General features: G+C 47.3%; 5 protein-coding genes across 9 annotated transcripts; 2 read left to right on the top strand and 3 right to left on the bottom strand.

Annotated features, from left to right (window-relative positions):
• Positions 1-7,712: 7,712 nt before the first annotated feature.
• Positions 7,713-16,694, top strand: SYCE1 (synaptonemal complex central element protein 1). Its single transcript, XM_082424274.1, is given in 14 exon segments — positions 7,713-7,889; positions 11,323-11,385; positions 12,024-12,083; positions 12,424-12,498; positions 13,150-13,197; positions 13,447-13,501; positions 14,208-14,297; positions 14,546-14,609; positions 15,387-15,453; positions 15,530-15,653; positions 15,722-15,832; positions 15,989-16,076; positions 16,322-16,356; positions 16,358-16,694. Coding segments are annotated over 14 exon segments (990 nt in total). The 5' UTR covers positions 7,713-7,819; the 3' UTR covers positions 16,398-16,694.
• Positions 8,795-48,193, bottom strand: LOC309642576 (zinc finger protein 717-like). 4 transcript variants are annotated; one of them, XM_082424270.1, is made up of 9 exons: positions 45,614-45,705; positions 42,236-42,294; positions 28,733-28,859; positions 28,385-28,477; positions 24,955-25,122; positions 21,727-23,092; positions 20,612-20,797; positions 16,766-16,843; positions 8,795-9,905 (listed from the first exon to the last, which is right to left on the bottom strand). In XM_082424270.1, exons 2-6 carry the CDS (start codon positions 42,248-42,250, stop codon positions 23,085-23,087), a joined length of 411 nt encoding a protein of 136 aa, XP_082280396.1. In that variant the 5' UTR covers positions 42,251-42,294; positions 45,614-45,705; the 3' UTR covers positions 8,795-9,905; positions 16,766-16,843; positions 20,612-20,797; positions 21,727-23,084. The 4 variants fall into 4 exon arrangements, with proteins under 4 accessions (XP_082280396.1, XP_082280394.1, XP_082280395.1 ...); XM_082424268.1 differs by lacking the exons at positions 20,612-20,797; positions 21,727-23,092 and adding an exon at positions 17,987-18,229 and having other exon boundaries at positions 45,614-48,193; XM_082424269.1 differs by lacking the exon at positions 21,727-23,092 and having other exon boundaries at positions 20,698-20,797.
• Positions 48,194-49,344: 1,151 nt separating this feature from the next.
• CYP2E1 (cytochrome P450 family 2 subfamily E member 1) lies at positions 49,345-60,219 on the bottom strand. Of its 2 annotated transcripts, XM_082424271.1 has the most exons (9): positions 60,001-60,215; positions 58,908-59,067; positions 55,846-55,995; positions 55,387-55,547; positions 54,758-54,934; positions 53,559-53,700; positions 51,473-51,660; positions 50,828-50,969; positions 49,345-50,065 (listed from the first exon to the last, which is right to left on the bottom strand). In XM_082424271.1, the coding sequence occupies exons 1-9, from the start codon at positions 60,175-60,177 to the stop codon at positions 49,875-49,877; spliced, it is 1,488 nt and encodes a 495-aa protein (XP_082280397.1). In that variant the 5' UTR covers positions 60,178-60,215; the 3' UTR covers positions 49,345-49,874. The 2 variants fall into 2 exon arrangements, with proteins under 2 accessions (XP_082280397.1, XP_082280398.1); XM_082424272.1 differs by lacking the exon at positions 55,846-55,995 and having other exon boundaries at positions 60,001-60,219.
• A 22,066-nt stretch (positions 60,220-82,285) lies between these two features.
• On the bottom strand, positions 82,286-96,947 carry SCART1 (scavenger receptor family member expressed on T cells 1). The gene is given in 16 exon segments (XM_082424969.1): positions 82,286-82,692; positions 83,176-83,829; positions 83,888-83,923; positions 84,247-84,561; positions 84,635-84,706; positions 84,847-84,904; positions 84,908-85,161; positions 87,015-87,071; positions 87,074-87,303; positions 87,380-87,701; positions 87,846-87,905; positions 87,908-88,150; positions 88,558-88,866; positions 89,599-89,895; positions 90,537-90,854; positions 92,729-96,947. Coding segments are annotated over 16 exon segments (3,567 nt in total). The 5' UTR covers positions 92,796-96,947; the 3' UTR covers positions 82,286-82,417.
• Positions 96,948-109,297: 12,350 nt separating this feature from the next.
• On the top strand, positions 109,298-116,291 carry LOC309642910 (olfactory receptor 226-like; the record flags this gene model as incomplete). Its single annotated transcript, XM_082424970.1, is given in 6 exon segments — positions 109,298-109,622; positions 110,326-110,391; positions 110,802-111,064; positions 113,615-113,813; positions 113,816-114,286; positions 114,289-116,291. Coding segments are annotated over 6 exon segments (1,599 nt in total). The 3' UTR covers positions 114,564-116,291.
• Between the last annotated feature and the right edge of the window lie 3,569 nt (positions 116,292-119,860).

Below are 119,860 nucleotides of genomic sequence, written 5' to 3' on the forward strand. Positions count from 1 at the left end.
ACACACACAGCCAAAAAACATATACAGATAGTAAAAATCAAACAAAAATATACTCAACGTTATATACCATTAGGGAATTACAAATTAAAATCATGAGATATCACACCACACCTATTAGGAATGTTAAACTCCAAAAATATGACAATACCAATTACTGGAGGGCGAGAAACAACAGGAACTCTCCCTCCTTGCTTTTGGGATGCCTGTACAGTCACTTTGTAAGACAGTTTGGCAGATTTCCTTTCCAAAGCTAAACAAGTCTCACCTTGGGATCCAAAATCATGCTTTGAAAATCTAAGTCCAAATGCAAACAAGGATGCAATTATGCACAGCAGCACTATTCATAATGGCTAAAAACGTGAAGAAATCAGAATATCCTTCAATAGATGAATGCATAAGCAAATTGGGGTACATCTATGTCAAGGTGACTAGAATATGCCACCCCAAAATATGTCTCTCTGACATAAGGATGATTTCAGTCTCCTTAAAAAAAAAAAAAAGGAATCTCGGAAAACTGAATAGAGAATGCCCTTTCATGAAGGATGTTTACAATAGAGAAAACTCCATTTGTAAGGGTGTGTCCCTCTTTCCACCAGAAATAGAAGGATAATTAGATCTCAAGTAACTTTTATCAATGTAGAAGTCCTGACTTAAATCTGCAAACAATCACACCCTTGTTTACTGTGCTTTGCACGACAACCTGACATAAATGGCTTCCCCCTCCCCAACATCTTTCTTCTGTTTTTAGCTGAAGACGTTATTTAAGGTGATGGCTTTGGTCATTTCAGGGAGTGACTCAGTTTTCCTTGGTATCCCCGCTGTATACAGGAGGTATACACGCTATTAAACTTCTGTTTTTCTCCTGGTAATCTGTCTTTTATTACAGCGTCGGTGGGGGGGGGGGGTCTCAACCAAGAACCTAGAAGTGCAGAGTGAAAACTGTTTTTCCTTCCATACACATGCAATGGAATGCTACTCAGCAGTAGAAAGGAATGAACCATCAACCCATGGAAAGACATGGATAAATCTTCAGTATATATTCTTAAGTGAAAGAATCCAGTCTGAGGAGGCTGCACACAGTATGACCTCATTTATGACATTCTGTGAAAGACAAAACTTCATAAATGATAAGCAGATCATGGAGTGGGGGGTTTGAAGGGATATTTTTGGATGGATAACTCACTATGTGTTTGTCTACGACCATAGATATGTATAACCCAAGGGGTCAATCAAAATCTATTCAAATTTAGCTATTTAGGGTGTAGGAGTATTGCAGGATGGAATACTCAATGTGACAGAGTCTAACTGTATTAGAAATGCATGGAAAAAACTTACTAGAGGGGATGGGGTAAAAGGTGCTGTCCTAAGTTACCTTTGAAAATGAACAGAATCTGTAGACCACAGGCAAAATGGACCATACATAAACAGTGGGCTTTATTTTATAGAGTTCTTTCTAGGGCATTGCTAACAATTCTGAAACCTCTGCACGTGTAACCTGGAAAGGAGCAATGCATACGTAACTGGCAGATGGTGGGAGCCAGGCTCCTCATCGTGGGAGTGGAAGTTACAGATAAGCAAGGGGAGAGCCTCTGCCCTCATAATCCTGGATCTGAGCTTCCTGGGAGGATGGTGTGGGCAGTTGACTGGCCGGGGGAAACTCGCAGATCTTCAAGCTGGGAAGACCCTGCAGACATAGGATCCTCACGCCCCACCTTTTCACGCACACCTGCAGCACACACTCAGCCCTCCATAATCAGCCAGTTGCACCTTTTTAGACATTCTCACCCCCAGGCAGGTAAAGTAGCATGAGGGTCTTCAAATACCCCTAAGCTGTCCCAGAATCCAGGCCCTGGGCAGTGGAGCCAGGATGGGGGTGCCTGGGCCTCTGACCAGCAGGTGAGAGGAAGGAGGAAGACCACTCCTGAGGACAGAGGTTCCCTGAAGTCTGTGAGCCCAGGAGCCCCGATGGGATTCATTCCCAGTGGGGACATGGGCGGGGCCTGCAGTGCTCCTGTTTTCCACCTGGGCCCCTTTGATGAAGCCACAGCAACAATGGGCCCAGAAGTCTCCCAGAGGTGTTTCAAACTCTGACACAGCGGTTTTACAAAGGAACAAGAGAAAGGAGCTGAGCCCCTGACGGCCACTCCTTTCTGGCTCTGAGTTGCTTCCAACAGGAGCGCAGTCACCTGCACGTAGTCTGCTGTGACCTACCTGCCCCCACTGGCCTTTCCTCTCCCTCCCTGCGATGATTCCCGTGACATTTCCAGCCTGGACCCTTCTCCCAGGCCAGACGCCTCTGTCCAGTCACTGCACCCCCATCTCACCTTGGGGGTTAACAGGGCCCTCAGGGGACTGGGATCCTGCAGCTCCCCACACCCAGGAGCAGCCCCACCTTCCCAGGTTGCTGAGCCCAGACACCGGGTGTAACCGAGCAGGACGCTACGGGGCCTTCCCAGGACAGAGCCCTCCCCCTTATCCTCTGCTATAGCTCCTCTCTGAAGTACCTGGATGACAGTATCTGATGCACACTTCCGGAGTTACTTTACAGATGCTAAAACCACCACCAAATGGAAGACATTAATTACTTGATGATCGTGAGCCCCCAGACCTGCTGGCACCTAAGGACTGATATTGTTCACCACCCTGTTACCTCACCATCAACCCGTCAGAGAATTGTGCACCAGCTGATCGCATACCCTGAGACCCCCTCCTCCGTCACCAGCCCTTTACAATTGCTTTGCTGAAACCCTTCAGGGACTTTGGGGTTTTAGAGCACAGGCTACCTGTCCTCCTTGTATTGGTGCTTTTACAATTAATGCTGCACTTTCCTTCACCACGACCCGGGGTCAGTAGATTGGCTTTACTGCATTCGGGCACGCAGACCCAAGTTTGGTTCAATAATACTGGGGCCTCTGAGTCACCCACTTCCTTGTGCCCCAGTGACTGTCAGCTCCTCCTCCAGAGCCTATGGCCAGTCCCCACACTAATTCCCCTCTACACCCACAGCCCTGGCCCAAGCCCGATCTTGTGCTTCATTCCTCCATCAGCCCCTGACAAACCTCCCCACCCCCATGGTACATCTCACATCCCACCCCAATGTGGTCTTTCTGAAGCATAAATGAGACTGACTCTCTCCCACCTATAATCCCCAAATGTTTCCCCACTTTCTCTAGGGTACCTGCCGGGAGGGACATCTGCCAAGGCCCTGACAGTCCCCGGCATCCCCACTAGGCTGCTGGCTCCTGGGTTCCCTGACACTGAACACCTCAGCAGGCCAGGTGACACAACACAAAACCCCAAAACTGCTCACTTCAGGACGGGGCTGGCACTGCTGTTCCTTGATCAAAGAGAGCAGAGAAGGGGTCCCCAGCTGGGACACAAACTCTGCACCAGTGGCCTCTCCCTGGGCCATCACATCACCTCGTGTGACTTGAGGGAAGGAAGGACCGAGGCACATGTTAGTTCCTAAGCAGGATGGTGTCGGCTCAGTTGTGTCACCCAAAATTCACATGCTGAATCCCTAACCCCCAGGACCCCAGGATGTGGCTGTATTTGGAGATGGAGTTTTTAAAGAGGTGATCAAGGTAAAATGAGGTCACTAGGGTAGGTCTTAATCCAATAAGACTGATGTCCTACAAGAAGAGATTAAGACACAGAAGACCATGTGAGGACATGGGGAGAAGATAGCTGTCTACATGCCAAGGAGAGAAGCCTCAGGAGAAACGAGCCTGTAGACACCTTGATCTCAGACAGGATCCAGGACTGGGATATTGGTCTGTTGTTTAAGCTGCCCGGTCTGTGGTATTTGTTATGGCAGCCCCGAGCAGACTCACACACAGGGTAAATCAGATTTCAGACTGGACAGAGCCCACTCTCCATTTCCCTGTATGTGAGTTATAGGAGCCTCAGGAACTGAGCATGGGGTCCCTGAGGATAGGCACAAGATACAAGATTATACGCATAACATGACTGCATTCTTCTTTATTTTATTTTATTTTATTTATTTATTTTTGGCTGCACTGGGTTTTCGTTGCTGTGCACAGGCTTTCTCTAGTTGTGGTGAGCGGGGGCTACTCTTCGTTGCAGTGCATGGGCTTCTCACTGCAGTGGCTTCTCTTGTTGCAGAGCATGGGCTCTAGGCGCGCGGGGTTCAGTAATTGTGGCTCGTGGGCTCTAGAGTGCAGGCTCAGTAGTTGTGACGCATGGGCTTACTTGTTTCGCAGCATGTGGGATCTTCATGGACCAGGGCTCGAACCCGTGTCCCCTGCATTCGCAGGCGGATTCTTAACCACTGTGCCACCAGGGAAACCCGACTGCATTCTTCTTAAACAAGCCTGACCTACACTCACACGAGACGGTTTTCTCTTCTATGCACACTAACATAGGCACCTTCAGTCTGAACTGCAGACCTTTGGCTTCACCACCTCCACTGACAGCATTAGCTTCATCTGCTGTGAACCACCTCCTATACGATTTCCAGAACCAGAAAGCATCGAAGAGCTCATGCTCACGTGTAATCACGTTTCACAGGACCAGAGACTGTGCACTAGCGTCCGGGCAACTCTTGCTGTCCTCCCTTGATGGCAAGAAGCTCTTCCACTTACTAAAATAGCAACTGTGCTGTTGGTGGTAAACTCAAGGCTCTGGCTTTGGGCATGAGGTCCTCACATCAGAGACTGGCCCTGATTGCCCGTGTGCCTCAAAAGGCACACAGATTTCATTTGTGACCCTGGGAGGTGGGAGCCCTGGCCTCTGGCCACATTAATCACCCATCCTTGAAGAATAAAATTGCTCATTTTCCAGTCTTTTCTCTCTCCTTTACAAAGAGCAGAGACCGAACCCTGGGTGGTAAGGAAACTCTAGCTTAGTGAAGCAGTAGGAGCTTCAAGGGTTATTCCATGCCACACAATCCACAGCTGGCAAGCTTTCTGGAGGACACAGGGGTTGAGCCCTAAGCTCACATGGCTCACTGAGACCATGCGGCCCCAGTGAGAAACTGCCCGTTGGGAGACCCAGTGGCCCCCATATCCTTGAGTCTTAACGAGTATAAGTGTCAAAAGTTTATTACAACTGGAAGGCCAAAGAATTGCAGGGTAACAGTCTGCTGTTTGGATGTTGTGGCCAGAGCCACACTCAGTGTTTGGACGGTTATTACTTCTCTTGGAAGGCTACGAGGCTGTGAAGGAAGAGACACTTCTCTCAATCACATGGATGTACAGAATTGAACCACCCAGGGTGCTGTCTATGCTGCCCAGGTAGCTATTCAATTACACAGTCGCATGGTCAGCTCAGTGACTGGCAACAAGGGCTTGACAGGGCCCAGGCTGGCCTGAGCTAGAGGACTGCAAATGCCTGCCTGGATGGTTGAAGGGCAAGGGCTGTCCTGGCTAAGACCTAACTGTCTACTGCTGGCCACTTGAATGGGACAAAGGATCCATTCAGTCCCAGGAGGGCCCAACCAGCCTTCAAGTATGCAGCACGTGGGGGCTGGCAGGTCGCTACGCCCAGTCCTATATAAATCCACACACGTCTTCTGAGTGCTCTGTGTGTCAGGGCTGTGCTGCAACCTGGGGCTGCCCAGACAGAGTGGCCAGACAGAGGGTGGGAGGACAGAGGGACACCTTGTGGGACTTCTGGGGCCCTCCACAACACTTGACTGAGTAGAGTTAGATTTGAAACAATCAGTGATCGGAGTAGACATTTCATTCTTCTAACAGAGCCCAGTACTGGGGTACAGAAAATCAACGGTTCAGCTTAACTTCCTAACTCATGTGTGACCCTGGGCCACTCCTACTCTTCCTGGAGGCCTCACAGAGATGGAGAGTGAGGAGGGGGAAGAGGACCAGTTATGCTTAAACCTAACTCTAACCCTAATCCTCTGATTCTAACACCCTAACCTATAACCCTAATCCCCTGATATATAACCCTAAACTGTAACAACCTTAGCCCCAGACCCCTAGACTGTGGACCCTGACCCCCTAAGCTCTAAATCTTAACCCTCCAAACCTGACTCTCTAATCCTGACCCATAACTCTAAACTCTGACCCTGACCCCAGCCCTATACCCTAGCCCAACACTGACCCTGATCCCCAGCACTGACACTGACCCTGGATTTTGAGCCAGAGCCCAACCCTAACCCTAGGGGTTAGGGTCCTTAACCCTGACCCTAACCCCTAACCCCAGGCAGTCTGTACAAGACGGGTTCTGGCTTCAAGGGTCATTTGAACCTTTGGTCTGTCCATATCTTGCATATGTCAGCTCATTCCCAAAGAAGTAGCCCCAGTAGCAAGATCATGGTCCATTCTGCCATAGTTTGGGTCAGTAGTCCCTGACTTGAACCATGATCTTGGGCGGGAATGGCCATGGTCTCAACTCTCTAATTCCGATCCCTGTCCCTGACCTTGATGCTGATCCTAACAATGAACAGTGACTCTGAATCTGGCCTCTGACATTGACTCTTGACCCTTTCCCTGACCCTGGTCCCCAGTCAGACTCTTGCTTGGACCCTGAATCCTAATTCTTACTCTGTGACTTTTCATAACCTTATCCATATCATGAGAGCTATGGATTTTTAGACAGCACATTCACACTGATGTGACAGTTCAAGCTTTGAAAACTTCAGAAGGGTGCATGTGGTAGCGGTGACAGCCTTTGTAAAGGCTTAAGGTGGGTTTGAGCCTATTTATCTTGAGGAAGGAGGCTGGTGGCTTCAGCAGAGTGAGCGAGGGGGAGCCCAGCCAGGTTGTCCTTTGACAAGATTATATGAAATAATCTCCTACCATGACGAGAATAAGAACTGTTCCGGCACAGAAAGCCCTCCTTACATGTTAGTTCTTGTTTGCTATTACTATTCCCAGACTACAGATGAGGAAAACTGACGGCAGCTCTTAGAGCAAGGCTTTGCACAGATAGTGCTCAAAACTGCTCCTCACACTTCGTTGTTCCTGTCGTGATTGGATCCCGGTCAACAGGTGAGGAAGACGAGGGGTGGGATGTCTCGGAACAGGATTTGTGCACAGTGAACACTCAGATGCCCAGACTCAGGCTGGTAACTGTCACCTGCACCGCCTGCAACCAGGTCCACCGGCCTCCACCAAAACGTGAATTCTGCCCCATCCAGCGCCGGCAGGGAGCCTGGCTGAACCTCCCCTGCACATGCAGCCCTGAGGTCCACCACGGTCCTTCCAGACCCACAGAGGAACGCGGCAGTTCTGCACCCCCAGCCCGCCCTACAAACCCGACATTGTCCACCCTTCGGCCCCGCCTCCCTTGAGAATGTGTCACGCGAGGCAGGGCCAGCCTCGGGATCACGCTGGGAAGAATCAGGATCTCGCTGCACCCTTGCGCTCTCCTCCGCGTCCAGCCGAGAAGAGCGGCCAAGATGAGTCAGGTGGGGCCAACTCACGGCCTCGGTCCAGAACGCCCACGCGGAGGTTTCCGGTAAACCGGAAAGCTCGCCTAAGCGTGCAGAGACGGAAATCAAACTCGGCTCCCCACCGCCAGGCTCGGGCTCACTCGCCGCAACGTGGGTGACGTCACGTGGGGCGGGCTCTCGGGAGGCCTCAACACTCTCGCAGGTCACCGGCTCCTCAACCGGCCAATCACAAGCCTGGAAGACCAGGCGCGGCCCTCGCCTGCTCTGCGCTGAATCTGCGCCGAGAGGCCTCAAGCATGCGCACTGGCGCTTGCCCAACTGTCTACTCCGCGGCCCGCTCCCGAAGGGATGCGGCGCGGGGCGCACTGCGCAGGCGTGCTGAGGCCGCCCCGCCCCCGGCGCGGATTCCGTCCAATCCAAGCGGAGGCGCCAGACTGAGAGGAAATGGCGGGGCGCTCGGGGTCTTCGAACGCGGAGCAGGCGGGAGCCGTGGGCCGGACTGACGAGGCCGGAGGTAGAGCCGACCGCGGCGACGGCCTCTCACGAGGCCTACGGCGGGAGCCGGGCGGTAAACGGCTGGGCGGGCAGGGAGCGCACGCGGGCGCTGCTTCGAGTCAGGGCGGACGCGGGGAAAAACGACTTTCGTCCCTTGCGGAAGGGTCTCGGCGGCTCTGCCGGCAGCCGCAAGGACTCACCCACAGGCCCGCGTCCTACATTCACTCACCTCCCGCTGGCCTCGTTTGCCCCATCTGCTCCGCTTAAGTAGCTAAAAGTAGCCAGAGAACGTCCTTTCGACTTGATAGCACATTCAGATGATAGAAAGACTGATGGGTAAAGGCTTTGCAGTAGCCCATCTGACACAAACTTTAACATTTAAATTATTTTTGCCCCTTTTTGGTCACCTTCCTAGAGGATCACACAAAGCATATAGATGCATGGACTGGATAGTAGCCTAGATGGTGGTACGAAAACGTGAGGTGGGAACAGCTAAATCCCATGCACAATTCTTTACTGATGGGCGTTCACGTTTTGTTCCCACTTTTGACATAAATATTGCTTCAGTGTCATTTAACATACCTTTTGCATATTTAACCAAGCATATCTGATGGATAAATTCCTAGAAGTGGAATTTTGTCTTCAAAATGGTGATGTACCCAGACTGTCCTCCAAAAGGTTGCATCACTTTCCACAGTCTGTCAGTGTTAGTGCCTGTTTCCCTACATCATCACAAACACTGGGCCTTATCAGACTTACTAGTCTTTACCAACCTGCTAGATGCAACATGTTATTTTCATCTCTTTAATTATGACTGAAGTAGTACGTCTTTTCAAATATTATTAGCCATTTGTGTAGTTTTTGGTTAATTGTTCTCTCCATTTCTCCATTCTTACGTAGAAATGATTATTTACCTTCTCTATATTGTTTGGTTGGTTGCTTTATTTTTTTAAAACTTTTTATTATGGATAAATTTAAGCATATACAAAAAAATATACAAGCACATGAAAAGATACTCAAGATGGCTAATTATTAGAGAAGTGCAAATCAAAACTACAATGAGGCATCACCTCACACTGGTCAAAATGGCCACCATCAAAATGTCTACAAATAATAAATGCTGGAGAGGGTGAGGAGAAATGGGGACCCTCCTACACGGTTGGTGGGGATATAAACTGGTGCAGCCACTGTGGAGAACAGTATGGAGGTTCCTCAAAAAAAAAATTAAAAATAGAGTTACCATATTATCCAGCAGTCCCATTCCTGGGCATATATCTGGCAAAGATGAAAGCTCTAATTCAAAAAGATACGTGCACCCCAGTGTTATAGCAACACTGTTTACAGTAGCCAAGACGTGGAAGCAACTTAAATGTCTATTGACAGATGAATGGATAAAGAACATGTGGTACATATATACAAAGGATTATTACTACGACAAAAAGTAATGAAATAATGCCATTTGTAGCAACATGGATGGACCTAGAGATTATCATACTAAGTGAAGTAAATCAGAGAAATATATGATATCACTTATATGTGGAATCTAAAACTGGTACAAATGAACTTATTTACAAAACAGAAATAGACTCACAGACACAGAAAAGAAATTTATGGTTGCCAAAGGGGAAAGGGGTGGGGGAGAGATAAGTTAGGATTGGGATTAACAGATACACACTACTAAAGAGAAACAAGGACCTACTCTATAGCACAGGGAACTATATTCAATATCTTGTAATTGATAATGGAAAAGAATCTGAAAAGTATATATATAATATAACCAAATCACTTTGCTGTACACCTGAAACTAAAACACCATTGTAAATCAACTATACTTCAATTAAAAAACATTTTTTTAATATTTATTTATTTATTTATTTGGCTGTGCTGGGTCTTAGTTGCAGCACGCGGGATCTTCATTGCAGCATGTGGGATCTTTAGTTGTGGCATATGGGATCAAGTTCCCTGACCAGGGATCAAACCCGGGTTCCCTGCATTTGGACTGCAGAGTCTTAACCACTGGACCACCAAGGAAGTCCTAAAAAAGTTTTTTTAAGTCAAGAACAAAGTATAATTACCCCATGAACTCATCTTTCAGTTTTAACAGTTATCAGCTCTTGGCCAATCTTGTTTCCTCGTTATCCTCACCCACTCACTACCACCTACTCCACTGTTTCATTTCGAAGTATCCCAGGCATCATAACATATCCATAGATATTGTTTGGCCAAGAAGTTCGTTCGGGTTTTTCCATAAGATGGTATGGGAAAACCCAAACAAACTTTTTGGCCAGCCCAATATTTGCATATATCTCTCTAAAAAAATAAGCACTCTTTGCAGAAAAGTAACCACAATAGCATTGTCACATCTGAATAATGGCTAAAATAATGCCTTTGTTTCATCAACTATCTAGTCAGTTTTCAAATTTCCTTGATTGTGTCATCACTGTTTTAAAAAGTGCTTTCAATTGAATCGAAATCCAAATATGGTCCATTTATTGAGCTTGGTTGATATGTTTCTTTAATCTCTTTTTGTCTGTAAGGATCTTCCTTTCTCCCTTTTCCCCCAAAATGTATTTAAATTAAAGAAACTGGGTTGTTTTTCCTGTGACGTTTCCCAGTGTGGATGTTACTAATTGCATGCCCATGTGTCACTTAAAATGTTCCTCTCTCCCTGTATTTCCTCTGAATTGGTTATTTAGATTGAGAGGCTTAACAAGTATTAGTGTCATTTTTTTACAAGAACCCTACATTGAATTTTTACATCACATATCTCATAATGTCCAGTTATTTTTATTGTGATGTTAATGCCATTAATAATAATTGCCTAGATCTACTAATTCATCAAGGAGTTAAAAATAAGTGCCTATATTGATTATAAGCAAGTTAATATGAAATATTTTGCTTGGAGCCTGCAGAATAACAATTGTATATAGGAAACCTATTTATATTTATATATATTTAAATGAGACATCTTATTAGATTTTCTCACTATTCCTTGTAAGGTTTTTTGGGGTAATCTCTAGAAATTTCTAGTTCATTATGCCACCTACTAGTTACAGTGATTTCTGACTCCTTGTTTCCAGTTTTTAATACCACTTCTTTTTTTTTCTTTCATTATTACATCCTGAGCTTTGGCCAGGCCTTGAACAGTATCAGCAGTAAGAGTGTACCCCTTTCCTTGCCCTGAGTTTTATTAAGGGGAAATCTGTGGTGTCATTTCACCCTTTAGGAAAATCTGCCCACGAAGGGCCGGTTCATCCCTTGTACAGTGTCTCCCTCAGGGCAAGGAGCAGATGCACCACTCTGCCTGGAGACCTGCCCTCAGCGCACCTCAGTCCCAGCCCAGTGTTATCAGATCCTTCCTCAGGCTTCTTACTCCTACATAATTCTTTTTTTTTTTTTTAATCTTTATTGGATCCTACATAATTCTTAAATGTTTGGTTTTCTCTCCACAGGGCAGGCCAAGTCCTCACAGAAAATTGAAGACTTGATGGAAATGGTGAACAAGTTGCAGAAAGGTCACATGTCTCCTCTGTAACTGAGGCTCAGCCTGAGCTTTGGGGTCAGGCAGAAGTGGTATCAATTCCAAGGCCCAAAATTCACCACCTTGGAAAATTAACTCATTTGTTCTCTCTTACTTTTAAAACAATTTTTTTAAGTAAAAATATGAACCCATGATTTAGAATTCAAGTATAAGGAGATAAAGTACAAACGTTTTCCCAAAACTCAGCTGCAGTCCCCTTGCTGGCCGTCGCATTTGGTTCCCATGCACTCTGCTGGATCCAGGGTTTCACCTTCCCTCCGCCTCACCTCTGCTCCTCTCGCTTGCTCACCAGGCACCTTCCACCCATGTTTCCACCTTAGGGCAGGCCTTTGCACTGACTGTCTCCCACCCCCACCCAGGGAACAGCAAGGTCTGCCCCCCTCACTTCATTTGGGGCCCTCAAGGGGTCTTGCCATATCTGAAGAAGCACGTCCCACTCCACTTCTTAATCTATTGCCCCTCCTGTGTTTCTCTTGACTGCACTTAACCACAACCTGACTCAGGTTCTTTATCTGTTCCTGTCTCCCCTCCCTAGAATGTGAGCCCTTGGAGGGCATCCATCTCCCTTCACCTGCCCTGTCATCTTCACTCAACCTCCTTGTTTCCCTGCAGCCGGAAGCCTAGAGCCCAGGATTGACGTCCTGATTAACCGGATTAATGAGGTTCAGCAAGGTGAGCTCAGGACATTGGCTTGTCTGCCAGGTGCGGTTACATGATTTGCAGGGCTCAGTGCAAAATGAAAATGCAGGGCCCCTAGTTCAAAATTACTGTGTTTTGAACCAGCAGAGCATTAAACCTAGCATGGGTTGGTCGGGCCCATCTAAATTCAGGTGCTATACTCACATGTTTATTAACCTGTCCTGCTGTCAACTGAGCCCAACAAGAAGGGCTTGGGCTCTGGAAGCCTTGTTTCCTGCTCTGTAAAATCTGGGCCCCTCTACATTTGCTTAAAGACAAATGTGAAATGTTTGCAAGGACAGACACTTACACAATGTCCTGCGGTTTGGCACAGCAAAAAAGAAAGCCAGTGAGGAGCTAGGAGAGGCCCGGACTGTCTGGGAGACCCTGCAGAAGGAACTGGACTCATGTAAGCTTGTGGGGGATGACCCAGAGGTCCCCACAATGTCATGCATCCTTGAACCCAATATTCCAATCAGCATCCTTGCCGTGGCCAAGGGCTCCTGCCCCCTCTCCAACCTCAGGTCCTACCAATCTCCCCCCTCCAACTCTGGGTGGGAGTGTTCCTGAAACACCCTTCAAGCATACTCCTACCTTAGGGGCTTTGCTAGGAGGTTCCCCCAGATAATACAGGTTCCTATTGCCTCACGTCATCATTCAGTTCTCAGCTCAAATGTCCCCTTCTCAGAGAGGCCTTCCCCAGTTACCCCACCCAAAGACAGCACTCTGCCCACACCTAGTCACGTGCCCCTTACTGCTCGATGTGTTTCTTCACAGCCCTTACCCAACTTCATGCAATGTGTTTATTTTTCCTCTTCCCTCCACGTAAATGCCCTGCCATTCCACAGGGTCCTCACAGCCACCCTGTATCAACTTGAGGGCCCTTTGATGCTTACAGGGAGTATGGGCACAAGAGGGGAAGGGGCTCACCTCGAGGGGTCTACATTTGGGGTTGGGGGTAGGGCTGTACCAAACCACCCATGTGACCATGGGCAAGCCCAGTCCCTGAAGGTTCAGTGTTGTGGACTCTGATGCCTGAACATGTTACTGCTTTTTCCAGTGAGTGGAGAGAAAGTACGCCTGAAAGAGATCTTGAGCAAAAAGCAAGGTAATTGCAGCTACTCTATCTCCAGGTTTTTGCCTTTGCCACCCTGAAGAAGCCCACTGTCTCTGTAGCAGTAGAAGCCTTTTGAAACCTGAATCACGTTGCATCCCTCCTGTGGCTGCCACCAAACATGCAGTAAATGACAAAGTTCCATCAGCTCCAGGAGACCCCATATGATCTGGCACTTTTACCTCTGCCCAAACCTCATGCCTTGATGGGCTCTCACGGGGCCCTCACTTCCTCTCCCTGCAGAGACCCTGAGGATCCTCCGGCTCCACTGCCAGGAGAAGGAAAGTGAGACACAGAGGTAAGAGCTTCCACCTGGCCCCTGCTCAGTGCTGTCCCTTCATTCTGGTAGAGAGAGAAATCAGAGGAAATCGGTCGTAAACCCACAGCTCTCATCTCCCTAAAACGGGGAGGCCAAATGACTGTCTTCCCACCTTGACTCCAACAGTAGGCAGTAGTGTTAGGAGTACTCATTCACTGGGATAAGCATTCATTTGCTAGAATGTCAATTAAATTCCTTTGGCTGGTGTTTATTCTATACCTTCATACTTTCTGCAGGCTGTCTTGGCTGTCTACTCATCTGTCCCTTCATTTAGGCGTCAAGCCAACCATCTGTGCACCAGTCTCTCTCCATTCATCCATTATCCTTCCATCCACCCAACCACTTGTGCATCCATCTCTCTACCTCCTGAATCCTTATTTTGCTCATTTTGTGACCAGAGGCCCCAAGCCCCTAGCATACCAACTTTGAAACTGTTTGAGAAATTCACATGAGACTAATATGTGTGTGTGCCTGTACTTGTGACCATGCCCACATTGATCTCCCCAGTCTTCACAATGACATTTCCAGAGGGCATGAGCTCATGACCCCCTCCCACAAAGTTACAGAGAAGGACCTCAATCTAGAAGGTTAGAACAGACCTCAAGAGAAGGACGCAGAAGCCCCACCCCAGGCTCCTCCTAGGGAGACATTCAGAAAACATGACGGCTGCCTTGCCTCTTGCCAGGAAGCATACCATGCTGCAGGAGTGCAAGGAGAGAATTTCTGCCCTGAACTCCCAGATTGAGCAGGAAAAGAACAAACAGAGGCAGTTGAGGTAAAGCCCATTGCCCAAGGCCTGGGGGGCTGGATGCATTGTAAGTGGGGGGAATACTAAGAATGGGGGTTAGAAGAGGAGCTGGCTGAGCTGAAGCTTGGAGGGTCAAGGAGGCAGAGGTGCTCCCAGCAGAGTGAAGAGCACGGGCGAGCTCCCCCATGTCTCTGCATGAAGACCCCAGCCTGAGCCAGGTTGAGGAGGGGTGTCTCTCAGCCCACGGCCCCTCATCCTGTGTGCTTGGTCCCCAGGTTGGATTTTGAGGAGCAACTGGAGGATCTGATGGGCCAGCATAAGGACCTGTGGGAATTCCACGTGAGTCACTCAGAGCCACTCCTTCCATCTTCCACATCTTCTCTGGCAGCACCAGCCCAAAACTCAGGGTCATCCTCCAGGCCTCCTTCCTCTCAATTGCCGCACCCAGTTCCTGAGCAAGCCCTGGCAGCCGTATGTTAGAATCATGCTCAGTCCAGTTCCTCATCACCCTCACTGCCACCCGGTATTGTCCTCTTCACTGGCCCTGCCAGGGGCCTTAAGTGGTCAGGAGGAACCCTGATGAACCAAGGAGGGGTTATCCATCAAGGAGGTTCATGGGTGTGTTTGGGGCCATCACAGACACAGGGCAGATAGTGGGGAACCAAGCAGGCCAGTGTTTGCCACCTGGGGATCCCAAACAAGAAAACAGAATGAATGTCAGGACAGAAGGGCTCAGTGCGGTCACAGAGCGGGAAGAGGAGGAGCTGCAGTGCTGGGCTGGTAACTGACTCTCCAAAGAACAGCCTTGATTGGTGGTGTTTGCAGGATGCCCTGTAGCGAATACCCCAGGGCTGATTTCAAACCTTGCAGAATTCCTGAACACTAACCCTCATGAGCCTCTCCAGCGTAGCACCACAGGTATCTAGGGTGAAACAGCTCCAGGTGGACAGAATGGCCAGTGGAAAGGCCCTGAGGCTGGACCATGCCTGGCAGGCATGGAGGGCCAGAGTAGCAGGAAGTAAGGCATGCAGAGTAAAGACCAGATCCAGATCGGCTTCTCTGAGGCACATGGGAGGAAGCCAGGAGATGTGGACAGGCCACCTTTCTACCCCTCAGAAGCCAGAGCAGCTGGCCCTGGAGATTGGCGCCCTGGACAGCAGCAAGGAGCAGCTGCTCAAGGAAGGTGAGGCCTGGAGAATGGGGATGCCCTGCCCTGCCCTGCCCTGCCCTGCCCTGCCATCTGTCCCTTCCTGCTGCAGAAAAGCTGGTGGAGGCAAAGCTGGAGGATGTGAAGCATCGTCTGTGCTCCCAGTTTGGAGCCAAGGGCTGCTCGGCAATCACTGAGGGGCTCTTCCTGCGCAGCGAGGAAGCAGCAGCTGTGGTGTAAGAGAGGGATGGGGAGGGGGCGACGGGGAGGGGGAAGAGCTGCCAGCACTGATGCCCACCCTCAGGCATCTGTTTGAGGAGGAGAACGAGAAGGCCCAGGAGTTCCTGGAGGCTGCTGCCCAGCGCCAGGAGCAGCTGCAGCAGAAGTGCCAGCAGCTGCAGCAGAAGAGGCAGAGGTGGGCACGGAGCCCTTCCCTTTCCCCCGGTCCCCAAGGGGAAGGTGGCTAAGGGAGTCTCTGCTCCCTCCTAGACTCTGTCACTTGGTCTCTTTACAATCCTACCCGTCTCCCTCCCCACACTCCTACCCTACCCCCCTACCCCTTTTTGTCTAGGCTGAAGGAGGAGCTGGAAAAGCTTGGAGTGCAGGTCCCTGCTCAAGGCCAGAGCAAGCAAGAGGAAGGGGCTGGCCCAGGAGAAGCTGTGAGTCCTGGAATCCGCTTCAGGGAGCAGAGACAGCTTATGAAAGGAGCTCTGGGTGGGAAGGCAAGGAGGGGGTCCGCAGAGTGCTCAGAAGATGGTCTTCAGGGAAGGGCATTCCCAAAGGGACACAGCCAAGGCGAAGGTGCAGAAGCTGGCAGCGGTGGGGTGAGGAAGGGCAGGACCCAGGGAGGGTGTGGGCATGGGGATGTGAGGAGACTCCCACGTCACACTCTGACCTCCCACAGGCCAATCCCAAGCCCCTTGGAGTCAGTGAGGAGAAACCCAGAGCCGCCCACTAAGCAGAGCCTGATGCCCTCCTAGGCAAGGAGGACCCACCCTGCACTAGAGCTTATGCCCTGCACTGGAGCTTATGGGCTTTAGGAAATAAAGGCACTATATCAACATAACTGCCTCAGCTGAGTCTGTGCTAGGTGGGGGGTTGTCCATCCCAAGACCCCTGGCACCTGAGACTGAGTGAAGCCTTGGCCACACTCTGCCTCTTGGCTTCAGCCAGAGTCCCACAGCAGGCACTCAATAAATGCATCCCTAACCTCACAGTCTCTGGTCTGCTCATCTTTAGGACTTGACATGTTCTGGGTCCCCAGGCAGAGGGATGCAAGACTGCAGGGCATGGTAATACTAAAAGAAGCCCTAAGGTATCTCCTGTATCACAGACATGGTTTCCTTACCTCCACTGTGGAGAAGTAGTCCAGTTTCCCCATGGTAGTCAGGATCAGTCACACCAGCCAGCACAGTAACTTCTTTGCCTGTTGATTCACAGGCATGAGAAGCCCAAAGTGGCTGAGCAGCAGTCTTAACTTCCAGTTCAGTGGAATCATTATTGTATCTCCTAGTGGAAGCATTCCTCCCTCTGGGACTAAGACCTCTAGGCCAGTGGAATATACAGTTGTGGGAACAGGAAGCAAAAATTTTCCAGCTGATCACTAGGGACAACAGTGAGTGTTACCACTCCCATTTCCACCCCATGATTTTTGGACCTTAGAGTGCTGGCCATCGGAGACAGCACCATATATTAGACACTGATTCAGAACATATACAACCTTCTGGAGAACCCTGTCCCAGCCCTGCAAGGTATTGCCACCTAGCTGGCATTGTAACTGAGTCTTCAAAACACCATTCCACCGTTCTATCAAGCCAGCTGCTTCAGGATGGGGGGAGCATGGTAAGACCAGTGAATTCCATCACAACTTGGGCCCACTGCATAACTTTTTTTTGTTGTTAAGGGAACTCTTCAATCAGAAGTAATGCTGTGTATGAGACCATGATAGTGAATAGGAATTCTTAACCCTGCAGATGGCAGTTTTGGCCGAAGCATTGTATACAGGGAAGGCAAATCCACATCCAGATTTATCACTACCCTCATCCCTTCTGGGGTTGCAGGCATTACTGATATTAACCAAGGCACATAGTTCACTTCTCAGAATACACAATGTTAGACTCTTTAAAAAGGCCTTCAATAGCACTTTTATCTTCCTGATAGGTTCTTGATAGCCGATTCAACTGAGAGACATAATGGTCTCCTCAGACAATTTTTCAAATTCCACTCCAGCAAGTGGACACCTTATATGGGTCTCTGTCTTGTCCCAGGCCTTAATCTCGTAATTCAAGGCCCCTTGTGAAACCATACCCTATAATTTACAAGGTCATTGTAGTAGAAACAAAATGATAATCCAAGAACACCAGGGAAACCACAGATACGGTAACAACTTGCTGATGCACACGCACATTGAGGGACTAGGGTGACTGATAGTGAACGTTAGATGTCACAGGCCAAAAATCCAACCCCTGTTACACACCAAACACCCTGAATTTGCACATATGACACATGAAGAGCAGAGCAGTAGTGCCTGGGCAGAGAACTCAATACTTCCATTGAACCTTACACTTACTTTCCACCAATCATTTCTGAACTCCCTGCCCCTCTTTCTCCCTCTTTCCAAGATAAATACACCACTTTGCCTCCTGTCTCCTTGCTTGGCCACCCTGCAATAAAGCCTTTTTTTTTTTCTGCAAAAGACTTGTCTCAATAGTTGGTCTTTTCTATTGTGTAGCAGGAAACGAGACCACACGCTTGGTTACAGATTTGCTGACATCTCCATGTACTCCAGGACCGTTCTCACAGGCAGTGGGGACTACAGAAAAGATAAATAGAAAACTCCACTTAGTAAATGAAATTCACATTTGGAGATAATAATAAAATCAAAACCATATCCCATAAGGATAAAACCAGAAAACCTCTACCTGTTACTGATACATGCTGGAGGAAAATCAACATGAAATGACAAAAGCCAGTCAAGTGAGCTGTACACCACTCTGTTGAATGTTGGTCTCCTTACTGTTAGTCTGGGTGTTTTCATTGGTTTGCAAACCAGAGTCCCAAACCTTCCAAGGAAGCCATGGTTTAAACCAACATGGTGAATGCAGGCCCACATGCCATCACTTTTGACTAATACAAGTTTTACAACCCAAAGACTCTGCAGGCTTGCCTGTCACCATCCAAACCAACAGCTGAGGTAAGGGACCTAGTAATTGGCCAGATTAGAGGGCCTGTCTAGAGGGTAATGCCAAAGCTCCACAGCCACAGATATTTTAATTGTCAAACAACCAGACACCCTGTTAACAACATACATCCAAATCAGGCCATATAATTTAAACCTATTTGCAACAGAACCCAACTCATAACCCATCTGGGAAAAACCTTGGAGAGTTAAAAACTCAGATTTGGCCATCTTTAATGGAGCCTTTAACTGTGCCAGTTGAGTGCTGGCACTTTGGTTCATGATGACAGTATCACAGGTGCCAACATCACCTTGGCTAGCTGTGCACCCACAGCCTCCTAACTTAAAAGATATTTGCAAGTCAAGCTCCCAGGCCCAACGTTGCCTTCAAATTAGACAAGTTGTTCAGCATCTTTATAATGCCAAAGAGTCAGAAAAATAAGACTCATACCACTCCAAGTGGGTGTCCACTTGAAAAGGATACCCCAGTCTCACATTCTAGATAATATTGCTCTATCCACGAGCTCAATGTTGGAGATAACATCGCCCCCTGAGGTGGAGACAACTCTGTCCTGGACACTAAAACCTCTGCTCCAGGGATGCCCAAGACTTGCCCCACCCAAGGTGCTGGCAAACTAGGTCCAGGACATTCATTGCTTTTCTTCCTTTGACATTAGGGATTCTATTGTGTTTCTTGAGCTCCCTGTCTGCTTATCCCATGATCCAAGTATACTCTTGCTCTCTGCAAAAACATACATCCCTACACTTCTATGCCTAAAGGGAAATCTGGTAGAGATTACTACTGTCTGTACCGTTCTACAGATTAATGGAGACTGTTGCCTTACCCAGGAGACAACTGCCACATATCAGTCAATTCCTCAACCTGCTGGGGAAAGGACACACACACTCCCCAGTGCCTCTCCTACTCCCTGCCCCAGCTTTCCACCACGAATTCCCACCTGGAGTCTCCCACCATGAGCACCACGACCACCGCTTTCTACTAGTTAACACACAAATACAACGAATCTTTACACTGACTTCACTAACAATCCATACTCTCCAACAACATAGTGGCCAGACTTGCCACACTGACCCGAGAAATTGACCCTATGCTGTTTAGGGCAATGTATGTCCTACACTCTAGAAGTCTCCTCATTTATTCAGGCCGCTCAAATACCCCAAATAATTGAGCTCAGTATTGACTCAATTTTGTGGCCCTAGCTAGATGAGTTTACCCTCTTAAACAGCCAATTAAGTCCACACTCCCAAGCACCTGCTGAGTTGTACCCTCACACTCTGCACTACTGTACACACCTGCCCAAATTGCCCTAGGGCCAGGTAGCAGAACAGTCAGGGACAGCCTCAATGCCCCAAAGTCCACTGAAAATATTCACATTAGCCAATCCTAAGCCTGCTTGCAATGCCTATCCCCTTCCTTCTTGCTGAATCCACACTACAGGCACTGGATCCACAGTTCCCCCTCTCCTCTGTCTACCTCTGAGTGGCCCTGCACGGTGTGCCATTTCTTCCCAGGAAATTGTAACTAAACTGTAAAACTCTTTCTGGATTCTCTCTCTTGTTCTGCAACCTCATGCAAGACAATAGGATTAAAACAGGGCCAGAGTGATAACGGCCAATTGTTAAGCCACACACACACACACACACACACACAAAGTGTCAGCTTCCCATGCCTAGTGGGTCAGTTGAGATGTACATGACCCAGCTCCTTACGGAGTACCCAACACGATGGATGTCAGCTTGTTCACAGTGGTCACCAGCTCAGTAGCATACACCTTATTGGCTTTTCCTCCTCTCCTCTGTCATTTCTCCCACTACCTCATTCCTGCTTTTTGCAATCACTTCCCAAATAAACTGCTTACACAAGCTCATGTCTCACCTGTGTTTTGGAGTACAAAACGAAGACAACAGGAAAACCAAGTAAAGCAACCCAGCCCCTACTCTGATCAAGTCAAAGACAAATATAGGGACTCCATCCAAAAATAAATTGATACCCACCTTAACACTCCCACCAAGAATTAAGGAGTGGACAGGTCCCCAAGCTAGCAATCCCAACACAATCACCCAGCAGAATCAATTATCACCATCAGGAGAGTCAGTAGTACTTCTGTTGTGTTCTTCAGAACATCTGATTTGTCCATTGACAGCTACCACTTAATGCTGGGAACATCTGCTTGATGGAACCTGAGTCAGATACAGGATTTTAGCTGCAAGGGATTCTGGTTTCCATTGCTGTGTAAGAAATTACTGCAAACATAATAGTTTAATTAAAAGAAATGCACTCCCTCACATCTGGAAAACAAAAGTTCAAGATCAGTGTCACAGGGCTGAAACCAAAGTGTCAGCAGGGCCAATCTCCAGAGATTCTAGGGGATAATCTATTCCTTCCAGCCTCTGCTGGCTGCTGGCATTCTTGTGGCCACATCACTCTATAATCTATCCCTTGGTGGTTTCAGGAATTTCTTCTCTAAGTGTCAAATCTTCTCTCATTTATAAGAACACTTGTGATTGCATTTAGAGTGCACCTGGACAATCCAAGATAATCTCATCAAAAAATCTTTAATCTGTACAACGCTTTCCATATAAGGTAACATACACAGATACCAGAGATTGAGATCTGATATCCCTGGGGGCCATTATGCAGCCTTCCATATCTGGGAAAGAGCTTTTACCTTTCAAGCTTATTTAATGAGCAAAGGCCTGCTGCCACAGTGTTGGACTGGTTGCATGTTAAGTGAGCCATTATACATTATCTACTATACTCCCCCAACAGCAAAATTAGGCATCTGAGAAACCTCATCCACAGACCCAGAAGAAAAAAAAAGGTATGGCAAGCCAGGAACGGGCTCAGCCCTGACTTGGAAGAAACAAGAAGTTTAGCAACTCTTGGGACAAACACAAGGTAAGCTGAGAAGGAGGCTAAAACTGAGGGAAAGGAGGTGAAAGGTGGTGGGGGGAGAAGATATCAGAGAAATAAAAGAAGGAAAATAGGAGGAAGAAGATTCCAAAGTTTTCCAATGTGACAAGAGCTCCTGGGAAACCAAGGGCTGAGTGTTTGGGAGAAGTGGTTGAGGTGGAGGCAAGGGATCAGGACTGGGAAGAGAGATAGCTACCTGTAAGATGTGAGCATCTGCTTCAGTTCAAGGTGGAGGAAGGAAATGTGTTCCAGAGGAAATGTGGGTGTGGCTTTCATCTAATGGAATGGATCACAATTTGACATATCGTGAATCCCAAAACTTTTTTTTTAAAGATTTCAATCAATTTGCAATAAAAGGTTTAAAAACAGTTCAAATGAAAAGAGCCCTCTGGGAATTCCCTGGCTGTCCAGTAGTTAGAACTTGGCACTGTAACTGCCAGGGGCCGGGGTTCGATCCCTGGTCGGGGAACTAAGATCCCACAAGCTGTGCGGCATGGCCAAAAAAAAAAAGGAAAAAAAAATTTTTTTAATTAAAAAAATATATTTTTCTAAAAAGAGGAAAAAACAAAGAAAAGAGCCCTCTGGGCAGGAAGTAGGACTGAACCAACTAGTTACAAAATCAGGCTTTGTCTCATGGAAAAGGGAAGACGACTTCACTCAGCACAGAGCCTTGGAAATCACCCCCTGAAACACTGTACCCTAATCAAGGAACTGATGGTGTGTCCTGCTGGACTTAGCCAGTGATGGCTAAGTGCCTCCCCATCCCACTGCCCCTTGAGTGGACTTGCTGTTGGTATCCCATCTCTGTGTTACCATTGCCTGTTCAGTGTTTGCAGGGCAGGTGACTGGTGACTTCATGTCACACATCTTCAGATTAACCATGAACATGGAACTGTGCCCAAAGAGCCTATGTGTACCTAGACCTGACACAGATGACAAGATCCTAGATTTTTGAGCCAACGGCTTTATAAAATGAGATTTGGGGGAGACTTAGTAGAGTATGAGTATTTTTTGTATGTGGAAGCTATGTGAACTCTGTGGCCATACAGTGGACAGTGTCATACTATATTTTCCAAAGATGGTCGCATTAACATGTCCCATCCTGCACACTCTTCTGCAATGTGCCCTTGCAACATTTCCATCAAAGACGGAGAGTCTATTTCTCCACTCCTCAGAACTTTCATGGGCCTTGCAACTTCTCTGAATATGAAAAGGCAGAAGTGGCACTGTGCTGGTACCAGGAGTAGCACTGCCAAATGTCCCTTTGGAGGCAAAATCACCCCCATTAGAGGACGACTGGTCTACAGTCTTAAAATTTTTTTTCAATACATTATTTAATATTTCTATCTGAAAAATTTCATTCACATTACCTAAGCTGATAGTTTTCATTAGAAATTCTCTGATGTACATAAAGTTGTTTTATTGAAAACTCTGATACATTAAAAATATTTATAAGGCTTTACTTTCTCAGTGTTCAATGAGCTGTCTCTGCCTGATAAAGGCATTCCTACACTTCTTGCATTCTTTGTCTCTTCATATGACTTGATTTTTCCATCAATAGACTGGGGATGAAAGATGACACCACAAGGAATTGTGTTGAATTTTCTACACAATTTGTGTGAATTTTTTACACAAGGACTGGTAACTTCTCACAGAAGTCTGTCTCAAATTCATAAAATGAACTGGCCACAATGGACTGGTAGTGTTGTAAATGGATTACACATGGGAGGGCCCAACAGTGAATATTTATTTCTCACTCAGGTAAAGCACAAATGGAAATTTTTTTTTTGGTAGAGTTGGGAAAATTTCTGCTCTCCATAATCATAATCAATTTTTTCTGTCTTAAGTCATGGTTGCCATCTCCACCCAGTGGCTCCCAAGGCAAACCGGGGTGGGGGTGTGGGGAGCAGATTTGCGCTTCAGAACCACAGGGCATAAAATGTCAGCAGGAATGCATGGAAGGTATTTTGTTTTTTTTTTCCTTGTGGCCTGGCCTGGAATTAATGTTTATTGCTTGTGTTCAAATTCTCCTGGCCACAGCTCAGTTATATGGTCCCACCCACAGTAAAGGAAGGCTGAGAAATGCAGGCTAACTGTGTGCCCCAAAGAAAAAGAAAGTGAGTTTGGATGTACATACAGCCAGTCTCTGCCATACATGATTTCTCCTCTGTGTGAGTCCTCTGATGTTTGCTGAGGTGTGATTTCTGGCAAAAGGTTTTTCCACATTCATGACATTCATAGGGCTTCTCTCCTGTGTGAGTTCTTTGATGTACAGTGAGGGCTGACTTCTGGAAGAAAGTTTTCCTACATTCTTTACATCCATAGGGCTTCTCTCCTGTGTGTGTTCTCTGATGTCTACTGAGGGTTGACTTTTCACAAAAGGTTTTCTGACATTCGTCACATTTATAAGGTTTCTCACCTGTGTGAGTTCTCTGGTGTACAGTGAGTTTTGACTTCTGGTAGAAAGTTTTACCACATTCTTTACATTCATAGGGTTTCTCACCTGTGTGAAGTCTCAGATGTACAGTGAGTTTTGGCTTCACACAGAAGGATTTCCCACATTCATTACATTTATAAGGTTTGTCTCTTGTGTGAGTTCTCTGATGTACAGTGAGGGCTGGCCGGTGGCCAAAGGATTTCCCACATTCTTTACATGCATAAGGTCTCTCTCCTGTGTGAGTTCTCTGATGTGCAGTGAGTACTGACTTCTTATGGAAGGTTTTACCACAATCATTGCATTCATGAGGTGTCTCCCTATTGTGAATCCTTTGATGAACAGTGAGGGCTGACTTCTGGCAGAAGGATTTCCCACATTCATTACATTCATAGGGCTTTCCCCCAGTGTGGATTCTCTGATGAATAGTACGGTCTGATTTATGGCAGAAGGATTTCTCACATACATCACATTCAAACGTTTTCTCTCCTAACTGAATTCTCTGAAGCTGAGGGGGATGTAATTTCTGGCAGAAATTATTCCCACTTTGATTACATTTATGCTGTTGCTCCTGGAGATCAGCTCTGTGAAGATTCAACTGTGTTGGTTTCTTACAAAAGGTATTCCCCCATTTGTTACATCTATAGTGATTCTCCCCTATGTGAGTTCTCTCTTGGGCAATGAGAGCTGACTGATCACAGGCCTTCCAATATTTCTTATATTTGTAAGCCATCTCACCCATACGAACCCTCCTATATGTAAAGAATATTGCTTCCTTGATGAAGTCTCTCCCTTGTCCGTTACATTCAAAAGGTTGCTGCAGAGTTTGATTCTTCTTCTGATGACTAGGGTACTCAGCATATCTGAGGGATTTCCCAGTTCTATTACTGTCCTCCGGTTTCTCTCCAGCATGCATCTCATCAGGCTCACTAGGGAGAAACGTGTTCTTACACATATTCAACATTTCTGACTTCATTTCTGAATAGTTACCATCATTTATCATCAGTTTTGAAATATGAATTGGGCTCAGATTAAATGTTTTTCCTAAGTCAGTTGTCCCCTTAGTTGATGTTTCGTTGCTGGTGATTACAACTTGCCACAAACGTCTACCATGATTTTCCTGGCTGGTCTCAATCAGGTCATCCACAATCTGGACATCTAAAAGGAGATAAAAATAATTACAGGTCATACCTTTGAATCACATATAAGTATTTCCTATGGAATGGTTTGTAAAGGTAAAGAAGTTTCTTTTCATCCTAGCGGGATATGATTCTTTAAAGAATCAATGACGGGGGACTTCCCTGGTGGTACAATGGTTAAGAATCAGCCTGCCAATGCAGGGGATACGGATTCAAGCCCTGGTCCTGGAAGATCCCACATGCCACAGAGCAACTAAGATCCCACATGTTGTGCACCCCAACTACTGAGCCTGTGTTCTAGAGCCTGTGAGCTACAACTACTGAGCCTGCGTGCCACAGCTATGAAGCCCACATGCCTAGAGCCCATGCTCTGTAACAAAGAGAAGCCACCACAGTGAGAGGCCCACGCACCGCAACGAAGAGTAGCCCCCGCTCACCACAACTAGAGAAAGCCCGCGCTCAGCAACAAAGACCCAACGCAGCCAAAAATAAATAAATAAATATTTTTAAAAATCAATAATGGGTACTGATTTTATAAGTATGTGATTTTTCTCCCTAATGAATTAATGTAAGAAACTTCATTGATAGATTTTCTAATGTCAAATCATTGGGTTTTTTGTTTTTGTTTGGTTTTGCTTAAGTTTTTTTCCTTTAAATTCTTTTCAATGAGGAAGTATTAGGTCGAAATATTTACTTACTGTCTAAATGTAGATTTCAGCTGACAGCTTTTCATCTACCATTGGTTTTCCATTCATTATCTCTACCTTTCTTCTTATAATTGTGGGTAACTTGGGCTAGCCCTTTTCTGATCGCTCAGCTTTGAAGATGGTATGATTTTCCTGGATAAGCTACTTACAGGATATGGGAGAGGGCCACTTGTGTCACCTAAATAAGAATACTGCTTAAAGACAAGAACTTTACACCTATGTTTGTTTAGTTTTTACTTCTCCCTGGGGAACAGCTATAGGCACCTCTGGGTTTTTCAAAGGCTTAATCTTTTTTTCCATGCTAGACAAGGGAGCTTTCTGCAAATTCCTAACTTAACACTATACCCTTGGCTTCTCAGAACCCTTACAAGTTCACGAAACTCTAATTCATCACTTTGTGCAACTCCTCCCTGCTGGTCTGAAGGATTTAGGTTCTGCAACCCAGCCTGTGCCCACCATCTTCGAAAAGCTTTTTCTGGGTGCTTCTGAGACCAACAGCCTAGGCATTTTCACCTCACTTCATGGTGCAAGTGACTCTACTTGATAATTCACTGCTTCTGCAGATATTAACTTTACTGTACTTTACAGTTTCAGCTGTCCCTTAGTTATATTGAAACTGGAGTCCCATGTACACTCCTCATTCTTTTTTTATTTTTTTAAAACAATGATCTTCACAAGAGAAAGTTAAAAATGTTAATTTCAAACTCCACTCCCAAAGTACGAAATTCTTGGTTTCATTGGCCTTGGACCCACAGTCTCTAGTTTCTCCTCCCACGTCACAGGCCACCACTTTCCACGGTGAACAGTTTTCTGGGTCCTTCTCAGCCTCATGGTTTCTGATGTCATGATTTATGAGACCTGTACCTGGACCACTTCTCTCATGGTCTTAATAGGTCCGTAGGCCACGTCCTCTACTCCTACCAGTCTTGAGTTAATGATTTCCTAATTTGCATCTCCAGCAGTGATGTCCATCTTCTACTCCAGATTTTACATGCACGCATATGTTCCATGTCAAAATGGAATGCATTCATCTCAAACGTAAGCTCTACCAACATAAACACTTAATCTCCCCTAAATGTGCCTTCTTAACACCCTTCTGGAAACACTATACTCTTATTTTCCTCTCTCTCATCCTTGTTTAACACTTTTGTGGCTCTGATTTCACTACTAAACATGTATATTTGTTTCATTTTTCTCTTTCAACAAAATATAAGCTCTATATAAAAAGGACATTTCGAGACTTCCCTGGTGGCACAGTGGTTAAGAATCCACCTGGCAATGCAGGGGACACGGGTTCAATCCCTGGTCCAGGAAGATCCCACATGCCGCGGAGCAACTAAGCCCATGTGATACAGCTACTGAGCCTGCACTCTAGAGCCCATGAGCCACAACTACTGAAGCCTGCGTGCCTAGAGCCTGTGCTCCGCAACAAGAGAAGCCATCGCAATGAGAAGCCCATGCACCACAACGAAGAGTAGGCCCTGCTCACCACAGCTAGAGAAAGCCCGCATGCAGCAACAAAGACCCAATGCAGCCAGAAATAAAAATGAATTAATTAATTAATTTTAAAAAAGACATTTCTTTGATTACTGCTGTAATCCACACATTTACAAAATTTACCAGTGTGTAAAACTTCCCAATTAACATGTTAAAAGAATAAATGAATGTATGACTAAATGCCCAAAAGAAAACAGTCTCTGAGAATGAACAAAAAGAGGCCTACTGGGGGCTTCCCTGGTGGCGCAGTGGTTGAGAATCTGCCTGCCAATGCAGGGGACATGGGTTCGAGCCCTGGTCTGGGAAGATCCCACATGCCGCGGAGCAACTAGGCCCGTGAACCACAATTACTGAGTCTGCGCGTCTGGAGCCTGTGCTCCGCAACAAGAGAGGCTGCGATAATGAGAGGCCCACGCACCGTGATGAAGAGTGGCCCCCGCTCGCCGCAACTAGAGAAAGCCCTCGCACAGAAACGAAGACCCAACACAGCCATAAATAAATAAATAAATGAAAATTTAAAAAAAAAAAAAAAAAAAAAGAGGCCTACTGGGACTTTCCTGGTGGTCCAGTGGTTAAGAATCCTTCTTGCAATGCAGGGGACGCCGGTTCAATCCCTGGTCGGGGAACTAAGATCCCACATGCTGTGGGGCAACTAAGCCTGTGCGCCTCACCTACAGAGAAGCCCGTGCACTACAACAAATCGAAGATCCCACGTGCTGCAACTAAGATCCAACGCAGCCAAAAAATAAATAAATAAATATTTTTTAAAAAACAAAAAAGACGGCCTACTGAGAATCTAGGGACAGTGACTACCCAAGAAAAAATTCCAAGAGGAGGCAGGTGGGCACCAGTTTTTGGTAAGTCTAAGAAAATATTCAGCAATTAACAAAAAGGGGGAGGTTTACATGTGAGAGCCATATTTGGAGACTGAATAATGCATGAGTCTGATACATGCAGACTAAAGTCTGTCCCAAGGTATGAACTTGGAGAAAACCACTGGTGAAAAATAGCTCAGCATGGCCAACATCTGCTGTGCTCTCCTCTTCCCAGCCTCCCTGCTCATATGCACTGACTGACCTGGGAAACCCTGGTCTGGGGTTTCTTTTACAGTCCATGGTGCTGCTCCTTGCTCCAACTTGATGATCACCTCAGGTTTGGTAATGCAATGCCCTGTTGACGAGAAATAATGTAGGACTTTTGCCAAACTGTTTAAGTTTCATGGGCTCTTGAAAAATGCCAACAGCACAGCTTCAAGAGTCGTGCAATGAAGGGCCAGTCTGAACCTCTGACTGGAGGGGTGAACACACGTTCTTCCTAGCCCGGAATCTTAAACCTAAGTAGCATTTCATTTCACAAACAACTGTACGTTTACCAATGAAGAAAAAAGTGCTTGCACTTGGCAGTTACTAGGGGAGTTTTGCTCACCCAGTGACACCAGGCTACTGTAGGTCTCCAGCATGACATCTCTGTATAGGGTCCTCTGAGCATCATCCAGGTCCTGCCACTCCTCCCAGGTGAAGTTCACAGCCACATCCTCAAATGACACCAACCCCTGTAATGGTACATTTTTCCTCAATTCAAGGCATCAGTCTGGGTCAAAAGAACAGGAAGTCTAGGAATTCATTCTTATGTGTGTGTTTTATCTTACACAGGATATACCATACCACGCTTTGTACTCTATATTGTGGGATAAGGAGAAATCATAGTAGAAATACCCTACATCTGTGTTAATTTAGTAGTTCTTCAAAGTACTATCATAGTTTCCCTTATAAATCTGGAATGGTCCTCATTGCCAAGGATACAAGGAGCATATGAGCTGGTATGGAGACATAAGTACAAACACTTACCTGGAATAATGTGTTAGATGAACCAGGTTACACACATGTTTAAGGTAGCCTGGGGTATCAAGGAAGAAAAAGAACAGTTGTACTTTGTACTGTCAGGTTGCACTTCACTGAACAGCTAAACATGTCGGCTGTTCAGTGTGAACCACATGTTCTCATGAATATGAGGCAAGAGCAGAAGTCAAGCTGAGAGGGCATAAAGAACAGATGCCACTTTAATGGAAGTACAAGCAGCACCACATCCAGGTGGGTGCTCCTGGGCTGAGATAAGAGATAAAGATAGTAAAGGTATTCAAGGAACTGATTATAAAGTTACCCTGCATTTAAATATATGACCTAACTCCATCAATAAAAAACCTTACGTGCTCACCATTTTTTAAAAAAAGTATGTACACATGCATCCTAGAATTTTCTTCTTATTACCTAAGGAATTGCTTATGTCTACCCGAGAGTGAACATGACCCACTTCCTAAACAACAGGGAGTGAATAATGAGGGGCTGATAATGAGAGGTAAGCTACATAACCAGATGTGCCCTTTAACATTCATTGTCCAGTAGGAGAATGGAGAAGGGCTTAAGGGAGAATCAGAGGAGAATAAACAGAGGGAGAAATGACCAACTATACTGAGGTAACAGAGGAAGATGAATACAGAACAGGGGACTAATTCCAAAACAGAAAAAAAAGAAAAAGAATTTGGTACTCATTTGCTCTGAGAAGGTGAAGGGAAAGTTTTACTACCAGGCTGTCTGCACTACAAGCTGGTAGATACTAGCACTATAAACTGATATTGGGGTAAGGACAAAGAATACGATTTGCAAAACAGACACAGATCTTGGACATAGCATGTTTGAAGTTTGAAATTTCTGTGGTCAAATATGTGAAGATGTGCAACTGGCAAATGGATATATGCTCTTGAGCTCAGGAGAGAGATACAAGATGAAGAAAAGGATTTAGGAAACAGCAATATTTTAGTGGTAGCTGAAGCCATCGGAGTGAATAAAATTGCTCAAAGACAACCTAAGAGATTGAAAGGAGAAAATGAACAAGTATGGCGTTTTAGGAAACACTGATATTTACTGACAGAGAAAGAAAAACAGACCGTGACAATGGAGAAGAAATTTTTAATTATTCTAGGAATAGAGAAAGCCTCAATATTAAGAAATCTATTAATACAGTTCATCGTATTTGTAGTTCGGTGGAGAAAATTCTAGATCATCCACACAGATGCTAAGTAGACATCTATAAAAATACCTTCTCATTTGTAATAAAAAAACTTAAAAGAGGATTCACGGGATTTTTCCTTAACATGATAAATGTGTATGTCTTAGCCACAAGTGAAAGCCAGCATCACACTTATGGGGAAACATGCAGAGCAAGGATGCTTCATCACCATAGTTATTAACACTGTACTAGTAGTGTCAGTCAACACAATTAAAGAGAGAAAACAGCAGTGAAAATGATGATGGTTTCCATATAATTCATACTGAAGAGACTCACATGACATCCAAGTACATCCAAGTACTCCACATAGGAAGATTTAATAAATTAGTAGCTTATATAACTAATATAAGGCTTTTATATAAACTTTCATATACATGAGGATACTCACACAACCACAATAACAAGACGACAAAACACCTAGCAATACATTTAACAAAATAATGTACAGAATTTATGAGGGGGTGGGGGGGAACCCTGAAGGATACAAAAAAGAACTAAACAAATGAAAAGACATACCATGTTCACCGATGGGAATGAGTAGTACACATCATGGCAAGCTGATTTAAAAGTTCATGTGGAAAATTAAGAATAAACATGCGGTAGGTTATATTTCTGTCCAGCTAAATTCAGTGCCATAGACTGGGTGGCTTAAACAACAGAACACTCTTTTCTTACAATTCTACAGGCAGGGAAGTCTAAGATCAAGGTGCCAGCCAATTCATTTCCTGGTAAGGGCTCCATTCCTAGCTTGCAGATGGCTGCGTTTCTGCTGAGTCCATATATGGCAGGGAGGGAGGGAGAAGGAAGGAAGAGATCTCTCTCTTCCTTTTCTTATAGGGCCACTAATTCTACTGGAGTAATGGCCCCACCCTACGACCTCATTTAAACTTGATTAAATGCATTGGGAGTTAAGGCTACAGCATATATATTTGGGGGGAATATAATTCAGTTCATAGCACTCCTTGCAGTGCCTTTCTCTGTAAAAGGATGTATATATCCCCTTGCGCTGGAACTCACATAAACAGATTTGTAATTCTCCACCTGTCTTGCTTTGACCAATGACATGTGAATGGAAGCATCACTCCTAAACAGAATCTATTTAAGAGTCACACAATGATCACCGTATTTCCCCTTTACCATGTTCATCCTCAGCAATATTACAGAAAGAAATACTCCTCTGTCCGGGATGCTGCATGATGCTGAAAGGAACAAAACTAAAGCTGACCCATGAAGGACAGGTAATAGCACTGAGAAAGAAACCTTTCTTCCTGACCGAACTGGTAACTGAACTGGCACCAAACCAAACAAAAAAACACCACCAACAATGGCAACAAGTAGTGCAGAGAAACTGTGAGGATGGTGTTATAATGGACCATGGTGTTACTTAAGATAACTGGTAGTTATATACTTACTGTTACTTAAGCCACATGAGTCATACTTCTTAAATCAAATAATGTTTACCTGATGGACTTAAATCTTAGAAAAAGAGGCAGGAAATCAAAATGTTAATATAGGAAAATGATGAGCTAAGGGGAGGAAAAAAAAAAAAAGATTCCAAGGAGGGATGAAAGAAAATAAGCAGAAGCTAGAAATTTGGGGTCTTGTAGAGTAGGAAAACTCTCAAAACATTTCTTTTGCTTTTATTGTGTTAAGGCAGAAAAAGTTACCTCTTTCAGTTCTTACAGAAAAAAATACAATGAGAAATACTTTAGGACTCAAAAGTAATTATACTCAAGTGCATGGCAAGTAACAAATGAAGAATATAACTATGATAGTCACTGTTAAAACTTAAGAATGGCTTGAGCTGGCCCACAATAAATCCCTTCTGTTGCACAAAATGGCACAGACTAAGGATGAAATACTTAAGAAAAAACAAAAACTTACAGTCTAAAAAATATATAGATACATGAATACCAAAAAAAAAAAAAACATAGAAAGGTATGTCTCACAAAGCTCAAGCTAGCTGAAATAAAGATATAAATCCAACTACATTTTTTAGGGTTGTACTGTCAAAAACCAACCAAACTGAACTAAAACATACTGACAGTTTAAGATTTAAAGAGGCTGCTTGAGACTATCGACAAGAAGCATATCAAAAAAAGAAGCCCAGCCACTGAGGAAGGCATATTTATTATTTTATTAGTTTTTAATTTTATACCTAATCTTACATTATTCCATTTTTATTGAAGTATAATTGACAAATAAAATTATATATATTTAAAGTGTATAACCTGCTGATTTGATAAATGTATGCATTATGACCTGATTACTACAATCAAGTTACTTAACACACCCATCACCTCACAGTTACCCTCTTTGTGTGTATGTATGAGAACACTTAAGATCAATTCTCGTGGCAAATTGCAACTAAACAATAAAGTATTATAAACTATTGTCTCATAGTCACCATACTGTACATTAGTTCCTCATAATTTATTCATCTTATAATTAGAAGTTTGTACCCTTTCACCAACCTTTACCATTTCCCCCATCCCGACAACCACCATTCTACTGTTTTCATGAACTCAACTTTTTTTATTTTTCCTTCCACAGTTAAGTGATACCATAAAGTAGCCTTTCACTGTTTGGCTTATTTCACTTAGCATAATGCCCTCAGGTTCATCTATGTTGTTGCAAATGGCAGAATATCTTTCTTTTTAATGGATAAATAACATTCCCCTAGATATATATACCACATTTGCTTTATCCATTCATCTGATTACTGATACTTAGGTTATTTCTGTGTCTTGGCTGTTGTAATACTGCAAGGAACACGGGTGTTAAGATATTTCTTTGAGACACTGATTTCATTTCCGTCAGAAATATTCCCAGAAGCAGATTTCCTAGATCACAGAGTAGTTCTATTTTTAAGGTTTCTTATTGTTTCTTTCTTCCTATCTATCTATCTATCATCTATTTGGCTGTGCCGGGTCTTAGTTGCAGCACACGGGATCTTTGTTGCCGTGTGCGGGTTCTTTACTGTGGCATGCGGGATCTTTAGTTGTGGCATGTGGGATCTAGTTCCCTGACCAGGGATTGAACCTGGGCCCCCTGCATTGAGAGCACGGAGACTGAGCCATTGGACCACTAGGGAAGTCCCTATTTGAGAAAATCTCATATTGTCTTCTAAAATGGCTGTATAAATTAATTCCCACCCTAGCATAAAAGGTTTCCTTTTAACTACATCCTCAGCAACACTTGTGATCTCTTGTCTTTTTGATACTAGCATTAAACAGGGGTGAGGTGATATCGCATTGTGGTTTTGATTTGCATTTTCCCAATGATTAATGACATTGAGCACCTTTTCATGTACATGTTGGCTATCTGTATGTTTTCATTGGAAAAATGTTTATTCAGGTCCTTTGCCCATTTTTGACTTGGTTTTTTATTTTTTCCTATGAGTTGTAATAAATTCCTTATATTTTGGATATTAACCTCTTATCATATATGACTTTCAAATTTTTCTCATCCCACGGGTTCCCTTCTCGTTTGGTCGAGTGCTTTCTTTGCTGTACAAAAGCTTTTTAGTATGATGTAGTCCTACTTGTTTATTTTTGCTTTTGTTTCTTGTGCATCTGGTGCCATATCCAAAAAAATATTGCCAAGTCTAATGTAGAAGCTTTTTTCTGTTAGGAGTTTTATGGTTTTAGGTCTTACATATAAGCCCTGAAGTGTCTTGCCTGATACAAATATCTTTGTTTAACCTGATAGCTTTGGGTCACACAGATAGCCTATGCTAAAAATGTGATTAATGGTGAGAGGCCTTGTTATCAGCACATTTTATGAGCCCAGTCTATGGAGGGACTAGAGATTAAGGTCAGCCACACAGACGGTTAACCATGTCTACATGACAGAGCCCCAATACAAGCTGGATATCAAGGCTCAAGTAAGCTTCCCTACTTCTCAACATTCCATGCACACCGTCAAACCTTGTTGCTGGGAGAAAAAGGCACTGTCCACGTGGCTCCACTGGCAGGTTTTTGGAACCTTGCACATGAAGACTCCTGGACCCTGCTTCATGTGCCTGATCCCTTAACTGATTTTAATCTGCATCCTTTCACTGTACAAAACCATAAACATGAGTGCAACAGCTTTTTTAAAAAATTTATTTATTTACTCATTTATTTAATCTTTGGCTGCACTGGGTCTTCGCTGCTGCATGGGAGTTTTCTCTAGTTGCTGAGAGCGGGGGCTACTCTTTGTTGCAGTACGCAGGCTTCTCATTGCAGTGGCTTCTCTTGTTGCAGAGCACAGGCTTCAGTAGTTGTAGCTCGTGGGCTCTAGAGCGCAGGCTCAGTAGTTGTGGCGCATGGGCTTAGTTGCTCAGCGGTATGTGGGATCTTCCCGGGCCAGGGCTCGAAGCTGCGTCCCCTGCATTGGCAGGTGGACTCTTAACCACTGCACCACCAGGGAAGCCCACAACGGCTTTTCTAAGTTCTGTTGAGTCCTGCTAGTGAATTACTGAATCTGAGGGTGATCATGGGGACTCCCAAAATTGCAGCTGGTAAAGGGCATGAAGGCACTCTGGGGACCACCAAAGTTTGTACAAGCAAGAAACATCAGGTAACTAACTATAACAAGGACCACTGTAATCAAATTGCCTAAAATCCGAAGAAAAATGATATCAGATAGAAATCTGGGTATATATAAAGGAACAAAGAACACTCGAAATGGTAAATATATTAATAAATATATAATATATATTGTAATATGTAATATATATTGTACAATATAATATGAAATAATATAATATATATTGTTTTTATGTTCAAACTCCTTTAAAAGGTAATTGACCATATGAAGCAAAATAAGAATGCATGTGGGGGACTTCCCTAGTGGCGCAGTACTTAAAAATCTGCCTGCCAATCAGGGGACACAGGTTCGATCCCTGGTCCAGGAAGATCCCACATGCCATGGAACAACTAAGCCCGTGCACCACAACTACTGAGCCTGCGCTCTAGAGCCCGCAAGCCACAACTACTGAGCCCGTGGGCCACAACTACTAAAGCCCGCATGCCCTAGGGCCTGCGTGCTGCAACTACTGAGCCCGTGTGCGGCAACTACTGAAGCCCGTGCGCCTAGAGCCCAGGCTCTGCAACAAGAGAAGCCACTGTAATGAGAAGACTGTGCACTGCAATGAAGAGTAGACACCGCTCACTGCAACTAGAGAAAGCCGGTGCACAGCAACGAAGTCCTAACGCAGCCAAAACAAAAGAATGCATGTGGGAGTAAAAGGTATGCCAACGGTATCACAGAAGCTGGGAGGAGAAAACTTTTGAAGTATACTGTTTTAAGGTTCTTATATAAATGGTATCTTATTTTAAAGTAGACTATGATAAATTAAAGATGAATAGCACAAACCTTAAAGTAACTGCTAAAAAGAAGTGTAATAAGCCAAAAAACAAGCTCATAGGTCACACAAAAATAGGTAATAGCCACATCTGACCTGTATGCCATAAGTTACTGACCCTTATCTTGGATGAATTATTCCCATGGAAGAAAGAACTGAGTTGGGATAGTAGTAAGATTGGGAGACTTAAGAGAGCTGAACAATAGTCCAGTGGAGAGAAAATGACCCTATGATAAAGACAGGCCAGATAAACTAGTGAAGACAGATTTAAAAATATAAACATCATAAATGTAGCATGGCTTGTATGTTAATGGCAAAGTAGCTTGACCAGACTAACAATGTGCAGGAAACTATTATAAAAGCTGGACAGGGGCTTCCCTGGTGGCACAGTGGTTGGGAGTCTGCCTGCCAATGCACGGGACCCGGGTTCGAGCCCTGGTCTGGGAGGATCCCACATGCCACGGAGCAACTAGGCCCGTGAGCCACAGTTGCTGAGCCTGCGCATCTGGAGCCTGTGCTCCGAGACAGGAGAGGCCGCGATAGTGAGAGGCCCGCGCACCGCGGTGAGGGGTGGCCCCCGCCTGCCGCGGCTGGAGGGGGCCCTCGCATGGAGGCGAGGACCCAACACAGCCATAAATAAATAAATAAGTAAATAAATAAATAAAGACTTTCTATTTCACTGTCTTTTAAAAAAAAAAAAAAGCTGGACAAAATTTATAACACAATCACCTAAAGGCACTGGAGAGCAACTAAAAGTAGGCAGAAACTAGATCTGAATAATCCATTGAAGGACAAACTACTTTGCAAGTTTATGGCATTTTACCAGAGGGCAATCTTCAATCTGCAAATAGATCAAGAAACTGAAAGCTGAAGCTTTACTGGCTTAGGTGTCAGAGGGCATAGTTTAGGGCTGCCAACAAAACTGGAAAACTCAGTGGGGGTGGGGGGGTAGCTCTGGGAGAGAAGCAGCAAAAAGAACATAATGTACCAAATTTCCACACAAAACCAACCACAGTTGTTGGCTGACTGCTAAACTACACATATGTGGAAGACCTCAGAGGGCTCAACAAGAAAGCAGCCTCTCAAAGCTGAAGGAAATGAATGAAGAGTCAGCTGCTGGTCACTATAAGAAATGAAGTTTAGAATTTGAATCCAGCCAAGTTAATTGCCTTGTAGAACAAAATCACTCTTTAGAGAAATATAACAGGATCCCAAATCTCTTGTAACATATGGTTTACAATGTTTAGTACATAATTCAGAATCTCAACATATGTAAAGTAACAAGAAAATGTGACACATACTCGAGAAGAAAAACAAAAAACGACAAAAAATAATCACTAGAAACTAATCCCAAGGTATCCCAGATGCTGCACATAGCAGAAACATTGTTAACCCATCCATAAATACATTCAAGTACTTAAAGGAATATAAAAAATAATGTATTGGGGGGGGGCAATATCAGTACAGAAAAACAAACTAGAAAAACAATTAAATGGAAATTGCAGAGCTACAAACTACAGTAACAAAAATGAAAAACTTTCTGATGAGCTGAACATTGGATTGGAAACAGCAAAAGAAAGCCAATGAACTTAAAGATAGATCAATAGATATTTTATCTTTTTAAGAGAGAAAAAAAATGAAGAAAAATGAAAAGAGGCTAAGAAGCAATTTAGAAAACAGTCTAACATTTATGTAATTGTAGCACCAGACAGAAAGGAGAGAGAAAGAATGGAACATAATATGTATTTTTAGAAACAGTGGCTAAAACCTTCCCAAATTTTGTGAAAGACATGAATTTACAGATTGAAGCAGCTCAATGACCCATGATCAGCTTAGATTCAAAGAAAACTACTCTAGGGACTTCCCTTGTGGCACAGTGCTTAAGAATCTGCCCGCCAATGCAGGGGACACGGGTTCAAGCCCTGGTCCAGGAAGATCCCACATGCCGCAGAGCAGCTAAGCCCGTGCGCCACAACTACTGAGCCCATGTGCCACAACTACTGAAGTCCACGTGCCTAGAGCCCATGCTCCACAACAAGAGAAGCCGCTGCAATGAGATGCCCGCACACAACGAAGAGCAGCCCCCACTTGCCGCAACTAGAGAAAGCCCACGCGCAGCAACGGAGACCCAACGCAGCTAAAAATAAATAAATTTATAAAAAAAGAAAACTACTCTAGGCACACCAGTCACACTGCCAGTATCCAAAGGTAAAGAGAAGATCTCGAAAGCAGCCAAAGGAAAAGATCACATTCAGGTACATCTGCACATGAATGATAGATGACTTCTCATGAGAAACCGTGGGAAACATCTTTAATATGCTGAACAGAAACATCCTTCAAGCCGTAATTCTATCCAGTGAAACTATGCTAAAAATAAAGATGAAATAAAGACATTTTCAGATAAAGAAAAACTAAGCTAATTCATCATCAGAAGATAGCACTAAACATGCTAAAGGACATTCTCCAGGATGAAAGAAAAAGATACCAGATGTTAACCTGAATCCATAGGAAAGAATCAGGATCATTGGAAATGGTAAATGTGTGGGTAAATATAAAGGATTATATATATATATATTTCTTCTCTTAATTCCTTTAAAATAGATATGATTGTTTAAAGAAAAATTATAATAACATACAGGAGACTCATAATGTATGTAGACTCAATATGTAAATACACATATATAAAAACAAAAGTACAAATGATAAGAGGTTGCAAATGGAATACTACTACTCAAAGGTCTCTACATTTTATGTGAAGTAATGCACTGCTCCTCTAGTATATTCTGATAAAGACTCATATTGTAAGCCTTATAGTAACCAATAAAAAAGCAGTGGAATGAAGTAGTGTATTAATTTGATAGGGCTGCCATAACAAAGTACCAAAATGGTAGAGCCACTCTAGAAGACAGTTTGGTACTGTCTTCAAAATTAAACACACACTTTCAACACATGATCCAGCAACTGTGCTTCTGGTATTTATCCAAAGGAACTGAAAACATATGTCCACATAAAACCAGTACACGGATGTTTGTAATAGCTTTACTCATCAATTGCCAAACTTGGAAGCAACCAAAATGTCCTTCAGTAGATGAGTGGATAAACTGCGGTACATCCAGGAAATGTAATATTATTCAGTGCTAAAAATAAATGAGCTATCAAGCCATGAAAAGACACAGAGGAAACTTAAAAGCATGTTAACAAGTGAAAGAAGCCAATCTAAAAAACCTACATAACATGATTCTAACTATATGACATTCTATAATAGGCAAAACTATGCAGATAGTAAAAATACCAGTGGTTGCCAAGGGCTATGGATTACAGAAGGATGAACAGAAAGAGCACAGAGGATTCTTAGGGCAATAAAACCACTCTGTATGACTATAATGGTGAATACATATCATTACACATTTGTCCAAACCCATGAAAAGTACAGTACCAAGAGTGAATTATAACGTAAACCAAGGACTTTGGGTAATAAGGATATGTCTGTGTAGCTTCGTGAATGGTAACAAATGAATGCCTGATCCTGACAATGGGGAGGCAGCGTGCACGGGCAGAGAGTACACTGGAAATCACTGCACCTGCTGCTCAATTTTGCTGGGAACCTAACACTGCTATAAAAAATAAAGGTCTATTTAAAAAAAGTGCAGAGGATATACAAATGGCCCATACACACATAAAAACATGCTCAACATCGCCAGTCATTAGAGAAAAGCAAATCAAAAGCACAATGAGATATCATCTTATGCCCGTTAGGGTGGCTATTATTTTAAAAACAGAACAAAACAGGAAAGAACAAGTGTTGGCGAGAATATGAAGAAACTGGAAACCTTGTGCACTGCTGGTGGGAATGTAAAATAGTGCAGCCACCATGGAAGACACCATGGTGATTCCTGAAAAAATTAAATACATAATTACAATGTGATCCTACAACTTTACTTCTGGGTGTATAAGAAACAAAGTTAAAGTGGGAACTAGAAAAGATAATGTCTACACACACGGTCATAACAGCATTATCCTTTATAGCCTAAAAGGTTAAAGTAACCCATGAAACCATTGATGGATTAATGGATAAATAAAACGTGGACATACATATAATGGTAATATTATTGAGACTTTATAAGGAAGTGAATTTTGACCTGCTACAATATGGATAAACCTTGAAGACACTACACTAGGTGAAATAAGTCAGTCATTTAAGGACAGACACTGCATGATTCCACTTATATGAGGTTCTTAGAGTCGTCAACTTCATAGAGACAGAGATTAGAGTGGTTGCTGCCAGGGGCTGGGAGAGGGGAGAATAGGGACTTAGGGTTTAATGAGTAAAGTTTTTTTGTTTTTTTTTTGTTTTTGGCTGCGTTGGGTCTTCAGTGCTGCGTGCGGGCTTTCTCTAGTTGCGGTGAGTGGTGGCTACTCTCTGTTGCGGTGCACGGGCTTCTCACTGCAGTGGCTTCTCCTGTTGCAGAGCACACGAGAAGGTGCTCAGGCTTCAGTAGTTGCAGCATGCGGGCTTCAGTAGTTATGGCGCATGGGCTTAGTTGCTCCGTGGCATGTGGGATCTTCCTGGACCAGGGATTGAACCTGTGTCTCCTGCACTGGCAGGCAGATTCTTAACCACTGTGCCACCAGGGAAGTCCCGAGTAAAGTTTTATCTGGGGAGGATGAATCTGGATATTCTTAGTGGTGATGATTACACAACAGTGTGAATAAACTAAATGCACTACGAGTACTGAATTGTACTCTTAAAAATGGTGAAATTGCCAATATTAGCTTATGTATATTTTATCACAATAAAAAAAATTAACCAACAATTAGGAGAGTTCTGCTCCATAGTCATAGTTATGAATAATGCACACATTCACTTCTCCCTACTCATTTTTAAGTGATTAACTGAAATAGCAGAAGAATTAAATAGTCTTTAACAGGGTTTGGAAAAAGGTCGTTTTTGAACTAGCAATACACAATTATATCATAATAAAAGCGATAGAATCACTGACAAATTTATATAAATGAAAGTTAAAAATTACAAAAATCTGTAACCCTTGTTTTTAGACTTTGTGTAACTTTGTCCTGACCCTTGTTCAAATATGTCTGAATAACTCCTGAATTCTTTCTCCCACTGGACTCCTAAGGCTGTCACCACACATGCTGGCCAGCAGCACAGCTCGAGGGGAATCTAACCAGATCACAGCAAACACATCCTTCAGGTTTTGCCAAGGATGACAATTCCAACGTATAAAAGAAAGTTACTGCGTTTGTTAGTGAGCAACAATGCAGACATCAGATGAAATTACAGGAACAAACAGAAGTAGCAGGACTTTACCTTAGATGAGATTAAAGCTGAGAGAGAGGGAGGGGTCCAGGAGAAATCTCATTTCAGTGGTTTGAGTCACTGGCTGGATGAAAGTAGTATCATATGTAACGGAAGAAAGAAGAATGTGGTTTTCATTTTGGATTTGTTGAGCTTGAGGTACCTTCTGCATAGCTACAAGAAAGCATCCAACAAGGAGCTGAACCTATGGTCTAAAGGTCGGGAAGAGGTCCAAGCTGGAGAGAAACAGGACTGTCAAATCACAGAGGGCCAAACAGGTCAAGGAGAACTGCAGAGTGTGAAGAATGGGGCCCAGGTTTGAACACTTGGATGAGCAACGTTCAGGAGCAAAAGAAAAAGACAGAAGAATTCGGGAATAAACCATCAGAGAGGGCACAATAGAAGCTAATGGACAAGAATTTCCATGAGATCATGGACAGTAGCTTCAATATGGCAGAAGGTTCAAGTAAGGCAAATACTACAACATATTCATTGAACCTAACTATAATTTAGGTTATTGGTGAGCGTGAGAAGAAATGAATTAAGACCATGTTGAGTAGGTTAAGCTGCAAAAGAGCAGTGGAAACATTTGCCAGAAAATATAACCTTGAACAGTCTGCTATACAACCTGCATACATAGACTAGCTGAGAGAAATGAGTTATTTAAAAGACCTGCAGTCAGTTCAATCCTCCAGACATTCCACATTTTATCCATGCATCAAGTAGGGCCTTCCAAAAGCTGTCTGGGACCACACTATTTTAGCAACTCCAGAAAAACCGTATTAAGCAAGTTCTGCTTCAGCACTAGGTAAGTGTCACCACTGCAGAATGCATGAAGTGTTTATTTCCAGACTGGCACTGAAACACTGTCCACTCCATCATCTATGTGACCAATTAAGACACTGTTCAGACTTCTGTGCATGCAAGTTCTCATGTCTCAAGGGAATGTAGCATGCTTTCTTCTAAGGGTCCATTCTGATCAGGGAACAGCTGTATCCGTGTTTTTGCCATTGCACTCACCTTGGACGACTCTAAGGTCATATTACCTGACTATATCCACATGCCACCTTTATCTTGTTTATGTGTATTGCCCTGAAGCTGAATCTTACTTATTTTTACTTTTCCATTTTACTTTAAGGACCCTCATAAAGCTCATATAGTAAAATATAAAACAAGTTGAGGAAAAAAAACAACTCACCAGAGATGTATTCATTTCCTGCTGTTCTTAGAAACACACAGAGGACTCTGGAACGAGAGCTGGGAGAGAAGGTGAATGGAGGGGCGTCAATTTAAATTTTTAAAAATGCTTATTTAAATAATGGTTGTTGCTTTATTTACACAATGGCTGCTTCTCCGTATTTATTTCCCTGTGAAGTTCCCTACGACTGACGTGGGCTCTGCCATTTGACTTGCTTTGGTTAAAAGGACATAGGATACAGCAGAAACTAACACAACATTGTAAAGCAATTATACTCCGAAAAAGATATTAAAAAAAAAAAAAAGGACATATGATGCAAACACAGATGAAAAGCACTTTTCCACTACAGCTTGCCTTCTGGGGCTAGCCTGTTAGGGACACGTGGTTTAGCCAACAGCCAGCACAAACCACCAAAAAAGTAAATGAAGTCATCTGAAATCAAACAACTTCAGTCAGGGCACCAGATGACTACAGCTTCATTTGTGAACCAGACAACACTAACACAGGAACTGACCAACTAAACCTAGCCCCAAAATGCTGAACCACAGACCTAGAGATTGTCATACTGAGTGAAGTAAGTCAAAGACAAATATCATATGATATTGCTTATATGTAGAATCTAAAAAAATGGTACAAATGAACCTATTTACAATACAGAAATAGAGTCATAGATGTAGAAAACAAACTTACAGTTACCAAGGGGAAAAGGAGTGGGGGAGGAATAAACTGGGAGATTGGGATTGACATATACATACTACTATATATAAAAGAGACAGCTAATAAGAACCTACTGAAAGCACAGGGAACTCTACTCAATACTCTGTAATGACCTATACGGGAATAGAATCTAAAAAAGAGTGGATATATGTATATGTATAAACTGATTCACTTTGCTGTACAGCAGAAACTAACACAACATTGTAAATCAACTATGTGCCAATAAAATTTTAAAAAGTAAAAACAAAACAAAAATTAAAAAAAAACCCAAGATGCTAAACTTTGAGCAAATCTTTTTTTAATTTATTTATTTATTTATTTATTTTTGGCCACATTGGGTCTTTGTTGCTGTGCGCGGGCTTTCTCTAGTTGTGGTGAGTGGGGGCTACGCTTCGTTGCAGTGCGCAGGCTTCTCATTGTGGTGGCTTCTCTTTGTTGCAGAGCACAAGCTCTAGGCGCACGGGCTTCAGTAGTTGTGACACGTGGGCTCAGTAGTTGTGGCACACGGGCTTAGCTGCTCCATGGCATGTGGAATCTTCCCGGACCAGGGCTCGAATCTGTGTCCCCTGCATTGGCAGGCAGATTCTCAACCACTGCGCCACCAGGGAAGCCCCCAATGTTTTTTTGTTGTTGTTGTTGTTTTTTAAGTCAGTAAATTTGGGTTGGTTCATTACTGAGCAAATGCTAAATGATATGTCTAAGTCCCCAAACTCAATGTTTTTAACAAAATTACCTGGGGAAAAAAGTCTTACATTACATGCTGAAATACAATCAATAGAACTTCACAACCACATGTAGAACTTCTGAAAGGAAAACAAATGTCACCTGGATGGACCTCAGTAAGGTTGTTGCAACTAAGAGACCGCGTGAATTTTAGAAAGCAATTGTGTGCAGACCAGAAAACTATGTTTTAACTTTTTTACATCATAACACGAGTCTGTTAATTTTATGGAGGCATATGCTGTGTTTTATTTACATTTTTTAAAACTCAGTTTGGAGCCAATTAGAGTGAAGTGTGATTCACTCTAATTTTCCTAGTTTAAACAGTGGGAAATAGGCTTCTGTTATTGTGCTGTGGAATTTATGATTATCAAGAACAGATTTCTGATGTTAAGTGGGAAACACTTGTATTATTAGTCCCCGGAGCTCACTTAGTCCACAGAAAGAATTAGGGAAAATAAGATAGGCATGTTGAAGTCAAGGTCTTCTAAAAATTATTTAAGTTGACTGCATTTCTCAAAAATGGTGTCAAAAGTAAATGTGTTTGACTTAATGGTGGCAGACTGGATAATATTATCCAAAAGTCAAGATGCCTGATGTATACAAAATCACGTGAGCCTGGCACATCACTCATGTCCTCAAATCCTTTTTCCTCTCCACACCCCGCTCACTCCCCAATCTTTCTCGTAAGACAGACATACCCTGACAAACCCTTCCTGAACTAACAGAAAGAACTGCTAGGAAGAGCGAGCATCAGCATACCTCCAGATACCAAACTTGACGGTATAATAGGCTTGAGAGAGTTCAGATAACAGAAACAGTGGGGGTAGAATGAAGGAATGAGAATATTTAGGGAGCACCACAGACAGATTCTCTCAGCTGTGACAGGTTATCCCTCCACCCCAGACCACACCCTCGGGACCGCTCCAATAAGTAACATTTCTTTTGGCCTCTGCCTACCCCTCTCAGCCTAGCTCAGGTCTCCTTCTGAAAGTCGACTGAGGCTTTCCATTATCACCCAGTCTTTGACAACTTCGGGAGGAAGCAGTGCCACCCATATCTCGTTCAGTCTGGGCAGAAGCATCAATAATTGCTTGGCCATGCAAAGCTAGAATCTTCTCCTTTCTGTGACTCTTCTGCCTCTTCTCTGAAGCGCTAATAAGCGGGTTCAGGTTTCAGGGGTTGTCTTTCGTTCATACGGCGCCTCCCCTTCATGCTACCTTGTTCCAAACTACCTTGTTCCAAAGAAAAGGGGTCAGTCATTCAGAGCCCAGTGATCCCCCCTGGCACTCACGGTCTCTAGAAACTAGCTCTTGTGTAAACTGTAAACGAAACCTGGAGTGCTCAGCAGGCTACACAGCGCAGGAGGGAACCTGACACTTCACCTGCTGAAAAGACGCCGAGAGACCCCACTAACAACTACCACAAAGTCTCATGCACTTCACACTGATTTCTCCGGGAATCGGGGGCAACTTGCTAGTCCTTAAGGCGCTCGCGTCACAGGCGAGCAAACCCAGTGTCATAGAGGTTAATGACATCGCCCAGGAGGCTTGCTTCGGCGGCACAGCAAGGCAGTGCACGCAGCCCGCAGCCCTCCCACGCTCGCTCGCGTGGTCTGCAGACCCGCCCCGGCCTCACAGTCACCTTGGACTTCACCCCCAGGTCGCAAAGCCTCCGGAGGCGGGCGCCCGGCTGTCCGCAGTGCACCGTCTTCTGACCAAGCAACACTCGAAGCACGGCCCGAGCCGGCCCTTTCCAGCCCCGGACCAGCGGGTCCTGAGGCCATAATCGCCTCCCGGCCCCTGCCCAGGCCGCGGCTCGCACCTGCGCCTCAGGCCGCGCCGCTCACACCCGCCAACCTTTACTCTCCCACCGAGTGGAGCAGCACCCCGCCCCGCCCTGCGTCCCCGCGCCGCGGCCGCCTTCCACCCTTGCACCCACCTTCGGGTACCCAAAATCCTAGCCAGCGCGCGGGCGCAGCTGCCGTAGCGCAGTGGGGTTCGGAAGTTCCGGGCGGAAGAGGGTGAGGTGGGCGGGGCCGCACACGCGCAGGAGAAACCCGGAAGACTCTCTCCAAGTGGCTCCTGCGGGAACGTGTCCTTGCGTGGCGAGAGTGCGTGTCCCACACGCGTCTCCGTCCGTAGGCGCCGTGGGGGGACGTTTTGTGTATCGAGGGGTAATGGGTCTTGCTGCCCTGAGCCCCGGATGTGATGGATGAGACCGTGTCTCGACCCACGTGCAACCACGTGGAATTCTGGTTTGTTATTAAGTCCTAGTTTAAGAAGCTGAAAGAGATGTTGTGGGACGAATGGGGAAATTCTTATGAGGGCCGAGAATCCGATGATACTATAAGTTAGCTTTAATGTTTTTATTTCCTATAATGGCATTGCGGTTATGGAACCCACGTCCTTTTTTTTTTTTTTTAACAGTTGCATACTACAGCATGAATCGTGAAATATCACAATGTCTGTCCTTATTAAAGTACTTAAACCATAATTGCGACTGTTGTGACTTTGTTAAATTAACAGTTTAAATGTATATCCTCAGTGTGCGCAATGGTGAACCACCGTCAACAAAGACCACAAGGAAACGTGACATAGAAAATTTTATTACACGTAGGTCTATGCGTGCCTGTAAGTGCCACAAGAGGAGTTCAAGGCAGGCAGTGTGGTTAGGAAAGGGACAGGGCATGCTGCTTGGGAGGGCTCTGGGACATTGCAATGGTCGCAATGTGACAGAGTGATAAGAGTCCTGTAACTCTTTGTTCTGGCAATGCTGGCCCTTTGAGTTTATCTTGTTCTTTGTCCTCGGAGCACCAAATTTCCCCCTCTCTTTATTTATAGGGCTAATCCTTTGGCCCTGTTGGACACCCTGCTCATGTCTACCTATCTGCCTAGCTCCTTCTCAGGCGTTCAGGAACCCTTTTTGTTAGGAGAAGAGGCAGGGGCGTCGTAGGGGCCCTGGGTTCCTGGTGCCTGCTCTCTGTCAGAGTATTCCTAGAGAGGGAGTGGGGGCTCCATGGAATGTGATGGAGGCTTGTTCAAGTGTTGTCTGGGTGTTGACTGGCCGATATTCTTGTCACCTTACCATCTGGAGGTTCATTTGTTGTATTCTAGAAGAGACAAACTTAACAAGGAGGTTAAAAATGCATGGCCCAAAGATCAGTAGAAGTAGGAAGGCTGCTATAGGACCTAGAAAAGGAGTTAGCCAAGAGAACCAGGACCAGATATTAGTCTTGAAATCCCACCAGTCGAATCCCTTTGAGGCTCCCTTCATATAAAACCCTTTAGCTCTTTTCAATAATATTCCAAAGTTTAGTTTGAATTTTGCCCAATTGGTTGACAAAAAAACCCAGCAATCCTCCTTTAACATTGCACAGGTCCCACCTTGTTTAGCCGTTGATAAGTATAAAGCTCTCCTATTCTGTAAAACCACGCCTGCTAGAGAATTTATTTGTTCTTGTAGAGTGTTAATTTGAGCTGCTGAGTAGGCAGTCTGTTGTGTGAGTTCAAGAAAGAGCTGTCAGGCAGTGAAAATAAAGTTTAAAAGTCCAGCTGAGCCTGTCTCTATCCCAGTGGTCATCTCTAGGACTGATATTACAGTGAGGGCTGCCTGCTTTTGTTTACGTGATCGAGAGCGTAAGGGAAGTGGGATGCTGTCATTTATTAAGTGTAAGATTAGGAATAATGTATGCAAGGGTACAGGTCCCCGTCCAGTTGGCTGGAAGGCATAAATAGGCATTGGATCCTCAAAGGAAATAGGTGCGATTTGTAGGGGCTAGGCAGACGTCTAAAGTGATGTTGAAGTAGGGTTTTCCTAAATGGGTACGGGAATGTTCTATGCCCTCACAGGTAGTAGCTAAAGTCATTCCAGCTAAAGGAGAGAGGCAAGCAACCTTTGAGGGATGAGAGGAAAAGTTATAAGCCCAGTTGAAAGAAGGAATAGTAAGGTTCCACCCTATGTCATAATCCTCAGGTGTCTTGAGTTTTTTGCAGTCTTCTTGCTTAATATTTGAGGGTTGGAACCAAAAATTGTGGTTCTGATAGGGACAACTTGGGGATGGGGTGGGACTTTAGCTAGGGTAGGCTTCGTGGTGGCTGTTAAGGCCATATTTACTGGTGTAAATGATAAAGTAGCTTTTTAAGTTTTGTTAAAAGGTCGCAGCCTAACAGAGGTGTAGGACAGGCCAGGAGGACTAGGAAAGAGTGTGTGAATAAAGTATTTTCAAGAGAACAGGGTAAGTGAGGTGTAAAATGGCCATAAGAGGGTTGTCCGTCTATCCCTGTTAGGAGGATCGAGGAACGGCGAGTGGGACCAGAGAAGGAGGTCAGAGCTGAATAAGTAGCCCCAGTGTCAATCAGACGCTGATAGTAGCCCCTGCCACATCCAGGGTTACCCAGGGCTCCTCTGGTCTTGCGGGGAACATAGGGGCCTGGAGGTTGAGCCCCAGGCACCTTCAGTCATCCGCACCCAGGAGCCCCAGATCTAGAGCGCCATCCGCTTCGTGCTCCTGGTAGTCACTTGCCACCGACAGGGGAAATTGGCCTTGACTTTGGCCCGAGGGGCCGGGACCCGAAATACCCTGGATGTTGGGTGGTCATGGTGTTGGCCTACCCGCTTGAGGTCGGCAGGGACAACTCCTTTTCCAACGGCCCTTTTGGTGACAGTGAGGGCATGGGGTATGGGGTGGTAGGGTGCAGCGTTTCCTGACAGCGTGCCACTGCTGACTGCACTGGCAGCAGGTCAGCGGTGGTCTTTGAGGAGGAGAGGGGATTCCTGTAGGTCCCTGTTGTGGGGGACTGAGCAATGGCAACAGCCATGTATTGAGCGTGTCGCTTTAATTTTTCCTCCTCTCTTAGTTCTCGCCTATTCCTGGAAATTTCCTCCCTGTTGCTGAAGATCTTAAAGGCCGTGTCAAGCAGGACAGAGAGTGGAGTTTGTGGGCCCTGTTCTAGTTTTTGTAATTTCTGTCTGATGTCAGGGGATGCTTGGCTTATAAAATGAACTGCAAGTATGGCCTGACTTTCAATGATCCAAAGAGGATCATTCTCAGGCTTTAAGGTCTTGTCATTTGCTCTGCTAGGTTTTGGATTTGCTTGGGACCCGACACCACTTCCTTCTTTCTAATCTGTGAATATGTTACCTAACATGGTAGATGGGACTTTGAATATGTGATAGGGTAAGGATCCTGAGAAGGGGAGAGATTCCAGGGTTACCTGGGTGAGCCCGATGTTATCACAGGACCTGATAAGTGAGAAGCAGGAGGGTCAGTGAGAGCTGGAAGATGCTGTACTGCTGGCTGTGAAAACTTACTCACTTTACTAAGGAACATGGGGCTTATATTGCTGCACAATGTTCCAAAGCTCTGCATCTCACCCGTTCAGCCCTCACACTCTATGCTGTGGAGAGGGGCTGCTGACATGCCCAGTTTACTGACGGGGAAGTCAAAGCAGGAAGTCTGGGCATACAGTGGGTTTCCTGGTGTGTGCCCTCTCGGTGGGAACAGGGTTCTTGTCCCAAATTATTCTTCTGTTTCATAACATTGAGGTGTAGTTCACTGAGCTGATTAATGATTTCCTCGTTTCTTCCTCATTCTGCACTAGGGTCCCCATATCCTTATAAGTTCCCCTTCCAGGCACAAAGACTTAAGAGATAATAAGAGATCTCTGTGCTGACTTTTCAAACATATTTTAATCTTAAAATATAGCGCAGGATAATGCTATTAGTGAGCCCAAAGGAATAACTTCACATCCTAGGGAAAGATGTCAGGGGATACATTTAGGATATGGCTAACAAGTCCTCCGGAGGTATATTATTTTTATTTTTTCCAAACAGCAAAATAGTGTCTGTACTCCTTCCTGTGAATCCTTTACAAGAGATGCTGACTGGTGGCTGGGTAGGTCTACTTTTGCAGAAGAGCTTAGTGTAACCTACACTGGTATGTTCTCACTCATCATGGTTTCTAGGAACTCCAACACAAGCTAAGTCATAGTTTGCTTTAATTACTTTAATTAGTTTGACACAATCTTTTATGGACTTTGTTTCAAATTCTATCTGAAGAATGTGCTTGGCCTGGAAAGCAGCCTCTCTGGCCCAGTTGGTTCCCTGTGGAGCGCTGGCTAGCCTTGCTGAGGGGGCGCAGGGGAGCAGGAGCCCTCCAGGCCAGCATCAAGGGACCCGCAGTCTTCAGAGAACGTGTACCTCACACTTGTGAGCGGGGAATGACACAGAGTTTGTAATGGGGTGGGACCTTGGCAAACCCAATTGCGATGGGGCTGAGGTCGATATCCTTGGGGTCTACCAGCGACTTCAAGTTAAAGTGCTGCAGGATGGAGGCCAAAAACAGGAACAGTTCCATGCGAGCCAGGCCTTCTCCAACACACACCCGCTTTCCTGGAGGTGACAACAGCACTAAGACACCGCCCAGGGCGGGACAGCAGGGGCAGAGCTGGGTGGGCGGAGGCTGTGCGTCAACGGCCACCCTAAGCAGAATTGACCCCTGTCTGCCTGTTGAAAGGGAGCCCAGAGTGGATTTCAGTGTAAGAGTATCAGTGACAGGTGGGCTCAGGGACCAGCCTTCACACAGCCTCAACCACCAGGACTCAGCTGCGTAAACCTGTGTCAGGTTGGGAGAATGGGCTCTGCCCAGTGCTCAGCCTGATGTCCTACAGGAAAGAAGAGTGGCCCCAAGTGGAAGCCAAAGCTCTCGTGTTGGTGTTAAAGTTATCGAGTTGGTTACAGATCTTCCATCATACCCACACCAAGGGCAGACCCTGGAAAGGCAGCCAAGGGCTGGAAAGGTTAGATGGTCCTAGGATGAGTCCAGGTAACCAAACGTTAAAATTTACTTAGTAACCCTTGTTTAAAATTATGGAGAGTCAGGCAATATAGTTTTGAAAGATTTTCACTAAGTTCTATTAAATGAAGAGTTTTAGCACTGAATGAAGTGAAGTATCTAAGGAAAAAAGAACTCATCTCAACTCATTCCCAGGACTTCTGGTGAAAAGATGTCATTTAACCTCTCTGAACAGGGAAGAACACATTTGGGTCACGTTGGGGACAGAAATCAGGGGCACGATGCTGATCACACGTGGAACAGAGAGCAGGAATTAGGGACAATCCCCAGGGAAGGTGCTACACCTGACCTCTTCTTACCTGCAGAAAATGGCTTGAAATGGTCACTGTACTTGAACTTTCCATTTTCATTCAGAAAGTGCTCTGGCTTAAACTTCTCTGGTTCAGGGAATTCTTGGCTGTCATACAAGAGGGAGTCCAGTGTCGGAATTATGACTGTGCCCTGGAAGGAACAGAGGCTGCCTTGGTCAGTCAAGTTAACACAACACAGGCTTTCACCTGGGAGCCAGCAGTTGAATTTTACGTTAGACAAGATGGTATGTTCCCAACCGGGGAAGTTGTTCACCTGAGGGCAGACAGAGAGCAGGTGGGGGTCACGACCAAATGGCAATGAGAGCTCTCATCTTTTCAGGGAAGTAGCTCCTCCGAGCTACTCATCCAGGGCTGGATGTTACTGCTGTTGTCTGTTTCTGCTGCTGGAACACACCTCAACCCCAGGCACCGTCTGAGGAGCCCCTTTCCCAGATCGCCTCCATTTCTGTGGTCACCAGGTCCCCACAAGGCCTGCTGGGGGGGCCGCACTCTGCAGGGTAGGGATGCTGGCCCAGCCCCCAGTGTTCAGCCGCATCTGCCAAGAGGAGGTGTCCTTGGTCCCCGTCCTGTTCCCTAGCAGGCGGCTGATCTGCAGGGTGGTGCTCAGGGGTGCACTGCAGGCTCACATCTGACCTTGGGGATGACGTATCCTCTGAACACTGTGTCCCGGGTTGCTTTGTGGGACAGGTTGGAGGGAATGATGTCGATGAATCGCTGAATCTCATGCACCACGGCGTCCAGGTAGGGCATATCCAGCCTGTCCTTGACGGCAGGGATTCGGCTTGGCCCAATCACCCTGTCAATTTCTTCATGAAGTTTCTCTGCCAAGATATGCATGGAATAAATGCATGACTCCAGGCTGGCTCAACATTCATGCTCCCATCCATATACCCAGTAGATGCTTATGGAGCTTTGGATTATTGGATAATTCATCCGCACGCGTCAGTAAGAACTCGGCTCAGTGAGGTTAGGAACGGTCTACAGCATTTATGTAGTTATTTATTTATGGCCTCCATTACCTTAGCTGGTCATGGCTAGTCCCGTTCTGGTCTTCATGCCAGGAGTAGAGAATAAGAAAGGGTCTTGGGGATCTCTAGTTGGAGGGAAACTGTGTTAATGGTTACCCCAGGCTGGTGTGCTGCAGGCTTGTAGGGAGTACGGAGGCGAATGGAGAATGGAAACTGACATGCGTGGTGTGCTCCTGAGCAGCCTTTGGCAGTTGCTTGGCCTCTCTGGGTTTGAGGTTGCCTGTGGGCCTTGTAATCTGTTGAGTGAACTGCAAAGCTCCTGCAGTATGGTAACCGAGTATCAACTTTAAACACTCGTAACAAGATGGATGGTATGCTGATATTTACTAGATGGTAAATATAAGAAGTCATGCACAGGGAGCTCACATAGCAGTCCAGGGATAATGTGGAGTTTGGGGTGGGGGGGAAGGCAGGGAGGCAAGGAGGGGCCTGGGCTGGCTCTGCAAACTGCTTTCTTTCCAAGAGCTCTGAGCCAGTACTGAAAAATGTTAACACGTGTTAAATTTGGCAATGGATGTGTGGGTGTCAGTCATATTTACTTTCTGTCTTTTTCTCTATATTGGAAATTCCTCATAATCCATAATTAAAACAGTGTTGGAGTCTGTGGCTCCCCTAGTACAGAGTGGTCAGAAGCTCCCTCAGAACTGCCACAGACCCGTGGAGCCTTCGCCCCCTGGACTTTTCGGCTCCTTCGCCTCACCTTTCTGTCAGGTAGAAAAGCCAAGGCTTTGGAGTCGGACCAGGTCTGATCCTGGACAGGTCACATATACACATTCCTAGGGGAAATAACTTCATGCCCTTTCCGTCAGCCCTCAAGAATACAGTGTATTAAAGGGCTAATCCCCATACCCGGCGCACAGCAGGAGCCAAATGATCATCATTAGCAGCAACCAGCATGGCTCAGGTGGTGAGGAGCTCCTTGCCGTGGGGACCCCACCCCCACCCCAGCCCTGTGCCCAGCCCGGTGAAGGGCGGGGAGCTCCAGGCCCGAGCACTGCCGGGGAGGGCACCCTGGCCCCAGGCAATGGCTCCTTTACCTCCTCTTTCCTTGGAGGTTGGTGCTGATTGGCCTGTAGACATATGGTGTTGCTCACATCGCCTCCACTGGCCCATGTGGGTGATTCTAGTGCCTCATGCTCTGTGCATGCGGCCCCCAAAGCCACGCCTGATCCACCCTGGGTCCCACCCGGCCCAGTGCTGGGGAGGAGCCCTGGGAGGGAAGGCCGGGTCCAGGGCAGCAGGCAGTGCTTTTCCTGGGGTTCCTCCTCTGATCCCCACTCTTCCAATCGGGTGAGACATGCCAGGAGGCCTTGCCCCTGCCCCCTCCTCCCTCTCAGCTCTGCCTGGAAGGCTGGGTCTGACTCAGGGGCGAAGTGCACATTTTTTCTCCGTCATAAATAGATCATGGCCTGGAGTGGATGCAGACAGCATGGTGTTTCTCCACTGGGCTTTCTTCCTGCAATCTGGGGTTTGTCAGTGGGTGTGGGCGGGCTGAGTGCCGGGGCCTGTCATGTACAAGAACACTTCCCCTAAAGCATTCGTCCAGCGATCCCAGTGTCACTGCTGCAAGGGTTAACAAGCAGTGCCAGTCCCTGTTTTGCAGACGGGAAGCTGAAGCCTAAATACTCCAGGCTGACCGTGCAGGTGCGACGGGCACATGGTCCGGTGTCCTTGCCTGTTACTTGTCCTACCTTCGACCTCCGGGTGTTTCATGAGAATCAAGAGCCCGTATCTCAGGGTGGTGTTGGTGGTCTCTGTCCCCGCAAAGAGCAGGTCGGCCACGGTCACAGCAATGTTGTCCAAGGTGTACACAGGGTCTGTACTGTGTTTTTCCTGCGATGTGAGAGATAGGGCCTCAATACAGGGAGGTTTTCAGGTGGATGAGAAAGAGACCCTGTGTCCCTCAGCAGAAGAGCACCTGGCAGCCCTGCCAGCTCCACAGGGGGGCCATCCTGCACAGACACCATCGTCTCCATTGCAAGGCTAGGGAACAGAGGCTCCCAGAAAACCGATCATGGGCAGGACTGTGCCCTCAGCTGGCTGTGGGATCGGTGCTCCTTCTATGGCACCGAGGGCCCTCCTGGGGGGTGGGTCTCTCCCTGGCCCTGTGCCACGACCTCCAGCAGCTCAGGGCTGAGCTGTGGGGCTTCTGCAGGGCTGCCCTCGGCCTCATTCAGCCCCACAGCCGCTGCCTTAGGTCCCAGGAGGGAAGTCACAGGGAAGCTGGGCATAGCGTGGGAGGTGGGAGGGGTGGGAGGAGGCCCAACTGATGGAGGAGACTCTCAGACACCCAGGGCAGTCTTCCAGGAAACCAGGTGTGGAGCTCATGTGTGGTTCTAGAGCCACATGTGATGCCAAGGAAAGAAGAGAAGCTTGACTGATGTGGGTGGGCGACCCAGAGGGGTGCCAGAGAGGTGGTGCTGGGAAGGCCTGGGCCCCCTTGAGTTCGTGCACGATTTGGGGGTTATGTGCTGATGAGGAACACTGAGGGCCTCTCCCCAGGTGAGATGTGGTCATTAGTCAGTTGATCAGAAGTGGTTAAGAGGCTGGGCTGGAGGAAGCCAACGTGAGGGTCCCACTCACCCGGTCCCACAGCCCCCTGATGGCTTCCCCAAGAAAGGCCATCCTGTTGGCCGGCACAGTGGACAGTACAGTGGAGTGTAGGGTGGCCAGGCAGGCTGGCTGTGTGTCGACGTGTGGTGGTCACGCTCAAGCCAGTGTATCTGTGTAAAACTAAGAGCATCAGAATGTACACAGTGTGGGCAGTGTGGACACCGCAGTGCAGGTCATAATATAAATCTGAAAAATGCACCCTGCCCCCACAAACCCATCTCCTAATGGCCAAGCGCTCGGCTCCGCCTGGTCTGGAAGCTGCGAGCTGTGAGGGTACCTTCTCCATTTCCATCAGCATGGTGTCGGTGAAGTCTCGGGGGCAGCTGGGCTCCAGCGACTTCTGGTGGTCCTTCACTCCTTCTAGAGCATACTCTTTTATTTCAGACACATTTTTGATTAGTTTTCTATGGCTTCCAGGCAGGTAACGTATGTAGCCTGGGAAATTATTATAAAGCTAGAGAGAGAGTGAGGGAGGGAGAGAATTTTCTTACTATATATATATTTTTTTCTGGGTGCAATAGCATTTGGCGTACTAGGCTGACAACCTTCTCCAAACCTGAATTTATGGCTGTCACTATTGTATTATTTAGAATATTTTGGCTGAAAGTATCTTTCTGGGCACCACTCTACGAGGTCGTGTGAGCTCTGTGGTGGGAATGTGAGCACATAGGCAGAGGTACCGTGTGTCTGGTGAGGACTGATTTTAAAGAGTGAAGTGGTAAGTGTCCTGAGGTTAGCAAGGGGGAATGGCAGGCCCCATGGAAGCTTCCAGAAGGAGCGTTCAGGTTCTCTAGTCTTGTGTGCCTGTCTGTCCACACACACAGTGCCCCTTCTTATCCTTTTCCTGCTGCAAACCCTCGATTGGAGCCGGGTGCAGACCAGGCAGGAGGGAGGAGAGCGCTTCACCTGGATCCAGGGGCTACTGAGCAGGTAGAAGTTCTCGTTGAACAAACTCAGCATCCTCAGAGCCGTCTTGTCATTGTAGTCGGCGCGCTTGTGGAAGAGGATGTTGGAGATGACGTTGTAGGGCGCGAAGCCGATGACAAAGGTGGGGTCGAAGGGCTGGCCTGGAAAACAGGGGAGCCATCAGGGTGCTTCGCTCGTGGGTGCGGCAGGAGGGCCGTTTCCAGTGCTTGCGAAGAGACACCCTAAGACTGTGAGAATTCTCGGGAGGTGGTGACTGTGTGAACCACTCGGGTTTTCTTTACTTGTCAGTTATTCAGGACACACCAGCTCCACCCTCGATGACCACGCCCGCTCCCTGGGTTAGAGAGGAAACCGGCTTGTGAAGTGGTGTCTGTGGGCTAACATGGGGAGCTGCCTCGGTCGTCAGGGGCCATGGGGCCCAGGCCAGGCTGTACGCACCATGGGTCTTCCGGAGCGCCCCCAGCAGGAGCTGGGCCTCGCTCTGGATCCGCTGCTCATTGCCCTGTTTCCCCATCCCGAAGTCACGGAGGGTGGTCAGGGAGAACCGCCGGGTGTCCTGCCAGGTCGGTCCATTATTGAAAATAATCCCTAAGGAAGAGGGAACAGCAGGCTGTCACTGCAAACTCTCCTCTCAGGAGAAAGGGGCAGGAGTGACGGGTGCCCCGTGCACTGCTCTGCGTGGGAGGGGCTGAGGGGCCGCCCTGGCCAGCGCGGTGACAGATGCTTGGGTTTGGAGAGAAGCCGCTGGGGTCGGCTGGCTTCCTCCGTTGCCCCGTAAGCTCTGCAACCAGCAGCCTCCTTGCTTTCCCCGTTCTGCCTCGTGTCCTCCCCACAGGAGGGAAACCACACCTGACCACTGAGAAAAACCTCTGCCTCTTTCCTGTTTACTGACTAATTTCCTTGAAGCCATTCTGTTTCCAATGATTTTTTACCCTCACACTATAGACACCTTAGCTCGCACTCCGTGGCTTCACAGCAAGTCCTTACTAAAATCTGAGGTCACAGGGCCCCCAGACCACGGAGACCTCCAGATCCAGGAAGATCTTGATCTGGTTCCCTCCTGCATGTGGAGGCCTGAGGAAAGCCATGGCCCCGGACATTCCAGAAGGAAGTCTGGCCGGACCTGAGAGGTATAACGGAGGAGGGCTTCATTCTACCCCAAAAGGACACCTGGACGGCCTGCAGGGGAAGCACAAGGCAGGGGTGGGAGGAGAGGGATGTGACCCAAGGAGGCTGCCACGGAGGCAAGCCCGGGGATGGACAGCATGACCACTGATGGGTGTGTGGGCACCGAGGAGACCCATTTACAGGTGCCGTTCACCAGGTTAAAAGCACAGGTGACACTGAGTCCAGGGTCCTGTGTTCAGGGGTCCTGGTGCCGATTCCTGTGGGACATTGCGTAACGGGCCAAGTGGCTGCTGGGTACGTGGCACAGCAGCCCAAGAGGGAACCGAGGGGAGGGGTGCTCCAAGCTCGCGGGTGACTATGCCATGAGCCCGGCCAGGCCTCGGGCAGCTCCAGCCTTCCAAGTCACGGACCCAGGGCGGACAAGCAAGGGGTGGCAGGGACCAGGGAGTGTGTGCTGAGGAGGCCGGAGGACAGAGCAGAGGCTGTGCCCCTAGCCCTGACGACCAGAGAAGCCAGAGGGAAGGCAGGAGGAGAGATGCTGGGGGACCACCCTGAACGGCATGTGAGGAGGAGCAGAGGTGGTTGAGGACGGAGGGGCAGAGAAGCAGGTAATTTTAAAATGTTCTGGCAAGAACTGTGTAGAAAGAAAAGATGGAAGATACAGAAAATGTGAGAAGAGACAGAGAGAGAGAGAGATACAGAGATAGAAAGACAGAGACAGAGATGGAGAGCGAAAGAGACAGAGTCAGAAGGAGATAGACAGAGACAGAGACGGAGAGACACAGAGATGGAGAGAGGAAGAGAGAGAACCCAGAGGCACGCCATCGTTTGGGATCCAAACAGGCTGAAATGGAGGCAACAAATCTCCTCTCCCAGAGTTTTGTGAAGATTGACTGAAAGGATGGGTGCAGCCCCCTCGGCACCTTAATACGCAGCCGCTGCTCCACACTATGGTAATCACCAACGTTCACATCATTATTCCTGGGGACCAAATGCAGCCCTGGTCCAGAGCCTGGCTGAGGTCCAGGGTCAGCCCTGGGCCGTGTGGGACATATAAAAACAGCACTTTGGAGCGCTCAGGCAGGAGGCAGGCAAGCCCCTTGTGTCCCACCTGCAGGATGTGGGTGCTGGCCCCTGCCTGACTGCTCTCAGGGGCCCATGACTTGGACCAGGGCTGGCAGATAAAGGGTCCCCAGAGTCAGGATGGAGCTCCTTGACCCCAGAACTCCTGCTCTCCTGGGGCTCTCCTCCAGTAAGCCTCCTCTTGTGTTAATGACAAAGATTAGGGTGGTTAATTTTGCTTTGAGCCGCCCCCAAGAACAAACCCACCCACAATATCTAAGAGGGACAATCAAATGCCATTGGTTGTGGCAGGATATAACCTTGGAAATGTAGACTGGAAAAATAAGGCAAGAAGGTCGTATACAACTGTAAGCACATCAATTTGAAAATTCTACATAAAATGAATAAAAGTTTTCTAGAGGCTCATCACCAAAGTTGACTCAGGAAGAGCTAGAGGCTTCCAAGTTTTGCTGGGTTGGTGGGACACTGTTTCCTTCTCATCTGCTTTGGATCTCAAACGCCAGTGAGCAAATGATAAAGGACAAGCAGGTGAAGTTGGAGGACAGCAGGTGGGGCAGGGAGCTTTCAGAGCTGAGAGGTGGGGGAGGGGCGCCCCCGCCCAGGCTCCAGGACCTCCCCGGAGACGCGGAAGATGGACTCTGAAGTCAGGAGTCTGGAAAACACTCAGATAAAGACCAGTTAGACCCCACCCCACCCCCGCCCCGCCCAGGCCTCCTACGCCTGCAGGAGGGGAACTCGGGGCTCTGGAGACACCGGAGGGGGGAAGGGCAGAGGAAAGAGGTGAGGCTGGGGAGATGGGGTCACCGGGAAGTCTCAACACCCCCTTCCTGGTCTAAGAACAGCCCCAGGTGGGACATCGGGAGGCCCCCTTGATGGAGAAGCAGGGTGCCCATCGCAGGTGAGGGGCCCTCGGCGGATGGAGCCCCAGCACCCACGAGTAGTTGAAGCTGTGAGTGGGAAGAGCTCCCAGGGGAGACTGAGGGCCCAGGGAGGCGGGAAGGTCTGCGGGGGAGGCCCGGCCCGGCCGTCAGAAGCAGCTGCCTCTGTCCTATTTCTCTATGAACACATCTGTCCTGCTGGTCGGAGGGTGGGTGCTACTTGTCTTGTCCTCTCTGGGTCCATCAAGAGGCGCGGAGCGATGACTGAGTGAGTGAACGCACCAACCTTCACCCGAGCTGTCTGCGGATCGCTTCGCCTTTCTGCCTTTAGCATGTTGTTACTGTTATTTCAGTAGCTCCCCCCAACATCTTCCCCTGCCCCACACGCACCCCTCCCCAAGTAGGACGCACCTTTGTCCTGGTGCACCTGGAACGCGGGGGTTTCTCCTCTGCCAGAAAACTCATTCCTGTAGTCGAGCAGGACCTCCTTCACGGCCTTGTAGCCGTGCAGGACCACGAAGCGCCGTGAGCCCAGGTACAGGGTGAACACCGGGCCGAAACGCTCTGCCAGCTGCGGAGACCACCAGGCCGGGGAGTGAGCCACCGCGGACTCGGAGAGGATGTCTCGCTTTAAAGTGCCCCCCAAGGTCGCTGTTGTTACCAGGAGAACCCAGAGTGACCTGGGGAAGACCTCCCCAGAGGCTTCTTCTGCCGGGAGCGCATCCAGCGCACCTGCGTGTGCCTAGCTGCCCTCCCTCCGGGGAACAGGTAACTGGGAGGGCCGATTCCTCTTGCTCCCCCTGAGGCCCCTTTGCCCATATCCGCCCCACCACCACCCCGTCTGCTGTCCCCAGTCAAGGTCCCGGACCGCAGGACGCTGCTGGAGGCCCCGGAGCCATACCGTTCAGAGGCCCACGAGCACGTCTTCCTCTGCCGGAAACTCGTCAACGCCTTTCAGAGCGGCTCTGTGCCCTGTGGCGTTCTTTTACTAACTCATTTAATAGATTCATTAACGCATTTCGTTTTTAGATTTGTTAGCTCATTCACTGTTCACAACAATCGTAGTGAGAGGTGGGGGGGGAGGGGGGGTGGTCAAACACTTCACTTTTCCCCCTGTTCTTTGGCGTCTAAGGAGAGCTGCAGGTTCACACACAGCTAGTGTGTGTCTGGTCTCAATGCGTGTCCCTCCTTGCATCCCAGGGGCAAACAGCAGCAGCCCCGACCACACTGCCCTGGCCAAGCCACCCAACGACAGTATGACAGTCAACGCTTTGCTCAAGCAAGGTCCTTCGGGGCCAGCCATGGCCAAGGCCCACTGAGCTCCATGCCCAAGCTGTAACACTAGCTAAATATTTTGAATATCACTCTTGGGTGCTACTGGTAATTCAGCTAACTCATAACAAGCTGGTATTGAATTACAATTTGTCTGAGAGTGAATTGAATGCACACATATTACATCTAATTCCTGAATGCTCCTCCCTCAAATCAACAATATTTCTCTTACCCTGGTGAAGGATTTGGGAATATTCTTAATTTCCAACTGGAAAATGTTCCCAACGAAGGGCAGTGGGAAAGGGCCAGGGGGCAGTCGCCTGTTGCTGTAGATGTGTGTCCAGATGGAGATGAGCAGCAAGGTGGCCGTCCACACCAGCAGGGCGACCATGATGCCCAGGGCGGCCATGGTGCCTTCCGGGGATCTGCCGCCTCGTGCGGACACTCCTGGGGAGAGGCAAAGCTTTTATAATGCATCCTTGAGAAGGAGGGTGACCAGCCAACCAATGCCACCTTCCTTTTCCTCTGGCCCAAGATATTAGTTTATTATTAGCTGCTGTTGGCCATCATTTCAAAGCCTGATCCCTTCAGTGTTTGCCGCTTAGAACTCCATCCAGGCACCCACCTGGCCACGCCTGGGCTCTGCCAACACTGGCTACTGACACCTGCACCAATGTCAGTAAACTCGGCATCCAGGGGAGCTCCACCCACCCACACGTCAGAACATGGGGTGATGGCCTGTCCTCCCTTTGACACTGGTTGGACAAGAAGGAGTACGGTCCTGTTTACATGGGTTTGTTTGGGGTAGGATTTACGTAAGGCAACATCAATTATGTGCCAACAGCCTCCATGGCAGAGTGCCTGATCTCCTGGTGCAGGCCTCACCTCTGAGCAGGAGGTTTGTCTGAGCAGCCCCAGTGGCACTGAATCACCAGCAGCCAAATTCATAGGCCAGAGAAGGAAAATTCAGCATCTGACATTTATTCCACTTTGTCAAATCAACTGGCAAATTCAGTAGAAGAAAAAAAAAAGAAAGAAAAAGAAAAGAGTTGACCAATTTTGAAAAACTTAACTGCGTTTTTAATGTAGAAAATTAGGGGGTAATCACTGTTTAGAATCATTTCTTCAAATTAAAAAAAAATACGTTAGGATTTTTATTGTGTTTGTTTAAATCAATGAACTATTTTGGTAGACTTTATGTTTTAAAATGTCTTATCTTTGTGCACAAAAATCACCTTCTGTATATTTATTTATGTAAAACTGAGGCTACATTCCACATACTGAATTCTAACCCACTTTCCCTCCCAGTTTACTAGCAATGTGATTTTTCTGCGTCTAGACCTGCAGCCACGTTACTGGTGTTGGACTTGTTAACTTATTGTGCCACGTAGGGGCGTTGGCCTTGGCAGGAGTCTCGGGCCTGTTTTGTGCCCGTGAGCTGCTGGGCTGCAGGCCCTGCCATCTTGCATGGGCTCTGGTCTTTCCTCCCAGGGGCTGGTGTGGGGCGGCAGGGCGCATTCCCCAGGATGGAGACTGAGCCTCCTTGACCCCCCTCTGCCCTCTTCTTCCACCCTGCCAGGCCTGCCAGACAGACATCCGGGTCCACGCGGCATTTTTCTTCTCAGTTTGTCCCTTTTGCTGGTGCTGAGGGTTGGGCAGGGTCAGCCTTCCCTGGGGCTCCAATTCAAGCCCTGACTGGTGGGCGTGAGGACAGCAGACGTTTGAGGCAGAGAAGGCCCTTTGGCCCCCGTTGGCCGAGAATAACTACATCTGGCAGCTTATCTGAGCGTGTGCGTCCTGCAAAGGGGCCCAAGGGCAGGTGCAGGTGAACCTAGACCTCACAGGGGTGCAGCCTGGGTGGTCTGGGGCCAGGCCCTACTCTTCTAGGTCCTCTGTGGAAATGCCATTGGAGGGCCAAACAACAACAAATTCTAAATGCAGGTACAGATGTCTTTTGAAAGTAAGAACATTGTTGAGTACTTCTTTTCAGAAGCAAGGCCTTTTTACTTGTCTTGGATCTTATTCAGTTGCCTGCACCTTCTCGGACAATGTTGACTAATTGGGATGACAGAGGCGGCCTTGCCTTGTGCCTGGCGGGAGTGGGTACTTCTCCATCAAGTCTATTGTTGTTTGGTTGTAGCAAAGAGACAATCACATTGGGACAATTTTCTTCTTTCTCTATTTAACAAGGAGTATTTAGCAGGGATGAGTGCTGAGATAATGAAATATCTTTTTAATTGAGACAATCCTAGGACTTTTCTCCTTAAACCTGTTGGTATGATGCTGGATGAAAACATTGTTTCATATAAAAGCAGTCTTATAGTTCCGCTTCACAGCCAAGATTTTCATGGAACGATACTCTTTTTACATGCTCATGGGTTCAACTTCTTAATAGTGTTTTTAGTAGTTGTGCATCTATAGCCATAGACAAAATTGGGCTTCAGTTTCTTATGTTTTATTATATCTGCTATAAGAATTGTGCTAACTCTAGAAACAATTAAAATTCCATCTTTTTCTATTGTCTGGGATACTTTAAATTGTTAGGGAATTATCTGGACTTTGAAATTTTGATAGAATTTACTAGTAAAACAATATGGAAAGGCCTTATTGAAGTTAAACAACTGTTTATTGTTTTACAATAAGTAAGATTACAAATATCATCTCAATTAGGAAAGTAAGACATGCTCCTTGTAACAAATCAAACAATGCAGAACTGGATAAAGCAAGATGTGAGAGTACAGACTCTCCCTACAGCGGTAGTTCCCCTATTTTCAGTCCCATTAAGAAAGAAAAACTAAAAAAAAAAAAACAACAAAAAAAAAAAAAAGAAAGAAAAACTGCTGCCAACTCTTTCTTATTATTATTTCTCATTTTTCTTTTATACCTACTGAAAGATATCTTTTGCACTTACTTTGATTCTGTGTATCAGACTTGTGCCTACATTTAAAAGGCAAATGTAAACAAGTATCTTGGTTAAAGTGTACTTAAAATAACTTCCTGTGCCCTGGCATGGCCTGGGGGGAGCCACACCTTCAACACTGGCAGAATCAGTGGCAGCAACTTGAAATAAAGTCCTGGAAGAATAGCAGATATCTTTTAAAAAGCTGCCCTGCAATGCTTTTAATGGCATAGAAGGAATATTGTGTAGGGAAACCATGGACTTTGACAACTCAGAGGAAACATGTTTTAGAGAAGTTGCATCCAAATGGTTTATTCCGGGTACAAGTCCCTGTTGGGTATAGAATTTGCAAGTATTTTCTCCCATCCTGTGGGTTGTCTTTTTACTTCCTTGCTGATGTCCTCTGAGCACAAAAGGTTTAAATCTTGATGAAGTCAAATTGATCTATTTTTTCTTTTGTCACTTGTGCTTTGGTTTGTATCTAAGAAATCATTGCCTAATCTAAGTTCACGAAGATTTATTCTGAGGTTTTCTTCTAAGTGTACCACCCATTTTGAGCTGTTTCGTATATGGTATGAGATAGGGTCCAACTTAGTCCTTTTCCATACGGGCAGCCTTTGTCCCAACACCATTTGTTGAAAAGAGCAAACTTAAGGAATGGGGAAATCCCCAAGAGTGCCAACTGTCTTGGTACTTTTGTCGAAAATCAATTGACCACAGATGTGAGAGTTTATTTCCAGACTCTCAATTCTATTCCATTATTCTGTATGTCTATCCTTATGCTAGTTCCACAGTGTCTTGATAACTGTAGCTTTGTATTAAGCTTTTAAGTTAGGAAGTGAGTCCTTTAAGTTAGTTCTTCTTTTTAAAGATTTTTTTTAAAGGTATTCTGAATTTCTTGCATTTCCATATGAATTTTAGGATTAGCTTGTCAATTTCTACAGAACAGATAAGTGGGATTTTGATAGGGATTGAAATAAATCTGTATATCACTTTGGGAGAAGAGCTGTCTGTATTAGTTTGCTGGGGCTGCCATAACAAAGTACCGTAGACTGGGTGGCATAAGCAATAGAAATTTATTCTCACGGTTCTGGAAGATATGTCCAAGATCAGGTGTCAGCAGGTTTGCTTTCTTCTAAGGGCTCTCTCCTTGGCCTGCAGGCAGCCGCCCTCTTGCTACCTCTTCACATGGCCTCTCCTCTGTGCGCAGCAACCTCCCCCCCCCGCCCCCTGTCTCTGTGTGTCCTAATCTCCTCTTCTTATAAGGACACAGGCCAGATTGCATTAGGACCCACCCTAATGCCTAATTTCAACTTACTCACCCCTTTAGAAACCCTGTCTCCAAATACAGTCACATTCTGAGGTGCTGGGGGTTAGCAGTTCAACATATGGATTTGGCGGAGGGGAGGGACACACAATTCAGCCCATAACACCACATTAACAACGGTACAATATTAAGTCTTCTGATCCACAGAGGGGGAAAGTCTTTCCATTTATTTAGATTTAATTTACTTCAGTGAGGTTTTATAGTTTTCAGTGTTCAAGTTTTATACTTCTTTTGTTAATTTCTTCCTACTTTGTTTTTTGATGCTATTGTAAATGGAGCTTTTCCTTAATTTCACTTTTGTATAGTTCATTGGTAGTGTCTAGAAATACAACTGAATTTTGTATATTGACTTTGCATTCTGCAACCTTGCTGAACTCATACAGTTCTAATAGTTTTTATACATTCCTTAGGATTTTCTATATACAGGATCATATTATCTACGAATAGACACAGTTTTACTTCTTTGTTTCCAATTTGAACATCTTTCATTTCTTTTTCTTGTCTGATTGCTCTGGCACCTCCAGGACTATGTTGAATAGAAGTGGTGAGAGTGGGCATTCTTGTCTTGTTCCTGGTCTTAGGGAGAAAGCTATCTTTCACCATTGACTATAATGTTACCTGTGAGTTTTTAGTAGATGCCTTTTATCCGCTTCAGGAAGTTCCCACATATTCTTAGCATTGTAGTGTTTTTATGATGAAAAGGTGTTGAATTTTGTCAAAAGCTATTTCTGCATCCATTGAGATGATCACGCAGCTTTTGCCTTTCACTGTGTAAGTATTGTGCATTACATTGATTTTTATATGTTAAATCAACCTAGCATTGCTGAGATAAATCCTACTTGGTCATGCCGTATAATTTTTTTCTATGTGTTGCTGGATTTGGTTAGCTAGTATTTTGCTGAGAATTTTTGAGTGTGTAGTCATAAGAGATATTGTATTTTTTTCTTATGATATCTGTATCTGGTTCTGGTAACTGGGTAATACAGCTCTCTTAAAATGAGCTGGGAAGTGTGTGTGAACAATTGGTATTAATTTTCCTTTAAACATTTAGTAGAATTCACCATGAAGTCATGTGAGCCTAGAATCTTCCTTGCTGGAAGTTTTTTGATTACTTATTCAATCTCTTAACATTATAGGTACATTCAGATTTTCTATTTCTTCTTAAGTCTGTTTTGGCAGTTGGTCTAGAAATTTGTTGGTTTTCTAGGAATTTGTCCATTTCTTCTAGGTTATCTATTTTGTTGGCACACAGGTGCTTATAGTATCCCGTAGAATCATTTTTTTATTTCTGTAAGGTCATTCGTGATGCTCTCACTTTCATTCCTGATTTTAAGGATTTGAATCATCCCTCTTTTTTCATGATCATTCTAGCCATATATGTTAAAATAATATTTTCAAAGTATCAATTTTGATTTAAATTTTTCCTCTATTGTTTTTGTATTCCTATTTAATTGATTTCTACTCTAGAATTTATTACATCTTCCCTTCTGCTTGCTTTGGGTTTAACTTGCTCTTCTGCTTCTACTTAGTTAAGATGGAAAGTTAAGTTATTGATTTGAGATCTTTCTTCTTATTTAATGTAGGTGTTTACAGGTATAAATGGTATATGCATTACAGGTATAAGTTTTCCCCTAAGCAGTGCTTTAGCTGCATCTCCTATGTTTTCATATGTTGTGTTTTCAGTCTCATTCACCAAAAAATATTTTCTAATTTGCTTAGTGCTTTCTTCTTTCACCCACTTGTTATTTAGAAGTATACTGTCTACTTCTCACATATTTTTTACTTTTCAAAATTTCCTTGTTATTGATATTTAATTTTATTCTCTTGTGGTCAGTGAATATACCTTGTGTGAATTCAATGTCTTTACATTTACTGAGACCCTAAGTTACAGCCTAATCCACAGTCTATCCTGGAGAATGTTCCATGTGTCCTTGAGAAGAATGTATATGTCACTGCTGATGGGTGAAGTGTGTTATATATCAGCGGTCCCCAACCTTTTCGGCACCAGGGAACAGTTTTGTGGAAGACAATTTTTCCGCAGACCGGGGAGGGGGGATGGTTTCAGGATGGTTCAAGCGCATTACATTTATTGTGCACTTTATTTCTATGATTATTACATTGTAATATATAATGAAATGATTATACAACTCACCGTAATGCAGAATCAGTGGGAGCCCTGAGCTTGTTTTCACTTGCCGCTCACTGATAGGGTTTTGATATGGGTCTGCAAGCAGTTGATTTATTATGGTCTCTGTGCAGTCAAACCTCTCTGCTAATGATTATCTGTATTTGCAGCTGCTCCCCAGCAGCTCACCGGCTCAACTCTACCTCAGATCATCAGGCATTAGAGTCTCACAAGGAGCGTGCAACCTAGATCCCTTGCATGTGCAGTTCACAGCAGGGTTGGCGCTCCTATGAGATTCTAATGCCACCACTGATCTGACAGGAGGCGGAGCTCGGGCGGTAATGGGAGTGATGGGGAGCAGCTGTAAATACAGCTACTTGCCCACCAATCACCTCCTGCTGTGCAGCCCCGTTCCTAACAGGCCACGGACCGGTAGTGGTCCATGGCCCGGAGGTTGGGAACCTTTGCTCTAGATGACTATTAAATCTAGTTGGGTTTTATTGTTGGTCAAGTCTTTTATTTCCTTGCTGATATTTTGCCTAGTTGTTCTCTATATACATTAATGAAAGGGGAGGATTGATGTCTCTAGCTAGTATTGATGAATTGTCTATTTCTCCTTTCAATTCTCTGAGTTTTTGATTAATCTAAATTTTGGGGCTCTGTTGTTAGGTACCTATATATTCACAATTGCTGTATCTTCCTGATGGATTGATTCTTTTATCATAACAAAATATCCTTGTTGTCTCCAGCAATAATTTTTGTCATAGAATCTATTTTGTCGGATGTTACTATAGAACTTCAGCTCTTTTTGGTTACTGTTTTCATAACACCTTTTTCTATCCTTTACTTTCAACCTTTTGCTGTCTTTGAATCTAAAATGTGTGTCTTATAGATCGTGTGGAAAATATCATTAAAAAACATCCATTCTGCCAATCTCTGCCCTTGATTTGAGTGTATAGTCTGTTTATATTTAATAAAGTTACTGATAAGGTAAGATTTACATCTACCATTTTTCTATTCATTTTATGTGTGTCTGATGTCTTCTTTGGTCCTCTAACCTCTATTTATGTATGTGTGTGTGTGTGTGTGTGTGTGTGTGTGTGTGTGTGTGTGTGTATGAAATAGCTATTTTCAAGTATGCTATTTTAATTCCATTCTTTGTCTAAGCTATATATTCATATACATTACATTACTTTATAATATAATTAATGTATTATAATAGAGACTATAAATTATATATATTATTATATTATAATTATGAGTTATTTTCTTATTGGTTGCCCTGGAGACTACAATGACCATCTTAACTTAAAATGATCTAATTTTATTAATACCAACTTAATTTCAATATTATTCAAAATTTGCCCCAATTTGACCTTGTTCTCTCTCCAGCTTTTGTGTAATTTTTGTCATACAAGTGACATCTTTATACATAGTAAGTCTATTGACACTTTTATAATTATTGATTTATGTGTTTTAAATTAGATAGAAGAAAAGGGTTACAAATGAAAATTCATTTATGCCATATGTAGTTACTTTTACTGTCACTTTCCATTTTGTCATGTGGATTTAAATTACTGTCTAGTATCTTTTCATTTTAGCCTGTAGTACTCCCTTTAAGATTTCTTGTAAGACAGGCCTGCTATTGATGAATTCTCTCAATTTGGGTTTATCTGAGAATGTTTGAATCTCTCCTTCTTTTTTGAAGGATTGTTTTTCTGGATATAGAATTCTTGACTGACAGTACAGTTGACCCATGAACAACATGGGTGAGCAACATGTGTGGGTCCACTTACTTATGTGTGGATTTTTTTTGTTTTGTTTTTTGGGTTTTAAAAACTATTTATTTATTTATTTGGCTGTGCTGGGTCTTAGTTGTGGCTCGCAGGATCTTCGATTTTTGTTGCAGCATGTGGGATTTTTAGCTGCAGCATGTGAAATCTTAGTTGTGGCATGTGGGATCTAGTGCCCTGATCAGGGATCGAACCCAGGCCCCCTGCATTGGGATCGCGGAGTCTTAGCCACTGGACTACCAGGGAAGTCCCTTTGTGGATTTTTAAAAATAGTAAATACTCAAACTAGTGGTTTCCAGTGGGGACAGGGAAGGGGGAAGGAGCAATAAAGGGGTAGGGGAGTAAAAGGTGCAGATTATTAGGTATAAAATAAGCTACAGGGAATATAGCCAATATTTTATAATAACTATAAATGGAGTGTAACCTTTAAAAATTGTGAATCATTATATTGCACACCTGTAACTTATATACTACTGTACAGCAAATATACCTCAATAAAAAATAGTAAATACTACAGTGCTACACGATCTGCAGTTGGTTGAGTTCTCAGATTTGGAACCATGGATACAGAGGAATCAAGTGTACAGAGGAGCATCTATAAGTTATATGCAAATTTTTGACTGTGTGGACAGTGGGAACCCCTAACTCCAGCGTTGTTCAAGGGTCAACTGTATTTTTCTTTCTGCACTTGGATTATGTCATTTCACTGCCTCTGGCTCCCACAGTTTCTGGTGAGAAGTCAACTGTTACTTTATGGAGGATTGCTTACACATGGGGCTCACTTTCTCTTGCTGCTTTCATGGTTCCCCCTTCATCTTTGTCTTCTGACAGTGTGACCATGAGGTGTGTAGGTGTGGCTCTCCAGTTTATTTTACTTGGCGTTTGTTAAGTTTCTTGCATATGTAGATGAATGATTTTCATCGACTTTGGAAGTTTTCAGCAGTTATTTCTTCCAATAGTCTTTCTGTCCCCTTCTTCTTTTCTCTCCTCCTGAGGCTTCCATTATGCATATGTGGATATTCTTGATGATGTCCTGCAGTTCTCCAAGGCAGTGTTCATTTTTCTTTATTTTGACATTTTGGTAGTGTTTTCATCACAGTTATGGAGGAGCAGATTTTCAGAGTTCTTAATCCACCATTCTGGAAGTGCTTCTCTTGCCTCTCCCTTTATCCCTTTCTCAGTGCTTATTCAAGTGCTTATTCAATAAAACCTGAAATTGCTTTTATTATTGGTTAGAACGTAGCCACTCCTATGTGCAAAAGAGGTTGGAATGTGAGCATTTAGCTTTTCCAGACTTTAAAAAGTGGATGTGTTCAAAGAAGAAAGTGATCAGAAATGGATGTTAGATTATCAGTTAATAGTGTGTGCCCTGCTATGGTTAGCAGTCTTCTGTGTATTCTTCCAATTTTTAAAAACTTATATAAATACACACACACACACATTTCCCTCCCAGAGAATTGTATCACAGTAATCACAAAATTATTATCTTAGCAATAATTATACCACAGGTATGTATTTTTAGACCTGGAACATACAACTCTTCATCATTCATCTTAATGACTGGAGAATATTTCATTTTGTGAATATTTCATAATTTGTCGATTTTGAGTTGATGAACAGTTAGTTTTTCCCCAACCTTTTGCCATTACAAACAGTGCTGCAATGATATCCTTGTACATGTATTTTTGTTCAGATGTGCATATATTTCCATAAGATAGTTTTGTGAGAGTGGGGTTGTTAGATCATTAGGCATGCAGACTTAAGATGTGAATAGATACATAAAATTGCTCCTCAAAAAGGTTGAAGTACTTGAAAATCCTTCCATAATAGTATAGGCGTGCTAATTTCTACGCATTTTTTCTGACACTGGATGCTGTCAGTTACTGACAACTGAGAAAATGCTATCTCATTACTCTATTTTGCATTTCTCTGATCAATAAAGTTCATCAGCTTTTCACTCATTTATTAGCTATTTTAATTTTTAATTTAATGAAATATCTATTTATATATTTTTCCCTTTTTATTTTCGTGTTTAATATATTTCTTATGAGGTTTTTAGAACTTTAAAAAAATAGGTATAGGTTTATTTTAAATATTATCATATTTTTATTTGTTTCATTTGTGAAAACATTGTGGGGGCAGGGAGGGAGGAAACAAAGGCAACTTTCTTCCTGCGCAAAGGGTGTGATATTGACCCAGGAGGACAGGGCGAAAATTGCTCAATGTGCTCTCACGGGCTGAGGGCGGCCTGCGGTGAAACTTGGAAGAGAATTCCATCCGTTCCCTGGCAGTTGTACCGCGCCCAGGAACGTTCGGAAAAAATGTTGCCTGGTCCCTGGTCCCCAGTCAGAGGCCCCCAGTGAAGAAATGCGCGCCAAGAGGATCCAGACCAGGCCCTGCGCCAGGGAGTCCGGCGACGAGTCCCAGCCGCCCAGCGATTCTGATGGGTCCCGCTCCCTGGACTGCCGGTTGTTCTAGAACTCTTTATATATCCATATCAAATAAATATTTGTTATTTTCCTGTTTTATGCGTTGAAAATAACTTCTCCCAGTCTCTTGTTTGATTTGTCATATAGAAATTTAGATTTTTATGTAGTTAAAAATTTCAGAACTTTTCCTTTATGGCTTTCAGAATTTAGATCATGCTTAACAAGACTTTCTCGGACTTTCCTGGCGGTCCAGTGGTTAAGACCCTGCGCTCCCAATGCAGGGGGCCCAGGTTCCATCCCTAGTCAGGGAACTAGATCCTGCATGCATGCTGCAACTAAGACACAGTGCAGCCCAAATAAATATTAATAAAGAAAAAAAAAAACTTTCTCTATCTTGAGATTACAAAACACTTCTATTATATTTTTGTCTCTGTTAATTACTTTTTAATCGTGTAATTTAACACGTCTTAAATCTATGTGATCTCGTCATTTCTAAGTAAGATGTGCTGATTTCTCACATTATAATCATGTTTTGTTAAATGGTGCTTTATTTTAAAAGTTACTTTGATATATTCAATGCACATTAAGACTGGTGATTTATTTTTTAACGAATTGTGCCTTTTAGCAGCAGAAACATATTTTTGTCCCCTTTGATAATTGTTGACACATATTTTCTTTTGTTCATCCCAGCATTTTAAGATCTCTATGCCATTTTGTCCTTGAGAAATGCCTGGTACAATCCAAGAGCTTTGACATAATTAAAAATTCTTTCTTTTTAACAGGAGAATTATGTCACATTTATTGTGACTGCTGGTAAATATGGCTTTATGATATATATCCTTTCCCTATTAGTTGCTGAATTTGTCATATTTTGTTTGTTCCTTTTCTTCTGTGACGCTTTGGTGTCTTTATGTTCTGTTGTTATTCTACTAATGATTACCCTTAAGTCTGAAAGTACACATAGACTTATTAACCTGAAGAGTTCTTTTGATCTGAGCAAAAAGAGACCTTTAGCTTACTTTTCTTCTCCACTTTCCATGCAATATACCACTCTGCCCCAACTCAGGAATTTAGTTTCATAATATTAGTTTTAAGTATGTTTAAATGTATTTTCTTCTGTTGTTTTATTTTTTTTAATATTTATTTATTTGGCTGCACCATGTCTTTGTTGCAGCACGCGGGATCTAGTTCCCTGAGCAGGGATTGAACCTGGGCCCCCTGCATTGGGAGCGTGGAGTCTTAACCACTGGACCACCAGGGAAATTCCTATTTTCTTCTATTTTTGAAAGTCAGCTTTTGCAATTGCATGAATATTTATAGCCATCTTATCAAGTCATTATTTTCCTTTAAATATACGCTTTACTGGTCTCTTTGCCTGTTAATTTTACATTATATCTTTTTCTTGGATTCCGGCTCCTAGAAGTGTAAAATCTACACTCAAACAGGTCTTACGGGGAGAGGATGGACTACATGTTTGGAATATCCAGTGAGCCTTTTCCCCTCAAGACTGCTGCTGGGCTGTAACCCCCACAGGCTCCTTGACCTCCCTCCATAGCCAAGCTCTCCTTAGCGGTAGATTCTGTGGTAACAGTATTTTCTATCAGGTTGATTCTGTGCACTGACTTTCCCTTCCTTCTTACTCACAAGAAGGACACACAACTATCCCAGAAGTTCCTTAAGAGGCAATCCAGTAGCCATGAATCCTTAGACCACAGACGTAAAATGTATTACTTCTCTGGGCACCCAAAAGGCTGTGGATAAGCAAGAAGGAGTGGAGTAGAGTGGGAGCTGAAAATAGGATGCTCTCCTGGAAATTCCCTCTTCCTTTGTAGGTAAAACGTTTGCGAACAGCCACATAGAAATATGGGCAGGTAAGTATGTGACATTTAATGCACTCATGGCTAAAAAGAATGACCTTGACAAAAGCCAAAATCTCTTCCAAGTAAAACAAAAGCAGAGAACACACAACCTCCCAGTGTCCAAAGGGCAAGCTGGCTTGGCCCAGGAACAAAATTTTTCACATCAAAGGGACTGGGGATTATAAGTGTGTGTTCTCTCATCTGTCCCCTGGCTCTGTATTCATCTCAGAGCTGCTGTTTAAAATTCCGGGAGCAAGCAACACAGTGCAGAAGAGTTAGCCCCGCGGGGTGGAGGAAGGGGGTCTCCTGAATTCCAGGGGTGTGGCTTCCGCTTACCGAGACTCCAAAGGAGATGGCAGCACAGAGCGGTGGTGGGGCTTGGCAACAGAAGGGTCCCCCAAAGGGCAGTGATGCCTGTGGAAGATGGATGGACCCAGAGAGAGGACCAGCCACTGCAGGACCCACCAGAGGGCCCAGAGGAGAGGCAAAAGGAAAAAGCCTAAAGCAAACTTGTCCTTTATTATCTTTCATATCATCCTTGGTACATTGAAAAGAACGTATGAGGAATTCCTCATGTAAATCAAGGTATAAGAACAGTGAACACCAAGCAATCCACTGCTAATCCCAGAACGACCACCTCACTTTCAGCTGCACCTGCCTGCCTCTGTCCTGTCTCTGTGCCTCCAGAGGTGACCACTGCACCAAATTTCCCTTCTGATATTCTCAGTGGTTTTCTTGCTGATGTTTTCACATTGTTTCATTTTTCTTATTTTTGAATTTCTAGAAGTGATTCCATCATTACCTCTAGGCGCCCTGTGAGCTGTGGCTGGGGGTCAGTGACCAGGACTGTCCACTACCCATCAGATTATTCCCACGTTTCTGCTGCTGCAAAGAGTGATGCTCAGGCCTTTTTCATGCATGCTTCCTGGAGCACCTTGCAGGAACATCTCTAGGCCAGGAGTCTCAAGGGCTACGTGATACATGACACCATGTCACTTCTTAAGTGTTTGAACCCATTTAACTCTTACCAGCATGTCCAAGTGTTCCTGTCCATTCACAACACTTAATACTAATGGAGTTCTTAATTTTTACCCAACTAATGGGCATAAAATGGTATTTAATTCTGGTCCCAATTTGCATTTCTCTGATTATGAATGAAGTAGAGAATCTCTTTTTATATGTTTATTCATCAGACTTGTATCTTCTGTAAAATTCCTACTTATGTGCCTGCTCTTCTCTTGTGGTTTCTGTCTTATTCTCATGGTTTGTAGGACTGCTTTATGTATTGTAGCTAATGACTCTTTTTCAGTTTTATGTGTTGCAATGATATTTTTCCTCTTTTTGGGCTTCCTTTTCATACTATGGCATTTTTTAAAAAATAAATGGATACTTTAAAATTATCGATCTTATATTTTGGAGCTAGCACTTTTTTGGGTTTAAAAATCTGTCCTTGCCCTGGAAAGATCAGAAGGATAGTTGCCCATATTTAAAGTTTTACTTTTCACATTTACATCTTAAATCCATGTGGAACTGATTTTTGTGTACGGTAAGGGCTAAGGATAAAATCTGTTTTTCCCGTATAGATATTAATCACCCCAGGACGATTAACTAGGCTTTATGGCTCATACATGCAATTTAAGTGTGGCACACAGACTGATGCTGTCTGTGAATGGTCTGCTCTGTCAGTGCTGAGACCAGGACAGAAACTGAGAGGAAGCAGTGACATAGAAACTTTGACATTGCTGTGCTTACCAAGCACATGATCTTTTTTCCAGTAAGTCACTTCTATCATGTTTCGAAAAAATATTGGCTCATAACAGGTTGCAAAATAACAAAAACCATGCAATAAACCAACTCTGTACTACAGGTAGTCAGAGAAGCACTGGCCCGAATGAGGCCCATTTATGTAAATGTTCAGGTAATGCTTGAAAAATTACATGTGCTGTGATGGTGAGGTTATTCAAATGTCTTTCTTGCTATTAAAAATATTTGCTTGTTGGCTTGACTTCATGATGGACACAGCACTATTAATAGCTTCAGATCTCTCCCAGTAGGCCAATCAGTTTTTATTTTAGAGACTTTGAGACTATTTTATCAGGTACATTGACGTTAGTATGCCTGATAATACCTTCTGCCTCATAGTCTATTTTGTTTGACATTGATGTCGCTAACCTGGTTTCCTGTATAATGTATTAAAGGCCAACTGGCAGAGACCAAAGCGTAACTTATGAGACCAAAGGGTCACTGGTGGGGCTGCTGTTGGCTTACATACATCCGAAGCCTATCTCAGGGATGGGGGATTTGGGAACGAGACTTACATGTCTCACAAGAGACTATGGCCCAGTCTAACAATACACAATCTTCTTTAAATTTCACACCCCTCCACTGAATGGGGGGACCTCAGCTAACCATCCAAGGAAACATGGGGTAATGAACTTGTCAGGGCCGTGCTGTTCATCATCCAGAAGAGTGACCCAACTTGCTGGCAATCCATCTTCTCTCCTCCATCTCTGGCGCACAAAACGACGTTCAGTTTTTTCAAAGATTAGGTGAGAAACAATGGAAACATTAAGAGGATTGGGAGAAATATTGGCCACAAAGGAAAATTCACATTGGGAGAAGTGATAAGGTGAAAATAATGTATATGTGCAAAAAACTAATTGATGAATCAAATCTTCATTGGATATTTAAATGGAGAAACTAATACAGAGGAAGACCATTTGAGTAAAATTAAATGGAAAAAAGTTAGACATAGTTTATACAGGAAATTGACCACATATTAGACCACATTAAATGAATTCTAACGAAAAGTCATCAATGTTGGCACAATTCTGTTTTAAAAGTACATATTTATGACAAAATGTCCTCTGAATTAAAATATCCCTACAGTAAAAACACAGAGAATAAACATTCTGGCCCGAAGGTCTCCGGCCTTCCTTCCTTTTAAGTTGGTCAGGGAGGAGAGCTTCAGCTGCAGTTGTGGGCTCCCTGGTTAAACAGCGAGGAGCGGGAGACCACTCATGGTTACACCGTGTTTCAGCTCTACAGCCTGCATTTTTCTAATCTAGTAAGTAGAGTTGTCTGGCACTTATCTAATCCAAGGTGCAATTAAATTTGCCCAAACACAGTGTTATCAATCCCAGAGGCACATCAGAATCAAGAGAGCTTTAAAAAAATACTGATTCCAGAATGCCCTAAAACAATCACACTGGACTCTCTGCGTAGGAGGCATGGGCACGAGGGAGAAGCCATGTGCAGCCAGGATGAAGAGCCCTGCCTCATAGACGACACCCGCCAGTGCTCTTCAATGGAGAGGCTGGAGAGGTTGTATGAATGGCCCAAAGGAAATGGAAAGGATGAAGGAAAGGCACAGTGGGAGGGTCCATGATGAAAGAAAAAAGGAAAGAGGAGCAATGGGTCCAGAGAATACAAAGAAGCAAGAAGGAAGAGTGTGACTAAGAGATGGAAACAGTCCATGCAAAGTCCATCTCAGTCAAAGTGGAAAAGGAAGAGCAGAGCACACCCAAGTCATTATTTCCTTTGCTATGCCAATGATGATAATGGTGACAGTGACAATAATGATGATGGTGATGGTGGTGATGGTGACGATGATGGTGATAGGGATGATGGTGTTGATGATGGTGATAAAGATAACAATGACGATGATCACTAAGATTGTAAGAGGCATCCATCTCAGGAAACTAGGCATTATTTTCTGGGCTTAAACCATGTGGGGGTCCGGACGCTTTCAATATATTTAATGTATTGGGAGGGTTCATAAGCAGAAAGTCTGACAGTTTTATTAATAGCACCAGAAATAAAACTCTACCTAAAGTGCCAGACTTTATATCTTGCTTTTTCTTTAACACTGCGGTTATTTATGGGGATAATCTGTAATACACTGTGTAAGCTAATGTGTGCCAAGAGACAACCCTGCACAGTTTAGACTCCTGGAGAGCATGTCAGGAGGCAACCTTTGCAGGGAGCTGAATAAGGAGCTATCTCAAGAGTTAGGTCAACCTGTCAAAGTCCACATTTAAGCAATGCTGATGGCATTCTGTGTAAAGCTAGTGATACGTTGCTTCTGATAGTAAGGTTGGGGATGTCATCAACGGATATGTCTCAAAAGTTCTGCTTTTTCATTAATTTGATTTCAGTTTCTAACTAAAGAAGATTGGAGGAATTATCTTTTAACTATTTCTAACTCTAGATTTTTGAAAGAATGTGGAGTACAACATGTTTATATTTTATAATTTGCTAAGATTTACTTCGTTATTTTATTTTTCAAAATTCTCATATGTAAAATCGGCTTCTCTTTCTTTTGGTGTACAGGTCTATGAATTTTAATACCAGTAGTTTTGTGCAACCACCACCGCTATGACCAGGTACAAAGCAGTTGTATCACCTCAAAAACTTCATCCTGATACTCACTTACAGTCCGACAACCGCCCGCCTCCTTCTCATAACTCCAGCCAACTGCTGGTCGGTTCTTGGTCACTATAGTTTTTCTTTTGATGGATGTCATATAAATGGGTTCAGTGAATGTAACCTTTTGGGACTGGATTATTTCACATAACAAAATGCCTTTGAGATCCATGCAAGTGGTTGTTAGTGTCAATAGCTCATATAATATTTTTTTTCATTTTATGTTTTCTTACTTTATGTATAACACTTCGTGTTTCTGCATTTAAATAATTTGAATTAAAATGACAAGAGTTAAGAGTTGTATCTTTATAAATCAACATTTTTTTTGATGTTACTTATTATATTTATACTTTTTCTATTTGAGTTGTATTAAATATTTAGCTTCACTGATTTTTTAAAAAGTTTTGTGAATTCAGAACTTAAAATTTTAAAATGTTAATATTGTTATTTTGGTATTACTCAAAATAAATACCGAAACAAAACACTGTTATTGCTAGTTTGCTTGGGAATTACATTCTTTACAAGAAACCGTGCCCCTCAAGGTAGTCTCTTAAAAATTAATTCAGATCAGAAATTCTCCACATTTCATATGTATTGACCTTTTTCAATACTCTGAGCTATAAGTGAGAACCCAGGCAACCAACATGACGGTAGAGACAGAACATTCTGTTCAGCATGCCCAAGTATACCCAGGCTCGGAGAGCCTTCAGCAAGTTCACTGGGAAGAGTCTCAACTGGCTACAAGCTGAGTGATAAAATGACAATTTATCGAGTATGCTATATGTCCAGAGAAGCAAGGGGGTGTGGGTCCCCCGAGGACCTTCTGATCCTGTGGTGCTGGAGGGACCTTGTGAAGTGGGCTGCGCCCTGGCCTGCTGGGCCCTGCGTGGGGCACATGGACCCTCCTCCACCTACCCCTGGAAGGGGAGTCTTTGGGAAAATGAGGAAAAGAGGCAGTGATTGGTGAGCATAAAATACCGTTGTGACATTCAATATCAATGCAGCACGGGCAGTATTTAGACCTTAATCTAGGTGATAATTTTCTCCATCATCGAACCTTATTTCTATAGTGGACCCACTTCACCTGCCTTAGGGTGATCACGGCCACGTCTGTTTTCTTTCCTCCTGGGCATTTCTGCAGTGTCATGTGTGGGTCCCAGGTGTCAGCATCAATCCCCCGCTGGTCTTGGCAGGTGATGCTTGCAGGTGAGTCCCCTCAACTTGGGAACAAGACCTCTCAGGTCCCCAGCCTTCTCTGTTATTTTCCATCCCCGCCTTAGAAGGTGTTAAGTTTCTCCATCGCTAAGTCTAAGCGGTGGAAAGCATTGCCACAGTCACTTCTACTGTTGGGCAGAGTGGGTCCGGGTGGGGCTGACTGCACGGGCTGCCCTTCTCTGGGGGCAAACCACGGGCCTCGCCAGCCTCGTGTCCCCGAGGTGTGAGGCAGCAGGCAGGGCCCGGGCCCTGCTAAGTGACCCTCCACCTGCATGTCTGCTCTGCTCCCCAAGGATTCCGATCTTCCTTGGGGTGGAGGGAAGCATCTCTTGTCTGGGCACCAGCCTCAGATTCCCCTGGCGATTTGCCTTTGGCCTCACAAAGCTCTGACTTTTTTGTTGTTGATACAAGTAGTGGATTTGTATTTTAACTCCAAGCTGCATGCTGACACTTTTCATTTTTTGCTTGTTTGCTTCTTTCGTGATAATGGACCACTTTACGACTTACTGACTGTTGCCTAAATGGTAAAAGGGTTAGAATAAAAGAAACACTGGGAATGAACATCAATCTCCCTACATTCTCTGAAGGAAGTTTTATTTGATTGAACATGTTTATCTGAAGGGACCTGTTATTCATCTGTGAATCACCAAGAACAAGATCCAAGTTGTGGTCAAAGAGACAGTTGACAAGACGAAAAGACAACCCTCAGAATGGGAGAAAATATTTGCAAATGAAGCCACTGACACAGGATTAATCTCCAAAATATAAAAGCAGCTCATGCGGGCTTCCCTGGTGGCGCAGTGGTTAGGAATCCGCCTGCCAATGCAGGGAACACGGGTTCGTGCCCCGGTCCAGGAAGATCCCACATGCCGCGGAGCGGCTAGGCCCGTGAGCCACAACTACTGAGCCTGCGCGTCTGGAGCCTGTGCTCCGCAACGGGAGAGGCTGCGACAGTGAGAGGCCCGCGCACCGCGATGAAGAGTGGCCCCCGCTTGCCACAACTAGAGAAAGCCCTCGCACAGAAACGAAGACCCAACACAGCCAAAAATAAATAAATTAAAAAAAAAAAAAAAAAAAATCAGCTCATGCAGCTCAATATCAAAAACACCAACAACCCAATCCAAAAATGGGCAGAAGACCTAAATAGACATTTCTCCAAAGAACACATACAGATGGCCAACAAACATATGAAAAGATGCTCACATCACTAATCATTAGAGAAATGCAAATCAAAACCACAATGAAGTCTCACCTCACACCGGTCAGAATGGCCATCATCAAAAAATCTACAAACAATAAATGCTGGAGAGGGTGTGGAGAAAAGGGAACCCTCCTACACTGTTGGTGGGAATGTAAATTGATACAGCCACTATGGAGAACACTATGGAGGTTCCTTAAAAAACTAAAAATAGAACTACCATATGACCCAGCAATCCCACTACTGGGCATATACCCTGAGAAAACCATAATTCAAAAAGAGACATGTACTACAATGTTCACTGCAGCACTATTTACAGTAGCAAGGACATGGAAGCAACCTAAATGTCCATCGACAGATGAATGGATAAAGAAGATGTGGCACATATATACAATGGAATATTACTCAGCCATAAAAAGAAATGAAACTGAGTTATTTGTAATGAGGTGGATGGACCTAGAGTCTGTCATACAGAGTGAAGTAAGTCAGAAAGAGAAAAACAAATACTGTATGCTAACACACATATATGGAATCCAAAAAACCGGTACTGATGAACCAGTGGCAGGGCGGGAATAAAGACGCAGACATAGAGAATGGACTTGAGGACACGGGTGGGGGAGGGGAAGGTGGGACGAAGTGAAAGAGTAGCATTGACATATATACACTACCAAATGTAAAATGGATAGCTAGTGGGAAGCAGCTGCATAGCACAGGGAGATCAGCTCGGTGCTTTGTGACCACCTAGAGGAGTGGGATAGGGAGGGTGGGAGGGAAGTACAAGAGGGAGGGGATATGGGGATATATGTATACATATAACTGATTCACTTTGTTGAACAGCAGAAACTAACACAACATTGTAAAGCAATTATACTCCAATAAAGATGTTAAAAAAAAATTAACAACAACAAAAAACCCCTTAAAAACATGACTCTCTACGAGGGTGGCGTCCTTGAGAAGCAGCCAGATGTCTGACGGCAGAGGAGTGAATGAACGATGGAAGAACACATGAAGGAACACCAGGCAGCCACTGAGAACCACAGTGTGGACGGGTCAGCACACTAGCTGCATGTTTTAGGTGGGAACCCACAGGAACACAGAATGCGTGCTGGTGCGTTGCTGTCGACCATGCTCGCATCTCTGCATCTGTGCAAAGAAAAGCTCTCAGCAGATATAAGCCAAGATGCTCAGGCAGTCTTTTCTGAGTGATAGAATAAGTGATTTTCATTTCCTTTCTTTGTTCTCCGAGTTTTTGAATGTGTATTATGTTGTAAGCAGAATAAGATCAGTAAAGGTTGCTTTCCAAAAGATTTGCCAGAAAACCAATTTTACAAAGAGCAGCTCTGGTTTTCAGATGCGTGTGGAGGAGACGAGGGGTTTCCAGAGGAGGCAGGGGGCCCCTTCTGCAGGACCCTCTGTGCGGCAGCTCCAGCTCCTCCCAACCCACAGCCCGCACTGTGCACTGAGCCACACCCCCAGCTAGGACCTCAGGGGCATGGGGACCTGAAGTGGCACCGGTGGTATCCCCAGTGCACTTCACTCCCAACATGCCTAATCAATACCCTCCAAGTGGACTGAGAGGGCTGGGAGCCCTCGGGAAAGAGCTCAGCACGCAGCTCTGGATGGGGATGCAGCCGGGATGCCGGGGGTAGGCGAAGGGAAAGCCATGCTGAGAAAGGGGAGCTGCATCCTTCCCGAAGTCCCAACCCTCTCTGACTGCTGGGCTGACACCCTTACTCTGCTCACACCCTCACCTCACTTCCTGCCAGCTCACTCTTTCCTCCAACCCCAGGGACCCCCCCACCCCCACACACCTTCCCCCATCCCAGGCCCCTGGGGATGTCCAGTGTGCACCATCAAGCCAGGCTGGCCAACTCTTGGGAGCCCGTGGGCAGGCCCTGAACGTGCAGAGGGGTGCAAGGTGAGCTCAGATGTCCAGGAAACCCGTTTGTCCCCCAAGGCTCTGTCAGGAGTTGCTCCAGAACCTGGTGACTTGCCCTCCTCACTCCACTTCACCCCAGAGGCCCCGTCTAGCCTCTCTGCACATTACCCTGATCATCGCCCTCATCAGGGCTTCCTGTCCAAGAGAGACCTTCACATTCACCTTCTCCAGCCTCGTGGTCCTTGAGACCACAAGCAGCATCTCTCCTACAGGCCAGGCGAGTGGGGCACAGGGGAAGGGCTGGGAGGTGAGAGGCAGTGCTCAGAGAGACTCCAAGGGCCCAGCACCAGAGGTGGCTGCAACAGGCTGGCCAGACCCTGTGGGTAAACATGGAGGGGTAGGTGGTAATCGATGGCAGCAGTGGACGGACCCTGCAGAGGAGGGAATCACAGGAGAATTAAACCTGGTCTTTCCCAGGATGCTGAGATGGGAGAGTGGGAGTCCAGAAAGATCCAGATATGGGTGGGCCTGGTCATTTGCAAATGGATACCAGATCCACACTGGGAAGAGGACGCAGAGAAACTTATTTCCCAGAGAGAATGTGGGCATGGGGGATGTGGTCAGGGAGGTGTGGTCACAGCGGGCTTGGTGGGGGTATCAGGGCAGGGCAGCTGTGAGTACTGGGGATCCTGGCACAATACCTGAGCCAGGTCGAGCACTGTCTGCAGATGAAAGGACGGGTGGCCAGGAGCTGGTTCATCAGGGACCCCCACACACACACGCACACACCGGGAGAATTGTGCGGGTAAGAGGCCGTGGGTGAAGACAGCTGAAGACACTCAGAGCCCACCTCAGACCAGGGCAAGGCAGAGACAGGACCAGAAACAGAACCTGAACCATGGTGGGCGTCTGAGGAATGTCTGAGATGAATTATGGATGAAAGATTTAATAACTCTCTTTAAGAAACGAAGAAAATGAAAGCCCCCAGGCACACTGGCCTCTCCCCCTCCCGGTCTCACTGATGTCCCCCGTGGTCGGCTCGTGGTCAGCACGTCCCAGGGCAGAGGCCACCAGGGTCTTCCTTCCCAGACTGAGCTGTGCGGAGGCCCAGGCTGTGAGGAGCCCTGCCTGTGTTGACGGAGAGAGACACACATTGGGGACGCTCAGCAATTCCTCAGAGCCCCCAGGACTTCTGGGCCCTGGCTTCTTGCTGCACCGCAAGGCCAGAGGGTCGGACAAGGACTGGGCGGCAGGCGAGGGGGCGTCTCCTCCCACCTGTCTGCTCAGCCCCGGCGCCGCCGCAGACAAGGCGCTGGAGGGACTCTGCGCAGCCGCGAAAAGAAACCCAGATAAACATCCAGGCCCTCCCGAGACTCCAAGTCCACCCATGAGAAGACTCCAGGCTAAGGGACAACCTGGAAGGGACGACCAAGTATCCTAACGCCAAGCCTGTGACAGGAGTGAGGGTCACGGACACACGGAGGGTGGCTCTCCGGGTCTTTAGATGTAGGCGCTGGCTGGAGCAGAGCCCTGGGCATAGGAGCAGTACAGCAGGAAAAGCGCCGGGGACGCCAAGGCGCAGAGGTGCACACCCGTGGCGTTCAGGGGGGCCCCCTCGTCCGCGTCCCCCTCCTCGGGCTCCCCAGTGTCGTCATATTCCTCTCCCAGCACCAGGGCCCGGGACACTCGAGGCCCCTCGTCTTCCTCCCCCATGGGGACAGCTCCAACGTCCTCATAAACACCTTCCGAGGGCAGATTCCCCAACGTTCCGGAACCTGCAAAGGCCACACCAGAACCTTCTAGCAGAGACGCTCCCAGCAGTTTAAGCCCGCCTGCAGGGCCCCTGTGGGGTGTCTCATGCATGCCAGGACCCTCTGGACCCTGGGCTCCTCTGCCACAGTTCCCCACTGAGAGCGATGTCCCCCACCAGTGGCCACATGCTGCACACCAGGTCCTGGGTGGGAGAGGTCCCCAGCTACACTGACAACAGAGGGATCCGGATACACCTGGAGCCCTGTTCTCCCACCCAGGCAGCCCCGGGACTGCAGATTTTCCCATCCGGCCCCTCTCAGAAGCAGAGCAGGGCCCAGGGTCCCCTGTCACCAACAACTCATGGGTCTACTTCATAGGAAGTCACCACAGGCCGGAGGGGGGGGTGGGGACAGAGAGGACTTGCGTGGGCTAGGGTCTCAGAGCACCCCCACCAGCCTCCCCAGCCCCAGGGCCCGGTGTTAACCCCACCCACCATGCCCACCTACCCCCGCAGGCTCCTCTGCCCCGGAACCACTGTGCCCCCAGGACCAGTGAGATGACAACCAGGAGCCTGCCGAGGACCAGGCTGAAGGTCATGGGCAGAGTCCCGGCCCTGAGGGCAGCTAGAGGGGCCAGAGGACGGCCTGTAAGAACAGTGAGAGGTGGGGTCTTCCCTGTATGCCTGCGCTGCCTGGGGTATTGTGACCTTGGGCTGGACCACCTGAGCCTCTCAGGAGGGGGAGGGGCACCAGAGAAGAGACGGGCCTTGTGCTGCTCCTCCCCCGGGGACGGCCCCGAGGTCACAGGGCTGAAGCCAGGAGGGTGTCGGGAGGGAGGGGCCAGGAGGGCAGCTCTTGGGGTCCTGACTGCTTTGGACTCAGAGCCAGTATCTAAGAGGACACAGTGTAGCGGAGCCAACCCCCCCCCCCCAGTAGGCAAGGGAAAGGCCCAGAGTAGTGGCCTGGCAGGGCCTGGGCTTGCTGTCCCTCCCTGGGATCTCCACCCGCCTGGTACAGGGGGACCCTCAGAGAAGGGCATCTCCAGCACGGTGGTCCTGGGCTTCCTGACCTCCGCCCACCAGCCAGGGGAGGGGCTGACCGAGGCATGGCATCCACAGGAGACTCCAGGGCACCCGTGGGGCAGAGCCCCCTGCAGGGTCCCTCTGGGTGGGGCGGGACAGGAGGACATGAGCTGAGGCCTGAGGAAGCACACACGTACCTGATGCTGGGGGCAGGGTTAGGGACCCTCTGTCACCTGCAGGAGAAATGGGCCGGATCCGAGTGCCAGACTCGGCTGAAGGCAGCCCAGACCTTCACGCAGCCCCTCCCAGCCCCTCCCTTCACGAAGCAGCATCCCAGCCCCTCAGCCTGAGACAGAGCTCATGAAGGCAGCCTGTGCCCCAGCGCCCCGAGGGACCGGCGCCGGACAGCCTCAGGGCCGGGTTCTGGAGCACCCAGGGTGGAGGGGACCTCCAAAGGGACCAACCTGGCACCCCATCCACAGCCCCCAGGAACCCCCTACTTACCCACCCACCCCCACGGAGGGGACAGAGGGATCCGCAGGCCCCACCCACTCACCGGAGCAGCGCACGCCCGCGTCCTCCTTGTGCCCGCAGTCTCCGCGTCCCCACGGCTCCGCGGGGCAGCCCCACAGGGACGCCTCGCTGCCCCGGCACCCCACCTCGTCCAGCCACACGGGCCCAGAGCCCGGCCCGAAGGCGGCCCCTGCCAGGGCGCCCACAGCCCAGCCGCAGCCCAGCTGGCGGCACACGACCTCGGCGTCCGCCAGGTCCCAGGAGTCGTCGCACACGGTGCCCCAGGAGCCGGCGTGCCAGAGCTCCACGCGGCCTGAGCAGCGGTCCTCACCCCCGCGCACGCGCAGTGCCCCCTCCTCTGCAAATGGGGCTGTGGTCACCACGGGGCAGGACCCGATGAGGAGTGGACAGGGACGTGGTGGGAGGGTTACCTGGGCACCTGTCGGTCGAGGAGCAATTGAGGGCCTCCCCAGAATCTTGTGTCGATATCTCTGACAATCCTACTGGAATAAACAGCGGCCCTCCCAGTGTAAATGCCCTGAGAAGCCTCAGAATGAAGCTTGTGGAGCCCAAGTGACCCCATGGGTCAATGGCAGCCCCTGCGGATGATTCGTCGGGCCCCCCAGAGCCCACCAGAGCCCACCTGCACAGGTGATCCAGACCTCCTCCCCACGGGCGCAGGAGCGCGGGTGCCACGGGGCCTAGGGGCACTGCCACAGCGTGGAGTTCTGCAGCCTGCGGCACTGGATGTTGTCCACCCAAGAGGTGCCCAGGCTAGTGTGGGTGGGCCTGTTCTCCAGTCGGCCCTGCTCCCCACAGCCCAGCTGCGTGCAGATGATGGACAAGGAGGTGTCCTTCAGGGCATTACTGCACACGGCGCCCCACGTCCCATTGTAAAACACGTCCAGCCACCCAGCACAGCGCCCGGCGCCACCTCGCAGCCTCAGGGCCACTGACCCTGGAAAACAAGCACACTCAGGCCAGGGAAATCTCTGAAGGAGGAGGCCGAAAGCAGGGGGGTCCCAGCACCAAGACCGATGCCAAGCAAGGGCATCTGACCCAGCGAGCCCCTGGCATCCACCTCACATCGACCCCACATTCTCATCCATTTCCACCCCAAAGATGGGAGCAGTTGACCACAGGTAACCAGATTTAATCCCCAGTTGTAACACCTTAGTCAGCAGGCATCAGCTGATTGTCCAGAAATCTATCCTTGGAAATCACTCGAAATACAGAATAACCCTTTTGCACAACATGATCAATTTAGCAGTGATTATAAATATCCAAAAATTCAAAAACAGGAATTAGCCCAATCTCCGAGTTTGGAGACAGCATTGGCCCTGGCTGGTCAGTGCCTAAGCAGTGTCTTGTTACCCTTGAGCAGTGTGAGTCCAACAAAAGAGTGATGTAGTAAGTAGACTATAATATCACCTCATGGTGCAGTATGAGACAACCCTCTAAAATTATGTCACAGGGCCTGTAATTCATCAAAAAAAATACATATACGGGGATAAATCGAGGAATTTGGATATGAATTGCATCTGACAGGACTGTAACTAATTAAAACAAACTTTAAAAAACAACAGAAGGAACTACATCTGTGATAGATTACAAAAGTGGCCACTAAGATCCCTGCCTGTATCCATGCCTCTGGCACTGAGTCTATTTCCCAGCCTTGCATCTGGGCTGGCCTTGGGACTTCGGCCAACCAAATGAGTGGGGTAAGAGTGACCAGCGGCTTCCACGCCTGGGCCTCAAGAGTGCCTTGCCTGCCTCTGTTCCCACCTTTGGAACCCTGCTGCCAGACTGAATCGTGACGACAGAGCATGCCCACCCCGCCAACAGCCAGTCCCCCAGCAGAGGCCTGTCAGCCAGCGAGTGCCCGCGGCACAGAGGAAGGAGCAACTTCAAGGAAACTGAAAACAGAGTGGAAGTTAAAATGTACATCTAGGAACAGGAAGACCAGAAGTGACAGCAAAACAAAGCCATGTGGACAGCACCTAGAGACGCCTTCTCAGGAAGCATGAGAAAAGAGCAGAGCCCCCCCCCACGCCCCCAATAAATTAAGAGGATGGGGAAGAGCCAAAATACTGAGCCTGTTACTAAAAAAAGAAATGCGATGCTTGAAATAGACACAATCATCTGAGACAGCTGAGAAAGTTGAAGGAAACTTTCCTAAAGCAAAAATAGGAGCCAAAATCAATGAGAAGAGGCCACACTGGGCTGCCCACCCCGCCCTGGAGGGCCGCCTGGAGATGCCAGAGGAGGCAGGACTGGCCTGACGCCCCCAGCATGTGATGAAATCCCAGCATCAAGAATAATCACACCCAGACAAGATCCACCGAAAAAGCCTCAGATATGTATGCGCTGAAACACCAGCAACCTTCGTGCACTGCCTTAAAAATACTCCGGAAAAAGTCCTCCAGCACACTAAAATATGGGTCAAAATTAAGAATTCAAGGCAGGGAACCCTCAAGCACAGATGTGAAATGAGCCTGCGAGCAGGGGAGAAAGAGCCCAGGCAGGGCTGCGCCAGGACCAGCAGCGACAGCGGAGCAGACCCCGCCACACCCCAGGGCCCCTCCCGACCCCCCAGCGCAGTGCAAAGAGAGGGTGTTAGTCACGCAGCATCCCTGCAGCAAGAGGGCACTGAAGCAGCGAAGGGAGAAGGTTCCCAAACCAGGAAGGGAACAGCCCTGGAGATTTCCGTGGGATCCGAGGAAAGCACATGGGCGTTATTTTACGCACTAACACAGCGCTGCCACTGGAAACCCAACCGCCCTGGGAGGGGACTCAGGGCTCAGCACCCGCCTGAGCAGAAGACGCCGGCGCCCTCCTTGTGCCCGCAGTCGTTCCGGCCCCACCCCCCGACGGGCACCGCCACTGCGCAGACTCGTGGCCCTCACAGCCCAGCTCGTCCATCCAGATGCGCCCGGCCCCGGCCCCGAAGTGCGCGTGGCCACAGCCCAGCTGCCGGCAGACCACGTGGGCGTCCCGCAGGTCCCAGCCGTCGTCGCACACGGTGCCCCACGCGCCCCCCTGAAGCACCTCCACGCGCCCCGCACAGCGGCCCGGCCCCGCGGCCAGCCGAACCCGGCGGCTCCCTGCGGAGGGAGAGACCAAGTCAGGGCGGCCGCGCCCCCCCGGAAGAGGGGGATGGGGGGCCGGGCCCGCACTCTCCGGAGCACACGACTCCCGCGTCCCGCGACGCCCCCGCGGACACCAGCGGGGACGCGGACACGTTGCACTGCGTCAGGCGGGTCTCGGTGCCCAGACAGCGCGCGCGGCTCAGCCCCAGCGGGACAGCCCCGCGCCGGGGCGCCGGCGCCTCGTAGGCTCGCTCAGGCCCTCCGCACTCCAGCTGCCGGCACACGACGGCCGCGCCGCGCAGATCCCACGCGTCGTCCAGGACGCGGCCCCACACGCCAGCCAGGGACACCTCCACGCGGCCATCACAGCGGCTCTGTCCGTCCCTCAGCCGCAGGGGGTCAGGGAGGCCTGGGGAGGGAGGCAGGACACTGCGGGCGCCAGCGAGGTGCCAGCGGGAGGGACCCTGGCTGTACAGGGGAGAGGACGGCCCCTCCCAGCACAGCCCCGTCCACTCTCGGCCTCCCTCTCTGTCCCACGCTCTTAATGACCCACCTGAGCAGAGCGCGGTGGCCGCGTTGCCGGGGACACAGGCCGGGGCCCCCAGGGTGCTCATGGGCAATTCCACAAATAGGACTCTGTCCCCACGCAGTGAAACACGTCGGGCCAGATGGTTGAGTCCCCGTCCCCAAAATGGCCTCCTGGGTGTATGGCCACTGCGTTGCCACAGTTGAGCTGGTGGCAGAGGACCGTGGCATCTGCTAAGTCCCAGTGGGCGGCACAGAGGGGCGCCCAGGCCCCCTGAACCTGGAGCTCCACACGCCCCTCGCAGGCGCTGCTGCCGTTGACCAGCTGGAACTCTGGGGACAGGAGAGGGTGTCAGCGACCCCCCACCTGCAGGCCCAGCACATGGCGGTTTCTTCCTTTCACACCCGTGTGAGGGTCTCGGAGAGCCCTTGCTCTGGCCAGCTCCCCACCCACCTCAGCCTCAGCTTCCAGCTCATACGTCTCTGAGGGGGCCAGGCTTTGTGGTGCAGCCTTGGGGGTCCCATCCCTCTATGACCAGAAGTCCTCCCTTCCCCTCCTCCCTCCCTCAACCTGCAGAAGCAACCCTTCCTTCAGTGGGAACGTGCGCACCCTCCTGGCGGGTGGCACCTTAGGAGCTGGGAGAGAGCACCTCCCCGGGGCCGGGGTGGGGGGAGTCACAGAGGGAGGCTGGCAGGAAGGAGGAAGGGCCCAGCCCCAGAGCCCACCCTTCTGGCCTCACCTGAGCACCTGAGCCCAGCGTCCTGGCCGTGCCCACACTGGTGCCCGGGCCCCCGAGGGCAATGGAATAGCAGGGACTCGTTGCCCACACAGCGGAAGGCCTCCGTCCACATGAGCCCCGAGCCCCGGCCGAAGTGGGCACCCCCAGGTGTGGACACGGCCACGCCACACTGCAGCTCCCGGCACACCACGTGGGCCGTGGCCAGGTCCAGGTCGGCGTCGCAGACACTGCCCCAGGTCAGGCCGCACCTCACCTCCAGGCGCCCAGCGCAGGGGTGGTCGCCGCCCGCCAGCCGGGCCTCCGTGTGTCCTGGGGGAGGAGACGAAGCCTGGCAGGGACAGGTGTCTCAGGTAAAAGCTCAGCCTGGAGCCCCCCCCCCCACCGTGGGCCCTGAGAGGCACCAGCCAGAGTGGACCATCTGCACCCAACAGTGGGTCTGCCAATCGGTGGGCAGGAACTGAGGGCCGGAGGCCCGCCACGTCCCCACCCAGAACAGAGCTCACAGGGGCCACACAACCTCTGCCTGCCCAGGCGGTGGCATCAAGGCCCTCCAGGTCTCAGAGGCACCCTTCAGGCCACAGAGCACTGCCCCCTTGGGGCACCAAGGAGAGTGGACAGTTTACCTCATTTTCACCCAGAAAACAGCCAGGGTCTAAGAGGCCCGATTCACTCTCACAGACTAGAGACGCGGTTGAGAGGGAAACTCACTACCCAACCCTGACTTGCGTTAAGACACCCAACAGTCACAGCCAGAACGGCACAGACGCTGCAGACAGCCAGGGCCCCACCCGCCCGGGGCTTCTGAGCCCGCACCTCAGGGTCCTGCACACCTGGAGCTGCTGGTGAGGCACCTGCTGTGAGCGCCCACCCCACCCCGTTCTGTGCTCTCACCTCTAGGTCTCTGTCCAAAGTGGGAGTGAGCTACAGAGAGTCAGGCCTTCGGGAGACCCTCGCAGGGCGCCACCCTGCTGCGGCAGCCCTCCCCGCCCACCCCGCTCCCTGCTATCCCTGAACCCCCGCAGCGTGGAGGAACGGCCTCACCTGAGCAGATCACCTGGGCATCTCGCCGGAAGTCGCAGCCACTGCGGAACTTGTTGTTCAGTCTGCAGTTCCGGATGGTCTGCTCGTTGCCCCTGCAGGTCATGTACTTCCTGGCTACGCCCCCATCTCGGCGGGGGGCCTGCAGCGCCAGGCCGCACCCCAGCTCCCGGCAGAACACCGCGGCCTCCTCCTGGTGCAGGCCACAGAGGCGGCCCACCCCGTTCACATTCCTGATTTCGGGAAGTCCCGCACAGGGGCTTCGGCCCTTCACCAGCCGGACCTCCCGGAAAGTGCCGTCTGCAAAGCACACGCGGCATTGCGCACGGTGCAGGCTCTGTTGGCCACGCAGCCTCGGTGACCAGCCGTGCCCACCAGGCGCCCCCCCTGGGCCCAGACCCGCCCTGCGCCTCCCTTCAGGGGGTCGGCGCCCTCTGGAACATCCTCATTGATTTTTCAGCACAGGCACCTGCGTCCCTGCTTTGCTCTGGGCCCACAAACCACGCTGTGGGTTAGCTCAGAGACAGGACGTAAAGCGCCCAGACACAGCTGAAGACCCTCCAGACCTCCAGGGAAAGCATTTGCGTTGGCAACGGTGATTGGATGCCTGCGCGGCCGCTGGGCCCCCCCCCCCACCTGCTTCTCCATCCCCTCACCGCTCTTCTACCTGCTCATTCGTTCCCTCTCAGTCTCTCCCTGGACAGCAGACCCCGTGCAGCAGGGTTTTTTGTATGGTTTATTCACAGCTACGACCCCAGTACCCAGAGCACTGCTTTGTAAATAAGGTATTTGCTGAGCAAAAAACAGGACTCCTAACACAGGAGGAATGGAGAGATGAGAGTTGGCCTGTCTTAAGGGGTCAGATGGTTCTGGATCCCCCACCAGAGAGCCCCACCCCCACCCCTCCCTTCTCCCCCCCCCACCCCCGGCCCATGACTTACTGGAACACAGAGCGACCACCACCCACTCGTAGGGGCACTGGCTCCGCGCCCACGCCCCCAGGCTGCACCCCCGGAGAGAGGACTCATCGCCCCTGCAGGACACGTTGTGGAGCCAGGGCCGCACCACCTCTCCAGGCAGCGGGACGTATTTGGGGGCGCCCACGGCACGGCCGCAGCCCAGCTGCCTACAGACGACAGATGCTTCATTCAGCATCCACTCCTGGTTGCACACGTGTCCCCACTCCCCTTCGTGCCGGACCAGCACCACCCCGTCACACGGAGCGTGCCTATAGGCCAGCCTCAGGTCGCTGGGTCCACCTGCAGATGGAACAGGCCAGGGGCGGGGGTCGGCCACAGCAGCGAGCAGGTGGTGAGGGTGCCTGGGGCTGCCTCCGAGGAAGCCCTGGCTCCGAGGCCTCAGCGCAAAGCCGGGCACCCCACCCCCCAGCAGGGCGGCCCAGAAGGGTGATGGGGCAGGGTCCCTGTGTGCCCTGTACAGCCCCGAGTGTCCTCCCCTACCCTCCTTGGCCCACTGGAGCCCCCATGTCGTGGGTGACCTCACCCCCCAGGCACGGAAGTCCCCTTGTTCTCCTCTGCCTGAAGCTGCAGGCTCCTCCTACCACCCACCCCAGCCTCCAGCCCAAGGTCATTTCCCAGCTTCCACCAGAGGCCCTGCGGCCCCCCGTCTTCCTCGCTCACTCCTACCCCACCCTCCTGGCTGCCCACCACCCGTCCAGCTCGCTTTCCTCAGGGCCACCTCCTGGGTCTCTGAGGGTCTCAGCTGCCCCCTGACCTTCCCATCTCACCGGGACGACCAAGGACGCATCCCCCTAACCACATCCCTTCTAGGCTTCTGCACCTGGGTCTTTCCTGCACAGCCCCGGGCAAGCCCCACCCCATCACAGCCCCTGGACCCTCTGTCCTCGCCACCGCATCCTGGGCTGATGCAGGGGAAGTAAAACAGCCTCCACGGGGACAGGTATGTCCCAGCCTGGACCACCCCAGACCACCTCCAGGGCCTGTCCTGGACTCATGGGGGGAGGAGAGAGAGGGAAGACCCCCCCACCCCCCCAGGACAGAGGAAGGCACATTCCTCTCACCTCCCGCCCAGGGCCCTCATCCATCACTGCCGCCCCTCCTTCCACACCCCCTCATCCCCCCACCCCTTCTTCTCTGGACATAAATGTGCACGGCATCTGCCATTTTAACACAAAACAGGACCCCTCCCACCAGCATCACTGTCTTCTTCAGAACTCAGCCCTTGACGCCCTCCATCATCGCCACCCAGATCCTCACCCCGACCCCAATGCACCCCTTCTGTCCAGCTCGTGGTCACCTCCATGCTGGACCCTGGATCAACCTGCCCAGTGACATTTCCTTCCATCAGTTTCCAAAGCACTGCACGCTGCTACTCTCGCCTGCCCCGCCCCCAGCCCCAACACACACTGGCATGTGTACGAACACGATTGCTCACACTTTCTCTCACACGCATACCTGCCCACGCTTCACATTCACACACTCACCCACTCATCACAGCGCCCATGCCACCACATGCAGATCCCCGGGACTCACTCTCACCTCCAGCCTCTCCACGCAGTTCCTCTGGCAGGACCCCTCTCTACAGCCTCCTGCCCGTGACTTAGCCTCTTGGCTTCTGGACCCAGCTGCACCCCCACCCACCCCCACCCTGATGTGGCATCTCTGGGACTGTGGCTCTCCTCTATGGCCCAGCACCAAGCTCTGTGCTCACCCTCACGGCCAGGTGCTGCCAGCTTTCACACTCCCCCACCCACCTCCTGCCCTGCCCCAGAGGAAGGAGAGGGGTCAGCCCCCCTGCAGAATCCATCAGCAGCCCCTGTCGATCTGGGTCACTGGGACCAGTTGCTGGCCGTGCCCCCTCGTTCCATCTGGGCTCCGGCCCAGCCCTGCACTGTGGACTCCGGGCACTGGGGCTGGGGCTCTGGGCTCACCCTGGGGCTGAACCTGTTCAATCAGGGTGGGAACAAGCGTCTCCAGGGGTCTGCATTTGGAGCCCACGTGCCCTCCTGCCCTAGGATGTGCCCCCGCTTTTGGCTGAGCAAGACCCCGGCAGACAGCTGGTCACAACAGGGGGTACTCAAACCCCAGGGCCTCAGCGTCTATGAAGCCTCTGCCTCCAGAAGGTTCCATGGATGAAGGAAGGAGAAACTTACCAGTGGGGACTGCCCTGACAGTGAAGAGAAGGATGCCGAGCCCCAAGGCCCAGAGAGCTGCCCTCATGGCCCCGCAGTCCCAGGGCCTCAGCCAGCTCCCGCCACTCAGCTGGGGCAAAGGCAGAGGTCACGGTCCAGAGCCAAATATACAGAAGCAGAGCTGCCAGTGGCCTCCCAGGACCAATGGGACAGCAAGGGCCTTTCCAGAGCGTATCCGTGGCTCTGTCTCTCCATCTGGGAGCTGAGCAGCCAATGGCCTTGGCGGCCCTGAGTGCTGCCAGACAGGAGGGGCCCAGGATGTGGGTTTCCTCCTGGCTGATAACTGCTGACGGGTAGCTTCACTCAGACCCCACAGTCAGGCAGGTGGTCCGATCTGCCCATAGCAGCAGTGAAGCCCTGCCCTCCACCCAGGCCATTGGCTTCAGCTCCCCACTGTGGGTGGTGACACAGTGACAGCAGACATCATGGGGACCAGCAGGGAAGATGTAGGAGCCCCACAGCACAGAAGAACAAGACAGCCCAGGACAGCTTTGCATGGGCTCTGAGATCTAAACTATCATTGCAACTAAAGCCGTGAAAGAAGCCCAGAACCTACACCCTGAACCTAAAAAGGGTGACCACCTGCTGAAATAGAAGATTTAAATAGAATCAAGAGTCTCCTGACATCACAACCAGTATGCCCAGGATACAACTGAAAATCACTCACCATGTGAAGAACCAGGGAAACCATACTTTGACGGTAAAAGACAATCAGCTGATGGCGATACCAAGAGTTAGATGTCGAAGTTATCTGACAAGGATTTTAAAACAGCCATCATAAAAATGCTTCTGCTCTAAATTGCAAATTCTTTTTAAACAACTGAAAAAAATTCTCACAAAGAAATAGAAGTTATAAAAATGAACAAATGGTGAGGATGTGGAGAAACTGAAACACTCACACTTTGCTGGTCGGATTGGAAAATAGTGCGACCACTTTGGACAACAGTCTAGCAGTTCTTCCAAATGTTAAACAGAGAGGTACCCTATGACCCAGAAATTCTGTATATCAAGGAGAAATGAAAAGTTATGTCCAAGATAAGCAACAAGGATATATTGTACAGATCAGGGAATTACAGCCATTATCTCGTAATAATTTATAATGGAGTATAATCTGCAAAAATACTGAATCACTATACTGTACACCTGAAACTAATATAATATTGTAAATCTACTGTACTTAAATTTTTTTAAAGTTATGTCCACATTAAAACCTGTACATAAATGTTCATAGTAGCATTATTCATAATAGAAAAAATAGAAACAACCTAAATGTGCATCAGGTGATGAATGGATAAACAAAATGTGGTACATCCATACCATGAAATATTATTCAGCCATAAATAATAGGCATGGAGTACTGGGACTTCCCTGGTGGTCCAGCGGCTAAGACTTCACACTCCCAATGCAGGGGGACCAGGTTCGATCCCTGGTCAGGGAACTATATCCCACATGCATGCCACAACTAAAAGATCCCTCATGCCACAACTAAAGATCCTGCATGCCACAGCTAAAGATCCTGCATGCCACAACTAAGACCCAGCACAGCCAAATAAATAAATAAATAAATATTTTTAAAAAAAGAAAGGCATGGAGTACTGATGAACACTGCAGTGGGAGGAACCTTGAAAACATTATGCTGAGTGAAATAAGTCAGCCACAAAGGACCACATACATGATTCTATTTATATGAAGTGTCCAGAATAGGCAAATCCATAGAATAGAAAGTGGGTTGGTTGTTGCCAGGGGCTGGAAAGAGGAGGAAATGGAAAATATCACTGATGGGGACAGGATTTCCTTTGAGGGATCATGAAAACGTTCTGAAATTAACCAGTGTCTATTGTTGCATGATTCTGAATACACTAAAAACCACTGGATTATACACTTTTAAAGGATGCATTTGTGGTATATGAATTGTATCTCAATAAAGCTGTTATATTTTTTAAAGAACCAAATGGAAGTTATAGAACTGAAAATACAATGTGGAATTTTTTTAGAAACTCACTTAGTGGACTCAGTAGTAGAATGGACACAACAAATGATAGCATCAGTGAACTTGAAGACTAATAAATAGAATTTACTCAGTGTAAACAACAGAGAAAAATGGGAAAAAATTAATAGAGACTCAGAGAGCTCTGGGACAATAACTAAAGATCTAACATTTCTATCATTGGAGAGCTGGGAAGGAGAGAAAAGAGAGTGTGAAGCTAAAGAAAGAATTTGAAGAAATAATGGCTGAAAATGTCCCAAATTTGATGGAAGACATAACTTACAAGTTCAAGAAACTGAGTAAACCCCAAATAGGATAAACTCAAAGAAATTCACATGAAAACACATTATAATTAAATTTTTGAAAACTAAGGACAAAGAAAAAATTTCTAAAAACAGCCAGAGAAAAATGATTCATTATCTACAAAGGAAAACCAATTTGAATGAAAGCAGATTTCTCATCTGAATGGAGGCCAGTAGGTAGTGGAACAACAGTCTTTAAGTGCTAAAAGAAAAGATGCACCTAGCCTGAGTCCTGTATCTGTGAAACTATACTACAGAAATTCAGGAGAAATAAAGACATCTTCAAATGAAGGAAAACTAGGATAATTTGTTGTTAGCAGACCTACCCCTAAATAATGGCTAAAGAAAACCGTCCAAACAGAAGGAAAATGATAATAGTAAGATGGGGCTTTCTGAAAGGAAAGGAGAACAATGAAATGGGTAAAAGTAGAAGTGAACATAATAGACTATCTTTCATTTCGTGAGTTTCTTTAATCATAATTTATGATTGAAGAAAAAGTTATAACATCTTAATATATAGAGAGAAAATACTTAGGAAATTATATTTTTAAACCGGGAGGGTAAAGGAACCTAAATGTAAGTAAGGTTTCTATATTTCACTTTAAGTGGTAAAATGTCAACACCTGTAAGAGGTGATTAGTTACTTATGTGTATAATAGCTAGAGCAACCAATAAGAAAACAATACAAAACTCAGGGGGATATATCAAGATGGTGGAGTAAGAGGATGTGGATCTTACCTCCCTCCAGGAATACATCAAAAATACATCTAAATGTGGAACAATTCTCACTGAAAACTGACTAGAAACAGAAAGACTCCTGTACAACCAAAGCTGTAAGAAACATGCACACATATTCAAGCATTTTTTCTGACCACAACTGTATGAAACTAGAAATCAGCTATAGAAAGAAAATGGGAAAAAAACAAACATGTGGAGATTAAATGACATGCTACTAGAAAACCAATGGGTCAATGGAGAAATCAAAGAGGAAATCAGAAAACACCTAGAGACAAATGAAAATGGAAGCACAACACTACAAAATCTGTGGGATGTATCAATATATTTTATGTATCTGTCTCTTGAGGCTAAAGAAATAAAAGCAAAAATAAACAAATGGAACCTAGTTTTTAAAAAAACTTTTGAACAGACAAATAAACCATAACTAAAAGAAAAGGCAACTTTTGGAATGGGAGAAAATATTTGCAAAAGATATGACCAACAAGGGGTTAATATCCAAACTAAACATACAGTTCATACAACTCAATATTAAAAAAAAAAACAACCCAGGAATTCCCTGGTGGTTCAGTGGTTAGGACTCAGCGCTTTCACTGCTGCAGCCTAGGTTCGATCTCTAGTCAGGAAACTAAGATCCTGCAAGCCGCGAGGCATGGCCAAAAACAAGAACAAACAAACAAACAACCCAATCAAAAAACGGGCAGAGGACCTGAATAGACATTTTTCAGAAGAAGACATACAGATGGCTAACAGGCACATGAAAAGATGCAAAACATTGCTAATTATTAGAGAAATGCAAATCAAAACAAGGAGATATCAACTCACACCTGTCAGAATGGCTATCAAAATGTCTACAAGTAAGAAATGTTGGAGAGGATGTGAAGAAAAGGGAACCCGTGTACACTGTTGGTAGGAATGTAAATTGGTGCAGCCTCTAAGGAAAACAGTATGGAGGTTCCTCAAAAAAGTAAAACTACCATATGATCCAGAAATTCCACTTTTGGGCATATATCCAGAAAAAATAAAAACACCAATTTGAAAAGATACATGCTCCCCAATGTGCATAGCAGCACTATTTACAATAGCCAAGATATGGAGCACCCATCAACAGACTAATGGATAAAGAAGATGTGCTATATGTGTGTGTGTGTGTGTGTGTGTGTGTGTGTACATATATATGTGTGTGTGTGTGTGTGTGTGTGTATACATATATATGTGTGTGTGTGTGTATACATATATATGTGTGTGTGTGTGTGTATACATATATATGTGTGTGTGTGTGTGTGTGTGTGTATACATATATATATACACACACACACACACACACACACACACACACACACACAATGGAATATTACTCAGCCATAAAAAAGAATGAAATTCATGTGACTTCCCTGGCGGTCCAGTGGTTAAGATTCCACGCTTCCAATGCAAGGGGCATGGGTTTGATCCCTGATCAGGGAGCTAGGATCCCACATGCCAGACAGCGTGGCCAAGAAAATATTAAAAAAAAAAAAAAATTCTGCCATTTACAGCAATGTGGATGGACCTAGAGAATACTATGCTTAGTTAAATAAGTCAGAGAGAGAAAGACAAATACTGTATGATATCACTTACATATGGAATCTAAAAAATAATACAAATTAATGTATATGCAAAACAGAAACAGACTCACAGATGTAGAGAAAAAAACCAATGGTTACCAAAGGAGAGAGGGAAGAGAGAGATGAAAATTAGGGGTATGGAATTAAGAGATATAAACTACTATGTATAAAATCGATAAGCAACAAGGATAGTTTTATAGCATAGGGAATTATAGCCATTATCTTATAATATCTTTTAATGTAATATAATCCCTAAAAGTACTGAATCACTCTACTGTACACCTGAAACAATATAATATTGTAAATCAACTATACTTCAATTAAAAAGGAAAAAAAAATTATTCAAAACTCAAAAACATTATAAATACATCAAAAATGGAACTTTAAAAATGTTCACATAACTCTCAAGGAAACAATTTTTTAAAAAGAAATAGAGGCATGAGAAACAGTGGGAACAAATAGAAAACAAAATATAAGACGGCAGACTTAAGACCTAACATGTCAATAATACATTAAATGTAAATGGTCTAAATTCACAAATTAAAAGACAGATATTGGCAGAGTGAATACAAAACAAAACAAACAAACCAAAAAACCAAACAAACCAACCAAAAAAAAAGACCCAAATATGTGTTGTTTACATGAAGCTCCCTTCAAACATGACATAGGTTGGTTGAAAATAAAAGGATAGAAAAAGATCTCCCATGTAAACATTAATCAAGAAAAGCAAGAATGGGTAAATTAATGTCAGAGAAACATTTCAGATAAAAGAAAATTACTAGGGAGAAAGGCGGACATTACATAATGATAAAAAGACCAACCTTCCAAGAAGATAGAACAATCGTAAATGTGTATGCACCAAACCATGGAGCTTCAAAGTATGTAAAACAAAAAGAGTTAGAGCTAAAAGGAGGAATAGACAAATCCACAATTCTAGTTGGAGACTTCAACACCCCATTCACAGCAATTGATAAAGCTACTACACAGAAAATCAACAATGATCTAGAACAACTGAACAACACCATCAACCAACAGGATCTAGTTGACATTTATAGAAAACTCCATACAATAAGAGTAGAATACACATTTGTTTCATGCACACATGGAACAGTCACCAAAACTGATGATAATGTAGGTCATAAAACAAACCTTGACAAATTTTAAAAGGACTGAGATCATGCAGAGCACATTTTCTGACCACAGTGGAATCAAACAAGAAATAAATACCAGAAATACAACTGAAAAATCTGCAAACATTTGGAAATTAAACACACTTCTAAGTAATCCATGGATCAAAGATGAAATCTCAAAAGAAATTTTAAAAACACAAAGAGGTGAATGAAAATGAAAATACAACATATCAAAATTTGTGGGATGCAGCTAATAATAAGTAACGCTAAGGGAAATTTATACTGCTAAATGCTTACATAACAGGAAAACTCTCTCATCAATAATCTCAATTCCAAACTCAAAAATCCAGAAAAAGAAAAGTTAAATAAAGCCAAAGTATGCACAAGAAAGAAAATTAGAAAGCTAAAAGCATAAATCAATGAAATTGAAAATAGGAAAACAATAGAGAAGATTAATGAAACAAAAAAACAGTTCTTTGAAAAAATTTAATAAAATTAATAAACCTCTAGAAAAATTGACAAAGATTTTAAAAGAGAAGACACAAATGGGTATCAGGAATTTTAAAAGGTGATATCACAACAGATCCTACAGCCATTAGAAGGATACTAGGGAACTACTAAGAACAATCTTAAGCTCATAAATTTGACAACTTAAAAGAGATGGACACAAACATTGTCCTGCAGAGGAATTTTGTCTAGCAAAAATGAAGTGAAAATAAAACCAAGTGTGTGTGGAGAAAAAAAATAAAAAAGAGTTGGACCAGTTCTTTGAAAATCACAAACTACTAAAACTCAGCCAGGATGAAATAGATAACCTGAATAGTCCCATAACTATTAAGGAAGTTAAGTTTTTGTAATCAAAATGCTCCTAAAGCCAAGGTTCTCCATGTTGGAATGGACATTTGCAGATTAGCAAGGGAGGAGGTTAGAATGAGTCATGTAGTGATGGACTAGAATTGGAGACATCAGTAAGATCTCATGTTTAGCTTAATATAGATACAGATGCTTACATATGGAAATATTTATAGACATGTCTATAGACATGTGTGCAGATACGTGTCAGCTGAGAGGGCTTAGGAGCAAAGACACTCCAGTAGCAAAGAGCACACCTAGGGTCCACATCTAGGTTTCTAATGCCATTATCCAATGAAAGGAACCATAGCTCCTTGGAGAAATGGCTGATTCTAAGACTGGGGTATAAAAAAATACAAGATGAGCTGGGAGCATCTTTTAGTGCCAAAAAGTAAAGAAATGATCAAAAACAAATGATAAAAAAAAAAAATTTGAAGAAAGTATGCCAGAGGTACACAGGGGAAAGCTGAAAGAGCTCCCAAAGGCCAAAGGTGGAACAATGTGAACAACAAAATAAATAAAACAACAATGGATTACAACTCAAAGTGTAAAATAAATATTCCTGAGCCATGCTGATATAAATATTGAATAAATCAATCAATAGTAAATAATAAATAAATCAAATGGGGCAGAAAAGGTAAATCTCCCATGCAGAAGAATTCCAAATATTTTGTGTGGATTATGCTTTCAAGCAGGGAGAGCATAATCTCCCTTAAGTGTGGGCCACACATAGTGTCTTCCTTCCAAAGAGTAAAACATAGAATAGAATCAGGGGGGAAAGAGTAACCTGACAGTGGAGAAACCTGACAAACACGACCACAGCCAGGTGTTCAAGGTCAATATTGACAGTGACATGTCATGTTGAGGATATATGCCCTTAATATGATGTGACAAGAAGGGCACTTTACCTCTGTCATGTCCCTCCCAAAAACCCTCCCAATAACCACAATCCAATGAGACAAAGATCAGACAAATTCCAATAAAGGGGCATCCTACCAAATACCTGAGCAGCACTCCTCACAACGGTCAAGGTCATCAAAAACAAGGAAAGTATAAGAAACTGTCACATCCAGGAGGAGCCTAAGGAGACAGGCCAACTAAATGTCATGTGGTGTCCTAGATGGGATCCTGGGAGAAAAAGGACATCAGGTAAAAACTAAGGAAATCTGAATAAACTATAGACTTTAGTTTATAATACTGTATCAATATTGTTCCATTAATTGTAGCAAATATACCACACTAATGTAAGATGTTAATAATGATAAAACTGGTGGTGGAATATATGATGACTCACTGTACTATCTTCTCCATTTTTGTGTAAATCTAAAACTGTTCTAAAAATAATAAAGTCTAATACTGCTGAAAAAGAAATGTCTAGGCCCAGATGGTTTCAAAGAGAATTTTACCAAAAATTTAAATAAGAATACACCAATTTCACACAATCTTTTCAAGAAAATAAAAGAAGATGGAACACTTCTCAACTCATTTTATAAGACCAGGATTACCCTGATACTAAATCCAGCCAAAGACAGAAAACTACAGATGAGTAAAAGAAAAAGAAAACTACAGACCAATATTTCTAATATATTTAAATGCAAAATCTTCAACAAAATTTTACCAAATATAATCCTGTATATAAAAAAACAATACACTACAACTGAGTGGAATTATCACAAGCATGCAAGGCTGATTCGATAGTTGAAAATCAATCACTGTAATCCACCCACAAAAGGCTAAGAAGACAAATTATATGATCATATCAATGATGCAGAAAAAACATTTGACAAAATTCACTCTCCACTCAGGATAAGTAAAAAACTCTCAGAAAACTAGGAGTAGAAGGGAACTTCCTCAATCTCATAAAGAGCACTTACAGAACACCTACAATTAACATCATACTTAATGGTGAAAGACTGGATGTTTTCCCTCTAGATTGGGAACTGTACGAGGATGTTCATCCTCACCACCCTTACTCAACATATTACTGGAAGGTCTAGCCATTGCAATAAGACAATAAAAAGAAATAAAAGCTTACTCATTGGAAAGGATGAAATTTTAAAATGTCTCTATTTACAAATGACACAATTGCCTATGTAGAAAATCCCAAGAGGTCTACAAAAAAAAAAAAACTAGAACTAATAAGTGAATTCAATAAGGTTACAGGATACAAGATCAAAACACAAGAATCAATTACATTTCTATATACTAACAATGAACAGGTGGAACCCAAAATAAAAATGCAAAATAACTTACAATTTCTCCAATGAAAGTGAAACACTTAGGCATAAATCTAACAAAACATGCACAGGATATGTCTGATGAAAATTACAAAATGTTGATGAAAGAAATCAAATACTCTCTCTCTAACTTGAAGAGACATGTCTTCATGGATTGGAAGACCCAACATAGCAAAGATGTCAATTCTCCCTAAACTGATGTGTGGGTTTAAGGTAATTCCTATCCATATCTCAGCAAGGTTTTTTTTGGTAGACATAGACAAACCTATTGTAAAATTTATATGGAATATACATTACTGTGTAAAAAATAGATAACTAATGAGAACCTACTGTATAGCACAGGGAACTCTACTCAGTGCTCTGTGGTGACCCAAATGGGAAGGAAATCTAAAAAAGAACGGATATAGGTATACGTATGACTGATTCACTTTGCCGTACAGCAAGAAGCTAACACAACATTGTAAAGCAACCATACTCCAATAAAAATTAATTTAAAAATTAAATAAATAAAATTTATATGGAAAATGAAAGATCCTAGAATAGCCTTATACTGGGGGGAAGGGGTAGTGAGAGGAATTACTGTTTCCAATGTTATGACTTACTGTATAGCTATAATAATCAAGACACAGATAAATGGAACGGGATGGAGAATCCAGAAACAGATTCACACAAATATGCCTAATTACTGTTCAACAAAATAACAAAGCTACTAAATGAAAGAGGGATAAACTTTTTAATAAATGGTGCTGAAAGAATTGGATATCGGGTGAGGGGGAATAAAATAAAGTAATAAACCTCATACCTTATACAAAAATGAACTCCAAAAGGATCATGGACTTAAATATAAAATGTGAAACTATAAAACCTCTAGAGAAAAATAGAATAAAATCTGTGGGACCTAAGAAGAAGCAAAGCATTCTTAGACTTGACACCACAAGCAAAATCCATAAAAAATGATAAATTGGACCTTGTAAAAATTAAAAATCTTTGCTTTGTGAAAGTATTATGAAAACTTACACACTGGGCGAAAATACTAACAAATCACATATTCAATATAGGACTTGTATTCAAGTAAAATACTAGTAAAATATATCTGTATTTATAGTATATATACACATATATAAATTGTGATTTTGCAATTTTTTCCTTATTGTATTCTCTGTAAGAAAACTGCCTTCCTGAGGTAAGTAAAAATATTTTCCCAGGTTTTCTCCCAGATACCTTATGGTCTCAGCCTGTACGTTTAGGTCTAGGACCATCTCTAACTCATTTTCGTGTGTGGTGTGAGGGAGATGCCAGGGTCTTGTTTCTCCCGAGTGGACATCTGCCTTCTCCGACTGCAATCAGCTGAGCGCACGTGTGCGGTTCATCTCCGGGCCCATCTGCTCTTTCGTCTACTCTCCTCTCCTTACAGCAACCCCACATGCCACTGCTCACTGCAGCTGTAGCGTGAGTACTGAAATTAAACATTATAAGTCCTGATGTTTCATTCTTTTCCAAGAGTTTTCTGTGGACATTCGAGGTCCTTTGCATATTCATACAAATCTTGGGCTAGGCATAAATAAGTCTTGAATTTTGTCACAGGGATTTCTGCATTTATTGTATTGATCACATTAAGTCTTCCCTTTTATTCTGATATGTTAAATTACTTTGGTGACTTTTGTATGTTAAACTGATCTTCCATTCCTGGGCCAAACTGAAACTGGTTGTGCTATATTATCTGTTTTATATGTTATATTGTCTGTTTTATATGTTGCTAAAGTCTAATTGTAAATATTATGTTCACAAAGTATATTGCTCTGTATTTCCTGATAGATTTTGAGGGCTATGCTGGCCTAATGGAAAGATTTGGGAAGTATTTCCTTTTCCTCTATTCCTTGTCTCCAATTTGTGGGTGACTGGCAATATTTTTCCTTAAGTGTTTGACAGAATTCACCAGTGAAGTCATCTTTGTCAAAAGGCTTGTTTTGTATTCCTCATCACTCAATTTGAAATATTTTCTAATTTCTTTTGTGATTTCTTCTTTGACCCATGGTTTCTGAGAAGTATGTTTCTTAATTTCCAAGTATTTGGGGGAGTTTCTAAATATATTTCTGTTATTTATTTCTAGTTTAATTCTGTGTGGTCTGGGAATATACTCTTATGATTTCAATCCTTTCTAATTTATTGACAGTTACTGTATTGCCTCATACAGTCTACAATGGTGACTATACCATGTGCTCTTGAAAAGAATATGTACTATGCAGGGGTTCAGTGTAAGGTTTATGAATTTTTATTAGGTCATTTTGGTTGGTAGCGTTGTTTACTTTTCCTATGAATAACTGAATCTTTTGTCTTCATTTTCTAGCAATGGTTGAGCATGGAACAGTAAGTCCTCCAACTATGATGTGGTTTTGTCTATTTCTGCTCTTAGTTATGTCCATTTTCACTTCACATATCTTGAAACTGTTAACAGCTGCATTCACCTGTAAGATTACCTTGTCGTTCTGGAGAGGTGGCCCTGTTGTCATTACAAGACGCTCCTCAATCTCAGTAATTCGCCTCATCTTGAAGTTTATTTTATCTGCCATTCATGTGGCCACACCAGCTTTCATATACTTACTATTTGCATGGTATACATTTTTCATCTTTTAATTTTTATCCTATTTGTGTCATTCTATGTAAAGTACATCTCTTGTAAATAGCATGAAACGTGGCCTTGTTTTTTTAGCCATTCCACCATTTAATTAGATTGTTTGGTCCATTTACATTAAATGCAATTATTGACATGGGAGAGTGTAAGTCTGCCATACCATTGTTTTCTATTTGTCCAGCTACTCTTTGTTCCTCTTCCCCTAACTTCTTTTGGGTTGTTTTTTAGTATTCCATTTTATTTCTATTGACTTTTTAGCTATATTTCTTATACAATAAGCATCCCAAACCCCGACGGCGTGTCTTGAATTAATATTGTAGTATTTCACATGATCCTTTTATTTCACATCCTGTCTGATACTAATTCCGTTAATGATTTTAATAGCAAATACTATATTTTTCAGTTGGAAGATTTTCATTTGTTTTTCTTCTTGTTTATCCATATCTTACTGAAACTCTCCTCTCCTTACACATTATATTCATCTTTTCTTATAAATTATTTAACATATATATATTGTCCCATCCAGTGTAACTTTCATCTCATACATTTGGTTTTCATCTCTAGAAGTTTGGTGTGGATCTTTTATATATCTTGCATGTCTCTGCTTAACTTTTTGGACTAGTAAGTGAGTTGCATGACATGAGATCAATGTACAAAAAATCAACTGTACTTCTATATACTAGCAACAAACAATTGCAAATTAAAACTTGAAAATACCAATTACAATATCACCAAGAATATGAACTACTTAGGAATATACCCAACAAAAGATATGAAAGATCTACACACTGAGAACTACAGATGACCGCTGAGGCAAATTAAAGGCCTAAATAAATCAAGAGATGTTCTGTGTCCCCGGACCAGAAGACTCAACATTGTTAATACGTCGATTCTCACCAAATTGATCTCTAGATTCAATGTAATCTCATCCAAAGCCTCCAGAAAACTTGTCTGTAGAAATTGACAAACTTATCCTATAACTCATGTGGAAATTCAAAGGACATAGAAGAGCCAAAACAACTTTGAAAAAGGGTAACAAATTTGGAGGACTAACACCACCTGATTTCAGATTTATTATAAAGCTACAGAAATCAAGAAAATGTATTGGTGTCAAGACAGACAAACAGACGAATGGAACTGAATAGGGAGACCAGAAATAGATCCACAAATATATGGGCAATGGATTTTTATCAAAGCAACTCAGTAGAAAAAAGTGAACTTTGATCCATGCCTCATACCATATGCAAAAATTAACTCAAAATGCATCATAGACCTAAATGTAAAATCTAAAATTATAAAACTTCTAGAAGAAAACATAGGAGAAAACCTTTGTGACCTGGGATTATGCAAGTATTTCTTAGATATGACCCCAAAATACAAAATATAAAAGAACCAATAGATAAATGGACTACATCAAAATTTAAAACTTTTCTTTGAAATAGAACAAAAAGACAAACTACAGACCAAGAGGAAATATTTGAAAAGTATACATCTAATAAAGGACTTATATTCAGAAGATATAATGTGCCCTCATACTCAAGGATAAGAAAATCACCCAATGATCTAATAGGCAAATTATTTGAACTTCACCAAAGAAGAAACATGGATTGCAAATAACTCTCTGGGGAATTTCAAATTAAAACAACAATGCAGCCCCTACATGCCTGTCAGAAGGACTGAAATTCAAGGACTGGCCGAGTGTCATCGGTGAGGATGCGGAGCAGCCGGCGCTCACGGTCTGCAACCCCCCGGGGAAAGCGTGGCATTTCACAGCGAGTTACACACACCCCACCACGCGATCCCGCCATCTCACTCCTAGGTAGTCACCCAGGAGGAATTAAAGCCTGTGCGTATGAAAAGTCTTGCACAGGAATGTTCATAGCTGCATTATTCACAACAGCCGAAAACTCAAGCAACAAAAATGGCTGTCAAGAGGCAAACGTGGCAAATCCATACAATAGAATAAAAGGGGTGAACTGCACGGCCCCAGGGACGTGATCCCATTTACATAAAACTGACTGACAGGGACAGAAAACAGGTCAGTATTGCCTGGAGAGGAGGGGGCAGGGGCGGAGAGGAGGAAGCTCTGGGCTGGTGGAAGTGCATGTTCTCTTGGTCGTGGTGCGGGTTTCCGGGGTGTGCACATACGTCAAAACCGACCAAACTGTACGCTTTATATGTGTGCTATTTAGTGTGTGCCAATTACACCTCAAGAATGCTGTGTTTAAAGAAGGAAAAGCCTCCCACAGAGAAAACCCCAGGCCCAGAACCAACAGAATCAGCAATGTGTGCAAAACATACTAATTATGTCCAAGCTGGCTTTTCTCCAGGAGCGCAAAGTTGGTTTAACGTTAGAAAATCACTGTAAACTCCCACATCGAAATACTAAGAGAGAAAAATCACACTGTCATCTTCAGAGATGCAAAAAAAGTATATAACGTTCAATATCCATTTGATAATAAATAAATAAGGTAAGACGTTGTAAACCAGAAGTAGGAGGCAATTTCCTTACTCTGATAAGAAGTGTCGCCAGAACACAGCTCGCAGCCAGCGTCCTACTTTCTGAGATCAAAAACAGGCGACCCTGACCGTTTCTGCCTGACTTTGCCCTGGAGGTCTTAGCCAGCGCAGTAAGTTAGGAAGAAAATCGTAAGTGTTGGAAACTGTCATTCTCACAGACAAGGCCACTGGGAATGTGAAAATCCAGAAGAATCTACAGATAGGTTAGCAGAACTCAGAAGAAAGTTTATCAGAAGGAAGTTTTTCAAGATAACTGGATAACTTGTCAATAAACAAGTCACTTGTTTTTCTATATGTGAGAATAAACAGAAAATGAATTCTTTTAAATAGATACACTTTATAAAAGCAACAAAAATATTAAATATCTAGGAATTACTCTAATGAAAGAGGTGGAGGCTTTATGAGAAATCTGAGTGACACTGAAGGAAAGTTTAAGGAAGGAAGGAAAGGCACCAAGTTCACAGAAGACTCAGTCTTGCAAAGAAGTAAAATTTTCCCGAATTAAACTATTGAAGGAGGGGGACTAGACGACAAAATGATTCTAAAATTTACATGGAAATCCAATGAGTGGGAAGAGTCATCCAAGTCAACTACAAGCAGCCCTCAGCAGCCCCTTTTGGATGAGCTGTCCATGGTGGTTGGGGGTCTCCTACAACGGCCAGCTGGGCAGCGTGGGGTGGAAGCAGAGAGCAGGGTCTAGGAGTAGATTCCCTCCTCCCCGCAGACACCACCAGGCAACTCCAGGGGCCAGTGGCAGGCCTCCGGGCCCAGCTGGCCCTGGTGGGGTGAGGAAGTGAGGGTGCTGGTTACCAAGGGGCAGAGGTGGGAATTTCCATGCTGATGCTGGAGGGAAAGGAGATGAAGACCCAGGAGCCGAGCTGGACGAGGGCCCTTGAGGTGTGGGGCTGGAGTGGAGAGCTCAGCACGCCCTGGGGGAGGCCAGCCCCGTGGCGTCGGCAGGAAGTACTGGATAAAGATAAGGTCTCTGGGGGAAGCAGGAAGTCCGGCCCCGCCTGTGGCTTGTTTTCCGAGAAGGGGTTGGGGGGTAGAGTTTAGGAAGCCTTCCGGGAAGGCAGCTCATGCTGCAGAGCCAGAGATGGGGGCTCTGCAGGGGGTGGGTGAGTGCCAACCCTGGAGGGGGGGCGCGGCGCTCACTGCGGTGGGACCAGGGGTGCTGTGGGAGTGACCCAAGAAACAGGCAGGCCAAGAGCGGAAGCTGTGGGCCATGGGAAGCTGGGGTGTCAGTGCGGAGGGGCTGACGAGGCGTGGGGTACAGGGCCCTGGGAAGTGGAGGTTGAACCAGCGGCCGTGAGCTGAGAGGGCTGTCCACGGATGCCTGGGCTCCCAAAAAGAAAATCTCCAACCGTGCACCAAAGTCGTCAACAAACAAGCGAGAAGTCCCAGCAGTTCTGCAGCCTGAGACAGCCCGTGCCGAACAGGCCTCTGGGAGAGACATCCAACCCATGAGTCTCGGTGGGTGCGCGGTGGTGCCAGGCCCCGGGAAGGTGCAGCGGTGGGGAGACCTGCCCTAGGAGAGCAAGCCCTGAGCGGACTGGTGGCGCAGGCGGGAAACCAGGGAGGCTCACATGGGGCCGGAGCCACACCCCCTGGAAGGTTCTAGTGGCCTCTCTGCCACAGGCAGAGCTGGGGGAGGCTGAGGCCACAGTGCTGCAGACAGAAGCCCGCAGGGTGGGCGGCCCTGCACCGGACCCCACAGCTGCGCCCCTGCGCCCAGGCCCAGCAGGAAGAGAGTGAGAGTGGACACACCGCCCACACCACCACCCCGTCTCAGCGTCCTCCCGTGGTCATCAGGGCTGGCCACGTTCTCAGTCACTTAAAATTACATCCTGAATAGATTAGCTCCAGCATCCTCAGAACACGGTGAAGCAGGCGAGGTTAAGGACATCACAGCAGCTAAAGAAGACCAGCCTCACCAGCCTCGCCGTGGCTCACTCCTCCTCCTCCTCCCCCCCACCCCCCGCCCGCTCCAGGCTCCTTTCCCATCCCACACCCTCGGCCGTGGGAGGCCCCAGGCCTTGGGCCTCTTCTCAGCCTCATAAGGAAATGTCATCGTGCCCAGACGGACCCCTGAAGGCTCACCTCCACCCCCAGCCCAGCTCTGGACTCCAGTCTCACACGTCCATGTCTCCACCTGACTGTCCTTTCATCTCCAAATAAGCAACTTACTTCTGACTTCCTCCGAACCCCTCAATCCCACTTCTCCCAGAGCCTGGGACCCCTGGCTCCTCCACACTTACGTCCAATCCATCAGCCAAGCCCACGGGCTCTGCCCCAGAATCCATCCTGTGATGGATGTGACTGACCCACCACAGTCACACGAGAGTGCACTCTACAACCTGCAACCGCAGCCCCAGACCAGACCCTCGGCACTTCGTTCCTTTAAAGCAAAGATGCATCTGGCCCCTCCTCTGGGCAGAGCCCTGCACTTGTCCCTGAGAAAGCTAAGCGCCACGGACACCAGCAGGCTCTGCGTACTGACCACTGAGGGGCGCCCACTTCTGAGCTCGGCCATGGCTCTGCCCCAGGCCCGTCCCCAGCACGTAGCCCACGCTGCCCCCACTCTGAGCCGCACCCCCCCCCAGCACCCTGAGGCCTTTGCAGTCGCCGTTCCCTCTGCCTGGCACTCCCTGCCCTGCTGTCTCCAGCGCCCCTGGGCCCTCAGGAGTCGGCACGAGCCACAGCCCTGCCCTGCACCCGGCACATGTCACCATCCGTGCGCCCCAGGAGGGCCTGCTCACCAGGCCGCCATCCACCTCCTCCAACACCCGAGCTCCACGCGGCAGGAACTGGTCTGTTCGCTGCTGCGTCTGAAGTTGAGAGCCCAGGCCGAGACCAGTAAGGACCCAGCAAACGCCGCTGAATGATGAATGAGTAAAGGACTTCTGTAAAATGACTTTGGGGCAGAGGGACACACAGCCAAGCTACCCCCACCCGGGCCCAGTGGGGCAGCCCCAGAGCTCTGAGCTCCACTGGGGCAGGGACCCGGGCTGGAGCGGCAGCAGGGCCCTCTCCCACCTTTAAGGGGCCGGTCAGCTGCCCCCTGCAGCCTGTGGGACCCCTTCTCTGATTCAGCACAGAGACTGATGGCGAGGTCTGCGCCCCACGTGCCAGGAAGCGGCCGAGGCCCCTTGCGGGCTCCTGGGTAGAGGGTCCTAGGGCCGTCACCCCTTCGTGCCTCACTAAAGGGTTTCTCCATCCACTTTGTGTGACCCTCACAGTGGACCGCCGGAGATCAGGGAGGTAGGTGACCATGCGGCCAGCCGGGAACCCCAGCCACTCTGAGAAGGCAGCACGGAGCCCACCCAGGGCAGCAGGGTCTGGGGCACAGCCCAGGCCGCTCCTGCGCCCCCAGCTCGGGCCCGGGGTGGGCAGTGGTTTCTACCCGAGCCCCCTCTGCTGCACTGAGCGGCCGCTGGATGGCGAGGGTGCCCACCTGCACCCACATCCTACCTCCGTCACACTGGCTCTGGTCCCACAAGGACAGCGGGGGAGGGCAGGTTGCCCTCTGGGCTCTGATTCCGGCCACTTTGGCTGACAGAGCCAATCACAGGACAGGAGGGCCCTTGGGCGGAGGCCTGGGCCTCCCGGCAGGAGCTGCGGCCGGGTGGGTGTCTTGTGCACTGGCCCCTGGGACGGGGGGTGGGAGGAGCCTGGCCCTGGCCTCCTCCGCCTGCCTCTCCCTCCTGTGGGCTCTTCTCATGTGAGAAGAAAGTGACTGAGGACCGAGGTCAGCCTCCCATTTAAGACTTGGCTGTCCTTTGGAAACACACTCGCGGCCTGGGAGGTGGGCGGTGTGGGCTCCCAGGCTGCCCGGCCCTCGGCCGCCCTCCCCACGCAGAGGAGACTGTGGTCCCTTGTGCTTTCCCCCAGGAGACCTGACTGCTGCTCCTGTGAGACAGGGGCTCGGAGGAGGCACCTGCTTCCCTCTGGGGCATCGACTGCCGTCTCCCCCCGACGGGCCTCTTTATTGTGAAGGGGTCTCTGCAGCCAGGCTCAACCCTTTTGCATCCTCAGAGCTCTGTCCTGGGAGGGATGCACGTGGAGGGTCGCAGGGAACACGACAGTCCTGGGATGGGGAGATCCGCGGGCCCGGCGTCCAGAGCTGGGTTCAGCTGTCAGCAGGACGCACGCTGCAGGAGCCCCTGGTCAGCCTCTGCCTGCCCTGGCCCAGCCGAACACGCCTGCAGAACCTGAGTCCCTCTGAGCGCTCAGGACCAGGTAAGGAGCCGCGTCTGCCAGGCCCCTGCCCCAGAGAACTGTCGGGCGCCCCATGCCAGGTGAGCAGAGCGTGGGCAGGGCTGGGACTTGAACCCAGCTCTGCCGCCTGAGACTGCGTCAGTCTTAGCACAGGTGGAGCTGAGGGTGTGTGTGCCTGTGTTCCCGTGTCCGAGCACGTGCCTGTGTGCGCCCATTCCCGCAACAATGGGCAGCGAGCCAGCCAGGGCTGTCGGTAGCCGGGTGTGTGTCTTGACTGGCGCCCGTGTGAAGGGCAGCGTGTCTGTGGTATGGGGTTTACCCTTGTGTCAGAGCCGTGTTTGTCCATGTGTTTCTGTGCAGGTGGCGTGTGTACGGGGACGTCTGAGTGTCTCTCTGGGGCACGGGCACCGCCGTCTCTGTGTCTTCGTCTGCCTGGGGGTGTGGTATCCACGTGAATGCCTGCTCTGCTCGGGGGCCTGTGAGCTGGGCACGGAGGGTGTAGGCACCTGTGAGTGAATCTAAGTCTGGGGGACGGTGTGTGGCTCTTGCGCTCGTGTCGGGTTTGGGGAGCACGTGTGTTGACTGGTACATCGTGGTGCAGGACGGGGACCTTGTGGTTTGTCCCCATGCATCTGTGTGATGAGAACTCAGGCCCGCCTCCCACCCCATCAGAGAAGTGGCCCTTCTGCTCCATCTTTCAGACTGAGAAACAGGGGCTGGGTGAGTACAGATCTTTGTTCCAAGTCCCACAGCCAGTCAGCGGCAGATCAGGTCAGACATGGTTGTCAGGAGCCATAGTGGGAGAGTGGAGAGAGAGGGGCCCGGGGTAGTTTTGTCCAGGCCCTGGCCACACCGGGGGCCGACACCACACCACCGAGGTCTGACCAGGCTACCTCTTCTGCCTGGAGTCACCGCCGCCCCTGTGACCACCAGGCACCTCAGGGTCTGTAGCAGGTGAGCTCAGCCAGGGTCCTGCCATGACCCCGCGGGACAGCTGAGAGACCAGAGGCACGGGGAGGGCAGCTGTCCTGTCCAAGGCTCAGGTGGCCGGGGGAGGGCAGGGTTTGAACCCGAACTGCCCGTCCCAGAGCCCACACCCTGGAGCTCGGGGCCCTGCTACCTCCTAAAGTCTTTGCAGGATGAAAACGGGGGGTTCCTGCCGCCTGGAGCAGACACGAAACAAGGGCAGAGATGCGAGGCCGGGGTTTCTGTTCTCCAGATACATCCTGCACACGTGATCCAGCCTGTTCTAGCAGGGGGCCAGGGCTGGCGGCGGCTTCTCCCCTGTTACAAGAAATTGTCTTCACAGGCTTGAAAGGACCACATCCTAAAGACAGAAGTCAGCACCCCCTCCCGCTCCTCGCTGGGCAGCTGGGTCTCGACTGGGTGTTACTTCAAGGTCAAGTGTGTGGACCCACTCAGGGCCCCGTTCTGAGTCCCGTACAGTGCAGACAAAAAGCTAAAACCCCAGCCACGCTACAAATGAGTGGACTGACTTTTTTTATTGACCGCGCCACGTGGCACGTGGGATCTTAGTTCCCCAACCAGGGATTGAACCCGCGACCCAGTGGAAGCATGGAGTCCTAACCACTGGACCACCAGGGAAGTCCCTGGACTGACTTTTAAATGGGTTTTGGAGACCTGGAAGCTCACTAGGATGTCTGAAGGGCCCGTTCTTGGGACGGAGGGACAGGCTGAAGTGGGGCAGTGGGTAGGGGGCCAACAGGAGGGAAGAGACCCAGCTGCCCAGCGAGGAGTGGGGTGGGGAGCTGACTTCTGTCTTTAGGATCTGGTCCTTTCAAGCCTGTGAAGACAATTTTGTAATAGGGGAGAAGCCGCCGCCAGCCCTGGCCCCTCGCAGCCCCTCGACTATCACTTGGGGTGGGTGCTGAGGTCCGCACAGGGAGGCCCCGCCTGCAGAACCTCCCTGCAGAGCCATGGCCGCAGGACGAGGCTCAGACAGAACTGGGCAGGAGCTGGCATGGGGCCGGGCAGCTGAGGGCTGGATCCTGAGGGCCGTGGAGGGGACTCAGCTTCTGCGGTCACAGTTTGCTCCTCCAGGGCTGCGAGGGGACCCAGGGTGGGGGGACTTGGATTCCTGGGTCCTGCTGACTCCTCGGGAGCCTGCTGAGTGCCGCGGGTAACCCTGGGGTACACTTAGCAGGGCTGCCATCGCGTGTACAGGGTGGTGGGGACCTGCCACTTACCTGGGAAGACAGCAGGAGCCTGGCTCCAGGCCTGGCTCCTCCCACTCTGCCCCGGCTCACGTGCCCACTGTCCCTGACCTCGGTGACCTGGGCCGTGGGCCCGCACCAGTCCCCATGAAGCCTGTTTGCGGGTTGCCAGGTCGGGCCTCTCAGGTGTCCTCCTGGTGCCCTGCTAGCCTTCCCCACGACACACAGCATTCGTCTACCATCTGCGACCAGGCTGGGCTGGCCGCCCCAGAGCAGACAGGGCCCACGTCTGCCCAGCTCCCACCCAGCACCCAGTGGGAAACTCGTGGTGCCATGGGCCAGGCCCTGGGCAGCACTGGGGGACGCAGACGAGGGTCAGGTCCCCTCCTCGTGGGGGGCTCGGCTGACACAACCTCGAGGGAGGCGCAGCGCCTAACCCGCCACCTCTGCCCCCAGGTCACGTCTGCAGGGGCCAACCACTCGGAGGTGACTGAGTTCATCCCGGTGGGTCTCCCGGGCTCCCTGGGCCTGCACGTGTGCCCGCTGGTGGTGCCCCTGCTGGCCTACCTGCTGCCCGTCACCAAGAGCCTGCTCGCCGTCGCCGTGATCCACGCCAGCCCCGCACTGCACAAGCCCGTGTACGGCTTCCTCAGCAACTATCCTTCCTGGAGGTGTGGTACATCTCCGTCACGGTGCCCAAGATGCCGCTCAGCCTGGCAGCGCCCAAGTTCCGCCGCATCTCCTTCGCGGGCTGCATGGTGCAGCTGTACTTCTTCCTGGCACTGGCCTGCTCAGGGTGCGCGCTTCTAGGCGTCATGGCCTACGACCACCACGTGGCCATCTGCAGCCCGCGGCGCTACCCAGCCATCGTGAGCCTCGGCCTCTGCAGCCTCCTGGCCGCTGGCCCCTGGCTCTCGGGCTTCACCACCTCCACGGGGAAGGTCTTCTTCATCTCGCGCCTGGGCTACTGCGGCCCCAACGTCATGAACCACTTCTTCTGGGACGTGTCCCCCCTGCTGAGCCTGGCGTGCTCCGACATGTCCCTGGCAGAGCTCGTAGACTTCCTCCTGGCACTGCTCATCCCGCTGGGGCCGCTGCCGCTCACCGTCTCCTCCTACACCGCCATCATCAGCGCACCCCGTCTGCCGCCGGCCGGCACGAGGCCTTCTCCACCTGTGCCTCGCACCTGGCCGTGGTGTTCGTCTTCTACTCGGCCTCCCTCTTCGTCTACGCCCGGCCTCGCGCCATCTACTCCTTCAACCTCCACAAGCTGGTGCCCGTGGTCTACACAGTGCTCACACCTCTGCTCAACCCCATCATCTGCTGCCTGCGGAACCAGGAGGTCAAGGAGGCCCTGCACACGGTGGTGCAGAGGGCGGCCCAGGCCCTGGGCACATCCTCTTAGGATGCGCTCCCCACCTGCCCCCAGGACCCACCACCTAACCCGCCCTCAGGACCCCTCTCATTTGTCCCCCTCACTCAGCATTTACGCAGCCAGCTCAGCAGCTGACGGGCCCTGTGCTGACCAATGACCCCCGACCAGGGCATTACGGAGGGCGAGAACCATGTCACGTGGGGCTTAGGTGTGAGGAGTGAGTGAGGGCAGCGCCGTCCAAGCCAGACAGGACTGTCCATTGCACCAGGAGCGGGTGCTGGGCGGCCGGAGAGTCTGTCTGGGAGGGAAGGTCTCTCCACCATCCACAGGGAAGGGGGAGGGGGAACAGAGCCCCAGCCCTGTGAGTGGAAGGCCAAGCCCACGCTTTGCCCCTTCGGCCACGACTGTGGGCAGAGCTCATGCGAGGGGCCTCTCGCTGGGAGACCTGGTGCTGACGGCCCCATCGCTGCATCAGCTCCAGGCTCCGCGCGTCCAGCCGCTCAGTGGCCATGGCAGCCACCACGATGGAACAGATGTCCCACGAGAGATGACTCATGTCAGAAATTATGGGCACGTCCCTCTTTCAAAATGGGTGTACTTCCAAATCAAACTTCTGTAAAGAGATCATTTTAAAGAGCAGAGTGAAAATACTGGGTCACTGATTTGTCATTTAATTAATAAAGCGAGTATTGCATGCCAGGCCCTTGCCGGCTGCTGCCAGGTGCTGCCGAGACCAGGTGGGTCAGGGAGCTCACACCTGGCGGACACACCTGGAGCAGCAGGTGCAGCTTGACCAGGGCCTGCCACGCAGCAGGGTCTCCAAGGCGCTGGGGCCACAGGGCCTGCCCAGAGCGAGCCGGCGGGGCATGGATGCCTGGAGGGATGAGGGTGGAGTCGGTGCCAGCGAGAGAGGAGGGCCCTACAGGACAACGGCAGTGCCAGTGACTGGAGGCAGCGGGGTGGGCAGACCCCCATCCCAGGCTGAGCTCAGGTCTGGAAATGTCCCACAGGCAGTGCAGTGCCTGGATCTGGGGCTCCAGAGAGAAAGCGCCAGAATAAAGCCCTCGGAATCACCAGTATACAGTGGGCAACCAAAGTCAGGACCGTGAGTGAGGGAAGGACGCAGAGTCCGAAGGGAAGAGGCCAGATGCCCTCGGAGAAAGTGCGAAGGACCTGGAGCAAGAGAGAACCAGGCAAAACGAGGCCTGGAGAGCTTCCGTTGGATTTGAGACAGTCAGACACCAGAGTGGGGGAGCAGAGTCTGGGGCCAAACTGGTTTGGGGGTGAGGGGAGGAAAGGGGTGCTGGGGGAGTGCGTGTGGGTAGGGAGGGTGGCCTCCTGGCGCTCCTTCTGATGAGAAAGGCGGCCACGCTGATGAGAAGGGAGGACAGAGTGGGCAGCAGAGACCCAGGTTCAGGGCAGGAATGGGCTGCAGGAAACAGGCTGGCCGGCCTCAGCTGGGAAGGAAGACACCTCCCAGGTGCTGGTCTCAGCCCTCACCACTCTAGTTGAGGCCACGAAGCTCTCGCAGTTCTGAGCCCCGGGACATGGTGGGGGTCTCCCTACCAGACTCTGCAGAGCTGTAAGGACTGGGCCTCCTGGGCCTCCTCTGTGTTGGCCCCTCCTCTCCAGGCCACACCCGGGGGCCCTGGACTCTGCCCAGGACCATTCTCACGCTAAACGCCCGTCCCAGCACCTCCCGGAGGACCCTGCTCTGGGCTCCAGACCCACAGCTGCCCCCCGACGGCCCTCACTCCGCCCCCCGCCGCCGCTGGTCCCCCTCCCCCACCAAACAGGGAGGACCTCCTCCTCCAGCCGGTGGGAGCCAACCCTCCACCCCTTGGCCCAGCCCCTGGCATCCTCCTCTGCTCCTTCCACACCACTGGGCCTGCAGGGCTGTGAGTCTGTCCCCTCTGCACCCCCCCATGGGGGACCCCTGCTGGGACCACCTTCGGTTCCCGCCCCTCCCCCACCCGTTCACCATCCTCATCAAACCATTATCCACAGGATAGATTCCCAAATCGTCCTCATGACCCTGTGATCCAGCCCTCCCAGCCTGGGTCCCCCGCGCCGCAGCCCATCTCTCCCTGTCTGCTCCCGTCGGGCCCCAGCCCCTCCCCAGGGGGCTGAGGGCAGGGCCCTCTGCCCCGACCCCTCTCACCAGATTGTGTCCAAGCAGGACTTGCACAGAGACCCTCTCAAACCACCCCAGCTTCCAGGACTCTCCACAAGCAAGTCTGTTCAGCCACTGTGGTCATTTGTTCCATGCCCCCCAGCAGCTCCCGGTGGGGGCGGAGGCAGGAAGTGTGCCGTCCAGGCAGCCCCTCCTCAGCTGAGCCAGCACGGCCCTCACCTTCTGCCTCATCTGATGCCCCATTTTCCTGTGTTCTCGGGCTTTGGAAAACATGTGTATCTCCAGTGGCTACTCTTTTCCTTCCGCACCGTGAAGACGGGGCCGCTGCACCAGAGAAGGCAGAGGCCTTGTGTGCCTGGAGCAGTGGCCAGAAGTCAGGGTGCCCGGGCCTGCAGCTCCGGGGACGTGCCCAGTGCCCGCCCCGCCAGGCAGGATGCCCCACCAGCCGTGAGGAGGCCCAGCTTCCCTGGGCTAAAGCCTGCCCGTGACGCCCACCCTCACTCCTGCTGCCCCAGTGACCACGCCCCCCCGCCCCCCAGGTCTCCTCTGTCTTCCTTCCTCCTCCCCCCACCCCCAGTGAAGACCAGCCTCCAGGTAAAGAGTGGATTGAGCACAACATGTTCCCACCTTAAATCCCCCCAGGATGATGATAAACGGACCCCCCCCCCAAGGGTAACGACAGAGGGGACAACAGCAAGATTTCAGAAACCGGACAAATGGGGAGGGCTGGGCAGAGCAGGGGACGGAAGTGAAGACGCAAACGGCGAGGCCAGGGAGTAAGGTGTCCACGGGCTCCAGGCTCACATGGGGCTGAAAATGGGAGGTTACAGAAGGCAGCAAAACCCCGCCTGACCCCCCAGAACTCCAGAGACAGAGGCCCAGGGAGGACACACCCAGATATCTGATGGCTCGACCGCAGTCCTGCACCGTGGTCCCTCCAGACGGGAGCTTGGATGGAACTTCTATGAGGAACCTTCCCACGAATGCCCGGAACCAAGGACACTGACAGTGGGGTGCCCCAGCCCAGTGACCCTTCCTAGGTATAGTCAGCATTTTGGGCCTCTCCAGTGCAGGCTGAGAGCTGAGGGTCACCAGACATCTGATGAGAGCCTCTAGCAGGCAAGACGGAGCGAAACTAAGGAAAGACTGGAAGTCAGAGGACGCAGAGCTCGAAGGGAGAGAATTTTGTGAATATCCTCGGACATGAGAAAGCATGGATTGTGTTGTTGAAACAATAGAGACTTTAAAAAACAGGAGAGAGACAGAGAGAGAGAGAGAGAAAACTCTTGCCAACTGGAAATATGATGGCAGAAATAAAATTTCAGTAAGGACTGGAAGTGAATTGAAGAAATCGTTCAGAAAATCAAGCCAAGAATTGACATGCAAAATGGATACCAAACACGTTTTAAGATCAGGGAATTGGCCCAGAGATCTGATATCTAAGCAAGAGTACCAGAGATGCAGAGGGAACCATGGGGAGCTCCAGACCCAGGCTGGAGAACTGAGCACTTCAGATTAACCTTTTCCTGGAGGACAACCAGATAAGGGGAGTGAACCACGTTTTAATCTTAAAAGCAGCAAAGGGACAAGAGTCAGTGAGAAATTGCCAGGCTGAGGAACAAAGACAACTGGTGTCTAGTGCGGGGAGCCCAGACTCGGCCCTCGGGCCAGCTGAGGCCCTACAGACCCCACCAACACGGTGACCCTGCAGACCCACAGCCTGCCTGGGGAGGGGCTGCACCCTGGGAATGAGGGTGACTCAGACAAGACCCAGCTCCCTGGGGCCCAGGACAACCACAAGTCGAGAGTCCTCAGAGCATGAAAGTGCAGACTTTGAACTTGGAGTCACAGGATTCTAAACAACCAGCACCACCATGTGTCTGGAATAAGTAAAAACCAACAAAAATCCCTCCTGGAGGAAGATGACATCAGAGTAATGCCAATCATTCCTTCAAATATTGCTTCAAATATCATCTTCAGCACAAAATCAAAGATAAGAAGGCACGTGAAGAAATGAAAGATGGTGAGCAACAGCCAGCATCGGACTTAGGAAAAACTCGAAAAAACAAACCCCAAGGGCTTCCCTGGTGGCGCAGTGGTTGAGAATCTGCCTGCTAATGCAGGGGACACGGGTTCACGCCCTGGTCTGGGAGGATCCCACATGCCGCGGAGCAACTGGGCCCGTGAGCCACAACTACTGAGCCTGCGTGTCTGGAGCCTGTGCTCCGCAACAAGAGAGGCCACGATAGTGAGAGGCCCGCGCACCGCGATGAAGAGTGGCCCCCGCTTGCCGCAACTGGAGAGAGCCCTAGCACAGAAACGAAGACCCAACATAGCAATCAATCAATCAATAAATAAATCTTTAAAAAAAAAAAAAAAAAAAAAAAACAAAACCCAAGGAGGTAAAACAAGTAGAAGTGGGAGGACACAGTAGACTGAACAGCCATCAACTTGACCTAATTGACACAGAGGACACTCCACAAGACACAGACCCTTATTCTAGGCCGTAAAACAAGTCTCAAATTTAAAAGAATTGAAAGTAATACAATGTATGTTTCTGATCATAATAGAAGTAAAATAGAAACCAATAAAAGAATAAGATATCTGGGAAATCTCCAAATATTTGGAAACAGTACACTTCTAAATAACCTGTTAGTTAAATAAGAAATCAAGAGAAATAAGAAAATGTTTTTAATGAATATAAAAACACAACATATCAAAAATTGTGGGATTCTCCTAAAGCAGTACTTAGAGGGAAATTCATAGCATCAAACACCTATGTTAGAAAAGAAGAAAGACCTTAAATCAATGATATCAGCTTCCATATTAAGAAACTAGAAATATAATAATAAACTAAGCACAAAAATAAGCAGAATAAAGGAAATAATAAAGATCAGAGCAGAAATCAGTGAAATAGAACACAGAAAAAAAAGACAGAAAATCAATGAAACCAAAAGCTGGTTCTTTGAGAGTATCAATAAAATTGATGATATGGGGATTTGCCACTTGAACAGACATTCAGGATCGACTGGCACAGACCTTAAAGGAGATTCCTGAGATTCCTGAGGGGGCTCTCTTCTGCCCTGCCAGCTCTGGCTGCTGTGCTTCTCCCCTGGTCCTGATCAAGAGCACCTGTGTGGACCTGGAGAGGTGCTGTTGGTCTCAGGTTACTCTCAGTGAAGACCTGCTAAAG

The sequence above is a fragment of the Balaenoptera physalus genome, assembly GCF_965194825.1.
Source record: "Balaenoptera physalus genome assembly, chromosome: 14".
Lineage (NCBI taxonomy): Eukaryota > Metazoa > Chordata > Mammalia > Artiodactyla > Balaenopteridae > Balaenoptera > Balaenoptera physalus.

What these genes read in the sequence shown, in the direction of transcription:
- LOC309642576 (XM_082424268.1), bottom strand. An exon ending in CAGTAGCCTGGTGTCACTGG is followed by an intron (nt 28,478 to 28,732) that starts GTGAGCAAAACT and finishes TCTCGTCAACAG; the next exon opens with GGCATTGCATTACCAAACCT. An exon ending in CCCAGACCAGGGTTTCCCAG is followed by an intron (nt 25,123 to 28,384) that starts GTCAGTCAGTGC and finishes ATCTCCTTTTAG; the next exon opens with ATGTCCAGATTGTGGATGAC.
- CYP2E1 (XM_082424271.1), bottom strand. Translation starts at nt 60,177, where the DNA reads ATGGCCGCCCTGGGCATCATGGTCGCCCTGCTGGTGTGGACGGCCACC. An exon ending in GAGGATACGTCATCCCCAAG is followed by an intron (nt 50,970 to 51,472) that starts GTCAGATGTGAG and finishes TGTTCCTTCCAG; the next exon opens with GGCACAGTCATAATTCCGAC. An exon ending in TTTCAAGCCATTTTCTGCAG is followed by an intron (nt 50,066 to 50,827) that starts GTAAGAAGAGGT and finishes TGTCACCTCCAG; the next exon opens with GAAAGCGGGTGTGTGTTGGA.